At 44.9% G+C, this 144,179-nt stretch overlaps 2 protein-coding genes across 3 annotated transcripts; one reads left to right on the plus strand and one right to left on the minus strand.

Annotated features, from left to right (window-relative positions):
- Positions 1 to 392: 392 nt before the first annotated feature.
- LOC136588499 (uncharacterized) lies at positions 393 to 29,487 on the plus strand. 2 transcript variants are annotated; one of them, XM_066587761.1, is made up of 7 exons: positions 393 to 522; positions 14,946 to 14,994; positions 16,826 to 17,028; positions 19,836 to 19,939; positions 21,939 to 24,653; positions 26,264 to 26,472; positions 27,726 to 29,487. In XM_066587761.1, the coding sequence occupies exons 3-7, from the start codon at positions 16,851 to 16,853 to the stop codon at positions 27,793 to 27,795; spliced, it is 3,276 nt and encodes a 1,091-aa protein (XP_066443858.1). In that variant the 5' UTR covers positions 393 to 522; positions 14,946 to 14,994; positions 16,826 to 16,850; the 3' UTR covers positions 27,796 to 29,487. The 2 variants fall into 2 exon arrangements, with proteins under 2 accessions (XP_066443858.1, XP_066443857.1); XM_066587760.1 differs by having other exon boundaries at positions 16,829 to 17,028.
- Positions 29,488 to 30,362: 875 nt separating this feature from the next.
- VAT1 (vesicle amine transport 1) lies at positions 30,363 to 81,955 on the minus strand. Its single transcript, XM_066587167.1, has 6 exons — positions 81,424 to 81,955; positions 51,991 to 52,198; positions 47,026 to 47,196; positions 46,727 to 46,816; positions 40,096 to 40,337; positions 30,363 to 36,018 (listed from the first exon to the last, which is right to left on the minus strand). Exons 1-6 carry the CDS (start codon positions 81,859 to 81,861, stop codon positions 35,917 to 35,919), a joined length of 1,251 nt encoding a protein of 416 aa, XP_066443264.1. The 5' UTR covers positions 81,862 to 81,955; the 3' UTR covers positions 30,363 to 35,916.
- Positions 81,956 to 144,179: the final 62,224 nt, after the last annotated feature.

Raw genomic sequence — 144,179 nt, forward strand, 5'->3', positions numbered from 1 at the left:
GATCTGCTATGATCTCGCGCTATCCTTATGACGTAAGGGTACGTCATTTTGCGGGAAGTACCCCGCTCCCATGACGTACCCTTACGTCATGCGTCGGGAAGGGGTTAAAACACCTGTGTGCAATTAATTGATTCAAATGGGTTCATTTACATATGCGCAATTTTCTGTCGCATGCAGAGATACGCGGTGCGTCCTATTTTGGTGCGTATTATTACGCACATGAAAAAAAACAACACATCATGTCCTATTTTTTAACAGTAGCCAAGAGTGAGGGCGGTAATATCACCATACGGCCAGCAGAGGGCAGCAGTGACAGGATTACAGCGGTACTAGTGCTGAGCGCGGCGGGACTTTGTCGCCACCGTGTGGCAGTCATGGTGCACTGCACGGCTTTCACTTTCATTTCTTCAGAAGGTACTTCATGTCGTACCCGTGAGCTCCGCAGCTCTTCCTGGTCCGAACTGCGGCTTATAACCGACTGGGAGGACGAGGCCAGGCCTGTCGGTACCCCGCGGCCGGACGGTAAGTGAACGGGTGCACGGACCGTACTTCACTTCCTGCCAAACTCCTTCCCCACCAGCAGGCGGAAATGGTACAGAGAGAGGTGGGACTACAACTCCCAGCAGCGCGTCAGCTGCACACTCGTATGGGGGGTTGTGCTGGGACTTGTAGTGCTACAGGCACTCTCAGGGATGATTCTATAGGACCCCCAGTGTCAGTCAGGCTCCATATGTGCCGGGGCTGACTGGGACTTGTTGCTGCCTGTAAAGGGGGTCTCCCCCATGGAGAGGTGAATGAGGGTCTCGCTGCCCGGACCACCCCAGTCCTTATCCTCTCTGAGTTGGTGTCCGTGTAACGCGCGAGGGCTCTTCTAAACGAACGCTATTGCTTCCGTTTTTCTGCTTCCCTGTGGCAATAGGAAAATGGATTCCACGGGCTGATGGAACTGAATGGCGCCAAACTGATCCCGTAGACTATGATGGCGTCCGTTTCGTTTCCGCCCGGCACAATATAGTGCTGCATTTTGCGCAATTTTGCCATGTTCTTTAACACAATTTGTCATCAGAGGTTCTGAAGGAGCGCGGGAGACGCGGAGACTCGTCACGCCACATTAAGGGGGGATTCCAGGTGAATACTACCAATGACCAATCCTCGGGATAGGTCTCAGTAGTTGATTGGCTCTGGACCCCGACCGATCCGCTGTTTGGGCGCTCACTGGCGCAGCTGGCATTGATTTTAATGGGATGTGTGCCTGCAATTACTAGCATTGGCCACTACACTGGGTCGGCAGTATCTGCTTCCACTCTGTACCCTGTGGTGCTGACAGCGGGCGCCTGGACAGCTAATTGGGCGAGATCCCAGATGTCACACCCAGCCAATCAGTGATGATCGACAATAGAAATGGCCTGGAAACGCCCCTAAGGGTCCTTCACACTGTTTAGCCTAATAAGGTCCAGCTGTGTTCTTTTTTCACAGAATTGCGCATTTGTGCTCCTCCCATATCGTCCATGGTAACCTACAGTAAAAACGTATCGCGCTCGCATGAAGATTGCTTCCGGATCACATGGCGCGCCCCTCCGATGCGTCTTTAAATGGGTTTTTTGAGGACTAAAAAAAAAAATTCAATTTTAAATGATTTAAAATGAATAAACATTGAACACGACCGCCCGCCCAGCGCTGCCCCCCGATGCCCGTCACACGGAACCCGGGAGAAGCTGCAGGCGGGCGGTCACATGCCGTTGCTTGCTGTGGCCATAGAAGAGTCACTGCAGAAGCCTGCTGGTGGCTGAGCGTTAGATGCACACAGAGCGGCATGTGACCGCCCGCCGCTTCTTCCGGGTTCCGTGTGACGGGCATCGGGGGAGCAGCGCTGGGCAGGGAGTCGCCCGGGTAGGCGAGTGTTCAATCTTTATTCATTATAAACCTTTTTGAATTTTTTTTTTTCTTTTTAGTCCCGTAATCCCCTCTAACGCCCCCAGCGAACATTATGGGCGATTGTTCACAAAGAATCGCACAAAAATAGGACTCAAACGAGAGAAAAACACCTGGTGGGATTTAACCCCTGAAGGACCAGACACTTTTAGGGATTTTACCCATGGGGCGGTTTTACTGCCCTATTTTATTCCTTCAGCTACCAAAATTATTTTTGCTGCGTTTTTTTTTTTTTTTTCCCCCCACTGACTTTATTTTTCCATTTTTTCGTTTTATTGGGGGTAAAAAGCTAAAAAAAAATATATAATATGTATGGTTTTGGATTACAGGGCGCATACAGCGATGGTTTTGGGTTATTTTCTTTCTTATATATATATATGGTTTTATTCTGTAATATTGTTTTACTGATGTATGTAATCATGTTTTTTACCATCTATGACCCCCATGACGTCATATAAGACCTCTGGGGAACGTTCACATGTTTTACATTTTTTTTTGACACTTTCCCTCTGTAGCTGCCGCATCCATAGGAGCCCCATTTACAGGAAAAACAACCCCTGTAGTGATATTAGTCACTGGCAGAGCTGATCGGGGTCTTCTGGGACCCTGCAGCTCTGCTGTAGCAGGGAATCCCGGCGGTGGTCACTTGACTGCTGGCTCCCGGAGTGGAAGTTACACTTTCACTTTTGGAGTACACAGTGCTCATTGAGCGCTGTATACTCCGGGAATGAGAAGGCAGAAAGGGTTAAAACCCCCTGTTACTAACAGCTGACAACCCGTCCTGCTTCTGATTGATTACAGAGCAGGAGGCTTTAATCCCCGCTGTAATCTTACATACGGCTGGGCCCAGGCGCCGTATACTTACAGTGCTTGGACAAAACAGAAACCCGTAGATCTATTCCCAGTGATTCGCGGTTGCGCACAACTTACATTGAGCGCGGCACGCACCGCCACAGATCTGACAGGTTTGGCGCGGTCACATTAGGTTGCAGCACAGCACTGTTGGTCATCGTTAGATTCGAGGTTGCGGTGTGGCATGGCGATCTTCTTGTTCACATATAACCAAACTTAGCATGTAGCCGAACCTTATCATACGTGTGCGGATGGGGGTGATGGGAGCAGGGCAAGTTCCAGGATTGTGGGGCCCCTTGGACGATCAAGTCACGGTGCCCTTATCGTGGCCCACCAAAAAGTATTTGCCCTCTCTCTGTGGCACTCTCTACAACATAGTTGTCCCCCCTCCACACCCACCTCCCAATACAAATGATGGCCCTTCCACAAAATAACTGAGCTACTGAGTTACTGTCCCCCAAAACTCTGCCCAGGGCCATGCAAGATCCATGTGAAACATGCTGCATGTGCAGGAGGCCTAAAGGGGCTTTGTATAGGTCATCATTAGAAAAGTCCCCCGAAAACAAGCTGATCACACGGGGTCCTACTTCTGAGACCCCCAGTATCAGCTGTGCGGTAAGAGAACCCAATAGCAATCGAGGGCAACAGCAACAAGAAAAATGAGCATTGAGACCCCATTTCCCCCCAAATAAGCCCTAGCCTAATTTTCGAGGAGGCTTGAAATATAAGCCTTACCCTGAAAATAAGCCCTAGTTACACTATATTTAAAATAAGTAAATAACAGACATTACCTATCAGGCTCGGTCTGGGGCCCTCCCGCTGCTCTGTAGAGGTTCAGCGCGATTCCTGCAGTCCTCAGCCGCTCGTTCATCATCACTTCTGGGTTACGGGTTTCGTAAATCCCACCTCCAGGAAGTAATGGCTGTGATTGGTTCTTTGACCACTGCTCAGCCAATCAATGCAGCGCTGGATGAACCAATGCGATGGCTGGGATTTGGCCGCAGCTCAACCCATTCATAAATCCCACCTCTACAATGCGACAGCTGTTGATTGGCTGAGCAGCGCTGGAAGAACCAATCAACAGCCATCGCATTGTAGAGGTGGGATTTATGAATTGGTTTAGCTGCAGTCAGTCATAGCCATCGCATTGGTTCATCCATCGCTGCATTGATTGGCTGAGCAGAGGGACCTGGACCGAGCCTGCTAGGTAAGTATAATAAGACCTCCTCTGAAAATAGGACCTAGCGCCTCTTTTAGGAAAAAATTAATATAACGCAGGGTCTTATTTTTAGGGAAACACGGTACCAGCGGGCTGTCTATGTAATGTGCCCTCTATGATGCCACTGCCTTCTGCTGGGTAATAGAGGAGGGTCCTGAATGTAGGACCCCCCGCTAGGTAGGGTTTTTGTGAGTTTTCTAAACCAAACAATGGCTTAATATTTTCCATGCACCATTGTGCGGTTGGATGGAAGTGACGGAGGATCGGGGGAGGCAAGTAGGACTTTTTATATTTTTCCATGAGTGTAAAAAAAAAAATTGTTCTGAAGTTGCTTTTGGAGTGTGGGAAGAAACCCATACAGACTCCATGCAGATGCTGCTTTTAATTAGATTTGACCCGAAGACCCCAGGGCTGCAGGACAATGGTTTTAACCAGTTGAGCCCCCCATCACCTTCTTTTAGTTTGGCCCGGGATGAAGCGCCCCAGAGGTTTAGTTTTGCCCCAAATGCCAGTCTTACATCGAACACAATGTGGCTCCCATACTCTGCTGCAGGCAACGCTATATTTTAAGGGGGTTGTCTGTGACTTAAAGGGGTTGTCCGGGACTTAAAGGGGTTGTCCGGGACTTAGAATTTATAGGTTTAAAATAGTATAAAATAACAAAAATACATATTCTCACCTGTTCCAGCGGCTCCCTGTCCAGTGCTGGATCCCCGCTGCCCTTCACTCGAAACCTGGAAGAGGACCGCAGGCAGTCACACACTGTTCATTATACACCTGACTGCTCAGCCAATCACAAGCCTCAGAGGTGATTCTTCCTTGCCTGCTGAAGCCTGTGATTGGCTGAGTGGTTACATGCACAATGAAGAGCACATGACCACCCGTCATCATCTTCCTGGTTTCGAGCGGCAGGGGCTGGGGAGCCGCTGGAGCAGGCGAGTGATTATTTTTTATTTGTTCTGTACCATTTAAGCCTAGGAATTTTTATTTTAAGTCCCAGAAAACCCCTTTAAAGGGGTTGTCCCGCGGCAGCTAGTGGGTCTATACACTTCTGTATGGCCATATTAATGCACTTTGTAATGTACATTGTGCATTAATTATGAGCCATACAGAAGTTATCAAAAGTTTTATACTTACCTGCTCCGTTGCTGGCGTCCTCGTCTCCATGGTGCTGACTAATTTTCGCCCTCCGATGGCCAAATTAGCCGCGCTTGCGCAGTCCGGGTCTTCTGCTGTCTTCAATGGGGCCGCTCGTGCAGAATGCCGGCTCCGTGTAGCTCCGCCCCGTCACGTGCCGATTCCAGCCAATCAGGAGGCTGGAATCGGCAATGGACCGCACAGAAGAGCTGCGGTCCACGGAGGGAGCAGACCCCGGCGGCCATCTTCAGCAGGTGAGTATGAAGACGCCGGACCGTCGGGATTCAGGTAAGCACTCTCCAGTTTGTTTTTTTAACCCCTGCATCGTGGTTGTCTCGCGCCGCACGGGGGGGGGTTTTAAAAAAAAACAAAAACCCGTTTCGGCGCGGGACAACCCCTTTAAGTGTTGATGACCTTTCTGTAAAGCCCTCTTACATGGGCTGGTGGCCAAGTGAACACCGGGGTGAGAATCAGTCAATGTAAAAAGGGACGCTTAGGGTAGGTAATTAGTATCAGTTTGTTGGGGGTCCGACCCGGCATCCCCCTGATCAGCTGTGTGAAGAGGTCGCAGCGCTCGAGAACCCGCCACATCCTCCTCTTTGGTCAGTGATGCCGCGTTCCTCCGTTACGTGGCCTTCCTGCAGCTCAGTCCCATTCAGGTGAACAGGCACCACCGATACACAATGTACAACCCCAAGTCCAAAAAGTTGAGGTGCTGTAGAAAATGTAAAATAATGTAGAGGAAAAAAAGAATGATTTGGAGATCTCGTAGTCTACTCTGGGGTCCTTATTAGTTCGGGGGGCTCTGTAGAGTTTGCATTTATTTAGGTCTGATCTGGGATCTAGATTTGGTCACCGTCTCTGGTCAGTATTAGTTTAGGGGGTCGGTATTTTTTATATAAAGGGGACTGTGCCTTTAAGAAGGGCGGTGAGTATATAAGGGAGTGCTGGTCAGGCAGGTGTGGAGAATAGATTGGATGATGCATCCCTGTTCCCATGACTCCCCCTGGTCTAGTATTTGCCATCAAACCGAAAGCTACCGTTTCGCCGGGCCCTTTGTCCTCGCACATGCCTGCACTTGCCTCAACTGTTTGCTTTGCAGTGAATGAATTGGGACATTTCCTACACCCCAAAGACAGCAACTCTGCTACCAGGCAACGTAAAGGAGTCTTTGCCATGTTGTAAGGATATGCAGAAGTGATCATGAGGCTGATGATCAGAGTATTGGGATGGAAATAAGTGGAAGAACCATCAGTAATCTAAGATGCGCAGACCCAGGAAGCGAAGCATTTCAAGACGCTGATCCTGAAGAAGAAGCTAGAAGAAGAAAGTGAGAAGATGGGCTTTCACCTGAACATCAAGAAGACAAAGATCGTGACCACCGCCAGCAAGGACGTCCACATAGAGGTCAACAACAAGGAAATCGAAGTGGTCAATAGTTTCATATTCCTTGGGTCCCTCATTGATCATAGTGGCAGATCGACAGGGGAGAGAAAGCATTGATTAGCACTGGGGTGTACGGCCGGGGTGAGCATGGATCCAATATGGAAGTGCATCAAACGAAGGTTAATCACAGCCATCGTCTTCCCGATGGCAACATACAGCTGTGAGACGTGGACATTGAGGATAGCAGACAGAAGAAGAATTGACTCTTTCGAGGGGTGGTGTTGGACTGTATCAACCCAGAGGTGTTCCTGGAAGGCAAGATCACCAAATAGAGACCGGCTTAGTTTGGACACGAGATGGAAAAAGAGAATGCTACTTGGATGGTCGGTAATAAAAGGAAACCGGGAAGACAAGAAACACGTTGGCTGGACACCATCAAGGAGGATGCGGGAATGGGCATCAGTCAACTGAAAGTAGAGAATAGAGATGCCTGGAGAGGACCGGCCTACCGAGTATCCAAGAGGCGGACATGACTGAAGAGATAGAATTGGAATTGTAAGGATGTGCTGTCACTTCCTGATCCCGATCCTCAGAATGAAGGGGTCAGTACTGCTTAAAGGTTTTGTACACCCTAAAGGGGGTTTTCCACTCAAATGTTTTTCAGTTGCCCCCAGTAGCGTCCCACACAGCATTAACGAATCCCCCAAAGCACTTTCTTCTTACCTTTGTTTTGCCGTAATGCCCCTCTGCTTCTAATTCCAGCTTTCCAGCCACTTTGCTTTGGTCCTGGATAGAGATGAGCGAGTAGTGCCTTATGCGAGTACCTGCCCGCTCGTCTCTAAAGATTTGGCTGCCGGCGCGCGGGACAGGTGAGTTGCGGCGGTGAGCAGGGGTGAGCGGGGGCATCTCTAGTCCTGGATGAGCCGCCGCATCACTTCCAGTTCCACTTTCCGGGGGTCATGACTAGAGATGACCGAACGTGTTCGTTTAGGACAATTACTCGATCGAGCATCGCTTTTTTTTAGTAACTGCCTACTCGGACAAAAAGATTCGGGGTTGGAGGCGGGGGTAGCAGGGGGGAACAGGGGGAGCTCTCTCTTCCCCCCGCTTACCCCCGGTGCCGCCCGAATCTTTTCGTCCGATTAGGCAGTTACTCGAAAAAAGCGATGCTCGATCGAGTAATTGTCCTAAACGAGAACGTTCGCTCATCCTTAGTCATGACTGATCAGCAGTAGTGTTGGCATTCATGCCCGCACTACGTCTGCCCTTCCCTTGTACACTTACAGGCTGTTTGTGCCACCCTTGGCAGGCCCATGCTGAGACTGTTCTGTTACTGATGTAATTAATATTCACAAACTGGGGGAAGTGGTACAAACGTGGCACCTGATTGGCATTGTGAATTCGTCATTCCGGACCGCGGGTAATGCGGATGCAGCTTAAGCGCTTGCACATCCCAATAGGCAGTGACATGGTGTCCATTGCCTTGGAAGGAAGTACTAGACACTGCATGAATGTAACAATGGTGGAACCTGCAAAAATGGCCTGGGAGAAGGTCATGTGACTGGGTGTTGAGTCGTAGTCAGTAGGGGGAGACGTTAATGGCAGTGTTATAACTAGAATTGGGATTATGTTGTATGAAGTGGGACAACCTCTTTAAAAGAAAAATATGTACAATAATGCTAATTGAAAAATCTACCGTTTTGTGTATGCAGCTCCTATGCAGATCTATGTGTCAGTGTAGTAATAAAGATACCATGTAGTCTAATCCTGCAGCCATAATCCCTTCTCTGATTCCCTTGTAGACAAGCAGATTGCTGGGCATCCTACTACTAAGAGGCATTAGTATGGGGCAATGATCCTCCGCCAGGGTGTTGCGGTCATAGTCACAGTGTGGCCGTAGTTTTTCTCTCCCCTACTTTTGAGCTGATTGTGGCTCCTTACTGCCACTCAAAGTTGAATGTGGCTCACATAACCTGCAGCTGGGAACCCCACAGATCAAAGAACTGGAGCCCTGGATGCCTCCGATGGAGTGATGATCACGGTGCGCACCGCCGCTCCATTCATTCCATGGGACTGCTGGAGAAAACCGAGTTCAACCTACCAACTATCGTTGGCACTTCCATTGAAATGAATGGCGTGGAAGTGTGCCTTCATGAGACCGCTCCAGCCATCTGGAGACCTTCTGATCGATGGGGCTCCTGGCCATCAGACTCCACCGATCAAATAGTCCTCTCCTATGGATGGGGAATAACTTCATCTCATGGGACAACCCCCTTAATCTGGAAACGGTATTGATGACTATTATAGGGAGGTCATTGAGGATGATTACGGCTCAGTAATAATAATCACCATTATCATATAGCACATACATACTCGTATTCAGCAGCACCTGCCATTACTTGATATTATGGGTTCTGTCCCAATGGGGGCTCACAATTTTATAAATCCCCTATTAGTATGTTTATGCAGTATGAGAGGAAATCCACATAAACACTTCATGCAGATGGCCTTGATCAGATTTGAACCCTGGGCTGCTCATAATAAGACACTGAAGGATTTAAAGGGAATCTGTCCGCCACTAAGCTTAGAAAGGGAGGCTACGTAGCGTGCCGCACTCAGTGCATACCGCGGCGGCTTTTGGCGCTGACCCTGGGGAAATGGCGGGGAAGGTAAGGCCTGGTTTAGACACAATGATCATCGCTCAAAAGATGTCTTTTAAGTGACTTTTGAGCGATAATCGTCGTGTGCCTTTAAGCGCAGGGTGAGCGCTCAATCATTGAGTGATCACTTTGCGCTCCAAGCGGGGCATGCAGAAGACAAGCGGGGCCGCTTGTCTTCTGCATCAAGCTGTTCTCTGCTATTATACAGCCGAACGGTCTGAGCGGGGTATGCAGAACACAGCTGAACTGCTGTGTTCTTCATACTCTGGCTGTGTTCAGGGAGCGGGATACAGCTGAAACAATAGTATCAGCTGTATCCCGCTGTGAACTCCTGATAAGGCTCATCCTTGTCTTTCAGCATGCTGAGAGAGAACGATCAGTGACGGCATAACGTAAACTGCAAAGTGTCAGGGCAGTTAGATACAACAATTATCGCTCAAAAGACGGCTTTTGAGCGATAATCGTTGTGTCTAAATGGGCCTTGAGTATAAAACTTTCATCCCTGGACTCCACTACTTTGGGCCCATAGGCTAGACAGAAGCATGATGCTAATAGCATTACTGCTGGGTGTCTGCCTGGTGGAGAAGATAGCCATACACTGTAAATACCAGCTGTGGTGCACCAGGTGGCGCTGTTGGCTCTGTCATATCTTTGATGTTTGGATCGTTGAGTGCAAAGAGGTCGGAGGAGTCACATGGAGAGTCTTGCAGGCCGAGTGCAAAACTCCTTCTACTCCGTAGTAAGAGGCTCGGCCGCACGCCGCAGAATACACTGTATTCTTATATCGCCCATTCATAAACCTGAGGGCAGAGGCCCCTAATGCCAATCTGAGAGCTGCAGAGTGAAGGGGCATGGGGCTGACACTTTAATGGGGACCCCGAGGCTTGCACTCATACGGGGGCACTACGGTATTATTGGAGGCTGTGGCTGTTTTTGGGGATTGCCTTTGGGGCCGTTAGAGCGATGGCAGCACTTTGCTTACGTAGTGTTTGTAGTATACATCCCGCCACACATGCCACATGCACCCGTAGGGCACCACTTACCTGTCATATGCCGTCCTAGCCCGTTAGGGACTATCGCCAGAAAACGGACTTAAATGCGGTTCGTCACGTTTATGCTGTGTTTTAGACACTTTTGAACACTTTTCCCCACCACCTCTGCTTGCAAAGGGGTGTGGCTTAGCAGGAAAGGGGGCGTGGTCTGACTGACATTGTGTGCCAAAAATTGCGTCAAAATTTTGGCGCAAAATTTGACCTGAAGTACGCCAACTGATAGGCAGTATAAAGTTAAACTAGACTGTTTAAAGAAGCGACAAATTTATTATCCAGCGCTGATAAATTTGGTGTATTTTAAGACGCCAGATTAAACAGGATTAGTAAATCTGCGCCAATGTGGTTTTTTTTTGACTGCACTAAAAAGCATTGCGCTATGTTGGGACTTCACGTTCGTGGTATCCAGCGGGCGGTTTCCATGGTATATGCTCCTGTTCAAAGTCCAAACGCAATGGGATGCAGATCTGTCGCTTTGCGCGTACGAATTTTCAGCTACAGCACCAGACAACGACCGAAAAATCCAAAATAGCAGATCCAGTTTTAAACGGACATCAGCTTTCAGTCGCCATCTATCGCATTCGCTCGTGTACCAAAAAGTCCAAAAGTTCGTAGAAAATAATCTGAATCCATTTTTTGCAACTGTTCAAAATAGTTAAAGGGATATTTCCATCAGAGCCGGTTCTCCGCTGTCCTCGGGAATAGCGGGTGACTTTCTGATCGGCGGGGCGCTGAGTTGAGGCGTGGCCATCTCCAGCGGTGCTACTGAAGTGGAGGCGCACAAGCTTGTCCTCCGCTGCCCAAAGCTTCAGGATCAGTGGGGGTCCCAGCGGTCGCACCCCCACTACCAGCAGCTTACTCCTTATTCGCAGGATAGGGGATAACTTGCTGCGGTCGGAATCCGCCATTCATTTAGTCGCCGCGCTGTCAGTGTAGTGCGGCAACTGGACAACGGGGGTCGGCCGTCCAGATGTTGGGGCGCAGAGGTCTGGTGTACACAATGACATGTTGGGGTGCGGCTGCATATTGTACATCTGCCTGTAACCATACGGTTATGCAGAGCTCTTCCTGCTCCTATAGAATTGCAACCCAGTACTAAATAAAGTCATCTTCCCTCCGTTACTGCAGCCGGACGCCTACAGCTCTGGCCAAATTAATGGCGCAGTCGTCCGTTTTGTATTGATGCACATTGGGCTCATTTATCCAGAATTTCTAATGGAAAAACTTTTTTTGCCCATATTAGCCAATCACAGCGCAGCTTTCACTTTACCACAGCGGTATTGACAGCTGAGCTGCGGTTGGTTGCTAGGGGCAACAAGGACCATTTTACTATTAGGCAGATTTGATAAATGAGGCCCTGTATGTTTCTGTTGTACTTTTGTGGTAAATCAGTGTGATTGGTTGGACTTTTCTGGGCGCCTCGGCCGGCGCTGTTACTATATAGTCTGTCCGCAGAATCTTGGGGGTAGACCGCTGCAGCGCGGGGTTTGCCTCTCCGTGTTGTCTAGTGATCTGCTATACAGAATTGGCAAATTGCTGAAGCTTTCGTAAAAACGGGAAGAAAGTGCCATCTTTTACCTCATAAATGTGGTAAAACTGAAGTATTACTGCACAATAAAGGGCGTTCGTTGGAACCTCCCGTGCTTCAGTCAGTCAATGTGACACAATTCTGGCGGACGATGGATGTAATCGGCACTAGATGACAAGAAGGCTCAAAGCATTTTGGGCCTCATTTATTGAACCTGTCCATGTTGCCCCTAGCAACCAGGGCAGCTTTCATTTTACCTCAGCGGTACAAGGATAGCTGCGCTGTGATTGGTTGCTAGGGGCAACACAGACAGTTTTGCTATTAGATAGGTTCAATAAATGAGGCCCAAAATGCTTTGAGCCTTCCTCAAAGGAGGGTTCAACGGCCGCCCTGTACTTCAATCACCCAGTCTGAAATGCGTAGGAAATCAGCCGGCGGTGTCTGGGATAAAAAAGTGACCAGATTTGGGTCAGGACTTGTTGGTGAGCAGAAATGGGCGCTGTGCAAGGACGGGAATCACCAATTACTATTAAGGCTGGGTTCACACAGGGCTTCACAGAGATTTGCGAAAAATCTGGTCCACACGGGACGGCCAATCCATCGCGGCGAAGCTGGCACTGCGGCGCAGATTCCCCGACCGCAGGATGTCTATTTTTTTTCCCGTTGCGGCCACGCTGCTGTGTATGGGAGCGCTCCAAAATCCACGGCTAAGTGTTGCGGGATATGAATCAGTGCTTTCCCGGTGAAAATTTTGCGGGTTTTCGCTGCGGCAAAACCGTGAGATTCCGCCCTGTGAGAACCCAGCCTAAAACTGTGGTGGAAAATTGGATGTCAAGACCCAAATTGTTGAAGCTGCAAATGGAATAAAGGGGTGTCAATTTAAAGGGGTGTTCCGGGCTTTTTTACTGATGACCTATCCATTGGACAGGTCATCGGTAGTTGATGGAGGGGGTTCACCGCTGGGTATCCCCGTCCATCAGCTGCTCGCCCTGCCAGCTGTCAGTGATGCGGACAGGATGTGAATTATCAGTGGTCAGAAGAAGCAAGGGGATCACCAGCTTCACTGCTATTGCAATCAGTAGGATCACCGCACTGCTTCCTGCTCCTCTCACGGTCCGGACGTCATGTCTGAGCAGGACGTATCAGGGTAGCGCGGCGCTCCCATTGATTTCAGGCATCGCGCTTCCCTGTTACTTACTGCTCAGGACTGTACGTGACATCCTGACCATTTCAATGGAAGTGAAGCTAGTGGTGCCCCTGCTTCCTCTGATTACCGATGACAAGATCCTGCCTGATAGAGAGCAGGACGATCAGCTAATCGATTAGGGTCCCAAGCAGCGGACCCGTGTCCAAGGAGGAGAAGGCTGTGCAATGCCGGTTCCCAATTTTCTTGCTCTAGGAAGAAGCTGCTACCGGCGGCTCCATTTAAAACAATGCTCTGCCGGCACCCCTGCATTCTTTTTCAGGGAAGGGCTTTACATATAAGCTCTTCCCTGAAAAAGAAACATTTCAGTTAAAAAAAAACAAAACATAAACTTACCTGTCCACCGCTGCCATGACCCCTGCGGGGATGAAGAACACATCTGCCGCATGCAGCAGATGTTTCCTTCATCCCCGCTAGTTAAAAGAATTCCCTGCTGCTAGATGTGCTACATCTGTGACAGATGCAGCAGAGGAATTCTTCAATTCTCTGTCACACGTCAGCTGCGGTAGAGGATTCTGCTTTCGGCAATTGATTTCAGGGAAGGTCTTTAAATATAAGCCCTTCCCTGAAAATCAAGTAAAAGTGGTTTAAAAAACAAAAAAATAGATACTCACCTTGCTTCAGCTGCCAGGGCTCAGCTGCGTCTTCTCCTGCTGTCCCTTGCACTGTGGTGCTGATCTAAAATCCCCGCCTGCTGAAAGAGCTGAATGTGATTGGCTGAGGTGCTCAGCCAATCACCGGCAGCTCTCGCCCGTCATTCATTCTTAAAGTACAGTGTTGTTAAAGGGAGTCTGTCACTTCCCCTTTTTGGAAGAGGTGACGGGGAGCGGGGATGTATTTTTTTATACTTGTCCGTGTCTCCCTGGGAAGTCCACTTGCAGCATGAAAACCAGATGTTTTTCAAAACTGCCATGTGTTCGCTTTCCAGTAGAAGTCTATGGGAGAGCGTGCGTACAGAAGACTGAAGGGAGTCACAGTAGGAACAGGAGAGCGGGTGAGTATAACGCTTGTTGCATTGTTAGGCTAATTGCACACGGGCGAGTGTGATATCGGGCCAAGAAACTCGTCAACGTGCGCTTTATGCACGGATGCAAGGCAATTTTTAGGCAAAAACATCTGCTGTGAAATTCGGATCCTGACGCGCACGTTTCACGCGCAGTAGAGGATTGGAAGTGTTTTCCATCGATTTCAATGGGAAACCTCGCATCACACGGCATGCGAGACCCACGCAACGTGTTTAGAAGGTCCCATTAAAATCAATCATTAAGCGATGCGTTCCGAGGAACACGAACAAGTAGAACTTGCCATGATTTTTTTTCTCGCGGCATCGCATCGCTCATGTGTAGGAGTCCATTCAAAAGAATAGAGTTCATATTCGCGCGAGATTAGCGCTCGTGTGAAACGGGCCCTATATTGTATTTAGATCCTATAGAGCCCGATATCCTCCCATCCGGTAGATCGCGGTATCCGTGTTGGTTGGCCGGTGGAGCTTCCTTACAACTCTGCATTGTGCCTCCTGGAAACGTATGAAGAACACTTGCTCGGCTCACTAGTCCGTCCGCATGATACAGTAAATAAGTTGGCGAGCGCCGCGCCCCCTGACCGTGCGAGACGGGAGGGTTCGTGCATGAACAGATGTAATAGAGCGCAGCCAGTGTCCGGTTCCCAACCTCAATATATCCCATTAAATCGTTCCCTGCCATTAGGTTTTATCTGCTCTCCTAACCCCACGCAGGGCTGTCATGGCGACGCTGTGTTGTGTTTAGCCGTCTCGCACATTTCTGGCAGTCCGTAAAGCGTGCAGAGGAATCCAATATTATTACTGGTTTCCTTTCTATCTCCCCAAATATTCCGCACGTGTCCTCGCCACGGCCTCTCCTACGTGGGACTGCGCACCCCCAAATTCTGTGTGTTGTGCATGATGAAACCGTACCACACTGAAAGACTTGCTCAGTAATTTAACCCTTTGTCTTTACAGGGACGGGGCGGTTTTCATGCTGAGCTGAACAGTAACTCATCCGTTGCAGGTAAGTGTACAGCTGCCTGATGCATGTCAGAAGAATAAAGGGCGACTGTGATTGGATTTACTGAGGGGGTCATTTAAAGGGGGTCCGACACCTGTCTCTGCTAAGTTGCTGCGAGCACACAGAAATGCTCATGGGCGGATTTAGTTTGCGAAATCCGCGCAGAGGATCTGCAATTCAAAGTGCCCATAGGGAAGCATTGGCCTCTGCAACTAAATTTAAGCATGCGGATTTGATTTGCGGACCGTTTGGTGCGGAAAACACGCTCCATTTCAGTGCGGATTCCGTGCTGACAGGTTCAATAGAAGTCAATGGGTGCGGACGACCCGCAGGGCATCTGCAAATACAATTGCGGATACACTGCGGATTTGATGGTTAAAATCCCTTGGAGAGGTGGTGAAAAGGCTGGGAAGTGGGGGTGCAGATTTTCTCCATGCGGATGATCACAGTGCATCCGCACAGAAAAACCATTACATCTGCGATCTCCCGTAAATGGTTTCCGCAGGTCTCCCGCCGCGGAAATCCGCAAGTTGAATCCGATCCGCCTGTGGATATGAGGCCTCACTATTTTCAGCCAGCTCTGGGGAGAGAGAGCGCACACACAGACGGCTGAAAAGTCACGCTATGTGCACACATCCGCTTCGCGGAGACACGGCGCAGGAATGGGGTATTCAGTGAGTGTGTTACACCAACGGTAGACTCCCCTTTGAGCCCCATAATATAGTTTATGGGGCTCAAAGGTGATGGTAGGTTCCCTTTAATGTCTTGCTGAGCCTTAGGGTGAATGCCCACGGATGGATTTGTACCGCATTTCCCGCTGCGGAAAAACGTGCGTGAATTCCGCAGCTATTCGGTTCTATTGAACCTAATCGCTTTCTGCCTGCCAATGCTCACCTGCGGAATTCTACTGCAGATTTCTGCAGCGGGAAAAAAAATCGCAGCATGTCCTATTTTCCGCGGCGGGGGGTCTCAGTTAATCCGCGATCATTCGCAGGCACTTTTTTGTTTTTAATAGCGGTACTCTCGCGGTGTACATCTACAGGCGAATCCCGCATTGCTCGTGGGCATAACCCCTCATTTAGCAGCCAATCTGAACACACAGATCTGCAGTGTAAAGCATGGGGGAGAAAGCAGCAAACTGAGCATCTGATGAGATGGATGATGGATTTCAGACTACCCAAGACTTCCAACAGACAATGCTGATAGGATTTACGGCCCATTTGTACACAGTGATTATGAGTGAGCGATAATCGTTCATTGTGAAGCGAAAAAAATCGCTCAGTTGTCGTACGCGGTTGTTTAAGCTGACTTGTCAAACCCGGCTTTTAGACAGAAGAACAACCCTGCAAGTAGCACTTTTTCCAGCCGCATCTGTGACGGAACCTCCCCGATCATCAGTGTGGCCGGACGTTCTCTTCGGGGTCGGAGGTGGAAGCGTCATAGAGGGCCCTTTTTTCTATTGAGATCCATGGGACCTGAGTCCTCCTATTACACTTCCAGCTCTGATACCGGGCTCTCATTGATTTTCAGTGGGACTGAAGCCCTCTAACTCTTCCGCCACCAAGGCTAATGACAATGTCCGGCCCCGCTGCACTGACATTGGGCCAGCCGATCAGCTGATCGCTGAGGATCCTGAGCGGCGGGTCCCCAGCGATCAGCTAATGGTGCCCTACGTTATCGATAGTGTTTGACCAGCAAACCCTTTAAACAACTGGCTGGGCATTCTGGGTGTGATTTACCATCCTGTCATTCTACTCTCTGCAGTCTCTTCTTTTTGTATGGAGTGATTGTCTGTGGCGCCGCCGCAGTTTCTCCACAACTCTACTTTTGTCAACAGCTTCCTGGCAGACCTGGGAGTAATGGAGAGGAAAAGGCTGCGAGTAGATGGAATTCCGACTGACATCCCCGCTGGACGTGCAAAGGATAAACTCACCATCCACTTCCTGCGGAGCCGAAATGGGGGCGGAGAGGTGGAAAGCATTGACGTTATCCAGGGACCTCCGGCTTATGCTATTGTTACGTTTGAAGATGATAAAGGTAAAAGTCCAACCCGGACCCTAAGCCATGGCTACTATATCTAGAGCTAAAGAGGGAACTATCTACGGGGCAGGACTGGAAAGTTAGAAGTTGCACAATGTAGCTCTGAATAGCAGCTATGCTGGGTCAGGCCAAGGTTGCTATCAACTGCTATTGTGGTGCGAAGCGCGCCAGTCTCACCCTGATGTGAGCAGAGGCCAGGGCCGGACGGCTCTCATTCATTGGTACGCGACTTGAAGAAGGAAAAGCTGCACAACTGGAATTGTAGGATAGTATCACCCGATGCGGGCTGCATTGTCCAATTGTGGCTGCATGGCCTTTTACACGTTCAGTTCATGGTCATTGGGCCATGTGAAAGTTTGGCTAGTTTTTTGCTAGTTTTGCTAGTTGGCTGCGTGTCTCCTTGTCTGAACGGGTAGATGTGCAGTCAAGCCTTGGGGCGGACTCACATGAGCGTGATTTAATTGCGTATTATGTGCACGGTGTACGTGCGCAAAATACACAGTGAGCGGTGTCAATAAAAAGAACTTTCATTGATCCATTCACGCTTGCGTATTTAATCATTGCGTATAATACGCTCGTCAAAGAGAACGCAGCATGTTCTATTTTATCGCTTATTACGTGCGGTAAAGAGCCCTACTGTTCCCTATGGGTGCATACGCAAATGTTGGACATATGCAATTACATTGTATACGTATGGTGTTTTTTACGCAGGGTGCTAGGAAACATGAAGGAAACAGGAAGCCAGCACATGATGGTGGTGTGTGTGAGATCCCCTGTCATGCGCAGGCATACACAATGACACATGCGGTGATATGCAGCGACACATGGCGGTAAAATGTTGCGTTTTACCATATGGTCGTGTGAACGCGGCCTTATTGGCACGGGCAATTTATATGTGTAAAGAGCCTGGGGTAGCACAATTGAAGTTACCCTCTCGCTCTGGCTAGGATAAAGGGCATTAGCTGCACACGGGGATGCTGGGTCGGCCCATTGCATTGTTTTGCACCCATATTTGGATAGATTTAGGGTTTACATCTGCGTTGGAGCCCCCGGCTGGATATTCTGTCGCAGATAAAAATACTGGAAGAAAAAGCCAGCCAGATGGGCGGAAACGGGACAGACCCCATTATAGTCAGTGGGTCCGCCCGCCGCTGTTCGGCTCTGTGTAAAGACGAAACTGTTCAGCTGCGTGGATTCCCCTTTTCTGATCCCCGAATGGAGCAGGAAAGCAGAATGTGAAACCCCCCCCCCCTTATTGTAGTGTGGTTAGGAAGACCTGAACCATCACCTTCTACCACTGAGGCTCCAGATCACTGATGTCACCGACTTTTCCGTAGTTTCCTGGCGCAGTATGTTAAAGGAAGATGGAAGTTCAAGTGCGCTTAGACATTCCGGAATGAAATAAACAGATATAGATATGAAGACATTGCCAATTATCGGTATTGTTTACTTCACATACAGAAATGATCTGATAGGATGATGGAGAAGCCACATCAGCAGATGCACACTGCACCCTTGTCCAGGAGTACATGTCACCAGGGGTAGTCCCACGGTCCATATGGTATAGGGTCTGCATATGGCTTGGTTCCCCTCTGCTCTCTCCTCTCCTGCACATTCTTAGCAGGTGATTTATGTCCACAACAAAGTTCATAAAGTTCAATTCTTCATAAATTAGCTAATAGGAATTACAGGAGAGGAGCGACAGGGGCTAAAAACCAAACTGCCAGTCCAGCCTCACTGAGGGATTTCCTTTTGAGAGTTCTAGATGGGACAATTGTCGGGGCGCTTAAGCACCCGACAGTCGTCCCAGCCAATATTACTCTTTTTCTTTCACTCAGGAGCAATAATTGTTGAGTGATTGGAGGAGGAGCAGGCCGGATATCGCTTCCGGACCCCATTGACAGTAAACAGTCAGTCATGCATTAATGAATGACTGCCTGTTTACATAAACCAGCAGAAACTGTAGGCGGGGAACTAGCAGAGAGAAGCGACTATCTGCTGCTTTGTTATTTTACAGCATTGGGGACCCAGTAGGACGCGTTTTACATAACTCGGACAGCCCCTCTTATGACAGTTGTCCCAGTGACTAATGCTCCCATGCTTTCACACAGGACTGATAGTCGTTCAGTGAACGGAGCAGAGCACACCAGAGATCTCTTCCAGCCGCTCGCCTCCATTCACAGTGAGCAGGCAGTCCTTCAGAGATAAACAACTGCCTGTTTACACTGAGGGAGAAGTCGCTGACTAGTCGCCTCCTGTCACTGAGCGGAAACAAAGCGACTAATGAGCTCACTACCCCGCTGGGCCCTGCTTTTACACGGGCCAACTATTTGTTAAAATCTCTAGTGTCAATGTTTTTTAGCCCATATTTGGCCCATGTAGTAATACCCTTAGCATGCAGTTTCTATATCCAGTGATATGTAGAAGCTGCAGAAGACAAACGGTGCAAAGTTTTTAATTAAACCCTATTGTGAAAATGATTGTCATCCCAAAATATATGTATTTCAGTAAAAATAGTGTCCTATAGCCATTAATGCCTATGATGAATGCTTATGTTGGCGCAGAGTGCTAAGGCAGCAGAAATGCAGCCCTAAGCTCTCGCTCATGACCTGAAGGTTGCGAGTTCAATCACCGCTTGGTTCAGGTAGCCGGCTCAAGGTTGACTCATCCTTCCGAGGTCGGTACAATGAGCACCTAGCTTGGTGGTGGGTAATAAATAAATGACCTGAAAGTGCCACGGAATAAGGTGGTGCCATACAACCAACACGATTTATCTATTTACCTACCCTCTTCTGTCTCCACAGTGGTTGAGAGCGTCCTGAGAATTAAAGATCACACACTGCAAATCAATGACAAGATCTACAACTTGGTGGTCAGTGAGGATTCTGGCAAGATGGAACTAGAGGAGGTGCTGAAAATAATACAGATGTTTGTACTAGTTATGATTTCTAATGATCTATGTGGATGGGAGCGACACTCTTGCTCCTCACTTAGACTATGAAGATCACCCCTTCCTTCACACACGTACATCCTGTCCTTGGAATAACCGCACCTTCATGTCGCTTTATATAGTTCCTTTAGAATTATTGCTTAAGGGTGCGTTCACACATAGCAGATTTGGCGCAGATTCTTCACTGTTGATTTTTGACGCAGATCCGCAGCAGACTTCACTCCTTCAATTGAAAGGGTGAAATCTGCTTCAGATCCGTCCCAAATTTCACTGCGGATTTTGGTGTACTTGAATGGGGTTGTGTTGCAAGATGCATGCACAGCAGGTCCTAGAGCTCAGAGCCCCACTGATCATGGTGTATCCTAATGATAAGCTAGAACATTACATATTCAGAATACATCACTTACCCTGCAGGATCTGTATAGGGAGGGCTCCAGAGGGGCTTCTTACTGAACAGTCATTATCTAATCCCCTAAATAAATAGGATCTGTTAGAAGAACAGTCAGAGATATGTTTGCTGTATGATGGCTGTACCCACACAGGAAACAGGAAGGCCGCCTCATGTCTTATTTGCTGTTAAAGGACTGCAATTTGTACTACCGTGTTTCCCTGAAAATAAGACACTGTCTTATATAAAATTTTGCCACAAAAGAGGCACTATGTCTTATTTCTGGGAAGAGTGGGGGGGCGTATACTCACTTCACAGCCGGCGTCTGTTTCCCCCTCGACGATCCCCCAGGCCCTGCTGCAGGCTGCTGTGTAATTTTTCCCGCTGTCAGAAGATTCTCTCTCTAGTAAACGGGGATTTGAATTCCCCAGGCTTCAGCAAGTGAGCGCTGTGATTGGATTAAGCACCAGCCAATCACAGCTGGCGCTCGATGAACCAATCACAGCCGTTCAGTGATGTCATTCACTGGATGGGCTGTGAATGATCGAGCGCTGGCTCTGATTGGCTGTCGCTCGATCCAATCACAGTGCTCATTTGCTGAAGCCTGGGTAATTCAAAACCCCGTTTACCAGAGAGAGAATCCTCTGACAGCAGGGACGGGATTACACAGCAGCCTGCCACAGCGCCTGGGAGATAGATCATCATGGGGGACACAGATGCCGGCTGCGAGGTGAGTATTGCGTTTTTTTTTTTTCACCAAGTGTAGCTAGGGCTTATTTTCGGTGGAGGGCTTATATTTCAAGCCCCCCTGAAAATCAGGATAGGGCTTATTATCGGGGTAGGTCTTATTTTTGGAGAAATGCGGTACTTATCGGGTTTATACAGCTGTTCTCTCACTACTGAAACATTGATGGTTCAAGAAAATTATGAATTGGTGGGACGCAATCAAGCTTTCATATCCCTCTCCACATAGTCAACACAATATTTCACTTGATAGAGCAGCAGTTTGTGCTCCAGAGCTGCTTTTTCTACTGTAAAGAAAATTAGTAACAGAAAATTGAAGCCATTGTGAATCTGCATGCAAGCGCAGGATGATACTTCTCTAGTTCTGTGAAAGTCTGTCACTTATGAGCATGTTAGTCCCATAGCTATGCCTGCTTGGATTAGCTGGAACAATGCCTCTACAGCGCCACCTGCTAGAAGGCATCATTCCTGCAAGTCAAAGTCAGACATTTTAACTGGCTTTGGAACAATAACTGGGAATCTAAACAGTCTGCCTGTACATGGTTATCTTTCTCTTCTGGAGAAGACTTTGGCTAATGCCCCATTTACACGTATAAATTACCCAGAGGAGCATGCATGGCCTCATAAGTCTCCTCACACCTATTAGGTGCTCTCCCTAAAGAGAAACTTTACCTCTTCTGACCTACTTTGATTTGGGAATTGGCACCTAGATAGCTCCACTTGCATGAATGACCAGATGCACCCCGATCACAGAATGACAAAAAGCAGCTGTGTAATATTATCAAGATTACTTGCATACAACTTAATCCATTTTTTATTTTGAAGGTATTTCAAAAGCTGTCGTTGACTATAAACTGCAAAAAAATCCCAGAAAGCTGTAGAAGTCTTCTTGAGAACTTCACGCATAAAGATGTGAAGTATGACTTTGATGAAAAATCCCTGATGTGCACAATAAGTGGGCCATATACAGAGATTCAAGCCGTGGCACAGGAAATCTTAAAGAAATTAGAAATTAAGTGTACAAATTTGAAGCAAATCCCATCAGATGCTCGAAAGAAAACCAAGAGCGACCGCTTTACATATCAGTCAGACTCTCAAGGTGTCCCACAAGTCCTGGATCAGAGATCGACCCCTCTTTATGCAAGTCCAGCTGAGGCAAGATATAGTCTGAAGACTGAATCCTTAGAGCAAGTAGAGGAACCTTTTGTGTGGGATTCTGATATCTTCAAATACATTCAAAAATTTCACACTTTGGAGTATCAGGAGATACTAGACAAATATCACGTTCACGCGGTGGATGAAAGCTCAGACGGAATCACCACAGTCTATCTTCAAACTGTAACTGGCGGGAAGAACCATCTGGCAGACTTGAGTTATGCACGATCCAGGCTCCTGGGTCTTTATCAAGGTTTAGAACTACTTCTTCGGAAGGAGCAGATCAACAAGAGAGATTTGTATGGAGATCAGGACTTTCATAAAATGATGCTGAGAGACCTCCAAAAACTATATCCAATGCTACTTTGCCATGACGATGATAGATACCTGTACCTTATTGGAAACGGGGTTGATGTGGCTCAAGGCAAACAATACATCAGTGAGTTACAAATGAAGTTTGATCGGTCATCGAGTTATCCGGACACCCGATTTAAGGCAAGCGGGGCAGGTACCATCTCAGAAGGAGCACCACATTCCTTGTCCCCAACTTACAAGCATGAAAGCAAAGTTGGAAGTAGGATAGCCGCCTCATTTACCGCTCCCGCAACACACACCTCGTATTCAACAAAGAACCAAATAGATGAGAGATACTTGGCATCCTCAGATAGTCCTAACAGACAGCTTCTAGATCGTTCGAGAGATCCACCCAATGACAAGACCTCTCCTGGATCTGCAATTTCAAGTGACCTTCAAAAGAATGAAGATTTTGGTCTTTCGCAAACAGATGAAAAATCCGAAAGCAAGACCATGCCATCGCTCAAAAGACGGGATGTTTTCCCAGCCCTAAAAACTGGCAGAGAAGAAATTAGGCACAACAGAACCACCTCCAAAGCTACAGGCCCACTCAAACCTGTCCGGTTTACCAAAGCCTCAAGTGAGCTACCCTATTCTAGCCTGGTAGACATGAACTCCCCATCAATGGAGTTTAAAGTACCAGAAGGTAAACTTAGAAGATCCAATAGTCTGTCCCGGGTTTATTCTAAAGAGAATGCCTCCTCTGAGCAACAGAGTGATACACTGATATTCAAAGATGAAGTCGTTGTGACTGATTGGCTGTGGCAATATACTAAACAAGCCCATAAATCTGACATTGATAGTTGGTGCTCTGAAGGTGTGTTGATGGAGGAGGAGAAGCAAAAAGGCAAAGTTACCTTAAAGCTGAAGGCAACTAACAAATCTGTTTTGACTCTAACAAAGGAAAGGATTCAGCTATTGTGTTGGAAGGAGGATGTAAGTATCACCAGTTCTTGCTTTTACTATTCCACACTTGGAGTTCAAGGTCCCGATGACATTGCGTTAGCTGAGTGGTACGATGTGTTCCACAAATGCTCCAAAAAACTGTATATTAAGCTGGAGGAAGATAAACTAGTCCTTATATATCCCAAAGAAATCCAGTCCCGTATTATAGAGGAGTACAGTCAGAACATAGAACGAAAAATGAAGTCCTCTAAGGAAGATCTGATGCAAGATGACCATCAATCTTCTTCACACCTAAAGGACAAATTCGAGTTCTCTGGTCATGACATGGCCGAAAGTTATTTAACAGAGTCGAAGCATAAGCACAACGTAGAAGACCAATTTATCAGCAAGCGATACCTTGGTTCTTTTCATTTAGGAGGGGAAGATCTGAATGAAGCACCCAACTTTCGAGGTGGAAAAGATCTGGCAGATCAGAGTTATTCCCTAAAGGACCCATTCCAAGGACTCGCCCATGAACACAAAGCATTTTTTGACAATCCAGTGCCAGCATTGCTAGATGAAAACTCTATACATCCCAAAGAGCTTCAAGATTTCCTTGAAGACGCAAAAAATAACTCAACATCAGAGAAGACTCAGACGGATTTCTACACATCAAGGAAACATTTAGACAACCTCATGACAGAAGTGAAACCTTACAATCAGAGTCCTTACACCAGTGAGTTGTTAACACAAGGAATTACCTTCTCTCCACTAAATGTCCTACATCAGACCGATTCAGAAGCACATTATGGTGACCAGGGCATCTCCACCGATGGTCACAAATCATCGTATCAGAGCAGCTCATCTCAACTGCGAGTTCCTGCCATTGGCCAAGAATCTGAGGTGATCGATTCCATTTGCGACCAATGTAAGAACAACGGCAAAACCGTTCAGGCATCGTCTGGTCAGAATATGTGCGTTAAGTGCTACACAACATTTCTTACGTCTGCAATTAACGACACGACGAAAGACAAAGGTACCATAAAAGTCTCCATGACTCATACAAGCATGAGCCTTAGTTTACCTGGGTACGAACGAGCTACTACTTTGAAGATAATCTATGAAGTTCCGGATGGAGTGCAAGGCGTAAGTGACAGCCACATCCAGACCCCAAATACACATCCTTGCTAGTGCAGCCATTTTTTAAATGAGTCATCTATTATAATAGTCAAACGTAACGCAGTGACCCTCTTCACTATATTGCTCTTGGATCAATATGGATCTTAGCACCGTTCTTAAACCTTTTATCATAGGCATTTTCCAGCTCTTTAGTATTTAGGAGCTATCCTAAGGACAGGCCATTAGTGTTTGATCAATGTGGATACAACCTTTTGGACCCACACCAAATTGAAGCAGCTGCAGGGTTCCAGCATGTGCAGAAGCCTCTTCATTATTCATACAGCCGCAGAGGCTTTTACTGAGCTGCAGTACCAGGCACAGCCATATTTGTATGTATGGCACTGTGCTTGTGTAAACAAATTGGTCACAAGGATGGGACCCTCACCGATCAAACATTGATGGTCTATCCTCAGTCCGCCCATACACATTTGGCTGGCCATCATCTGAAAACTTTAAGCGATTATTTACGGTGGCCCATTAAAATGTTATTCAGCTGGTTGGAAAACTTTTAGCCTTGATCAGTCGAATTTGACCATTTGCCAGTTTGAATAAGCCCAGTCCTTTTTGTGACCAATCATTATCTTCTGTGCCCAGTCTACTTTAGAATAGGCCATAAATGTTTACAGGGTCACTTCAGTGATTTTTTTAAAAAAAATTCATTATATAACTATCCCCCAAGTATATATAAGTTGGCTAGTGTTACCATGGTTAGTTTTTCCTATTTATCGGAGGTTCTTGGCCTATCTCTCCTTAGGTGGTCATGTGATCTCAGTTCTGACTATTTCAGATTTACTCGGGTTTGTGTGTTCTCAAATTAGTCAGTTTCTCAGTCAGCAGAACTCCTGTGTGATATTACATGGAGTGTACCACATAAGCTCTTTAGAGGGAGGCACAGACACTTCTGTCAGTTACTGATGATGGGCACATGGTTAGAGGAGATCACAGCTCATCCTGCTCACTGTATAATTATGGTCTGTAGCCTACTTAGGTGAATGCAGAAGGTAATGGCAGCAGTTTCCCTGCCGCAGATAGTATAGTCTCTATCTGCTCATATAATGCTGTGCTGAAGCATCATGGGATTGATAACACAGAGTAGTGAAATAGAAGGCAGGGGAAAATCTCAACATCAAGATGCTGCCTGATAAGCATCAGACAGGCAGCTGCACTACATGGAAGTGACTGCAATATATAGGAGATGTCCAAAGAGTGACAGGCAATTACAAGGGCGGGGGAGGGCTGAAAAATGTGTTTTGCTGGAATAATCCTTGTAAGACACTTAGTTTGGAAAAAAAATAAACACAAATCATTTTATATAATTTTATGCATAGACAGAGGGTTATTAGGAAGGAAGGCCCAAGATGCACCTCTTCATACATTAGGCGTATTTTGCACCTGCAAAAATCCTAATATTTAAACGCCAGTCGTACTAAATGTCCCCCTATAGATGTATTCTTAGTCCATAGACATGGAGCCATAACCAAGATGGAGAGTAATTGGGGTTTATCGGTTTAAGTCTTGAAGAGTGTGAGCTAAGTGTAAAAATGCGACTAACCCATCTTTTTCATTTTATTACTAAGGCTGGAGATCCGCAGCCAGGATGCCCGTACAAAGGTGGCAGGTTTGAAGCATATCTGCCAGATACTCCAGAGGGAAGGAGGTTTCTTGTGCTGCTGCAGAAAGCCCTGGATGAAGGCCTCATTTTTCACATCCAGACATTTGAAACGGGAGAAAAGGTCACATGGTACAAAATTCCTCATAAAACCTCCCCAGATGGAGGGAAGCAAAAGTAAGTACGGTCTGTGATATTTGTGGACTGCCGTAGGTGGAGGACTGTAGTTTGTTGGTGGGTCCTCAGAAGGCCAGCCAGGGATCTATGCTCCCCTGTAGTGGCTTAGAGTTTGCTCACTGTCCGTAAAATGAAAAAAAGGTTTGGTACCGTGTTAGCCAGTGGAGCAAAGTGTGGAACTTATTCCTGTAATGTAAGGAGCTGCAAGACCTGTTCACATACACTGACCAAGGACAGGATGCAGATCCCCAACATACAGCAGGACTATAGGACCCCTGGGACATTCACATGTTCCACTTCCGATGTTGTGTACCTGATCTGGTGCAGTAAATGTCCTGTTAGGGGCCTTTATATCGGGGAAACAGGCCAAAAACTGAGAGCCAGGATGCGATCCCATCGCCACTCAATTAGAGAGGAAAAGACGGAATTACGCATGGCAAAACATTTTTGTGGTCACAGACATAGCACAGAGCATATGAGTTATCATACTGAAGGGCAACTTCAAGTCACAGCGTCACAGAAGAATTTGGGAGTACAAATTTATGGCCATGTTTGATACCCACAAGAATGGAATGAACCTCAGCCTGGGATTCTTGCGTAAGTGGAGAATATAAAAGGTCTGAAGGAGGGCAAGAAGGGTGTCCTCTTCCCAAGCATTGGTTTTAGTTTTTTTTTAAACTTCATAAAAATTCAGAAATTGATGTGTAAGACTGTTTCCATCCAATAGGTGGTGCTGCAGGGCTAGTGTTTCCATTTCCATGTTTGGGTTTTAAAGCAGAAATAACAGACATCATAAAACTGTCACATTCCTTAGCTCAGTGGACTGATTAAGTATCTATCTCTTTTCTCAGTTGGTTTAGTGTTATTCTACTTTAGACTGGACGAATGTTGGGCAAACGATGCCCGACGCTCGTCCCCGCAAATACTCGCTCTCGTGCTGCTGCATAAATGATGGACGATGAGCTGATCACTGATCGCTCAGTGTAAATAGCAGCCGTTCAGTACTGAACGGCCGCTATGTTAACTCAATAAAGAGGGTCGGGGGAGTGCAAGGAGACAAATGTCCTGCAGCCACCCCGCTGACCACTGTGTGAGCGAGCCAGCGATACTTGCTGCCCTGCAGAAGCACGGGAGCGAGGGTATGTGGGGACGAGTGTTGGGCATCGTTTTCCCGACATTGATTCAAGAAACTCCAGCAGCCGTTAATGCAGTTCTATTCAAGCTTTCTTTTTTCATTTGCCCTCTCTTTACAGGAATGGATACCCAGATTTGAAGTACATGAAATCCACTATTGCTGTCCTTAAGGAAAATGGCATTGAGTAAGGGCCATGGAGAGTGCAGAAGGCTGCGGAGTATTGCTACTGTCTGTACATTCCTTTCCTTCATATCTACACCAACCTACACTCCAGTAATTAATGGGAAGTTACTGTTAATTTCATACTTTGGATATAATGACATAACTGTGGAGTTAATTACTGGAAGCCAGAAGATGTGTTTGCTGTTTTACTATTGAACAATTTGCAGGAGCAGTATCACTAAGGGTTAATTGCTTGTATACATGTTGCGTTGAATTATAATGTTCTGTAAGTCATAATTAAAGGGGTTTTCACCATAATTGACAAAAAAAATGGTGTGGGATCCAGTAGAAGGAGAATCGGAGGAACACCACTCATCTCCACTGAATTCAATCATGAAACCTATGCGTTTAAAGCAGTTGTCCAGTTCTAAACTATTGATGACCTATGATCAGGATTGGTCATCCATAGTAGATCAGTGGGAGTCGACCATGTGAGGTCTCAGATGATCAGCTGTTTCTAGGCTGGCGTACTGAGCCGATTTCTGCAGGAAGCAGACAGCTCTGTTCTCACTGCAGTGGCCAGGCTTGGTATTGCAGAAAAGCTCCCTCTCATTTCAATGCTGCCATACCAAACCTGGCCACAACAGTGGGAATGGAGCCACCTACTTCCTGCAGAGATCCGCTGAGTGCAGTGGCACTGCAAATAGCCGATCAGCGAGGGCTCTAGTGATGGACCCCTAACAAGCTACTATTGGTAACCACGAAGCTAAGCCATCAATAACTTACAACTGGACAACCCCTTTGGAGGTAATCATAGCTGCAGGTTTCAGTGGGCTATGACTGCTCATGTTCCTTTTCTGCAAGTTGTACAACTGACATCCATTCTTGAAGATTGGTGACTGCCATTTAATGGATTTGCGACTTGTCTGATTGGCATGAAATAAGGGACAGTTACAGAAACTATTTGTATGCTTTAGCAAGGGAATGTAGCAACAATCTGTATCATCATTATATGGACTGTCCAGCTTTTAAACTTCTTGGGATAAGCCATCAATAATTAACTTGTAGGGGTATGCTGCCCCTGACCATCGCTGTTCATCAGGTCAGTGCGCTAGTACACATAGCTGATGCGTGCAGGAAGCAGACAGCTCCATTCCCACTGCAGTGGTCAGGCTTGGTATTGCATGCAAACTTCTCATTCACTACAATGAGAACTTTGCCTGTGATAGTTTTCTGCAGTGGGGAGGTTTGGTATCTGCTTCTTGTAGAAATCATCTTAATGATAAGAGCCCGGGCCCAGCAACCAGCTGATCGGTGGGGGTCCTGTTCTGAGGAATGGCCATTATTAGTTTATAAAAGGGTGTGCAGATGCAAACAAAATCTTTAGTCTTTTGTGAAGTGCAGAGGGACATAATAGCATAGTTGACTAGGCTATTCCATCCAGCCAAAATGCCGTAATAAAACCTGCTAAAATGGAGACTAAAGCTTGCAGTTTGGGTCTAGTAGCGTTCTATGGAACTGTCCAGGATTCCGTCCGGGTCCCACTTTTTTCAACTTTGTTTTATTTTACAAGTTGCAGACCAAGGAAAGCTTATAAAATTATTGTAAAAGACAAGTAAGCATCATTTCACTTTTTGATGAATAAGTTTTGACAAATATTGAAGTTTCTGTAAATATTGAGAAAGCTAATAAACTTTTAAATAAACTTATTTGGCTTACATGGGATTCTATGTCTATGGAAAGGAGGGTAATAACAGGAAGAAAAAAAGGGGGGGGGACAGTCAGTATGAAGTGTGGAATGTGAGTCGAGCAAAGAACCCCAAAATTTTTTTGTTTTTCTTATAAGGATCATTTGTAATTAGAAGTGTAAATGTAAGCTATCCATATATAAGACTATTCAGTTCTAACTTCTCTGGATTGTATGCAGAACAGCTCAGATGTCAGAGGCTGAGGGAGTCTTATCAAACCAGGATACCCTTTGTCTGTGGGTCGTATCTGAGATTGCCGCTTGCCCCCGATTTAACTGAATGGGACGGAGCTGCGCTATCAGACACGGCCATAGACAAGTGTGGTGGTTTCTAAAAAGAATGGAAGGGGGGTGGGGAGCTCAAACCTTTTGCAGATTTTGAGATGAGATAATCCCTAAGGCTGGGTTCACACAGGGCAAATTTGCCGTGGAATTTTGCTGCGACAAATACTCCTGCGGCCGCTAATCCTGGGATTAGCCAGCCATGTGGACGAGATTTGTCAAGTCTCATCCACACAGGGTGGCCAATCCAGCAAGGATTCCCAGGACGCAGTATGTCCATCCTTTTTTTTTTTTTTCCTCTGCTGCGGCCGAGTTCTCTATGGGAAAATCAGCCGCAACAGAAACGCATGCAGTGAAACAGCTCCGAAAATCATGCAGTAAAGCCGCTTCAAAACCTGTGGCTAAGTGCTGCAGGTTTTGAATCTACGCTTTCCTGGTGGAATCTCGTGGTTTTTCGCTGCAAATATAACCTGTGGGAACCCAGCCTTAGGCTTCAGGTTGGTGAATGAGCCAATTTGCAGCTTCCAGATGCACAATATAAATGACCAGATCCAGGAAAACCTGTAAGATTTTTGTTATGCTTTTAATTAACATTTGAGACATGTAAGGCATACGGCAAAATTAGGCAGAAAAGCATTACACTTCATGTAAACAGCATTGGCACAAAACTCTCATTTTTGTTCAACTTTTACACTTATGAAGCAGAGGATCTGTAAAAAGACACCATAAAACGTAACAGCTCATCAAGGGAGGGGATTAACCGGGCGGTTCGCGGATTTTTATTTATCCAACAAAAAAGAAGTGTTAAGACGGTATTATTTTGGTGGAGATATGCTTTTGGCACTCTAACCAGTAAACAGGAAGTGCAGCCTAGTCGTGACATCACTTCCTGCATGCGAGAAGCAAGTGCTCACCCCAGGCTATCAAAGAAATTCGGTGCAAGTAGGAATATCAACGAGTAGTTGTTTAGATCTTTGTGCTAGAGCTCTCTGGTCAGGGGGCTGCAGAGTAGACCTACCCCAATATTTTTGTTGAAGACTTGGCCTTAAAGGGGTTTTCTCATTAACGTAAAACACTTTGTCCTTCCAGGTTGCCGTTTGACACGGCTGCAGCAGTCACATATCCTGGTCTTCTGTCAGCAATGATTGCTGCTGAGCATGACATGTGACTACTGCAGCCAATGAGGAAGGACAGAGTGGATGTGAAGCAGTTTAAGTCAATGGAAAGACCCTTTAAGCTGGAGCTACAATGTGAGAGGTTATGTATGAAAATTGAAAACCAAATCGCCAGAAGTTTAGCTTGAATGGTTTGGCCATCTTTTTGCCTATAGTTGAAAGCATGGCTGTAATGGGACTTTCAGGTAATGTGCAAGACTTATGCAGATTCCGCCATGTGAATGTATCCTGTCAGGTTCTGCACCCATCTGCCTTAAAATGTGGTTGTTTTGAAACTTACATCAAGACTGCAATGTGGCATCTCATTCAAATGAATGGGAGAACTATTGGTGGATTTTGGTGTGGAATTTGCATTAAAATCTTACATGTGGACAGGCACCTAAGCGGAGTGCAGCCCCTGCTTATATCTGGTGGAGCAGATTCATCAGAGCTGCCCTAAAAGCTCACCACTTGTATTGTGGTATAGTACAAAGTGCATGGAGGCAGGGATACAGATAACTCTAGCTATCCAAGTACAGTTCAGTGTCTGGCTGGGGATACAGTAATAATCCAGTTGGGCGGTTTGCAAGCTTCCAAACACTTGAACCAACTGAGACACCCTTTTAAGAGGGCATGGCTACTTATGCCCGGAACTGTACCCCACCTGTACAAAGGGTGCATCTGGTATTACAGCACAGCTCCATTGGATTAGTGCAGCTCAGCGCGATTTACTTCAATGGTGTGAAAAACTTAGATGGATACCCAAGTGCCTCCATTGCATTTTTTCTTCAGGTTAAGGATGGATATGTCTGATGCTGCACTTGTCCAAAGCCTGAAACAACTGCGGTGGCCAATGCCCATGATTTTCATGCAGACTCATTCTGCCATTGGCTACATGGCTTCTCCCTTGTTAATAACGATGACAAACAAGTCAAATTAGTGAGGTCCCTGATAAATCTGCTCCAACGATTCTAGGATTTAGACAGTTGCCATGCACTAAAAAAAAAAAATTTGCCATGTTGGAGGTGCAGGTCCTGTGTATTCAAAATTCATAAGTTTAATGTATCATTGGGCCCAAAGTCAAAAACATACAGACTGTTGTGAACTCTACCAAGGCTTAAGCTGTATGCTGATGGCAGAAGCAGTCCATTATACGGGCTAGGACAATAACCAGCAGCCAGACTGTATTCACAGTAAGACCGCCCTGTTTGTGCCCTTAAGAATGGGTGACAACGTCTGCTGCATTATGGACAAAAGTTGCTTGGGACAGATTAGAATTACAATCTCAAGCACCACAAGTGAGGCGGCTCTTGTGAAGTTGGTCAGTTTGTTACAAATGACTAAAAAGATACCTGCAAAGAAAATCTACTAAATGGGATGGATTGTGCAGTTTCACGACAGTAGATATGAGACACTGGTTCCCTTCTGTGTTCCAGCCAAAAGGTCAATCGATCTCAGACCTGATCGAAAGCTTGTTTTTGTCCAAAATCTGGAAGGGCGCATGGACCTGGTATTGCCATGTAAGCGAGCCTTTGGAAGAAGTCTGAGACTTGTGTATCTACAGCAATGTGACTGTAAGGTCTAGTAGATCAGCTATTGGCAGATGAAGCATACAAGTGGCAGACATTGGTTTGTTTTTGCCCAGAGCAATAAATGTTCACCAAGATCTTTTTAGAGGGGGATCTCCATACAAATATAAGCTGACTTTATAGACGACTTGATCAAACACTAACTTTTGCTACTCTAGAGCCACCAAGAGTGATAGCGCTAGTCATTTTAGTTACACTGCCTCATTTGACTTCATGCTTTCAATAGCTGTCACATGGAAAACCGCTACCTTAAACCACATCTATCCAGAGTGTTGATGTAATGGGGATGTAGGACTTTCTTCCTTAGTTCAATGTGAATAACCTCTTACCCAAAACCAATTTTTAGAAGGAATTTAGAAACCTCTATATGATGATTCGAGGAAATGGGTAGAAGTGTAGTAACAAGCCATTTCCTTTCCCAGAAGGCTGGATGCTGTTGGTAGAGGTTTTACTCCTTGTAGCATTAGAGTTTGTCCCCATGCATCATGCCTGTGCCACCATAATGGCCCTGTACACAGCAATGGCCTGTGCAAGGACTGAGTAAGAAGCCGCTCAGCTCATGGACTGGTCAGCCACAAGTCTTAATGTTGAGCATCTCAAGGAACATTTCTTGAGCCAGAGGCCTATTGTAAGCCCAGCTAAGGGTTGCTAACACTTATCTAATGCAGTAAGGGACAGTAAGAAAATATTCACGTCGGGCAACGTGTAACCAGCATTTTGTTGCAATTCCTGTTGCCAGTGTGGCACCCGCATGAGAATGGAGCATGCTGCGACTTTTCTTCTACACTTGGGAATCTAACCGATTTCCACAAGCACAGGAAGAATCAATTTTACATATAACAGACAGCATTTGCTGCGGATCCGCGGTGGACGACCACAGATTTCACAATGCAGATCAGCTTGTGTGCAGCCAGCCTAAAATATAAAAGCCATTCCCTATGTATCCCAGGCTGCTACACACCCAAACGTTTGACATTTCCCACCTTCTTACCAGCGATTGCAGCAAAAGCTACCTACCAGTCCCGGCTAGAAGTAGATTTGGGTCATTTTTTGGAAATAAAGGCTTGATTGAAGCCTATCATTTACACCAGGTCTACAGCAAAACCCATTGTGCTTTAGACTATTTCCTGCAGCTATGTAAAGCTTTTCAGCTTTAATTTTTTTGCAGCTTGGGAAAGAAAGGGGTAGGAAGGTTGTGGCAGTACAGCATGATCCATCTAGAATAGCATGCAGTCTACAGTTTGAAGAATGGGATTCTACACCTAAAGCCCTAACCTTCTGCTATAAACTGCAGCCCTTTTGGGAGTCCCCATAGTAACCGGTCACTGAAATACACACCTTAAGGATTGCTGTGCATTTAAAAAGGAGACAACCATGCAACACAAGTGCTTTAATCATGCTGAAAGTCAAGGATACAGAGGAATGTGCACACTTTTTGGTTCTTAAACCACATCTATCCGAAGTTTACAAACAGAACGTGAATCCACAAATTCACAAGTTAGCACTCAAGTTACTTTTATTGGCACCATATAGTGGTAGGTTGGCACATTGGTATGTTGGTAAACAACCGGCAGTGGTCCAGCTAATGATCTAATAGTAAAACCTTGGTGTTAATGAATGCGCTCAGAAATAAGGCAACCAGTGAGTTATCTGGGAAGATTGTTTAACACAAGCAGAGGAGAGAAGAGATTGCTTGCAAAGGCATTCTGGGTTTGGCACGGAAGTGATAAACTTGAGGTCTAAGCCAACACGGCATAAGTTAGGTGCCAAAAAAAACAAAACCCACTTACAATTTCTATCTCATGCATTAAAAAAAAAAAAAAAAAAAAGCGCATCTACAGCTGACCTACTCAGAAGCCTCTCAGATTTTGGAGACTTGTTTTTGGATATGTATAATGGATGCTCTTTACTAAGCTCCCCCCCCCCCCCTTTTCTTGTAGCTGTACTTTGACAACTAGTTGAGTCTTATTGGGCTGTCGCAGAGGTCCCAGAACAAGTAATAGTACACAATGGACAGAACATGCTGAAGGAAGTTGAGGAGCTCCTGACACCTGAGGTAGCAGTTTCCTGCAAACTTTTTGATAAAGCTGCTTGTTCTTGAGGTCAGGCTTCAAAATAAATTAGTCTTGGCTCCTCAATCAAAACTTCCACTGACCCACTGCTTGCCAATGACTCACCTACTCCTAGTTTTGGGGGCCCTCTCGAGCAATTGCCTGCACAGAGCTGATATGACTTAAAAGCTGAACTAGACCTACTCTATGCAATAGTTGCCTGTCAGAGTCTTCCATGGTAGGATGGCACTATAGAAAAAAAAAAAAAAGCGCCAGACCAACAAATCTCAAGAACCCCCAAACTAAAAATTTTAAATCTTGCATTAAGTACAAAGAGGTCAAGTTGTGCAAGTATGAAAGATACGTATGGGATGTCAGCTTACAGCCAGGTTTGTTTAGACCTCAGCACATGAGTTAAAGCTTACCAACAAACATTAGTCGATAGTGTTGGCCAATAAGCTACCAAAGCCTAGTACAAATGCTACAGTTTGTGCTAGAATCCAGCCATGAGACTACGACTGGAGCCGAGTTGTGCTCAACAGGATGTATGCCAGCTAGTCAACTTCAGAGAGTTTTCTGGTTACCAAGGAATTGCATTGGAAAAAAAAAAAAAAGTCACATGGTTGCCTACAAACTTTCATGGGTGTCATGAGATTTCAGGGTTTACTATCTGTTGATGACCTACCAGAAAATTGGCTCATGATAAAAAAATACTTTGACTTTTGTTGCAAAGAATTGGGGGAGGGGGGGATATATATAGTGGTAATGGCAAAACAAGATTACATTTATCTCATCAACTGAAACATGAGTGACCACAGTTTGAACGAAGAGTTAAGCAAGTTACAATATGGAGGGACCTAGAAAATGGACGGTGGAAACAAATAGAGGAGGGGGGTTTGGGACAAAAAAAAAAATTTAACCACCCCTCAGCAAGATTGCAACCCAATACCTGGAATGTTATGGTGTGAACACCTGAAGGGAACACAATGAAAAATTCTCCTTCAGAAATTCATAAAACTGCAGCAGATTAAATCAAAGCAGGAAGTCCCCGCAGCGCCGCTCAGGATTCCCTTTGCTAAATCTTGTGCAGTTTAGATTTTTATCAGTGAGATTTCTCAGAATGCATACCCCAGCATATTCTATGGGCATTAAGGTGTTACCTGCCCGCTGCCAAGTGCTGCAACAGCATCTCGTGGCGAGCAAGTGGTTATATTTCATCTTACAAATAGGGCTCAGTCAGACACTTAACCCCCAAACATACACACATTAGTAGGACACAGTTTTCACAATCTGCAGGGTTTGGTGCTTTCTGCAGCTCATCCCTTTAATTCTCTTCCTTCTTTGCCTCTTCCTTTGGCACTTCAGGGACCAAGATGACTTTACCAACATTTTTCTTTTCTTGCATCTGTCTCATAGCATCACCCACCTGTGCAAAAGGGAAAAAAGACAAACCTTAAATTGGCACCATTTCAACAAACCTTGCATTAATAGCATAAGTGACGGTTACATCTTAGACAAAAATGACTACTTATGAGAAACATCTTGCACTTATTCACTGAAAATGGTTTCAATGCTGCCCACAGAAGTCTATAGAGGGGCAGACAAATACCAGTGCAGCAGTATTCTCACTCCAGTGCCGAATTCACAACTACACTGCTCAGTACTGCTATATGTCCTCCATGCTGCTGTTGCTTCTGATGGTGCACTTCAGAGACAGGAGAGCTTTCTCCGGTGTTGTAAATAGGGAGACAGTTTTTCCCCAAGCTGGTGGGTGTAGACTATATGCAACATATCCAGTAATAAGCAGCTAAAAAGTGTAAAATGGTGAGAAGTGTCACCAGAACGACCAAAAATACTGCTGTTCATGAAACCACCATAGTATTCTGAAGAGTCCCTTGAAAAACAGCAGGTACAATTTAATCTACAACTGAGAAACCATGCATTTAGTTGGTACTTCGAGTCAGTAAACTGGAGATGCTCGCTCCGGTCTGAGTTTGTTAGACAGTTTTATTGCTTCATCCTGCTTGGTAGAAGTCACATTCTTTCATAACCACCATCAAGCTATAAATCAGGCTTCTGCTCCGCTGCCAAACTGTAGCATGTACTAGGAGCCAAGATACAAATCCGATCCACTTGTAGAAATGACAAGAGAATGGAAACTATAGCTGAGATATTTAAGCCGAATTTAACCACCAACTTACGTGAATTCAGAGTAACTCATGTAGTTTAAGTGTTTGGCTTCATAGAACTTGAGACCTGTGCTGTTTCAGTCAACCTTTGAGCTACACTGAACTCTATAGAGACTTAAGGGGTTGTCCCACATCTACTGGAAGCAGAATAACTCTGTACACTGCAGGCTGAATCCTATTAAAGTGAATGAGACTCAGCCTGCAGTACCAACCTGGGCCACTGTACAACGTATGGAGCTGTCTGCTTACTGCAGCAGAAGAGACAACCCCTTTAAACTCGTCACCATGGCAGGCCCAGGTAGTTTGGAGTTAACAGATTGTTACAAACCTTTCCATGCAACCTCTTGGAGAAAGTACTAGAGGCTTACAGGTTGCTTCTAGTCTGAACCCTTAAATAACTTTTCACCTTGGAAGCTAGTAGTTTGAGGCTGGATGCCCATGTTTTGGCAGACAACAGCAACATAAGGAAGCCTGAAGTCAGCCAAGGAGAATACTGGAAGGGCAAGGCTCAGAAGGATATACTAGCCTCTGTGGGATCTTTCTGCTGGATCATTTCATACAAGCTTCAAAAAAAAAAAAAAGGGAACTAGAATATTCTGCAATAACTAGCCCACGAACATGAGACGCATTGATTAAACAAGTCCTCCCAACCAGGACTTACATTCTAGGATCTCAAGACCACATAGGTGTGCAAAGCATAGTGGCGGGTCCTTCCAGACCTGTATATTCATGAAGCTAGTCTAATGGTAATATTGATACTAGAGGACCCGTTTTGTCAGCTTACGACTAAAATCTGAGTCATATTTGTAGAAGAAACCGGAATTGAACAAGTGACCTTTTCTGTTGCTAGGAAACAAGACTAGATCTCCATGTGTAAACTAAAGCACCAATCTACAGAGGAGAGCACTGCCAAACATTTGGCCATCCTGTACTGTTGGCAGAGAAACTGAACTTCTGCAAATAAAGGTTGGGGTAATATCGGACTACAAATGCCCATTTATCACGAGAAACTGATATTCTCAAATGAGGCAAATCGCAGAAAAACAAATCTCTCCAATTTGCATACAGCAGTGTTCACTGAAGTTCATAAATGGATCCATTCTTATATGAGCTGTTTGCAGTCCTGTCAGACATGCCCAGTGATCTACACTACATGGTGGACATCTATAGTCCGAGTCTGGTCTACTGCCCATTAAGGCTATAGAAAAATGGATATTCCTTCTACACAGACGTAGAAGTACACCCAGCCTTCAGACAATTGTAAAGTGTCCACAAGTTAAAAATCTGACCAGGGCAAGATCTATATACCAAGATGTTCTCACCATGCTTGAACCTAAATCGGAACTGTAAGTTGTGTAGAGGCACTTGATGTAGCATCAACACGGCCATAGGCCAACTGCATTTATTGGATCATATGTTTCTCCATACAAGGGAGGAAGTGACAGAAATTCTATGCAATATAAAGACCATTAGGACAAATGTCCACATGTTAAACACAGGCAAGGCTCCAGTACATGAAGGTCTTTTAGTGCAAGACCAGAGCCAGGAGTCAACCCTTACAAGATAACCACCATCCAGATGTGGTCCTTACCAGGAAACCCAACCCATGTTCCAATGCTGCACACCAGCAGTGCTAACCACCGATCTTCACATAAGGAGCCTTCTACACTTGTTCATGTCTCAAGCTTGTGGGTTGGGAGTGCTACAGTCTCTCCTTCTAGAGACCACCCAGCAGGTGTGAGGAGAGGCCATGCAATCTCAAGAATGTAGTGTAAAATACCCAATATGTAAACCCCCTTTACTCTCCACCGTAGGATCCCAACAGTGATGAAGTTACCTTGTAGTGGAGAATTAATCAGTCACTTGATATGAATTCAGAAAGTTTACTCTGAAAACAAAGTGGTTAAAAAGTTCAGAAACTAAAGTCATGTTAGCTGGTCCCACCCAGAGCCTCTCACAAGCAGAGTTCTCATAGCATGAGGGAAGTGTCCCCATAGTAAAGACATCAGGATATTGGCTTTAGTTTTGTGGCGCAGCTGCCAGATGTCAGTGCGGAGGGAAGCAATAGAGATAACTGTCGGAGAAAGGGAAGTGCAGAAGAGCACACGCAATACTTTCCCTTTGAAGTTTTCCAAAGGAATTGCAACACAATGAAAACACATTAACTTGGGTAACATACTAGTCTTGGCCAGGCGGTGACATGTCAGAGTATCAAGTGTCTGACCAAAAGAGATTTCCTGCAAATCTGTCATGCAATACCCAGAAACCATGAAGGGCCACTGCATTTTTACCCTAGTCACTTTCTATGACATGCATATTCTCTTGCTATCCCACGATGAAGCATGCCAAAAAACACCGTTCGGTGCCCTTTGCCAATGGCTTCAGGAAGTAGATTGCCAACAGACACCATGGCAAGGTTTTAGAAGCCATTATGTACTTGATTGGAAAACGCCATCATTTGTAGCAAGCCAGTGTGGCGATTCATGCCCCTATGGCCGAGTACCCCTGATCTGCACACCCCATATGTGTTCTATATACCATTATAAAGGCTCTTGTCTAGGATAGCCATTACCTCCATAACAGTGGCCAATTAACCATATAGTAATATTTCTCAGAAACCTACAGTAAAAAAAAAGTCAGTTCAGTATGCCTCCATAGAAAGAATGCAGTATGGCCCCATAGACAAGTACTAATGGCAGCCAATGGAAGGGAATGCAGCTCTAGACTATAGCTGATGAGCTCAGTAGTGAATTTTATAGAGACTTGAAAATTTTAGAGCATTTATATAAAAAAAAGGATTAAACGTTAACGCATGTTTTAGGAAACATGAAGCAAGAATAGGGGCAAAAAAAAAAAAAAAAAAGTTGGGATTCCTGCCACTTCAATTCTTCATTAGGCAAAACAGAAGCAGTTGAATTCCACTCAAATTTAGGAAAAATGTAAGCCTCCTGGGGTCACTGCACACCACTTGTAGTCTTGTGATTAATCTTATGACTAAAGACCCGAAAACGCAAGATTGAACCAATTCTAATCATTGTTTTAGAGGCTTCCATTGTAGTTCGTATGGAAACGGACACTTTAAGAAGCAGAGTTGTTTCAATAGCAGGAAGCATGGTAGGGTGCTAAGGTAAACTTACTCTGCTCCCAGTTGCCAAAAGTGAAATATGGCAGCACATACCACACTAAACGGAAGCAGACTTGTGAGAGTTTCATCTGAGAGTTCCTAAGGAAGATCTTTTCACTGGATATTAAGAAGTTTGCCATGGCCAGACTCCAAATACAGTCCTGTATAAGTAGGTTTGTGTCCTACGTACCTGCTCAAAAGGATATACACTGTCGATTTTAGGCTTTATCTGCCCCTGCTTATAGAGATCAAGCAGTGTAGTTACAACATCTGCAAGCAGCTCAGTTTCGTCATCCAGACGGCCCAGAAGATAACCGCACACGGCCTTGTTTGATGCAATAAGTTGCATGGCGTTTATGCTGAACTGGTTCCACCAAGACTTGGCCAAGGCCATTATGTTCTTCTTTTGTCCAGTCAACAAGTTGGCAGCACCTGCAAGAGAAACCGGTTAATATATAGTGATGGCATCTCATAGCTAGCCATCATATGGTGAACACTGGAGCTTATAGGGCCACTGCACTCTCTGGGAAACCCAATGAGAACTATGACAGCAGAGCACGTTGGATTCTTTAGAATGGCAAATCCGCCTAATCTTAAACGCCGAATCTGTCATGTTTAGGCGGACCCACCATTTAGGATTTGATTAATGCCAGACGACATCTCAATGGGACCCAAAATGCACTTTGTAGTTTCTCAGACTATTTGCCATTCACCTTTGCAGAACAGGAAGTTTGACTACTTGGCAGTTTCAGCTGCAGGACAAAAAGGTGTATGTCTAGGGGGGCCAACCATGCCATGGCCCTTGGAAGAGTGCCTAGCTCTAGTTGGTCCCATCCTGTATGAAAGTAATCTTACATGGGTTCTGTAACTCAAAGCAGAGGAACTGCACTGTTAGCAAAGAAGGGTAGGGACAAAGGTGGAACACCAGGCCTTTTTGCTATGCGACAACTCAGCACCAAGATAATGGGCCCTCTTCTATGTACACCAGTCCTGCAGGTAAAATGCTATTTAACTAGTCAAAAGGCACTTTTAGCATGGTTAGAGCCTAACGCTCAGTATGTATTAGGACCATTTAGCCATAAATGTGTCTTTTCTGAAGGACACGGATTACTTACCGGTAGTCCCTTTTCCAGGAGTCATCACGACGGCCCCATTACATATGGAGGTTGCCCTCTGACCCAGGTAGGGACAGGAAGAGTTTAAAAGCACCTCCCTTTCCACCCGTGCTTCAGTGACTTATAAATCATTACGGTGGACAATGTTTACTAAACCAAATTTTACCTTTATTCGGTCATATTTACATTTGAAGAACATAAATTATTCTTAAAGGGGAGGGAACTATGGGCCGTCGTGATGACTCCTGGAAAAGGGACTACCGGTAAGTAATCCGTGTCCTTCCAGAGCGTCATCCCGACGGCCCCATTACATATGGAGTATACCAAATTATACGTGGCCCTAGGGTGGGACTACTGCCTGAAGGACTTTACGTCCGTAACTCAGGTCTTTGTCCGACTGGACGTTAACCCTGTAATGTCGGGTAAATGTATGTATACTCGACCAGGTCGCCGCCTTGCAGATCTGCTCGGCAGACGCCTGGCCTTTTTCTGCCCAAGAGGAGGAAAGAGAGCGAGTGGAGTGAGCTCTAATTTTTCCCGGAGGGTCGAGACCCCTGGCTTTATATGCCTCTTGGATGGCGGTCTTGATCCACCTCGCGATGGTGCTCTTAGTTGCCGTCTTTCCTTTTGCCGGCCCCTGAAATTGAATGAAGAGGTTATTATTTTTACGGAAAGAGCGGGTGGCCTCTAGGTACGCTAGAACAGCTCTCCTAACGTCTAGGTTATGAAATTCTCTCTCTTTCTCGTTACGGGGATTTTGACAGAAGGAGGGCAGAGTGATCGTCTGCTCCCTATGAAATTTTGACACTACCTTCGGAAGGAAGGCTGGGTCTAGTTTGAAGGTAATCCTGTCGTCTTGTATTACCATGTATGGTTCAATACAATGTAATGCTTGCAATTCCCCTATTCTCCGAGCCGATGTTATGGCAACTAAAAGGGTAACTTTTAGTGTGAGCAGCCTCAAGGAGAGTTGTGAGAGGGGTTCGAAGGGGGATTGGCAAAAGCTAGTTAAGACTATATTTAGGTCCCAGGTAGGAAAGGTTTCTCTAACAAAGGGTCGAAGCCGTTCTGCCCCTTTGAGAAACCTACGCACCCAGCGGTGTTCTGCCAAGGGAAAATCTAGATAGGACCCTAGTGCTGCTGTATGGACTTTAAGGGTTCTAGGACTAAGGCCTTTTTCTAGGCCTGCCTGCAAAAATTCCAGGATTACGGGAATGTCAATTCCTGGGATTTTCCCTGGCTCTATTTTACAGAACTCTGTGAATTTTTTCCATATCCTATCGTAGATAGCTATCGTGATAGGTTTACGGCTTTTTGTTAGGGTAGTAATTACATTATGGGAGAGTCCCTTCCCACGCAGTATCATGCTTTCAGCATCCATGCTGCTAGCTTCAATTTCTCGACCCCTGGGTATGTTAGTGGGCCCTGGAGGAGAAGATCTTCTACGGCTGGTAGTAGGAATGGACCCTGGATCGCCAAGGCTTTTAGCAGGGGATACCAGGGCCTTTTGTCCCACATAGGGGCAACTAGTATGACTGACGCCCGGCTGGTTTGGATTTTCCTGAGGGTGCGGGGGATCAGTGGGAAGGGAGGAAAGGCGTAGGCTAGGTCCATGTCCCAGCTTTGGGACAGGGCGTCTACCCCGCGTGGATTGTCTCTGGGGTTCAGCGAGTAAAAGTCCTGGCACTTTGAATTTCTCTTCGTGGCGAACAGGTCTATCTGCGGTTCTCCCCACTGGCAGATTAGTTGGTCGAAGACTCGCTGATTCAGTCCCCATTCTCCTGGATGGATGCTCTGTCTGCTCAGGAAGTCGGCAGCGACGTTTGTGGACCCTTTTAAGTGGATCGCTGAGAGGGACAGCACGTTGGATTCCGCCCAGCGGAGTATCTCTGTTGCCAGTCGTTGCAGGTGCGGGTGTCGCGTTCCCCCCTGGTGACGAACAAATGACAGAGCTGTCATATTATCGGTTAGGATTTTGACATGCCTTCCTTTTATAAGGGGTTCTGCCGCCTGAAGGGCTTCCCAGATTGCCCTTAGTTCTCTGAAATTGGATGAGCGTTTAGCTACTTGGGGGTCCCAAATCCCCTGTAGATTTTGGTCGGCTACTTGGGCTCCCCATCCCGTTTTGCTGGCATCTGTTGTGATGGGTACGGTAGATTCTTGTGACCAAGAGGTACCTTTGCTTAGGTTCCTCTGTGAGGTCCACCAGCGTAGGGACTCTTTGACTCGGACGGACAGGCTCACCTTCTTATCCAGGGATGTCTGCCGTTTGTCCCAGTTGGCAAGGATAAATCCTTGTAATTGCCGGGTATGGGCCTGTGCCCATGGGACTATCTGAATGCAAGCCGTCAGGATGCCCAGCACCTTCATTGTTTCTCTAATGGAAACCGCCGTAGCCTGACAGAAGGATTTTACTCTTTGGGTGAGGTCTTCCTTCCTAGATGATGGAAGCCGGGATTCCTGGATGTGGGAGTCTAGTAATACTCCCAGGTACACCTTTTGTGTACCAGGGTTCAAGTCGGACTTCTGCTTGTTAACTATCCACCCTAAACTGTTTAGGGTGGATAAGACCATGGATAGGTCTATACGCATGGTCTTCTCCGTCCTTGACACCAACAAAAAGTCATCCAGATACGGAAATATGCGGATCTGATTCCGCCTGAAGTAGGCTACCATCTCTATAACGATTTTCGTGAATACCCGAGGGGCGGTGGAGATTCCGAATGGAAGGGCCGTGAATTGGTAATGTTGGATCTTGTCTCCCTCCCGCAGAGCAAACCTCAGGTACTTGTGATGGGCTGCCGTTATTGGGACATGGTAATATGCATCTTTAAGATCTATGGTGCACATTACACTATCTCGATCTATTAGTGGGACGATGGATCTTACTGTTTCCATCTTGAATTTTTTGTACGAGATAAATTGATTTAGGGCTTTAAGATTAAATATAGTCCTAATGGAACCATTCGGTTTTTTTATTAGAAATAGGGGGGAATAGAATCCCTCACCCCTTTCGTAATCGGGGACTTGTGTAATGACCCCTAGGTCCTTAAGTTCCTGAACGCCTTTTATGAGGTTCCCTTGTTCCTGTAGGGACCCCGGGGAGGTTATAAGGAATCTCCTAGGGGGTAGCGAGTGGAATTCAATTTGGTACCCTGCTTCGATTATTCGGAGTACCCAGGGGTTAGACGTTACCCCTTGCCACTGGCTTAGATAGCCCGCTAATCTACCCCCTGTTTGTTCAGGGGAGGGTTGGACTTCCTTACCCCGACCTCCCTTGGGGTACGACCATCTTCCAGTCTTCCCTTTCCCTTTAACTTCGGGAGGAGGCTGGCGCGTCCTCTTCGGGAAGGATGGTTTCCTGAAAGGTTGTCTGTCAGGCAGGGTTTTACTCTTGTCGCCGACTTTTTCCAGGATTTTGTCCAGGACGGGCCCAAACATATATTCCCCTTGGAAGGGGATGGCGCAGAGCTTATTTTTGGATGTAATGTCTGCGGCCCAAGTCTTCAGCCATAGTGCCCTTCTCGCTGAGTTGCTGAGGACTCCGGTTTTTGCCCCGTATCTTACCGTCTCCGCTGATGCGTCAGCCAGGAAGGCGGTAGCCATTTTTAAGAGGGGGAGACAGCTGGCCAACTCCTCTCTGGGGGCCCGATCCTTTATGGAGGCTTCTAGCCTGTTTAGCCAGAGCGCCATGGATCTAGCCACTGAGGTTGAGGCTATGTTAGCCTCGATGGTGAGGGATGTTGCCTCCCAGGCTTTCTTCATTAATCCGTCGATTTTTTTATCCATCGGATCGGATAGCTGGGAGGTGTCCTCGAAGGGCAAGAGGGTCTTCTTGGCCACTTTTGCGATCTGGATGTCCACCTTGGGGGTTTCCCTGTACAGGCGGACGTCCTCGGTAGCGAATGCGAGCCGGTTTCGGATCTCTTTTGGAACAGTGATCCTTTTTTCCGGTTCCTGCCATTCATCTATGATCACTTGCTGCAGCGTCTGGTTGACTGGGAACATGATCTTTCTTCTAGATCGGAGGCCGCCAAACATCTCATCCTGGATTGTTCTCGGCGGGTTATCTTCCTCAATTTGCATTGTTTCCCTCACCGCCTTGATGAGGTGCGCAATGTCGTTTGATGAGAAGTAATATTTCTTCTCGTCTTCTATGGGAACCGGTGGGTCCTCTAATTCCCCTTCGGATAGGAGCTCCAGCGATTCACCGGAGATCGAACTCGCCGACTCGGTCTGTCTAGGTCTTTTAGGGACCCGTGACGGACCTGGCTGGGCCTGGGGAAGGGACGCCATGGAAGCCTGCAGCTCTTCCCTTATCATGCAGCGGATATCGGATTTGAATGCTGCTTTCTCCTCTGCGAGAATTTTCCCCGTGCATCTGTGAAGGCAGAGCAATTCACTGTTATAGCAGTGCAAGCGTTGGATTCAGGAGCATTACTTGCGGTAATACACTCACTCCTCGCATAGGGGTTTTTTATAGCTCTCCTCGAGCCTTTTGTTGCAGAGGACGCATTTTTTCGATTTTTTTCTCGGGTCCATTTTCTTTGGACCCTCCTTATCCATCTACCCATGAAAGTGGGGGAGAGGGGAGACAAGAAAGGGAACATATATGCATCCGCTGTACAAGTGACCATTTGCGCATGTTTTGGCGTATAGCCTACTTACAGTTGGTAGGGTGTCAATCTCTCCCTCACGTGCTGAGCTGTCGCGGGTAGACATACTCACATACACTTGTCTGGCAGTCAGCAGGAACCTCCATGGAGTTTAGCCTGCTTTTATGGGGAGGATTTTCAAATTTGGCGCCATTTCCGGGTTTTCGCCGGTAGCCACGCCCCCTACGTTGTGCGCGTGACGTCAACACGCCGGATGACGTCACCGCTATGCGCCCGAGGTCCAGGGAGGCCGCCGCTGCCGTTCCCCTGCCAGGAGGAACTATCCCATCACAGCAGCGGCGGCCCGAACATGCGATCCGCGCGAGGGAGACCAGCGCTACTGGGCGACTGACGGCTCCGTCGGCAGCGCAGGTCGGGGATGCAGGGACTCTTGAGTGTGCGGCCCCGACCTCTACCCCTCCAGGGGGGCCGCACAGCGTGCGGTAAGTATTTCTTTGCGGTAAGTCTTCTTGCCTCCGCAGCTTCCTATCTCCTGCAGCTCTGGAGCTGCTCCTCTGTCCCACCGTAGGGACAGGAAGACACTGAAGCACGGGTGGAAAGGGAGGTGCTTTTAAACTCTTCCTGTCCCTACCTGGGTCAGAGGGCAACCTCCATATGTAATGGGGCCGTCGGGATGACGCTCTGGAAAGAGGAGTTAACATGCCACCAAGGTCTCCTGCAACACAACTCATGCGGAAATAGAATAGTGTGAAACTCGTATCCCAGCCCCGAGAGCACCCAACCAGCAGCGTGAACAAAAACTCCTATTCTTCAAGGAGAAATGCCTGTGAAGAATTCCACAATGGATATTGTGTAGCATGTTCAGCTATGTGGTGTAGGGGAGGGAGAGATATGCTGTGACTATAGCTTTGACTCAAGTTTTAAACTTGTGACCCCCTCCCCTACCATTGCAAAGTTCAGCCTTGATGCGGCACTGTCCAATGAGTCACGTACCAGTCGCATTTTAAAAAAAGGGTCTCCCAGCTTAGACATTATGCACTCTGACAGTCAATTGCGTTACATTGAAGCTATTAAATGGCTTCAAACTTACCATAAATGACCAGTCTTCCCATGGGCTTCAATAAGTTGTACCCTTTACAAGTGTCAGATCCTCCCAGGGGGTCCAAGACAATGTCTACACCTAGAATATAGAAGACAGACCATCTTTAAGGTGATGGGGACACCAAGGTGCACATAATGAGTTACTACATGGTGGGTGTAAGCTCAACCATCATTTCCAGAAGTTGGCCTGCAGTAGATACTAGAGAATGAATGTGTTGCACCAGCTTCTGACAACTCTGCACAGCACAGAACTAGCCCTTGATAAGAGACACTGCCAGAAGAGTTTACCTTTAGGGGATATCTTCCGAACTTCATCAACGTAATCACTTGTCCTGTAGTCTATTGGGTGAGTAACTCCGCTCTCTTTAAGCGCCTCGTGCTTGGAAGCCGATGCAGTTCCAAATATTGTGACGTCTTTCACGGTTTTACAGAGCTGAATGGCTGCAGTGCCAACTCCGCCTGTTAAGGCAAAAGAAAGAAGTGATCATATTCTTCATATTGTTTAGCGGGTACAGCAACTACATAGCTTTTTGAAGACCTTTTGGCCTGTCGCCAGGTTTTGATCAGTGGGGTCTGGTTGTTGAATCTCCCACCGATCACTGTTCAGAGTGCTCTACCGGCTCCATAGAAAGTATGATCTCATTGCTGTGACCATTAAGCTGCTGAGTGCTTCAGTCCATTTGGTTTGGCAATCAGTGGGGGTCTTAACATGATATGTCATAGTTTGGGTCCAGGTGCTATGTCCAAAGTTATTAAGGTGGTTATACTTTAACCCTTTGCAACCCAATTTTAGATGCAGGGTTTCCTAGGAGGGGGGGGCTCTTTCTGCCATTATACAATGGCACCATCTGCTGGCTAGAGCCAGTACTGCCAGAGAGGCCCCTCGACAACATAGCAGCCAGCAATATATAGTAAGAATACCCTGCTGGACATCTTCCGACAGAGCTGCACAGGCTTCAATCAGAATGTAGGAAGATGACAGTGGATTGGAAAGGGTTCAAGGTGTTGTCTGTGATTACAGAACACCCTTCTCTGTAAATGAGGTTGGGCTGCAATACCAGACAGACTCCATGGACAAGAGGGGCAGAATGTCAATTTTCTAATCCCGTTGTATAAAAATTCCTTATTTACACTTTACAAATCTATAAAAGTTGCATGAAACTAACTTCCCTCAGCGACAGTCAGCACACTTGTCCTCTAAATAAGCTCAATTATAAAAACTGAAGGGTTATTGTCCACATTAAGCCATTTTCTGTAGCTCTGAATGCAAGCAGATATCTGTCCTCTAATGAAATTAGTTCTGCTTTATGCACACGAAAATCAGTTTTATGTCATCTGCTCTATAAATTCCTGGAATTCACATTTTCTTGTAAGAGTGGGTGGAATATACATACATTATGTACGAAAGACAGCAGAGAACCACATTATGTCCCCAGCTGATACTTGGGGGACTGGATGTGATGTACTATAGAATAAGGGGGTAATTAAAGCTTGAGAGGAAGTGGTCAGGAAGTAGAAAAGCTTAGTTAGGCCCCCTGTCCACGGCCGTGACAGAATATCGCCAGCAATATTCCGCTGAGGGTGGGTGGGGGTGTGAGCGCTGATGGGTCACACTGCTGAGACCTTATCTGTTGGATAGGCTCACCGCAGAGAATTGCAGCATGCCACGATTTAGAACTTGTGAGCGGAGAAACACTATGATTCTCTGTTCATGGACGCCGGCACTGCGCTTTCTCCCCCCGTGGACATGTAGCCTTACAGTGTTGCTCATCCTGGGTAATTGGAGCATAAGTCAGGTAATAAAAAAAAAAAAAAAAAAAAAAAGGGATAGGGGATTTGGGGGCGGCACATACCCCACAGAGAGTACTCCTCACAATGGGCTGTAACAGACAATGCAACTCACCTAAGTTGGGACACAGTACTGCCAATGGTCAGGAATCACAGTTTATTAGGGTGGAGCCCTTTTACTAGTGTTCCTATAGGCTTTTGGAATCCATCCTTCACCTTCTACCTAGAATATAGACTGGGGATGGGGGCTAACTGTTGGCACCCAGTTTAACTTAGCAAAAAACAAGTTTGATAACCCAAGAGTGATATTGAAATACAATATCATAATGGGCAAGGACATTTGTGGAGCTTTAAACTAAACAGATATATATATATATATATATATATATATATATATATATATATATAGCAAAAAGCTGCTGCCTAGAGTGGTTAAATGAAAAAGCACAGACAAAAAAATGTTTTTTGCATGGATTTTTTTTTAACTTCTGATGCATTCAGAAAGCCTCATACTAGACTGTAGGAGACCCTGCAATGTAAGCTTCTGTCTTCAAGGGTTCCCAGAACTCATCAGCTGGTCTCAGGAATGCACAAAAGCTCAGCTCCCCCTCCCCTGCTTGAGGTTGTGTAGTTCCGGGTGGATGTGGTTATGCTACACAGCTATCAATCCTTGTGTCATCCTCCGATTACTACTCTGGGATGGTGGAGTATCTGGAGCATTTGGCAGTAAACAGACCAGTAGCTGCTAAGATTTCAGTTTTTTCAGTCTGCAAAACCCAAATTCAAGAAGATCTTCCATTTCCAAAAACCCACTAGATACACCTGTGTACTCGACACACCAGGTTCCCACAATTTCAGCCAATGTTTTTCTGTACATTCAGATTTAATTTTATTCTTTGTTTAGGCAAAATGCTAAATGCAGAACTCTGCTGATTGCTGTTAGAGCAAGTGCATTGTGGGAATTGTTACAGTTGGAGCTTAGATGTTAGATCACATGAGTGTCTGGAGAGCACAAACCACATACACAGCTTCCAAGAAGAAAGCAGCAGACGGTTTAAAGGAGTTTTCATGGAGTTCTTTATATCAATGCCAGGCTGCTCTGGCCACCTTACATCACCCCAATAGCCCAATTTCAAACCTGTAACGTGTACACTTCCTCCCATTCACCCACTGTGCCCTGCGATCTGGGCATTTGCAGCCTAGTACAGACTGAGCACATAGATGTAGTAAGGTTTACCTTAAGACTTAAGATATTACCATCTTGGCACAAAGCTGTTGGAAGGCAAATTATCTTAAGGCATAAACACACACGGTTAAGCTGTGCTAGATCTGCTCTAGAGGAGCAACCAGTCAGTTTGTAGATGCACAGCGGGGGACAAGAGGAAGTTACAACTTTAAACTCTGCACCCCTTTAACAATTACTTTAGGCTGTGGAGATGGTCCAAGGTGGCCGTCTTCAGTTTTGGACAAGCTCCAGTCGTTCTCCAGGACAAAAGGACATTATAGTGTTCTACTTCAAAAGGCTGTGGCTCCGGCTCTAGCAACACGTTTTTTGTGTCATTTCAGACAAGGTTCTTGGCTTTAAGAGACCAGCAGCGGCTTACCTCACAGAAGCAGAGCCACAGCCATTTGAGCTAGGAATCCCGAATTTACAGCCGCCACTTTTCAGTGGGTGTGTAGAGCAGAGAGGAAGGACAAGCAGCAGAGCAGGTTTAATTCTCTGGTATATCTCCCTGTACCAGAAGCATATTTGCTCTTCTCATGTTTATTCTCCCAGAAAAAGAGTTTAAACAGGAAAAAAAAAAAACTCCAACTTGTTTAATCACTCCCTTATACTGTTTAACTTGTCATGGGTCAGCAAAAACTGTACCATCTGCAATCTTTCCTCTTACAGAAGGCTTTAACATTGAAAAACAAAGACCTACACATAATTAGCATCACACCCATAACCTGTACTAGAAAATATTTTTACTACACTGAAAAATAAGACACCAAAAAGTGGTGAAAAGTTTTTCCATGCTCCAAAGCAACAGTAAATAAAATAGTAAAGTTATTCAGTACATTATAATGCACCCAAAATGCTATAATTAAAAAAAAAAAAAAAAAAAAAAAAAAAAAAAAAGAACTCGTCACAAAGTACGTGAGATTCAGCTACACTGACTTACCTATTCCTCCCCTGTCAGTCTGCTTGCCACATCTTCTAGCTACTCCAGTCATGCATGCGTGCTGTCTCGCCACAAGTTTTCACATTGTCGCGAGACAGCACGCATGTGCAATCTCAGCAATAGCTTGGCATTCCCTACTAGAGAACGCTACGTCACTAGTGACAAACTACATTCTTCGTCACAGGAAGACTCGACCGACTGGAGGCGACATGACCCGGGAGACTGCAGGAGATTGGTGAGAAGATGCTGTAAGGAGACTGCCTGGGGAGGAATAGGCAAGTACAGCCTTAAAGGATTAAACACTAGATATGTCATTGGAGGGGGTTAGAAATGCACTAAGAGGGGGTTGTCCAATTGTAAACTATGGATTCCCTATCCTTATAGATCAGCTGATTAAAATGGGTGTTCTTATCAGTTGTTTGCCAAAGCCAGAAAGCAGGCAGCTCTGTTCTTACCGTAGTGGCCAAGCATTGCAGGCCGTCCGCTTCCTGCAGATATCTGCCCAGTGCACTGGCCCATCAAATAGCCGATTAGTGTGTATAGGCAGGGGGTAAGGGGGGAGGGTATGGTGGTCTGAGCAATAGACCACTGCCGATCTATTGATGACCCAAACCCTTCTGGAGATTTACACTTAAATATGACTGTTAGGGAATTAAGGGTCAAGATACACATTTATAGCCAACAGCTTGCCCTAACATTTCCACATATGCAGATCCACGAATTTACCATAATGCTTTGCAAGTGATTTTTCAAGAAATAAATTCCAAATGTACTGAAGACAATTGGCACAATTTAAATGACATGTTCCCCTTTGGAGAGCCATTTTTAATGGTTTAGAGCCGTCAAGAGGATTAACTTTGCACCATTGCCTTGATTAAACAAGTCTTCCCTTCACTTAAGTTTGGATGTCTTTGTATTCAGATTTGCTTTTCCTGTACAATACTTGAACTTAAACAGGAAGTAGCAGAACTGGACAGGAAGACCGATCATTTACATGCAGGAAAGGGAAAGGAAGCACGTTAACCACTCACCATTAAATAAAGAGCAGGAAGTGGTGTCAGTAGGAATGCTCCATTATAAGCTACCATTAAAGGATGTCAGCTTTTATTTTGTTGCACACTTTCAGAGTGGTTGAAACAAAGAAACCAACGAGAATCACACATCCCTGGTTGGTGATCAATTATTACCATTTCCTGCTGATTTTCAAGGCTGCCCAAGATTACATCCACCCATTGCAGATGTGCGAGGTACACTTTGCACCAGAGCCTAGATGAGGCTCATAATCCCTTCTGATGCTTACCTGCTGCCATGTGAATGAGGATACTCTGTTTTGGTCTAAGGTTCCCGAAGTGGAATATAATCATATAGGCAGTCATGTAGTTTATCAGCAGAGCAGCACCTTCTTCAAAGCTCATCCCTTCAGGCATGATGAAGGTGCGGTTGGCTGGCACAGTGACCAGTTCTTGCCATAAACCATATCGGCTCACGACCATCACCTTATCTCCAACCTGGAGGGAAAAAAAAAAAAAAAAGGGATTAAAAGGAGGGACAGAATACAATCAAAGCTTTGTATGTTTCTAGCACCAATTTTATCCTGCATTACTACATTAAAGATGGCCAGAAGTGGGTAGCAGATGACTTTTGAACCACCACCAGCTTGTCCTCCATCTTCAGGTTGACTGCCTCAGTCTAGATAAAGACCTATAGTATCAATTTTGTAAGACTATCCCAACATGTCGGTTGGCTATAAACTGGGCTGTTGGTGCACAAGTATTCCAAGAGGCGTTGTGGTACCTCAGACTAAATAGATCAAAGCACCAAAGCCAAATATTGCATGGATTGGCTTTGGAATTCCTGTTTCAGTTAACCTCATGAGCAGCACCACAAGCTGGAGATTGAAGAGGATGAATGACAACGTTGTCAGTTGTAAAGACAACAGCAGTTTCCTAAACTAAAAGCTACTTTTATAAATGGGCCAACTATTGTCCGAATTGCTCGAAAACCAAATTCAAATGCTAGTCGCTCAGCGTAAACAAGGCCACCAACAGTGACACGAATGACAAGTTGCTAGTTTCAGCTTCACGCAAATTTGTATTGAGATGCCTTCTATGAATAATATCTTGGCAAATTAATAAACATTCATCGCTCTGTAAAAAGAAACTCAATACATCAACGACTTTGTTGTTGCATGAATGTACCTTAAAGTGGTTATGGAAGCCTTTGTGCATGACAAAAAAGAAAAAGACTTGTTGATCTTTTTTGCATTATTTTTTCCTTATGCATTTAGAAAGCCTCATACTTTGCTTGCAGGTTCTCTTCTACATTCAACTGGCTGGATGAAAGGAAGGGGGTTGTTTCCAGCATTTAGCTGGTCTTTCATGAGCATGCACAAGCTCAGATCCCAGTTTCCTCTCCTCTGAGGCTGTGTAACAGCCACACCCACTCAATACTACACAGCTATCTTATTCCGAGTAGCTGCTGTTCTCCCTCACTGCTAAGGAGAGAAAAGTCACCCAAGTTACAGCCCTCTGTAATAGGGGGCTCTATCTGTCCTGTCCTCCTGGTGTCATCCATCATCCACCAGCACTGTCATACAGCTGTGTGATTGCTGTTTAACAGGGAAGCAACTAATTAAGTGGAATGGCAGTGAATGCATAAGGCTGGGTTCACATGCGGAGTAAATCCTGCATCAATCTCGCGGAATGACCGCAATATTTCTGCGGCAGAAATGCAGCACCAAAACTTAAGCCGCTTTAAAACAATGCCGAACAGCGCAAAATTGACATGCCGCGGCTTTGAATTCTGCACTGCATTTCAGTTTTAGCGCGGCTTGGCCATAACAGCTTCACTGCAGAAATTCCGTCCCGTGTGAGCCCAGCCCAAGACTTTAGTCCTTTAGGCTGCATGCACACAGGCGGGTTGGATTCTGCATATGGAATCTGATCCTGGCAGCAGTGGCATCCGTGTGTACCCAGTTTTTTTCTTTCTGTACTGGTGATGGTCTGCACAGCTCGCAGTTGGACATGCGCAGTACAGATTTTTCTTCCTTTTAAAACTCCTGCTTTTCCCAGAGTCCACAGCCTGTCCACAATATCAATTGCAGATGGGCCATGGGTTGGACGACTTCCATGGAAGCAGTCCGTGCGGAATCTGCAGGAAAATTGGGCATGCTGCGATTTTTCATCTGCAAGCTGAAACTGCAATTGGCTTCTGCTCGTGAGCATGTAGAATCACTTTAGCATTGCATGCTATGGGTGGTATTTGCTGCGTTATCCGGAGGCGGTCGCCAGTTCCGGGTTCCACAATTCAAAACCGCCTGTGTGCATTGACCCTTAAGGCCCATTTACAAAGGATGAATGTCAGGCAAATGATGCCCGACACCCATACTGCTGCACAGGAGCGAGTATCGCTGGCTCTGACAGTGGCCACCCGGGACGCTGGAGGAGCTTCCACTCCTTGATCTCCCCCACCCTCTCAATTCACTTTACACAGAGGCCGTTCAGTGTTAACAGCAGCCGTTCAGTACTGAACGGCTGCTGTTAAGTGAATGGAGAGGGCTGGGGGAGTGGAAGGAGTGGAAGCTCCTCCAGCTGCGAGCCAACGATACTCGCTCCTGTGCAGCAGCACAAGAGCCAGTACATGTGAGGATGTCAGGCATAGTTTGCCCGACATTCATTATGTGTAAATAGGGCTTTATGTGCTTGAATTGCCTTCCAAGGCACTGCAAACTAAACTAAAGCAAAATTTTAGTGAAAACCGAATTACAAAAAGTCTTCATTTCCAAAAACACTTTAAATATACAACCTTAAAGCTATGTTTGATTTCAAAGTGTCATGTATACCCTTGCCGAGGTTACAAGCTTGGGCCCCCCCACTCCTGAATAAAAAGCATTCCCTGCTCACTGAAATGGGTTATATTCTCAGTATACACCACGTCAAGTGTGGTAAACACAAAGTCAACATGCAACAGGTGAAGTGTGGTCCAACGTCACGCTTTCACTCCATCTACTTACAGCTTCTAGTGGTTAGACATCTGTTGGTAATTCTGTATTATATAACTACCTACTGAGTCGGCTTATTCCACGTGTCCTTTCCCTCCCTCCCCCAGTTCTCATATAAACATCTGATGTTGGCCGTTATGCAGCTGACCCCCACTGATACATGCGGACATGTTAGTTTGTCTGCCATTGGCGGCTACATTTTTTTCCTCAAGGTCAGCATCATGGATGAATGTACAGTCTTGATGTACCATGATACATTGGATCAGGGCTTTGCTTCCAACTAGTTGACTGAATTCAGACGGCCGGGTAGGATTCCAACTGCGAGAATTCTTGCAACGGGATGCAACCCATGCAGTGACTTGTGACTTATCTGTCCCGCGTCTATGCCCTGCGGTTGTGCCGGCTGGCGTGACAGCAATGACGCGGCAGTGCAAGACTGAAATAGGACATGCCATGATGGTTACTGCGTGAGTTTTCATACAGTCAAATCGTGGCTGTCTGCGTAAAATTGCATAAACTAATGCAATCCTATTGTAGTGTGCAACGGCGAGAGTTCTGTGTGAAATCTGGCCATGGAACTTCCACCAGTTTGCATTCAGCCTACAGTGATTTGGGCAACAAGACCACATACCCCTTGAGCAGCTCCTCCTGGACACCTCCATTCGATTCCCAATTTTAACCTCCCCTTTAACAAGTCACATAAGCAGAAGTATGGCAATTCTCTAAAGTAACATTTTTGAAAGTTTAAACCTTTTTGAAAGTTTAAACCTTTCAAATTGCAGAAGTCCTGCTGGCTCAGCATTTCATCAGCCACCTATTAAACCCTACACTGCAAAATCCACATGCCAAAAATAGTAGAAAAACCACAAAATGATGTAACTGGGCTGTAAGAGTGCAGTCACTGGTGGGGAGGAAAGGAGGGAGCATCTGACAGCTACACTCACCAATAGCCATCTGTACACTTGGATGTCACAAGGGTTAATAGGGCACGCTGTGCCAAAGGAACTCAAATACAATGTCAGGAGTTTTGGGCCGGAAACGAAGAGATCATGTGCTGGCAGACTAAAATGTAACTGAACTGCCACATCTGAGGACTGCAGTGAGAAGTCACAAGTACTGTATAAGTGAAAACCAGTGATGTCAACTGAAGAGTGGAGGATGCCCCAAAGACACAAGTCATAAGCCCGAGTCAGTAAAGGCAGCTGGGGGCCAGTAGTCCACTACTACACAGCCGGTCACTGACTAGTCTAAAGATCATGAACATTTGGTTCGTTTTGGTCTTCTCTTCATTACATATGAAAGTGTAAAGTCTACATACAGATGTAACATTTTATTAATTTCAGTCTTCTGCAAGTGCTTACCCAACAGAAGATCTAATGGCAAGAGTATTAAAGATAACTTTGTGCTACATCTGCGTTGCACCTTATAGGTTTGTGTTTTAGAGTCAACTGCACTAAGATTTGGGTCATTACCAAGTTGTCGAGATCCACCTTGGCCAAGACCTGAGCAGCACTTTTGCATTCAACATCCATACAGCATTGATTTTGGCCTGCAGTGAATGAGATGTTCTGCATGTCATCATGGCCCATTTCATTCTGTTGTCAACTCCATGCTGGATATGGCTAGTGAAAAAACACTCCATGCTAGATATGGACAATGAAGGCATAAGCTAAGAAGCATGCTAGAATGCCTGGCCACAGTGAAAGGCCATTTTGGATTTTAAAAGTTGACCCAGGGCTCTAGAGCACCAAAAATGGTCACCAAGCTTTAAGCAAATTGTGGCAAGACTTCATTCCCCCACCCCCACCTTACAGCCATCCTCTGGCTTTATAGGTTAAAAACCCTACATCTAGCAGATGTGCTGCATGCTAGACAGGTCTGTTAGATTAGCTCCACATGAATCCTGTGCTGGATATATCTACCAGGACACGATCCTCACTTTAGGGGTGTAGATACCCCGTTTCCCCAAAAACAAGCCCAAGCAGCACTACATTTAAAAATGTTTTTTTTTTTTTTTATTATTATTACTGAGCAGGCTCGATCCAGGACCCTCCCACTGCTCTCTGAAGCACTTCTTGTAGTCTTTGGCTGCCCACAGAAGATCACTTTCTAGTTACGGGATTCATAAATCCCACCTCCAGGAAGCGATTGTCCTGATTGGGTCATCGAGCCCTACATCGCTTGGCTGAGCAGTGTTCAAGAACTAATGCGATTGGCTGAGCAGTCAAAGAACCAGTCACAGCCTTCATGTTGGAGGCGGGATTTGAGTTGACTAGTCAATGCTGCAACTCAGCCAATTCTTAAATCCTGCCTAGACAATGCGATGGTTGTGATTGGTTCTTTAAATGCTGCTTAGCCAATCAATGCAGCACTCGATGAACCAATGGCTGTGATTGGTTCAAGAAAGCACTGCATCAATTGGCTCTCGTGTGCTTCTAAGCCAACCAGAGCCATTGATTCTTGGAGACTGGATTTATGACTCCTGTAACCAGAAAGTAAACTTCTGTGGGTGGCAGAGGACTGCAAGAAGAGAGCAGCAGGAGCGGCCTGGACCAAGCCTGCTAGGCAAGTATAAGGCACTCCGAAAATAAGACTTAGATTAGCTTTTTTGCCCCTAAATAGGCTCCAAGACTGTCTTTTTTTTGGAAGGGGGGGGGGGGGCGCAGTAATTGGGAGGAGAGCTTTGAATAATGTGTAGTTTATACTGAGTGCTCTGATGTGCTGTTTATTCTACAGAAAAAAAATTACATAATTAAATCTGAAAACTAAATCCAACTCCCATATTTTCCAGTTTGGAGTCAGTGGCTGCTAGGTATTTAGTAGGGAGCCGTTACTATTAACCCTTCAGACCAACAGTTTCTTCTGAATCTTGGAGTTGTTTAGACAGTATACTCCATGAAGTTCTACTAAATTGTTTACTACAGGACCACTTCTGAGGCCCTTAGACTTGGAGCTAGATAGAGGAGAGGACGTTGCATAGCCAAATTAACTCAACAGCAATTAATTCAGAGGGTGAGAGTTTCCATTTGCAGAATGCTCTGAAGCCAAGTCCTGATGTAACATTCCCCCTCCCATGTAAACAGAGCAAGGAAACTGGGATTTACGATGCAGAGGTTAGAGTAAAGCGCTTGGGTTACTTGCGTTCAAGCTGCAGAAAAATAACCCAACTCGGGGCTTAATACAAAGAGTGCCACCTATTAGCGCTTCGTGTTAAGAAAACCCCATCAGCGCTCCGAGAGCCTCCAGAAAGTAATGCTGGAACATCAAGTCGTGGTTTATAAAAATTTCCAACACAAGACAACCTTAATTACCATATTCCATGTCAAAAGGGGCAGATTACACAGTCCAAATCCAGTTCAACACAAACCACCTCTTTATTAAATCCCAAGTTATAAAACCTGATAAAGATAGAACAGCAGACATGTAAGAAAAGCAGGATCACAAGACAAAGCCAATCTTAATCTATCCATCCATCTCCAAGCAGATGGTCAGCATTTGTATCTCCACATCACCTACCTGCATTTCACATGCAGCTTCCTCTAGGGGATTTAATAAAGATGTATTGTGTATTTAAGATCAGCGGTGAGAACAACATGTACAAAGACATAACTCACAGAAATAGAAGCCAAGTGTGCATCACCTGATACTGCAGCGCAGGCTCTTGGGTTGAGTTGAGTGGCTGCCCATTAGTCTGCAGTGACCATTTAGCTCCCTCATATCCCAGTCTGGCTTTCTGCATGCTACTAGAGTATATGGTGATTGAGCTGCCCTGCAGTATCAGGTGATGCAAGGTTGGGAAGCAACCTTTATTGGAAGGCAAATTCCCCATAACAATTTATCGTTGGCAAAGGTCAGAGTTTTCTTGGGCTGCCCGCTGTATTAGTTAAGGAGAACCACTGACTGATCGGTATTTAAACCAAACGATCAGCCAAAAAGTCAACAATTATTCTCAGAAATGAATAAGCGAATTGTTATTTTTGCTTGTTTAAACAATATTCTATGTAAAGAGGTCCTTAATTGATGCTGTAGAGGCATTCTACCACCTATTTGCATGCCAAAGTTCCCAGAGGAGCACTTAATAGCCTGCAAGTCTCATCAAGGAGAAATGGTACAGCTCCCAACTCAAAAAGGTTAATAACTCGTGGTGTTAGGAGATACAGAAATGGCCTTGTGTTGGCATCCCAGGAACATTAGTGTTGACAAAGCACCAATGACAGGTAGGCAGCTCTTCGTTATTGGTTCACAAACATTCTATGTACAAGCCATATAACTGATGGATTTCATTAAAGAGGAGGCTGCAACACATCACCACATCTGTCTTGAGTTTGTGGGCAAGCCCAATAAGAACATCTTCACAAGAGTAGTCCCATTATCCTCCATCTGATGTTTTCTGTAATGAAAGAGAAGTGCTTTCCCATGGAGACGCCCTTCTACTCAAAAGTAGCTGAAGATGAGACTGGCTGTAATACTGGTCTAGGCCAGTCCAAAATAAAATACTAAAAGGTTATACCAGGTTTGTTCACTGCATTCTTCTACTGAGAACCATTTCTCTAAAACTGTTGGTCTTGGTTATGGTCAGTCTTTTGGCAGCCATGTTCCCACCAAGTTGGTTAGCATGTGCTTGAATACTGCACTTTGCTTCTACAGAGGGATGAAATCGCTAGAGCAAAGAGTCAACTATTGGCAGTTCTAGAACTTGAAGGTGATGAGCCATTCTCTGGACCACTAGGGACAGACCTGTCACCTTGAACATTTCCCAGGTGATGAAGGCTTCTACCATTACAAGGAAACACAAGTGTACAGCCAGTTTATTAGACAAGACTTTCTAGTACAAACTCGGCTCAGAAAGCCAAGAACTGGCTTTTAATTAATATTTGGCAACAAGGCAATGAAATCTCAGTCCGATCTGTAAATGAACAAGACTTCAAACAGCTCAGGGCTTGGAGTCATTCCAGAGTAACAGTAAAGGGTTTACAAGACAGAGCTCCGACCTTGAGACAAGTGAAATCTGTAAATCTGTCGCCAGCAGGAGCGGACAATGCGGGACTACTTCCAGGGCACATCTCCATGGAAGGAGTCACACGTGTGAAGCTATATCTCAGTAAGACTTCTAGCCATGCGCCAATTAGCTGCACTTAATGTTACTACACCCAGTTTTACAAAGGTTTGTGAACCATCTATAATTGTGATCACCACAAGGCATTACATCAGATACTTCCTAGAATGTCGTTCAGGTCTGAGAAAATAACTGGTACAAATGCTAATGCTGTAGTGTTGTCAGAATGCACAGATGGCCTTTCAATTTGTACATGCAAATGACATTGTGAAGTCCCCCCCCTTCTCACCTATGGGACGTCAGCTACCCTGTAAGTCAATGTTAACAAGTTTTGCCACACAGCTCAGGATGTACATAAAACCAGAGTTATGGGGTTGCTGGCCAACCAGAACCCTACTTGCCACTGATAGGCAAGTAAGGCCATTGAGGTGATGGTGTTCTGGTTTCTTTTGCAAAAAAAAAAAAAAAAAAAAAAAAAAAAAAAAAGAGTCATGCTGCATGGTTGACATTGACTAGCTACATCCAATATAGATTTCTCCAGAGGCATTTTCCCCAGGACGCACTGCATAGCCTATAAGGCTGGGTTCTCACGGGGCGGATTCTTGGCGGAAATCTCGCGGTTTGGCCGCAGCCAAAAAAAATAAAAAAATTCTGCCGGGAGAACCACTGCTTCAAAACCCGCGGTGGTTTTGAAGCGGCCCGGCCGCTCGCTTTTCCGCTGCAGCCGGAGCTCCCACAGAGGAGTGTGCTCGCAGCGAGAAAAAACAAAAAAAATGACATGCTGCGGTCGGCAAATCCGCGCCGCAACGGCGGCTTCTGCCGGCTTAGCCACAGCGGATTTGCCGTCCCGTGTGGACGAGATTTCTGAGAAGTCTCGTCCACGTGGCTGGCTAATCCCAGGATTAGCGGCCGCATGTGGATTTGCTGCGGTGAAATTCTGCACGGAATTTCCGCGGCAAATCCCCTCCGTGTCAACCCAGTTTAAGGCTCCTTATGCCCTTGCAATGTGCTCCACAAGGACAGACCATACCCCAACCTACAGCTTTGGTACAGAAGACATGCATGGTCACATTGCTTCTGGAGGTTTGGTTACAGGTCATGCACTGGGAGTTGGTGCAGTAGTCTAACTACACCTGTACATAATATACCTTCTTTCACTGACTTGTATGCACAAGTTGTCCCATCTAAAAAAAAAAAAAAAAAAAAATTAAGTACCTTTAAAAGTGTCTGACAGCTTTCCTATTATCACTTCTGCGCCTTCACACAGCACCAAGTCATTTACACGAGAATGGAGGGAGCATGACATCTCTTGGCCACCCGCCACCATTAACATTGGACAGGCAGTTCAGAGCTGAATCACTGCCCATTTGCACAGGCTAATATAGTCACTTGGCTTTCAGGTGAGCTTAAAGACAAGAAGTTCCTCCTAGAGAGCAAATGTAAGGCTGTTGCTCATACAAACGTTAAGGCTCAAGGCCCTTTTACACGGGCCGACCGACTTTTAAACGACATCACCACTATGGTAGTCACTCACCATCGGCATTCTACTGCAGCCATCACTCCCCATAGAGAGGAGACAGGCAGCTGCAGAAACGAGAAAAGAATAGACATGCCGTGGAATTAGATTCCGCGCCGCATGTCAGTTTGTGCGACTTGGCCGCAACGGATTAGCCGCAGCGCGTGGATGAAGTTTTTTCAAATCTCGTCCACTTTGCTGGATTATCTTGTTAAAGAGCCGCTGGTGGAGTTGCCATGCAGAAAGTCTGCATGGCAATTCCACCTAGTGTGAACCCAGCCTTAAACTGAAAGTCTTACCGCCGGCTTCTTGCTCAGTGCTTCACCTCCTATGGGGAGCATTTACATGGGATGAGAAGCCAGGGAGTTTTTTTTTTTTTGTTTATTTATTTTTTTTAAAAGCTGCGAATGACAAGTGAGCAATTTTTTTTTCAGGTCACACTGAATGATAATTGCTCAAATTTGTTCATTTGAGCAACTGTTTTGTGTAAATGGGCCTTTAATTCAGGGCTTCCATCTTTTTTTTTCCCCTCCCCCAAAAAGCAAACACACACCACTTTTAATTTTAGTTTTTCCTCTAAGAGCAGGGATACTAAATCTCAGACCAAACAGGTTTAGTCCTAATAGGTGTGAGAGCAGCCCGAGGTAAAGTGATGAAAGCTCATAGGACAAGGCTACATTATAAAAACTAATTAAGATTGTGAACTTTCTTAATTCCTAGGCGTGCTGCTATATGGATACAGAGTCCAGAAAGGGTCACGTTTTGTGCTGCAGAGCAGATCATCGTATCTCTGCAGTTTCAGAGACAAAGCTCAGCCAACTTACACACTTCCTGTATGAATTTGGCAGTTCAATAGATCATTTTTCTAGGCTGAAGTCAGAAAGTCATTGGTTGCTTTCCAGACATTTTATTCCACTGGCAAAAGCCCATTGTGAAGAGTTCAGTGTGTAGCGGAAAGTTAAATTAACATGGGATGTCAACTAGTCAGGATCTGGGTTTTAGAGACGACATGGAGGTTCACTTACAATTCGAGAACACCACGTCCACCCAAGAGGGACTTCTAGAGGATTACTTTGCCACCGTTAGTGAGGGCATCTCCACATGCCGCGGGAAATATACTGCAAGGGTGACGGCAAACTGCTGTAAATCCATTGCAGAAGAGAGCCGTATGTAGCAGAGTTCGCCTCTACATGGAATAGGGTGAACTCCCCAACAGGAAAGAGGAATCCGAGGCCGAACAATTCTGTCTCTAGATGGAAGTGAACAGGCCGGACAGACCCCAGTGACTAATGGGGTACACTCACTTTCTGCCCAACTTTTGGATGCAGCTCCACTTCTGGTAGTTTCAGCTGGATCTACGACTGAACCTTCAGTCGGACTTTCCAATGTAGATATGAAACTGGGCTTTGAGCCTGTTAACTTGAAAATGCAATCCACTCTGGATGCAGTATGAGCTTTGTAGCAAGTGATTCCGTATCATGTCATTTATATCTGCTCATTCTGGGCTTAGGAGTTGAAAACCATTATTTATTACATGTCATACAGAGTTGCCACCCATTGGACCTCTAAGCCCAGAATGAGCAATAATTTGATCTACATCAACCAGCTCAGCTCAATAATATGCTACTTGCATCTGGGAACCCGTCAGCTTGAACCCTGTCCTTTTAAGAGATCATGCGTGAAGGAGTTTAAAACTGGCTTTCCCATATTGCAGTGGTGGTGAACCTATGGCATGCGTGCCAGGGGCGGGGTAGTGAATGCCAGCTGGGGTCCCACAGCTCCCCTGCTGGTATTCACTCAGTGGTGTCGATCCTGGCACACACTGCCGTCAGTGTGCAGCCGGGATTTTCCTTCACCCTCCCCTGGCATCACCTTCATGGTTCGCCAAGAGCAGGGGAGGAGGCACCCGGCAACAGACTGACCGTAGTGTGCAGCTGGGATCAGCGCCAGCACTGAGCAAAGGAGCAGCGGCGCTTTGATGAGGAGGGGGTAAGTATATGGTTATCAGGGGGGGGGGCACTACTACTACTGGGAGGATATAGGGGATAGTATTAGTAATAGTGTCCCTATATCAGCCCCAGTAGTAATGGCATTATATTTATATATTTTAGTGATCAGTCCCGTCTGACACGTTGGCACTTAGCTATAAGTGGGTTTTGGGTTGCAGTTTGGGCACTGTCTCTAAAAGGTTCAACACTGCCATGTTGTATGTGCGGATATAAAAGTATAGAGTCTTACACACCAAGAAATGTCTCTAGATGTTCTGCACTACATTTTTATAAAATCACACTTTAGCAGTGTGTTGCCAATAAACCCCGATACCAGTTTCTGGTCATACTCCGGTTATCTGCATCCAAGATCAACCACTTCCCACATGAAAGAGCTGCCATATTGATCTGCAACTTAGATACAGGTGAATATCTAATTATTGAGCAGCATCCATTCGGCACAGACCTGTTGATGCGCACAGAACAGCTCAACAGATGGAATCTGCCTTAATGAAGCAAATAGGAGGTGGGTGAATCTGGCTTCTGGAAATGTGATTACAGAACAGAGACTACAGTAGGAAGCAATCAGAAACAGACGCTGCTAATTAATGCAGCACGATACAGCATCAGCAGACGGCCAGGAGCGCTGCAGGACAGTCTACTGACCCAATACAACCTGGCCGCTACCATACTAATAAGTGCCCTGTTGGCATTACTCCCTTAAGGCCATTTCAGATCCAGCTCAAGAATAGTTTACAGATAAGGAGATCACATGTATAACAGAAGGCCATACCGAGCAGTGCAGTTGCTAGCCAGTTGTCTTTTTTGAAGTCAAATGCCACACCTAGTATAGAAAGTCATTGAGGACAAGACAAACCTATTCCAGGTCTGACCGAGCCACGCTACCATTGATTGACCTGCAGCGTTCAACTAAGCATGCCAAAGATCACATTTCCTCAGAACAGTATGATAAATGCATACAGCTGGAATAGCCAAATTGTGTCTTAAAGGGGGTTGTAAGCTATTGACGGCTGCCAGAGACCTTTGCCGATCAGCCGTTTGCTGGCCCGTGTCCTTGTCTACTTAGGGCCAACAGCTTTCTGACCAGGCTTCGTATTGCCAGTCCAGCTCGCATTGAAGTGAAAGGGAGCTTACGCCTGCAACACCAAACCTGACCACTGCAGTGAGAACAGAGCTGTTTGCTGGGTCAATATGCTGATAAGAGTTGATTTCTGCAGGAAGCAAAACAGATGACTGGTATGAGTCTTGCTAATAGGCAGTTAGTTTAAAACTTGACAACGCCATTAATGCAGTTTAATTCCAATCAGTTTTACTGGCTGCACTGGCATTAAAATTACAGTCGAATGCTACCCATTAGATATTAGTCGTCCATAATGCTGTTGAAGAATTCTGCATGTGGGAGCCCGCAGTAGAATACGACCCTGTGCTCAGCCGACATCCAAGCATACCTGCAAGTTTCTCTTCTCTGTACTGCGGATGGTCGCAGCGAGACACTGGTCATGTGAAAATCTCTCCCCCACCTCACCGCCCCGCACAGTCGCTAGGCGATGAAGAATCTGCGACCTGTCCGCAATGTCAATTGCGGATGGGCTATGGGTCAGATGGCTTCCATTGACTTCAATGGAAGTGGACCGTGCAGACACTGTAGAAGAGAGCATGCTGCAATGTGCAGGAAGAAGTGTTCTCATGGCATGCTATAAACAGTGTTTGCTGTGGATCAGACTGCAGATTCCGCAATGCAATTCTGTTCAAGTGCCTTAGGCCAGCTGAACACAAAGTTTGTCCAAGCCAGGTACCACCTTCAATGCTGGGGAAGTGCAGTTACTCCAACCATGAGACCCTACAGGACAGAGAACCCTGTAAGGTTGTAGAACTAACATTCAGTGGGAAGACTGTTCTCTATGATGAGTTACAGAACAAAGGAGTATGAACCAGTCTCAAAAAGGTAACTTTGCACCCAAGGTAGTAGCCTACAACACCCACCTGAGTGAAGCTATGCCCATCAATCCCTAAACCTTGAAATGATACACGTAAACCAGAATCTTGCCCCAATCCTGCAGAGATCACAGGGGGACAAGATTCTGGTAGTCTCCGGCTCATCTGTTCCATATGGACCCAGGAAATAATGTGAGGGCTTAAGTTAAGGGGCAGTAGGTAGCCATCATTATCTCACACCAGGCAGGACAGAGGGGGAGGCTCCTGCTGCAGTTGTCTTACAGCCAAGCACATGAAGACCCTACTAATCTGTAGGAACAGATGATTAGGTTACAGGTAAAAGCGGAAGTATGAGACAATTCCTCGTAATCTTATGTCCTTTGTTCCTATTAACGGGAGATTAAACTGGAAGCCCAACGGATCCCATTATGGTTAAAGGGGTCTGTTGGCCTCCTATGAGAGCCCAACGGAAATATGCAAGAATTGTCCTTCTGTCTAAAGAGCCAATTGACAATACCAGTTTGCCAGATCTTGTATTGTTACGCAGGAGTCATGTCAGTTTGTTTTCTTAACTTCCCCCAAAGAAGAATGAAGTTTATCTCCCATTGTCAGCCAAGATTACTTGAAGTATAGACTTTGCCATTTTACTATCCATTATTCTAAGTGTACAGTTCTAGCTGTATATTAGGTTGGCTCCTTAGGGCTGAGCAGAGCCAAAAACTCTGGCTGTGCTTCATGAGCAGATACTGTTCTTCACTCATTAAGGCACAGTTCAGGTTCCTCCGGTCTACAGCCTACCGGAAGAAACTTTGCAAACTGCAGCCTAAAAGTTTGTTGAGTGCTTACTTAGAACTAACACCATGACATGAAGCCTCCTCACCACCCCCTCACCTCTTCCCCCTGCTGCTCAATTCTTCAAATTCTTTCAACCATCCAGAGAACAGGGACCAGACAGAGGCCCCTATTGTAGGGCAGGTCGCCACAGCCGCCTCTCACCACGCAAGAATAAGAGGTCTTCTCAGCCATTAGCAGCAAGAGAAACCGGTGGCAGGACTGCAGGAACTAGTCGGATTCATGCAAAATGCCATCTTTTATTGCTAGTGATGAGCAGCAATCTGCATAAGTCCTGCCTTTAAGAACAAGTTCTTCTACAAGCATCCAGTGGACACCACAGCAGCTGAACTGTAGGGCCCAATGTCCACAGGCAAAATGGATTTAAGAAATCCGCACGGGTGTCTCGCACGCATGATCCGCACCCATAGGGAATCATTGGACATCCGCAGGTAATAAATTTTTTCCTGGAGTGTGGATTGCATACGCGGGAAAGCACCCACAGCATGTTCAATTTTGTGCGGGTCTCCCACGGCTTCCATGGAAGCCGTCCGGTCTGGCGGCACACCCGCAGCTGTAGTTGCATACCTGTTTTTCCGCGGCAAAGCACACAGTGCATGCGCAAAGCACACTACCGGGCCAATGAAAGAAGATCCGGCTGCAACACAGGGGAGATCCATAGCATCTGAAGAGGTATGTATAATTGATTTTGAGGCCTTATGGATGCGAGGCAGGAGGGACTTGCGGACCGGAATTTCCCTGTAGACATAAGGCCGAATGTAACTGGATAGCTCATTGGATAAAGACTAGGGAAGGCAGAAGCTGCTTCCAAGTGACTTCCAATTGCTGCAAAACGTCAACTCCCAGTTTTGGAGTTCTGCAATATATCACAATACCCCATTCTGGTCAGTCAGACTAGAAGGGAGAACATTGCACATTTCATTGGTCACCAAATTCACTCTGAAACAAGTTAGAGTTAATGAAGCTTTTTCCTTACGTTATACAGCTACCCCCACCAGTACACAAAAGTTGGCTAGTGTTACCTTGTTTAGTTATTCCTATCCGAAACTTCCCGACCCCTCTCCGGTGGGCCGTGTGATCTCATTCTCACCACCTGAGAATTACTTTGCTTTATGTGCACTGTCAGTTTTTCAGTAGCCCAGTTGCAGCGATGAACCCCACCACACAAGCCCTTTAGAGAGAGGGACAGGCACTCCTAGCAGTTAGGCTGCCTTCACGCTGGCGAGAAAAATCATGCAAGATTGGTGCGTTGCGAGACACATGAAACCAAGTTTCTTTTGAATGGGTTCATTCACATTAGCCATGTTTTCCTGCATGGCAACACCTTACGATGCAGGAAACACATCACAGCATGTTCTCTTTTTTGCAAGATCGCCTATTGTTTTTTTTTTTAATGGGGCTGACCCAGCAGCTCTAACCCCATTGAAGGCACTGGGTAGACTCTGTGATCCCCTGCCATGGCAGGGATGCCCTTCACCCCTGTAGTGATACAAAATTGTTTCCACATGAAACCACCTTGCTTTCACATGGTGGCAAGAGTGATATCTGGCTGTGATTATTGCGCTCGCCAGTGTGAAGGATCCCTTACAGGTGATTGAGGCTCCATCAGTTATAATGAAGGAAATTACAGCTCAGTCTCCTGACTATACTTATGATCTGTAGTTTATTTAAACAAATCTAGAATACAAGTGGTAATGGCACTGTCCTCCCTGCAGGCAGAGATAGTACAGTCTGTACTGCTTATGCGGTGCATCATGGAGATTGTTAGTACAAGCGTAAAAAAAAAAGTTAATTTATCATCTTAGTCAAAAATGCTGGGCTTAGTAAGTTTCCAGGGTGCGCTTAATACAAGAGGCATACACCTCATGTATTGGGTGCATCATGGCACCATCTCAGAAATGTATACCAGTTTGGACCTAGTGCACATTTCCGGCATAGTTTATGCCCACCACGTCCCCTCCCAAGAAATTCCACCCACTTTTGGGGGAGGCAGCAAGGCTGATGCAAAAGCAAAAACCTACATTGTTGATTCACTAGTATTGTATTATCCCAGTATACAATAACTAGATCCACCATCACAGCTTGTATCTGCACAAAATGGCATTTGGAGATCCTAGTCCAAATATAAAGTTGGTACTATCCTACCTCCAACCTTCTTTTGTGTGTATGTAACGTCTCTTCTGCCACATGAGGTCCCAACATCCTTTGTACTCCTACAGTTATATCACCATACACGATCCGTAACCGCTATCTACAAGTTCATACTATGGAGCATGAATGTTTGACTTGTAGTAGTCTTTAATATTTAATTAGCCAACACTTACCCAGCTATGTATAGGGCCCAAAGGGCCGCGTGCCGATGCCTCATTCTGTATTCAGCTAGGGTAGACCGATTAGGAGAACCCACTGATGTGTGGAGGAACATATGATTTGTGCAGCCGCTCCTTTTTAAGCAGGTTTGCATTTATGAATTGTGTAGTCTCAGGTTCCCATATGAATGAATTATGAAGTGTTAACCGTGTCTGTTCCAGCACCGAAGCTCAAGTAAGTGGCAAATTTCAGGATATTGTTTTAGGGCTCTTTAAAAGGCCTTGGACAATTTGCAAAATCTGACGTAGATGCAAGTTTTTCGAGCGAGATTTCCAACTATTTCCAGTTGTGTGAAGGTCCTCATTGCTGGGTGGCCCAAAGCTTTTGTAATAGAACTACTTGACAGAAGATCCTCAAATAAGGAAGACCGTCCAGTGTTGAAGGTGATCAAAGCTTAAGGGATACAGACAAATTCTCCTATTATAAAAGGCAACTCCGGCAGAAAACCTGATGGACTTTATTTTGCATTGCTCCACCATCCAACAAATCTCCCTTAGCAAAGGGTCCACAATGCAGAGATTTCACAGGTCCTTTCTGGCGAGAACCACCCTGATCAAGTCATTAAAGGGGTTGTCCCGCGGCAGCTAGTGGGTCTATACACTTCTGTATGGCCATAAAAATGCACTTTGTAATGTACATTGTGCATTAATTATGAGCCATACAGAAGTTATAAAAAGTTTTATACTTACCTGCTCCGTTGCTGGCGTCCTCGTCTCCATGGTGCCGACTAATTTTCGCCCTCCGATGGCCAAATTAGCCGCGCTTGCGCAGTCCGGGTCTTTTTTTCTGAATGGGGCTCCGTGTAGCTCCGCCCCGTCACGTGCCGATTCCAGCCAATCAGGAGGCTGGAATCGGCAATGGACCGCACAGAAGCCCTGCGGTCCATGGAGACAGAGGATCCCGGCGGCCATCTTCAGCAGGTGAGTATGAAGACGCCGGACCGCCGGGATTCAGGTAAGCGCTGTGCGGGTTGTTTTTTTAACCCCTGCATCGGGGTTGTCTCGCGCCGAACGGGGGGGGGGGGGGGGGGGGTTTAAAAAAAAAAAAAAAAAATACCGTTTCGGCGCGGGACAACCCCTTTAAGATATTGCAAAATTTCCCAATATCTAGCAAAGTGGTCTCCAGTGCCAAAAGTTAATAACCACCGATTTAGCATTACTGGATGGTACAAGGCTTAGCAGGTTCTAGGTTTAATGCTAGACAGTGATTGGAGACCTGTGTAGGTGTTGTGAAACTGGAAGTGGTAGATGGCGGCAAGACTGAATGAACTCTAGGAACTTCACATTGACCATCTATAAAAAGGTCCAAACTAAAAAGCCAAGTCAGTTTGTGCTTCGGGAGTGGAGCTACTACTATAAAGGTGGGCAAGAGACTTGTACGACTCCACTGCCGACAATACATATTACTTATTTACATAGTGCTAGCCATGTTGGGTTTTGACAAAACCATATGAAACTCTGATTAGCACAATATAGACAGTTTTCATCATAGTGGTAACTAATGTAAAGTGTCAAGTTCTGTATACCCTATAATGAGGCCTGGATGAATATTCAATTTCTTTGTTTTTAAAGACTTAATATATTAATAACCTCTTTGAGTTGGTGTTAAAGGAACCGGTCACCTCTGAACTGCACAAAGGGATGTCCTTTTCCCTGGACAGCACAGGAGTGAGTAAATGTAGGCTGCAAGAAACTTTAAAGTCTGATTTTTCAGAATGGTACTATCTGCCTATTAAGTCCACTTCCATAGACTTCTGAACAAGTGCGAAAAAAAAATTGTGGTGCTGTATGCCAGTAACAGGTTCCCTTTAAAAAGAGGTAATAGGCTGAAGGGTCTTAGAGCACGGCAGAAGGCAGAGATCCTGCAGTCCAAGCTTTTCCACACATCCTAGGAGAACCCAGCTGCATTCCCTGCAGGAAGTCCTCTATATATTTAATCAGCCTGCAGGCCATTTCCTGGTTCAGAACAACAAGACTTCTGCAGAAACAGTTTGATTTATTGCTTTAAGGGTTCAGCAACATGGAGTCTCCCTTAAAGGAACATCTCAGGAAAAATAATATTGTATTCAGTCATGTGCCGCCTTTTAGGTCCTGCACTAGACAAGCCAAAAACACAAGCCACCACTGCTCATGTAGATGCGACACTACAGCCCTTCTCAGGGGGCCTATTTTGAGGACTAAACCATCACTTCAGACAGCGATAAGACATCTAATAGCTGTAAAACCACTAAAGTTTTTGTTTTTTTTTTTTTAATATAAAAAACACAAAGCTGTAGCACTATGGGCCCCTTTATTATACACTTCATTGAGGTTTTTTTTTTTATTGTACAACCAAAGAGCCAACAAGTCGCTGCTCTGATCCACTTCTCACTGAATAAGTCTCGTTTCATCATCCCATCTAAAATTACCTTTATGTTTGCTGCCAAGATGACATCTTGCCAAGGTAATTGGTTTTTGTCACCATGGAAACAAGGTTATTTTCCCAGAATGCAGTGCCTATACAAGCACTGCATTGGATAGAGGCAGAAGACAGTTCTAGATGGATCAGAAAGAGGGGAAGTGAGTAAGTGTGTAAAGTGATGTTTACCGGTCTCAAGTCTATCCATTTTCTTATAAAGACTTGTCTTCATGTAAACTACTCCTCATGCAGCCAACATCTTACATCCTTGCCCAGTGTTTACCTCAAATGGGAGGGATATTCTGGGTTTAAATGCCACTGCAGGTCCTCAGGGGTGGGCACAAGAGGGGTTCTGGGAATCCTTGTCATGCCACACCCCCTAGGATCCTGTACTCTGTAGAAGTGTGCACAGTAGTGTGAGCTTTGTGCATTGCAAGATGCACAGAATACAACCCATGTATGACTGCATTTACACAGGTGATTTCTCTGGCAGTTAACTGCTGCAAGACAGAAAAGAATAAACTTCAGCAGGTTCCATTTCCGTGGGAGTATCACACAAGCCTAGAATGCACAGATGTAAGATCTCCCACATACGGTGTCTGTGTGCAGTGCAAGCTGCACCTGAGGAAGTCAGCTGCAACCCTCACCCATGTTAATGCACCCCAACAGTGCCACCATTGCAAGGGGTCATCCGCAATTAGAATAAAGGACCCTCTTCGCCCCAGAACTACAACAATGTCCATGGTTGTGTAATACTGCAGCTCTGATTCATTCAAGCTAATGCAAACTGGGATTTCTCACCGCTCTGCTGTCATATGATATTAAGCCAGTTGCCAGATTCAGCACCAACATTTTATGCACAACCTAAAGCATCCACAGAAACTCAGTTCTTACAGGCTCTCCGCAGAAGTATTTTATCTTAAGATTTGTAGAGGGGAGGATGGGAAAATGCCCAATGGATTGCCAAGCTCCTACTGGCTGCAGCCCATGTGACATCCCATAAACCAGAAGGACTACATCTGTAAGCACAGACCAGGAGACAGTTCCTGCTTTGTCCTGCATCGGATCACCATTTCCTAGGTTACTACATGAGAGAAAGTGGTTGTACTGATATTACAACTCTGCCAACCCCTTTAAGACTGTATGCAACTCATGACCTACAGTAATTGGCTACAGCAGTCACATGACTGACAGGACATTATGGCTGGAGCTGGAGCAGTGCAGCAGAGGCCTGGCCCCATTGGAATGGCAGCTATGGAGTATCAGGTGAGGAAGATCTAATCAGCGCCAATCTTATTTCATATTAAAGCTGTATTCTGTGCAAAATGGTCACTCCCATTCATCTGGGCCAAGTGACAGCACCACAGGAGTCCACTGAATTGGCATAAATTTAAAGGTGTTATCAATTGCAAAGCCTTGATGACTTGCCCCAATGGTGATCACATTGAAGTGAATGGGAACTTTGTGCATAATGCCAGGTCAGGCCACTGCAGTGGGAATAGAGCCATGATCTTGCAGCTTGGAGAACAGCTGATCAGTGGGGTCCCAACTGGCAGGTCCCTGCCGATTTACTATTGATGGTCTTCAAGGCTAGGCATCAAAAGTTAACCACTTTAAAGGGCCACTGGCGAAAAACACTTTGCATGCCCGACCTCCCTCACCCAACTGAAACACAGGACACCTCTTGTGTGACAACCACAACCTCTAGCACAACCCCCTGTCTGATGCTTGTCAGGCACCATCTTGAAGCTGATAATTTTACATCTACACCATGATGCATCAGTACAGTTATTGGTTAAGGCAAAACCATTTTTTACCTACTAGGAGAGGGGGCAGATTTAGTCACATATAGAAGGTAAACTACAGACCACATGTCTACAGTCAGATGGATGACCTGTGATTTCTATTATAACTGTGATCATCAGTAACTGTTAGGAGTTTATGTCCCCCTGTAGGCAGTTTGTGGAAGGGATCATGTAATAGCGTCCCACACTGAGAATTGGACTGGAAAAAAGGAACACCGACCCAAGCATATCTGAGCTGCTTAGAATGGAGATCACATAAGCAGGAAGGTGGTGAGAACAAGAAAACGGAGTCGCCCTTTAATATTTGGTCAAGCCATGAAGTTAGCAAAGGTTTCCACCAGATCACCACGAAAGCCCATAGGCGAGTCAGCTTTGCTTCTTTAGATGTTCACGCCAGCGTCTGATTTTAGTCTGTTTAGGGAGAGTAACTGTACATAATATGCAAGTTTGCAAATATACTTTATTATTCACTGTGCTGGTCCAAAGTTAGGCTCTGCTCTGGTTTATCGTAGGGCAACCTAAGATAAGTAGTTGCCCAAGGCCAGCGACCTTCCTAAGCTTTCAGGAAGGGCCAATATTGCCAGTGACTACTGTGAATAAAGCGGTGTCAGCCTGCAGCAATACTGTATGCGATTTGCACATCACAATGTAGTCCTGGCATAAGACTCAGCAGGCGACGGCATGACACTAGCTGACCTGCAGGTGCAGAGCAAGCTCCCAGCCAGAGCAGATGACAGATGTTTGCTACCAAACCCCAGGGGTTCTTTATACCCATTGTGTGATGTGCCTGTGCATAACTGGCATGTGGTAATATCATGGAAATCACAAGATGGGCTGTTTAGCCCAAAGGATCCTTGGAGACTGAAGCACAGAAGACATGTCATTCAGCGGTGGTGTCACAGCCATGTCCCAGAGTCATTACATCTCCTAACCTGATACAGAACTAGTCGTTTAAGTGGCTTCTTCTATAGTCTTGTAGACTGATGTCTGGGAAGAAAACTGTTCCCCAAAGTCTTAATTAGTATACAATAACCTGTATCATGAGTGAGAACCATAAAAGACAAACTGGAGTGGCCCCTTAATATTTGGTCAAGCCACAGAGTTAGCACAGTAATAAGACCAGATTTCCGCAGCAATGTCAGTCCATAGACATGCTGTGAGACGATTCTCCCATGCCCACAAGGGTTCTAGTTTGTGCGGGTCCACTGACCACTAAAGCTAACAGAATGACACTTCAGTTCTGTTGGGAACCTCCACAGTCTCATTATCAGACAGGATTACTCTGAGAGATGACATGGGATCAAACATTCATAATTTGCTAGTCAAAGCTCACCTCCTCCCCCTCACTGTACAAGTCAGAGCATGCCCTTATAGAACTCATGTTCCCTCCTGTCAATTGTGTGACTGATCTATGAGGCAGAGTGTGCATAGAGCAGCAGTTCTGCCAGTACTGTACTGGCAAGGATTCCCCCCCCATGTTACCTTGCATATACCTACTGCAGTCAGCTACAAGGCAGTATCTGAATCCCCCAACCATCTATGTAATAACTAGCAGTGCCCCATGTCCCTGTTACTAGAGAAGACAAATACCTGACAGGTAGTGGAATGTAGAAGTGCTGGAAGGGCGACCCCTAGTGGCAGCCACCAAGATCTGAAGTCTGCCTGGACTGTTAAAACATGTTATGGATCATCTGAGGGTATCCATTCAAATCAGCCAGGGGCCAATAAGCCATTTGCCCTGGGAACTACTCCTGGCATCCCAGCATGTAGTTGATTGTCAGTGAAAGTGAAAGCCAACCTGGCACTTTCCCTGCAGTATTACAGCAACTATTCATACAAATAGCAGTTCATGTAATGCAAGGTTGGCATTATTCTGCCAGAGTTAGCAGCTCCAAAGGCGGCATCTTCACTGGCTTAGATGGGTCTTGAGCAGGGAATGCCCCTCTGGTGTACATATGCTCTAATAGGGTATATGACTATTGTCTTCATCTACAAGGTCTGTCTCAGGGTAAATATATGACCATTTCAGGTAAAAAATAAAAATATATATTACACACTATTAGGCTGTGTTCACACATGGAGTTAGTTTCAGCTGCAATTAAAAAAAAAACAAAAACCAAAGGCCACCATATTATTGGTACAGGTGTAGAGATTAGCCTGAGGATCTCTACAATCTACTTCCACCACCAAGGCCTGACTATTGGACCCAGTAAGTCAAGAAGAATTCAAGCAAAGCTGGATTTCTCTCCAGATGTAGTGTGGCCAAATAACCAGACACCCCGGTAAAGCTCCATTTGCATCAGTGCTAGGGATTCAGTTTCATGCTCCATCATGGGAGACGGAAAAAGTAATCACCTGGATGAACATATCTGTCTCATAATGGGGCCAAACTGTGCCGAGAAGACCCCATTGACCATATTGGGGTGTTTCGGTTCTTGCACCTGTCCTGCATTTTTTAATTGGGCAGCTCTGAATACAGATGTGAAGAGCTTCAGATGGATGACTTGACTCTTCTAGCACACCTTCCAGGCCTTTGCTCGAACAGGATAAACACCATCTGCAGAATGTCTGTTTCTAACATCTGAGGACCGTCAAGACAGCTGGAGAAGTTCTCGCTGCACCTCCAACATCACAACAAAGCCGTTCATTGACAATTTGTGTATAACATTCAAGTTGATTTATAGATAAGTCATGCATTCCAGACTGGCACTTAATTGGGCATGAAGTGAACAAGCGCTTGATCACATGGTGGCAAGAGACGCTAGGTGGGGAGTTATTGAGTCTTCCCACGCACCTCCACTGGAGCGCATGATACCGTATTGGAGAGGGAGGAAGGTTTGTATACTGACAGGACAAGGTGCTTCTTAGAGGATTGGGCTTTTGAGCTATTTGAGGAATGTATGAAGGCTTTAATTTGTTGCACTTGCAGCAGTAAAGCTGCAGCTTCATGCGGCCGGCGGATCCTAGTGAGCATTACCCAGGAATGTGTGTTAGCGCACCTGCTGGGAGATGACAGTCTGCAGAGAGCTCTCCATGTAGAACAAACATGACAGCAGCCGAGGGTTTACAGGGAAGGGCTTGGACATTAATGATGCGCTGACAGGATAGAACAGCCATACAAACCATTGCAGGAGCTCATACATCTGTGTAATACAGGCGACTCATGCTGATCTATGGGTTTGGCTGGGTATAGAGACAGCTGCACTAAGTCCAAACACCCACAGGATGCGCCATAATGACCAACATGGGGTCCCATCTCTGGAGCACAGGAATTCCACCCTTTAACAAAATGAGGAGGGCTGTTGACTAGCAGTCACCTTAAGGAACCATCCACACTGTAATATGATCATCCACGAAATAAGATTTTTATGGCAAAAAAAACAAAAAACACCAAATACGCATTTTAACAAACCAATAGGCTATAATGGATCAAGAAAAAGCCCCACCAGCAGTACATCTTCGTCCACATGATTTCCTATACAGAACGCAAGAAGGTCCAAATAAGGTTTTGAAAAACATGTTTAAAATGAAAGTTTACCACGTTGAAGCCTATATGCACAAGTGGTTTTATAAACCCTTTAAATTAGTTTATACAGATTGGTCTGCATTTTTGTGCAGAGCATATGCCATTTTGGCGTTTAGTCATGGGCCAAGATCGCCAAGTCTATGAGCGAGGGGGGTGGGGAGGAAGCAGCATCCACTTCAATATATATATTTTTTCCTTTAAAGCTGTGATCACGCTGCGTTTTTTTAACGGGATTGTCTAATGTTAAGTCGCAGGTTTGTACGATGTTCCCAGCAAGAGAAACCAGGTAATCTTGTAGATATGATACCTTTTAACGGCTAACAAAAATACATGCGAATGTGAGCTGTTGAATCCACACAGGGTTCTGCTTTAGGCTTAAATGAAGTGGATCCAAAGAGGCATACATGTTTATACACATGTACTTATGACAAGGCACAGACATGGGTGTGATTAATTCGCACTTAAAATACTACAATAGAAATACAAACATCTTTAAATAAGTCACTGATAAAGTGAAAGTTTTTGGTCCCTGAATTAGTGTAAGGAAGGGGGGGGGGGGGGGGGGGGGGTTACCAGGCCAGAGTGTTACCTGTGCTATAGAGGTCTCATACTTACCAGTCACACATGACCCCTTTTTTGAACAGTTTAACCCTCTGTAGAAAGTGTCAAAGGTTATAAATTCACATTCCCAAAATCTTCTATGGCTTTGCGTGTCGAAAAGGCCTTTCAGTATAACAACTTTCATATCTTCCATGTTGTGACCGCGACTAGAAAAGTGCTCAGCCGCAGGCAATTCTGTCTGTTTGGTGATGAGACCTCATCCTCACATTTTTTCGATATACCTATTGGAGTCAAGCAAGCAACCCTACACTTTGATGGAGATTTGTGCAAGTATGCATGCAGCTGGCGGCTGCTTTGCATTGGCAGAGTAGATCTGACAAGCATTTGGGATGGAAAGGCCTTTGTACACATAAGCTGTAGAGACTTAACTTGTAGGCAATCCATCTGCCACTGAGAATATGGCATTAGATGGAATATTCTACAGTTTTCATACTATCTAAATTCAGAGGTGCATAGGCAAATAGTCTGCCGCCACTATATTACATGGGTATCAGCCCTTTTGACTATGTGAAAAGGGGCATATTATAAAAAGCTGATTAACCATCACTTGTCTTTGCTAGACCCATCCAAACATCTGTATATTGATGTTATGGTCTTCTAGCTTTGATGGTTTAGTCTGTTTTTATAGAGGAGCTAGATGTCTGCATCCGAATGCCACACTTGTGGGATTCTATAACCCAGTGAGATTCAGCAAGCAACTGCAGCGGTGAACAAAGCGCAGAGAATGATGATATTAACATCTCCCAGCAGAGGGGCTTCATATCATTCCCTCATTACTGGACTAGAAAGCTGCTCTAGTCATTCATTTAGGCTTTGGGGTTAATTGTGGGAGATGGGCATGACCCATTCATACACCTCCTGTAGATGAGCAGTTTAGTGCCCGCAGGTTACACCACAGAGGCTTTACTATACGGCCAGCCTGGGTGCGGCTGCGAGGACCAAGCATCCGACCGTGCAGCCTCCAGGCACCTTACGCCGCACTCTGGTGCCACGGATTACAGATTCATGCTGATTAAGGAGACAATCTGTGACCACAGCTCTTGACAGCCATAGAATTAGAAGCCCTCTAAAAAGAGGTCTTACATGGGGCTGGCAGCACCACACTTCACACCAGAGTGCCATACACCATTACTAGATGCCAAGTCCCTTCCACAGCAGCCTGTCACTCTCCAGCCGCTATGAGACAACCCCCACCATTTACCAACACTTGAGCCTTGCAAGAGAAAGGCACTTGTTGCCTCTGATGTAAAGATCAGCCCAACTGTATACATTTAGGAAGCACCTAAAAACCATTAGATGTGTCTATAGTACATATATTGTAGCGCCGTTCCATCAGCACATGTAGGAAAGATGAGCAGAAGATCTCAAGTAGGTGTAATCCCTACTCTGCACGCTAACACAACCCTACGATATACTCAACCTAGTGCTCCACAGAGGGGCCTTCTGTCTGAGGGTAGGGAACACCTATGAGCGTAAGGCCCATGTACAAACCTAGAGCTGATGACCATCACAACTACTCAATACCAAAGCTAGAATGATGGAGGTGGTCAAAGAAGCCCTCTCCTAAAAATTGCACTATGCCAGAACACACTCGTCCCAGCCTTGCATGGGATGCATTCCCTTTAGGTACCGATTCATACTATAAAACAAGGACATGGCCAACTTGTTCTGACTACATGTCTGGTTTAGAAGTCCCATTATCAGATACCCAAACAGTGATATCAAGGGTATCCCTATATCAGCTAGTCTATCAGAAAGCGCCCCTCTGCTCTGTGTAATGTGGTGGCATTGTGAGGTTCCACCACAGATTAAGTTTTATTGTTTAAGGTCCAAGCAAGACATCCTGTGATTAAAGTCATAGTCATGGGACCCTTTATCCAGAAGGGGTGGCACAAAGCAGACATCCTCCCTTTCATATTACATGGCTACTTAGGATAGGTCATCAATAGTCTCAGAAAACCCTAGGCATTCCTCAGGTCAGGTCATCAATGGTTGCTGGGTGTCTGGCACTTGGGATTCCCAATCAGCTGATTGATGTGACAGCAGTACCCAAGTGAGTGCCATAGCCACTTCAGTCTGCAGAGCTGTACATTGTATAAGAGCTGTACCCGATATAGCAGCTCAATTGCACACGACCAATGATCATCACAGGCCACATCACTCACCTGAGCATCTTCAGTTGTGAGCCTCAACACCAGGCCACCACTGATCAACTGAGGACCTATCCAGATAGGTCAATAAGTAGTCCCAGAAAACTTGTAAAGCTTACAGGGCGCAGAGTGCTGACGTTCTCCAAGGTCCACCACTAGTTAAAAAGTTTTGATGATTCGGTAGCCTAGCACCGAGAGCTCACAGAACAGTTCTCCCCACCCAAATCTTCACTTTTTACTCAACTAATTACTAGAAACAAGTTGAGCGGCTCATCATGTCAAGTAATATTAACCAAGTGGATACTGTGCCTAGGCCAACATGTTCCTGCCTCAGACAAATTAAGACCAGCCAATATATATATTTCAAGACGACGACCCCAAATTGCTTAATGGTACATATGAGTACCATGCCAATAAAAGCACTCCTCCACATCTCATTCACATGGTGCAACTGCCTACTGAACCAACTTGTCCACCCTTGTGCTAATGTTGACATACCCAGCCCTCAAAGTTAGAGACCATGAAAAAAATAAAATATAGGTTACATGACCCATAAGTTACAATTGTAACCATAAGGGGGGGGGGGGGGGGATGAAGAAAAAAAAGTGTCAGAAAGAATCACAAGTCTACAAAGTGTCAAGAAGTTGTCCTAGACCTGAGAACATTGGATCTACAGCGTGTAGCCAAGACAGATCCAGTGCGCTCGCTCAATCCTGGTGTCCCAGGTTGAAATAATGCTACAGTGTTATGGTGCACAGGCCCCAAACAGATTTCAAATTGTGTGTTGTGGCCCCTGGAAAGGAAAAACCCAATTGTAAAAGTTGGAGTAGCATTCGCCAAGCAGACCCCCGCCACGTCTGATATAAGGAAAGCTACTAGAGTGGTCTCCTTCTGCTACAAGGCATGCATGGAGTGTGATTGGACCAATGTTCACTCCAGGTACCTGATCTCCTGCCAACGATGGAAGACTTCCTGGATGGTCTGCCCCCCTTTGCAGCAGGAGACCACTTTGAGCAGGCTTTCCTTAAATCAGTTCCATGGGACTTAAGTGTCAAAAACGGATTTCTGCTCCTCTTCAACTTCAGGTTTTACTCTTACAGGGAGTCAACACAAAATTGAAAACCATGTTCCGGGGCCCCGAGGAGCCAATGTGTCATACTATTGTGTAGCGCATCCATGCCTTCCTAGTCAAGTATAGTATACTATTGTCATAGGACACCATTACGTTATAGGGCTCAGTTTTGTTTTGACTACACCCTGTATATTAAAGTGCCGCAAGTGTAGCAAGCTTGACACTTCTTGCATCAGACGGTTGCAGCAAAGTTAAGCTTAACTTTCAGCTTTGTTGTGTTAAGTGTCAATTTAAAGTTTACTAAAACTAACCAATACATTAATGTCAACTTAAGTTTTGCTACATCTGTACAATGCTGATGTAATCAGGACCAAGCTCATCCCAAAGGCGATAAGGCACTCATCCTACCAAGATCATGTAAGACACTGGGTGTGGTCCTCAGACAAAGCACAGAGTCTTCCTTCAAGGAAGCGCTGGGAATAGGAGTAAACACACTAATCGCCTCACCAGCCCCATGTACTATACTCTATAAACTACTCCCCATCATTACGCAGGATGGATGATTGAACCACATTAACCAATTGGACAATACATTTATACCCAATTAGCAGTAGAGAACCTGGAAGACTTCCCCCTGCTGGGAAGCAAAGGGTAATACAGACAGTAATAAGAGCCTATAGATCTGAACTATATACGTACACACCTCCTCTATATAGGCTGCTATAAGGTATCCATCACGTGAGCAATAACCATTATACATCTTACCAAGGCAGCGGCATAACGCCACCCCACTACTGTCACCCCCTATAACAGCTGTTAAGAGTCACGCCCATAAAGTACAGATCCTGGTACCAAGGGGTTAATTTTAAATCCTATATAAAACAGGCACCTAACTGGTTTACTACAGCGTACCCAGTGATTTGCCACCCTCTACAACCACTCATTAACCCTTCTATGGGTGTGACCCTATAATGCAGAAAAACAAGAATTGGCAATATTAACTTTATTTTTAAACGCCACTTGCATAGATTTTTTTTTTTTTTGCATCTATAGAAGTAAAGAAAATATAGATCACAGCAATATTGCCAACCTGGCACACGGGTGACATGGGCACACCCATCCCCAAAACGAAGGGTTAATAAGGTTTAAAGGGCGTGCTCATCGGACAATAATGAGACACAATGAGGATTGTAGTCGCTGGCAGCCTTATCCCATTGTCCATCAGAGACTACAATCACACCCAGCGCTGGCACAAGGGGCACACCCAGCTGCCAGGCAAGGGTTAACCTTAAAGCCACATGTTTGCCAACAGCTGTGACAGTTTTTAGAACACCTCCAATTACATGAATCACGGCTGATTAGCATGTGCAGATGAGATGCTAATCCCACAGTAGCCAGCATGCACCTCCTTACATAACACTCACCTGTCTGTCAGTCACCCCCTCGCCTAGCTCCTCCACGATGCCAGCGCACTCCATGCCCAGGGTGACTGGCATGGATGGCAGGCGGTCGCACACCCCTTGTCTGGCCAGCAGGTCGGAAAAGTTCAAGCCGCAGGCTCGGACCCGGACCAGCAGCTCCCCGGCTTTGGGCTTGGGTTGCCCCTTCTTGGTTTGCAGCTTGACTTTGTCATAGCCGCCGTGTGCGGACAGCACCAGGGACTTGTAGGTGACTTCAGGCTGCTGGGGCTCCGCGGGCGCCTCCTCCGCCGCCGCCGGCTTCTGCTCCTCTGTAGCCTCCGCCGCTGCAGCTGGAGCCGCTTCTGTCTTCTCCTCCACCACCTGGTTCTCCTCCGGCTTCTGCTGCTGCTGCTCCTCGGGCTTCTGGGGTTGGGCAGGGGCTGCTTCTTCTCCCGCAGACATGGTCGCTGGATGGGGGCTCAGTGTTCTCCCGGAGACAGGCACACGGCACAATGCTAGAGCTGCGGGGAGTGTCCGGCTCTCAGCTGATGAGAGGAGGGGCGCTGCGAGCCGCGCTTTATACCGCCCGGTGCAGGAGGAGACACGTAGGATGGCTGAGCACCTCCTCACGCAGCAGCTTCGCCTAGCAACCAATCACATTCCGGCTCTTATCTCTGTGAGGGAGGTTCACACATGAAAGACGTGATGTGATTGGTTGCTATGGGCAACTGGTTCACTTTTTTTTACTGCTCTGCATTAACCAACCAATCAGACTTCAGCTCTTATCTGTCCAAGGCAAGCTCAGCTTCATTTTTTTGGCCACCAACCAATCATATTAAAGCTCTTGCGCTCAGAAATGAAAGGTGTGATGTGGCTGGTTGCTAAGGGCAACTGCTTAACCTGTTTGGTTGCTCTGGGTCAATCCACCAATCAGATTCCAGCACTTATCTGTGTAAGGCAGATACTGGAATGAAAGATGTGATGTGATTGGTTGCTAGGGGCCACTGCTTTCCTGAGGAGACATACATGACATGCTGATGTCCTCCATCATATGTGTCTTCTCAAACAAAACGGAAGTAGTTTCCCATAGCAACCAGATTTCAGCTTTTATCTATGTGAAGGGCCATTTCCACGTAATGATTATCGCTCAAAATACGTCCAACCAAACGAATTTGAGCGATAATCGTGAGGGTAAATGTGAAAAAAAATCGCTCAGTATTCGCTCACTTGTCTTTATATCTGACTTTCGGTCAGCTTAAAAACTATCGCTGGATCGCGGGCTTCGCCTTACGTGTAAACGCTCCCCGCTCAGCACATAGAAGATGAAGCGCTGAGCGAGAAGCTCGCGATCCAGTTGTGAAGTCTTTGGCCTCATGTCCATGGGCGGGTCAGGTTCCATGGGCAGGAGCCCCGCCGCGGGATCCCACCCTGCCCACGTTATGAGGACATTACTCACCAGTCCAGATGCGTGCGGGTCATCTGTCTTCTCCTCTATGCATGTGGGCATGCCAGCCAGCGGGCATGCCCCCCACATGCGCAGTGGAGATTTTTTTTTTGCCCGACTGTCGCACCGTGAAAAAGGGACATTAGGAAGGCTCAGTAATGAAAGATGTGATGTCATTGGTTGCCAATGGCAACTGCTTCATTTTTATGGCTACTCTGGATTAACTTGTCCCATTCAGACCGTATCACTTATCTCGTCTAAGGCCGCTTTCACGCGACCGAAAAAATTGCGTGAGATCTGTGCGATGTGAGACACACACATCTAGTACGAAAAAGATCCCCATTCTTTTGAATGGAGTCATATACATGAGCGATGTTTTCCTGCATCGCGGTGCAGGAAAAAAAATCACGGCTCGCCTTGGAACACCTCGTCCGTTGTTTTCAATGGGACCGGAAAAAACATGGCACAACGTACGAGGCGCACGCGAGTGCGATGCAAGGTTTGCCATTAAAAATAATGGGGTACACTTGCCGATTCTCTGGTGCAACTAAAGTGATGGGAGGCGGCCTGAAGTGATGGGAGACGGTTTTCACACAAAAATGCCTCACATCTGCGGGGACATCGTACGAGCGCGATATCGGGCCGAATTTTATGACCTACTATCACGCTTGCCCATGTGAAATTAGCCTAAGGCCTCCTAATTTCCCGTGGATCCACGGCACATCTGCAGTGTCAGCTGTGGGCAGGCCACGGATCTGACGGCTTCCATTAACTTCAATAGAAGCTGTCAGTGCGGGATCTGCACTGAAATGCAGCATGTTGCGTCTTGTTTTCTGGACCAGAGGGTCCGCAAATCAAATCTGCATGCTATAATTAATTTGCGGTCTCCCATGCATCCCTATGGGCGGCTTGATTTGAAGATCTCCTGCGCTGATTCCACAAATCAAATCCGGCCGTGGACATGAGGCCTAAGACAGGTTAGGAAATGAAAGATATCATATGATTGGTTGCTATGGGCAACTACGTCCGTTTCGAGACACATATGATGTTCTAATGGTCCCCCACGCATGGAGGACATCTTTGTAGGGTACCTGAGTGCCCCTTTAATTCGAACCTCTCATTCCCACCTCCAAGACTTCTCAAGAGCAGCACCTGCCCTCTGGAATGCGCTACCAAAAAATATAAAGGCAATCACTGGCACACTAAACTTCAGGTGTGCTCTAAAAACGCACCTCTTCAGGGAGCTATACCATATCCCCTAAACCAAACCCCTCTGTATGCGCCTGATAACATGCTCCCTGTTCCACAGACTGCAATCCCTGCTAGCCGTAATCAACCGGCACCTGCACTTATCCCTATTCCGCCACTATATGGCCTGACCATTGTTTGTGTGTATAGCATCCCTCACCCTCCACCTCGCCATACCGTGCACATCTCCAGCCCCTTTACCTTCTGTATCACCCCATTACTTGTAGTATGTAAGCTCGTTGGAGCAGGACCCTCACCCCTACTGTTTCCACGAATTGATTACTTCATGTAACCGTGGTCTTGTGTTATTTCCCCTGTAATGTAAGCGCTGCGGAATATGTTGGCGCCATATAAATAAAGATTATTATTATATTTTAGGCTGATGACTGCTGAGCAATGCTAGATAAAAAAAATTGGCCCATGTTTTTTCTTCATGTACGAGAAAAAGAATGGATAACACGCGGATGTAAAAAACACGCACATGGAATGCATAAGAATGTCACACGGATATACACACGCATTGCAATCAGTCCGTTTTTCACATACCGACATCTGACATGCTCATGTGAATAAGGCTGTCATGGCCTCCACATGGGGGATATTACACCAATTACAATGTATATACAGTCAGGGCAAAAAGATTTAGGCCACATACAAATTTTGGTTTTCATAAAGTTTGCTGCTTCAGAGTTTTCAGCTTCTGGGCCAAATCCTGACTGATGACAGCCCTTTCTTGTCCAATCCGTGCTTGGAGTTTATCACAATTTCAATGTTCTTGTTTGAGGATTGACCACAGGTTCTCAGTGGGGTGGAGATCTGGGGGGTTTCCTGGCCTTGGACCCAACATTTCAATGTTTTGTTCACCAACTTGCTTAGTTATCACTTTTGCCTTGTGACATGGTGCCCCATCATGCTGGAGAAAGCATTGTTTATCACCAAAAAGCTCCTGGATGGCCGAGAGACGTTGCTCCTTGGAGGATGTTAAGATACTATTCTTTATTCATGGCAATGGTCTTTGGTAAAACTGGGAGTGAGCCCCGTGCCTTGGATGACAAGTAACACCCTAAGGCCTCCTTCCCACGAACGGATTTACGCCGCGTAAATTCGCGGCAGAAATCCGCTGCGTGGCCCCCTGCTATTAGGTTCTATTGAACCTAATAGCACAATGCTCACGATGCGTAATTCCACCGCGGAATTACGCACCGCGATTTCTCCCGTCCTCACCCGCAGCATGCTCTATTTGCTGCGGGTGAGGACGGGCTGTACGCGCTGACGGCTTCCATTGCAGTCAATGGAAGCCGTCCGTTCACGCTATCTCCCGCTGTAACCAGCGGAAGATAGCGTGAAAAAACGCTTCCCCGCCTACCGCCGCAGCGTCATTTGACACGGCCGGCGCGTCACGTGACACTGCCGGCCGCGTCACGTGATGCGGTGGGCGTGTCACACGACGCGACGGCGGTGGGCGGGGAAGCGTCTTCACGCTATCGTCCGCTGGTAAGTATAGGGGCTCTGGGGGGCGCCGTGACGGGCTTCACTGCGTAATATTACGCGGCGGAGCCCGTCACGCTCGTGGGAAGGAGGCCTAAGAGAGGCAGCAGGCTGTTGTCAAGCTTGATTCAAGTTTTGAGTGTTTGTCAGTCATGTTTTATGTCTGTCCATGAGTCCCGTTTGCAGTTCAGTAGTTCGAGTAAAGAGGGGGATGTGACACCAGTGAGGAGAAGGCTTTTGAAGGCTACCTGTTGTCAGGAAGGGCAGTAAAGAAGACCCTTTTCTCCAATAAGAACACCAAGGACAGATGGACATGCTGCATGAAGTACAGGGATTGGACTGCAGAGGACTGGGGTGAAGTTATTTTCTCTGATGAAGCCCCTTTTCAGACTGTTTGGGACATCTGGAAGAATGATTGTCAAGAAAAGGTGAGCGCTACCATGAGTCCTGTGGCATGCCAACAGTGAAACACCCTGAGACCATTCATGTGTGGGGTTGCTTTTCATCCATAGGAGTGGGCTCACTCATAGTCTAAGAACATTGCCATGAATGAAGAATGGGATCTAAAAATCCTCCAAGAGCAACTTCTCCCAGCCATCCAGGAGCAACTTCTCCCAACCATCCAGGAGTAATAAGGATCAACACTCTATATATTTGGACTTACTTATTAATGCTGTCCAAAAGTTAGACAGTGCAAACTCAGGCTAGACCGTCTTAAAATGGCCCAGATTTATCACTGTCTGGTCTAAAGCCCCATTAACAAGCAACAATTATCACTCAAAATGTGTTCAAATGATGGCATATGAGCGATAATCGCTGTGTGTAAATGCTACCACCATTCACTCTTTGGCTAAACGATGATTTTATGCTGAGAGCAGATAACTTAGACCACAAGCTGTTTTCTACATGGGAGCAGCTGATTACATTGTATTCAGCTGACAGCACATGAACAAAGGAGCTGATTTCAGAGCTCAGACCACTTGCTGAGTTCTGCAAGGAGCTCCTGGAGGCTCATTTACATGCAAATAAAACTAATAAAGTGCTAATGGGTTTTATTACCCATTAGTACTTTATGCAAAATGATCGCTAAAACTGTCAATCTTGCAATTGTTTGAACGATTGTCTTTGCGTGTAAATGAGCCTCAAGTTTAGATAAATAAAAGCTTTTTTTACGCCAGAAATTGCGTCGAAATGTTGGCGCAATACATGGCTATTTAGAGCCACCCCCCCTTTTTGGGGCAGGTCAGTAAAACTTTCCTAAAATGTCTAAAACCACATGATAAATGTTGCACAAAGTATGTAAGACAGTTTTATGGCATAATTTGCACCTGAAAACGGTTGCATTTTTAATAATATATAAGTCCCATTGAGTCTTTGCTTTGACCTGATGTATTTGTTCATTAAAGGGTAAAAATTTATGAAAGGCTTATAATTGTACTTCATTGGACAAAAAAAAACCCGAAAAACACAGAAGCAGCAAAACTTTTGGCTATGACTATATAACATCCACCACAGGATCTAATGCAGCCTCTGGTACACCCTGTATACCCAACTGTATACACAACTGAGTCAAAGTATAACAATTTTACTGTACATCCTGTATTGTAGCCAAGTTGGATTATGATACATGCAAATCCAGAATGCTACTAGTTGTAGGAGCACATTGAGTCTATTGCACCCACACTGCAACTTTGAACTTGGTCACCAGCCATACAAGGCAACTCGCTGGATGCATGCCTACCATTTACAATGTTGTCAATGACAGGGTCAAAGTCTTCCACTTACTTCTAGATTCTAACTGTGAATCAGATAAAATGAATGATTTGCTTCACCAAATACAGAGTACATAAGCTCAAAATTCATGTATTGCTAGGTTCACATCACCGTTATTGCCTTCCATTGTCATGGCCAGGAGCAGGAATAATGGAAACAAGTGGCACCAGACTGACCCCATTGACTATAATGGGCTCCATTCAGCTTTCGTTATGCCCACCGGCAGAGGCGTAAATTGAAGCTTCTGGGCCCTGATGCAAAACCTGTAACAGGGCCCCCAACTATAATGCTTTATTCATAGAACTGGGCTCCCAATATGGAGAAGAGAGGCCTTAGGGGCCCCCCAAGGCTCCTGGGCCCGGGTGCAACCACATCCCCTGCACCCCCTATAGTTACACCCTTGCCCTCCGGCACAGAAAGGGGGTCTGCTGTGGATTTTCCGCATTGGAAAATCTTCAGCAAATGTGCTGAAAATTCATAGCAGTGAAAACTGCACCAAGTGGTGAGCGGATTTTGTTGAGGATTTGCAGCAGATTTCACCCTTTCCGTTGTAAAGAAAAAAAACTGTGGTGAAAATCCACAAAATTACCCGATATTCTGCATATTTAAAATGCACACCGCATATCAGCTTCTGTGTGAATTTCATTTTAGGCTAGGGCTACACGAAAAACTGGCCATTACATGGGTTGTACTACCAATAATTACTGTGCCCTGCTATCTCCTAATCTCATTGAAGTCAATATGGATCACACTGTAACTCACAAGTAGCTGACACCATGACCTGCAGATCACAAAAATCCAACTTCACTAGACTTCTTGCGATCTGCAGGTCACAGCTAATTGTGAGTTGCAATGTGATCCGTATTGACTTCAATGAGTTGAGGAAATCTCAGGGCTACACAGCCATCTTTAGTTGCATGACCTGTGTTGTGACCAAAGTGGCTGTGTAGCCATAACCTAAATTTCATCCACTTCAATGCTACTGTAATGGCTTAACTATATAGGTGTGATTTCGTTCCATTATGCAGCCGTAATAATAACGGCTGCATAACTGAATGAAACGTAGCTATTGATTTGAATGATTTTGTTTTCACTAGTGGAATTCTCGCACGTAGTATTAACAGGCAGGACCTATCTTACCAATTTTTTTCAAACTCGCGTGGAATAAAGGTCCATTTAAATGCAAAAATAATCTTTCAAATAACTGAAAGATTGAAATATTTAGCAATCTATTTGCATAAAGTGTTAATAGCCATTAATGGTCATTAACACTTTATCATCTTCAGGTGCATGTAAAAGGGCCTCCAGAAGCTGTTTGCAGAGCCCAGCATGTGATTAATTACACGCCCAACTGTGCACACAGCTTCATTGTTCTGCTCATGGCTGCCAGCAGATTACAATGTTATCTGCTGACTCCAGTGGAGATAACAGCATAAGGTCTGTTGAGAGATACTTTATTTCTCACTAGCTGAATGATGGATTTTAGGTTCACCTTAAAATCATCATTCAAATGAAAAGTGCACGACGTCCACGTTTATATGTAACAATCATTGCTCATTTTTGGTCGTTTGAACAAATTTTGGGCGATAATCATTATGTGAAAATTGGCCCTAACACAGTGTTTGAAAGGTAAAACAAAAGATTTTAGCTCGTTCATATGCAGCTACGTTCTGCATCGGCGAGCGTAGTTGTGCATACACTCATGTCAAGAAGCCCTAAATACTATGGATTTTCCAATGTGGTAATTCTGCACTCTAAATGCGCTATGTAGCCACCTGGTGTGGTCATATCCTTAGGGCTCCTTCACATAGATGATTTTACGTGTGCAAAACCATTTGCAAAAGTCACATCCAAAAAAAACCAATTGGTTACAATGGGTTGCCTCACATGGAGCGTTTTTGCGCCCACATTTCAGCCAGGCAATAAAATACGCGACATGCTCAAATTTTGAGCGCATTTGCGCACCCAAGGCTCAGTAGGAGTCTATAGGGGTGCACAAATGTGCAACCTGTCCGCACAAAATCGTGCACTGAACGGTGCAATATTTGGGGGAAGATTGATTACACCTGGGACTAATTAGGCTGCCCCAACTGTTTAAACATGACACAGGTGGGTCTCGTGCCAAAGTGAATGCAGAAAAAGTACAGTAAGAAACGTGGATCCACTCACGAGAGGACATGATAGTGCTCCATTCAGAGTGCAATTAAGTCACGCTCTCGCAACGTTAAAATGTCACCCTCGCCTGCAGGAGCCCTTACAGAATTTCTTGTGCTTTATTATGCAGACTTTAGTTGCAGAATTACATCTCCTGTATGTTAGAAATCTCCAACAACAATTCCGTAAGACGTCCTATGTTTCAGTGGTTTTCCACTGCAGAATTTAATCTTGCGGTTTTGAAAAAAAGATGTACACAATTTAGATGCAAAACCACATGGGCGCAATATATTTGCCGCTACAAAGTGCATGAGACGATTTTTTTGGACTATTCAAAATCCACGCTAGTGCACGAGTGTTTGAAAGAAAAAAACGGAAAGATGGGTCCTGCACTATTATTCTCATTCATAGTATTAACATTTGAGAATCCCTTTAGTGGAAATGAAAGCATTGAAATCAATCATTTTGTTTCATCCCGTGAGAAAAGCACGCCCATCTGTTTAAGCCCTAATGGATAGCGAATTCAAGCTCGTAGGGATAACATTGTGACTCAAAAATGTCCACGTGCCCTAATTCCATCCTGTATAAAAGGCCCCTAAAGCCCCATTCAGACACACCGATTGTCGCTCAAAAGCAGTCTTTTGAGTGCGAATCGTTGTGTCTAACGTGTGGCCATTGTGAAAGACAACGATGAGCCTTATCAGTGCCGCGCACTGAGTTTTCAGCGGGATACCGCTGATACTATTGTTTCCACTGGTATCTCGTTCATAGAACACAACAGGAATATGCAGAAGACAAGCGCTCCAGCTGTCTTCTGCATACCCTACTCGAGCGCTTAGCTGTATACCAGCTGAGCGCTCCGAGAAGACAACAGCTGTATACAGAAGACAAACGGCCCCACTTGTCTTCTGCATACTCCACTTGGAGCGCTCAGCTGTATACCAGCTGAGTGCTCCGTGAACACAGCAGGAGTATGCAGAAGACAGCGCTCCAACTGTGTTCTGCATACCCTGTTTGGAGCGCTCAGTTGTATACCAGCTGAGTACTCAGAGAAGACAACAGCTGTATACAGAAGACAAGCGGCCCCATTTGTCTTATGCATACCCCGATCGAGCGCTCAGCTGTATAGCTGCTTAGCGCTCTGGGAAGACAACAGCTGTATACAGAAGACAAGCGTCCCCACTTGTCTTCTACATACCCTGCTCGGAGAGCTCAGCTGTATACCAGCTGAGTACTCCCTGAACACAGCAGAGTATGCAGAGGACAGCACTCCAGCTATGTTCTGCATACTCTGCTTGGGTATTCATTAGGATATTATCTCTAATGAATAAGTAAGCAAGCAAAGATATTTAAAAGGGCTTAAACAGACATGATTCCCACGTGTTCCACGGTCACATGACGGGACGAAAAAAAACCCAAAGACTTGTTCATGTGCAAATCCGCTCCATAGTGGTGAGCATATTTGCACATGCGCTCGTCTATTTAAGTCCAAACAGACATGAAAGTTGCAGACACTTCCATTCTAGAAGATTGATTAGTAGAAGTCAGGAATCTGTGATTTTCATGACCGGACTAGGAATTCTCCTCCGTCTAGACTCAGTTCAGTAATGATGCGGTCTGTAGATAAGATCCGCAACGTGCATTATGTAGAATCATTTGTATCTATGAGAGGTTACCACCGCGATCACAACATTGTTCCGTGTTTGGTTTTCCTATCACACATAAGCTGCAACTTTTCCATATGTTTTCCATTTGGAGGATTCTGTTTTTTACCTTGGACTTGACCCTGGATTTTGCACGTTGACACCTACCCTGACCTTGGCTTGGATATTTGACTACTGTTGTTCTTCCTGAGTCTGTACTATGTTTAATCAGATGGAATGTGGATGCAGAGTGAAAGCGTGACCTCAACATTAACAGCATTTCACAGTTTAAATCTACATTAAAAAAAACTTTTTTTGTAGCAGTTTTCAATTTTTTCAGGTCTTCCTCTCCAAAATCTGCTTATTTTCATTGTCAATAGACAGCAGTTAAGCTCCATTCCGGCATCAGACGTGACCTGACAGTTCAGCTTTAATACCGGCCATAAATATAAGATAACCTTTGGCTGATAGCTCTCTTCCCCACCTCCACCGTACATCTGCACATTCAGATCGGCCAAGCACGTTTATTGCAATAAGATGGAAATATCTCCTGAGGGACCAAAAGATCAGGCATGCTGAAATCAAAAATGCCAGACCTTCATTTCTCTCAAGGGAGTTCAGGAACTGTGGGTAGGTCCCATACACAATTGATTGTTGCCACATTCTGTCAAAACCAGCAGTATTTGTTGACATTTATCTAATAAGAATGGGTAAGGGGGGACCTGTCCAATCCCAAAGTATCACCTTCATTATGAAGACCAGACCACTTCCTGGGACTTGGATGTACAAGAAGGCTGTTCACTGCATAGGAGGACGCCTATGGATCAGTGGAGGTGCACTTCCTTTGTAGTGATGAGCAAGTTGTAAAAAGTTCAGTTTGGCCAGTTCGCCAAATTTTTGCAAAAATTTGGTTTGGTTCGAATCAAACCAGAAGTTCACCAAAACCTCTGAACCTGGTGAATAAGACTGTCTTAGGCCCAATATCCACGGGCAGATTTTAATTATAAAAAAACGTGCGTGTCTCCCGCACAGGAGATCCGCACCTGTTGCCGCCCATAGGGATGCATTAGCATCCGCACAGCAATTTAAAGCATGCGGTTCGCATGCGCGGGAAGAAATCGCAGCATGCTCCATTTTCCTGTGGATGCCGCAGGGATGGCTTCCATTGACTTCAATGGACCTTTTAGGTAAGATATGGAGGCTGACGTCAGCACCTGTGTAGTGGCCCAGAGTTAATGGGGCCCCTCCATAATGTTATATGTCTGTCTCGTATCATTGTCTTGTCAGTGTCTTGTTTGCGGAATGCATTAGATTTATGTATATTGAATGGTTGCAGGACCGAAAGGGTTAATGTCTGGTATGTTCTGTCCTGTCTGGAAAATGTGTCGAATTTAGTGTATTGTTTGTGGTCACGTGATTAGAGTATATATGTGTGTGTGTGTTTGCAAGAATGCAGTGCAGAGGGGGAGAAAGATAGAGAAGAAAGAAAGAGGAGAAAAAGGAATGAGTAAGTCAGTCTGGAGAGTCGGTGAGTAAGCCACACAGACACTAGAGAAAACGGGCTGTGTGTGGAGCGTGGAGGAGGCCAAGCGATGGCCTGATGCTCCGCCTGGGTCCATCCGACCCAGGGAATCTCAGCGATTCTGCTGAGCACCGAGAGACGGACAGATCGCTTCATAGCAAGAAGAATAATCAAAGAGAGTGAGTGTTTGCCGGTGGAGAGAGAGAGAGTTTGCTGAGAGAGGAATGTTACAGATAACTTGGACTGTGGACTATCCAAATGCCCCGAGAATCCTCCCGGTTACACCACTGTGCCTTGTTTTTCTGTACAAAAACTGTTTATGTGGATCTAAGTTCAAGGGTTTTCAGTAAACAAACAGAATCAACTGTTCCCGGTTCTTAGTCAGAAACCTACCCTGTGTGTGGACTACTTTATTATATCACAGAGGACGGAGTGATGGCGTCATGAGTGACAACTGGACTTAAGGTAACTCCCGGTTACAACCCCTGTGGTCTCTGTCAGCAGTAACAGGGTCGGGTTCCAAGCTACCCCTAGGGTAGGAGATGGTAGAGCCCCATAACAAGGCCTTCCTCTACCCGGCTGAGATGGATTACAGGCACGGCGGTCGCCTCCCCCCCCCCCCCCCCCCCGATAGTAATTTGAAATGTGTTTAATTAAAAAAATAAAAACTGTCCATACTCACCTCCAGTATTGCTCAATGGCAGCGGTAAAGGGTGCTGTTCACATGTAAGATCTGCCAACCCCCACTGACTTCAACTTCCATATTGTATGATCATATGACAATCACATGATCGCTGCAGTCAGTTTCTATCCTTAGCGTCGTTAGTTGAGGGAGGGGAATGTCACATGGTTGCACAATGCAGAAGTCAACGGGGGATAACGGGGTCAAAAGAAGTCAACAGGGCGACAACAGTGCCCTTTACAGATACTGGGGAGTGACAAAGAGATTTTGGGAGTATTTTTTTCTGAAAAGGGGGCATTATTTCTCAAAAGGGGCAAACACCCTGAGTGTTAAGAAATTTTTGGCAAGAAAGGGAATGACTCCCTTGCCTTACCCTCCATCTTTACCTGATCTCGCTGCATGCAACATATTTTTTTTTTGTACGAGTGCTTTGAGCAGTGGGAAAGGAAACAAAATTTCCCAGCTGCGCATTGTTTGTACAAATTGGCCATCACAAAATAGGTGAAAAACTGAACAACTTGTTAAAAAAAATCACTGTAGCCGAACGCAACCTTCCCCAATAACATTGGCTGGCATACCACCTTAGAAGGGTTCCGCAGACATTCACCTAGCACCAGAAGCCCATACTAGTAATGTCCTGCCCACCTGAAGAAGATGTCTGTTTCTTTTGGGTACCCTCTTGTATGTTAGATGGGGTGATGCATTGGAAATGTACTACGGGTATTGAGTCCACGATGCCTGTATTATGACGCAGAATGCCAAAATTACAGTAGGCTTACATGGGAGTAACGATCTATATGCTGTGCAGACATTTCCCTTACAGTGTGTTAAGCCATGGTTTCTGAATTATGCAGCGGACCTTCGAGGGTATAGTATGGAAGGAGTACTTCTCCCACCTTCTTTTCTCATTCTTCTCAGTCTTTCACTTGATCCCTTCCTCCTCAACTTTCTTTTTACTCAGCTTGATATAATTCTGATCCACCCAAAGCTCATGTAATGGTCCCCTGACACCAGTCCCTCCTTTATTCTTGGCACTAGTTCTCTAGAAGATGTTTTCCTCCCAAGCAATTATTTTCTAAAGATATGAAGGGAGTTGAAGGGGTGCTAATTGGAGATATAGATGCATTTGACTACACTCACAAATCTACTACCCAAGTGTTTGCAACAAGGCAGTTATAAGGCACTTAGCATGTACTTGCAATGGTAACGTTACATTCTGTGTCTTAATTGGTATCACACAGAAATGTTGCACCAACAATGGGCTCCCAAGCTGACAAACATTGCAATCTGCTGGTCACCCGAAGTAACACTGCAAACATTAGTTTGGTGCCTGCTACATCTGTATGGTGAAACAGCACATATTGGAGAAATAATACCCAAGTTATTTATCGACTGTGCTATTCCATACAGAGATATCCAGTAAATGACAGTATACTATGAGGTGTACATTTTTTTTAATGGGAGCCTATGGGGATTTTATGCCATTGTATGTGTATGTCCATACTGAACGGGCACTTTATTACAGACCCTGGCCCTTTCACGATCGGAGCTTCCCTCTATTGAAATTAGACCAGTAACGCCGGAGTGCAGCGTAAAATCATGTGACAAGTTTTCTATGGATCAGTTTCACTGTGACTCCATATCAGAATGGGAAAATCCAGCGATCTAAGCAACTTCCAACAAGGTCCGGTCATCAGTGCTAGACTAGTCAACACCAGGATTCCATACATTGCCAACCTTGCAGGGTTTTCTCATACAACAGTATGGAGACTATACTGAGAATGGTGTGATCAAGAAAAAAAACATCCAGCGAAAGGGGATCCTGTGGACGTAAACAATTCGTCAACTAAAGGGGTCAGAGGAGGGTGTCAAGAGCCATTCTAATGAACAAACAATGCACAGTCAAGCAAATTGCAGCAGCATACAATGCTGGTGGCCCAACTAACATGTCAAATGTACAACTCGTCATTCCTTAGCACAGATGGGCTATAATCGCAGATGACCAGTTCCATCGCCATGGTTGTCTAAGAGAAACAAAAAGGCGAGACTCTAGTGAGCAAAAGTGCTCAAAAATTGTATCACCGAGTAGTGAAAAACATTTATGTTGTACCATGTGGATGGGAGGTCAGAATTTGGTGCAAGCAGCATGAATTGATGATGCCACAAAGAATTGCTGCAGTTCTGAAGGCTAAAGGAGGTCCAACACACCACTAGGGGGTCTCTAGTAAAGGGGCCATTCATTGAATATAATGGAACATGTCAGAGGAATATGTTAGGGGTACTGCTGTGGCATTGTTAGATGGATGCAAGTAATGGGACATAGTCATCAATTTTAGGGCTTCTTCTTGTTTGTGTTTTTGCAATGCGTACAGGATAGAGTCCATTGATGTCAATGGGTTTGGTTCATGAGCATCTTTTGCACACGCATATTTGCACAGCAAGGGCCCCATAGAAGTCTTGTTCCAGCACTCAATATGCTCGCAAATGCGCAATACGCTGCACAATTCCACAGGAAAGAAAGCACATCTGGACCTCATTAGGATAAATAACGTTTAAATCACGAAAGGGGTGTGTTGCGCACATGTGAACTGCCCTGCGTGCGCAAAAAGTATAGTACTACCGCGTTTCCCCGAAAATAAGACAGTGGCTTATATTAATTTTTGTTCAAAAAGGTTTAACTTTTTTACATGTATAGCTGCCTGGACACTATTTAAATTGACTTTTTAAATTAACTGTTAGCAGGGCTTAATTTTGGAGTAGGGCTTATATTCCAAGCATCCTCAAAAAGCCTGAAAAATCATTTTGCATCCTCAAAAATTCTGGAAAATCATGCTATGTCTTATTTTCAGGGTATGCCTTATTTTCACGGAAACAGGGTATGTGCTGATACGTGTGCAAATCTACTTTATTTAACCTCTTTCACTGCGCTAATATGTTGCACAATTGTGCATATGCTTACCGGAAACCGCCCTTTCATTTTTGCTTTGAGAGCACGTCCTAAAATTCGAACCACCCCACCCCAATGTTTTTTTAATCCGTGCATAAGTAGTAGCTGCTTGCAACAAACTTCCAGCAGACGCAGTTGGATAATCAACAGTAAGTAAATGTAAGCATAAACGTATATCTATCCTAAGAGAAAACTGATAATGTGGGGGCAGATGAGATGGACCAGGGGCTCTTTTTCCATCCATCTATCTATTTTATCCACCAACCTGCCTACAAATATATTATACTGCATTGAAGGGGTTAAGTGGGCCAGCTGCTTGCTACGCCCGGGATGAGCCTTTTTGTTACGTGCACCCGTTTTTTGTGTATTTTCGTACATTGTCCTTGTGTCAGCAGCATGAGGGAGATGACAGCTTCCCCGCTGTTTAGCCCCTGACAAATGTCTCCTGCCGGCTTCAAGCAGAGAGACGGTGCCCCTTTGGATGCCTCCTCTATCAAGACCGCAGGCGTTGTCCCTGCTTGCGATGCTACGTTTCCATGGAGACAGCTGGCGCATCCCAATGTTACTGTCATGGCAAATAATGAGTGGCCGGCTAATTTAACCCCTTTATTGCCCTACACTCTACAACACTGTGTCCGCTATACATAATGTTTTCATAAAAAGCCATACATCATGTCACTCCCCGGCTAAGGATCAGTCATTTAATTGGATTTGCATGTTAACACACAGCTGTGCGGTCGACGCCACGGATTCGCCGTCTAGCAGCAGCGGACTAAGTGAGTGCATGGGTGAGGTGTGAGGTGAAAAAGAAATAATGCGGTGGATACTATGATTTTCGGGAGGTGTTGATTGAATCACAGGGTAATGCTGTGTATGAATTACTCCTATAAGGGCTTCTTCAGACGGGCGCATGCGCAAATATGCTTGCCCAACGGAGGGTATTAGCCCATGAACTGTTTTTTTTACTTTGACTATTCAAACTCCACGCAATTGCGCACGAGTTTGAAAAAGAAAGTGGGACGATAGATCCTGTCCTATCTTTCTCACACATAGTTTTTTCATGTGCGAGAAAGATAGGGCAAGTCCCACTAGTGAAAATGAAGCCATTGAAGTCATTGGATTCGTTTTGTCCCGCTTTGTGGATGTGATTTTCATGGCCGCAAAACGAGACAAAATGACATCATCTGAAGAAGCCCTTATATCGTCCAAGTCGGTTTAGCTGAGGAAAACCCTGGCAAGCTGTATATTGGGCGTTCTTTGTATCTACCACACCTTTCTGGGCATTTTAATTTTGCCTATTTAGACCCTCTCATGCCTTTTGGTGCATCAGGCAACAAGAGAATGCCATAGTTGGCGATCAATGGCATTATACCATAATAGGTCGACAGAGTACAAGACCTTTATAAATGTATGTCACCAGGTGAGCTTTTGCCTTTTCCACCAACGCTACCTATTTTTTGGATTCCGTGAGTTAGTAATTCTTGCCAGTTTTGTCTCAGGGAAGCATAGAATGTGTCCAGCAAAACCGAGTTCGATGATTCAAGAGTGGATGGCCAGGCACAAGAGTGGAGGTAAATTTCTTCATTCATAACCCGATCATGTTAAGTGACCTTGAACAGGTGATGAGGGCATCATTGTTGTAAAACATCAAGTCGCCGGTCAACATGTGATCACTTTCCATGTTTCAGATGCATATAGTGAAGTCAGGATCTTGATACTGTTCAAAAGAAGTATATTTATTTGTAATGGGAGTGATGCCGTAGCCCATATAAGGCGTATATGTTGGAAAGCCACTCCTCATGCCTTCCCGATACAACAGTGGACATCATATTTGGCATCTCTGTCATTGGTAATTGTACTGCTTAAGTACAATCAGTCAACCTCTTGCAACTGCTGTTGTTGATTGACCATGATTGAGGCATTTGTGGATGTGGCATATCCGACTCCCATAATCTGTGTCTTCTCACAGATAACTAACCATCGTTGCTTCTTGTTCCAGAGCTGATGTTGTTTGTTGGAGTTTGCGGAGTGATGGTGCAAGGAGAGCTGCGTCATTCTCAAAGTCCAAGTCAGTAAAAAGTTGTAGTGGGTTTTATCATACAATGCCAACTATATTTGGACCGACTGCTCATTTCTTGATGTGGTCGAGGATTCTTAAAGGCTTCTGGTTAAAGTGCATCTTCCTATGAGATGTGGTCTTCAAGATTTTCCTTCTCATTTTGGAGGTCAGTCACTGTGTGAAGGAGACCTTAAAGGGGTTCTCCCGCTGAAATTATTTCCCACCTATCTACAGAATAAGGCCCCCTGTCCACGGCAGTGTATTTGCCGGCAGTAAACCGCCGGCGAATCACGCCGGGCGACGCTTTCCATAGCATTGCTATGGAAAGCACCGGCACCTGTCCACGAGCGGAGAATCATTGCCTGTCTATTAGATAGGGCTGACCGACGGAGATGCAGCGTCGGCTCCTGCTCCCCGGCGGAGCTTCGCCGCGGGATACCGTATCGCCCGTGGACAGCCGGCCTAAATGATTGATTGCTAGATCTCTGAGCTCTTGGACCCCAGTTACTAAGCCTCTGGTATGGAAAGCTCTCTGTGTTGGTGTAAAAGAAATAATATCAATTTTATGTTTTATTTATAGCTTATATTTCTTCTTCTGTGAACTATTTTCTTTTGTGGCAGGACGCCATTGTCTGAGGTAGGAATCAGGTGCTACAGGCTCTCGAAAGTGGTAGGATATATAAAAGGCACTTTTACACTGGACGACTATTGAGCACAGAAGCGCTCAAGTCCGTCTGTAAGAGTTCATCCTGACTGATCCTAACTCTGGACTATGAGCCATTGCAAAATCATGCAATTGCTGCTGTTGAGTGACTTTAATTAATGGTTCAATTTAAGCAACACAACCACGTTGTCTCGGTCTATTACCGCTACATTAACCCATGATAACAACTCCTATAATAAAGAGTTCTTCAGGAAAGAGGCCCACTAAACCCCTAGGTAAGCTCTTGGGACTTTGCCCACAGGGATCCTGCACTACTCCCCATGCTCGGCTTAGATTCAGATCCTGTTACACCCCAGGGATCACAAGAACGGTTCACCCCTCCCGTTCCCCTGGTGAATGGAATGGCAGTGCTCCATTCACTGTCTATGGACAGTACCGAAGCAATGCGTTCGGCAATCTCCCAAAATCCCATCTAAGCAAATAGACTGGTGGTCATGTATGCACCCCTCTACTCCTTTTACCTGGCAGACTCGGGTGTGCCATTCTCATGATCCCTTGCAGTCCCAGTGGTTTGGTACACAACAATCAATCATTTATCACCTATCCTGTGGATAGGTGATAAGTTACAGTATTTAGCCGGATAACCCTTAGTGTGTAGAGGGCACTGGCGCAACTATAGGGGATGTAGTTGCACCCGGGCTTAGGGGGCCCATAAGGCCTCTCCTCTCCATATAGGGAGCCTAGTAGTATGAATAAACCATTATAGTTGGGGGCCCTGTTACAGATTTTGCATTTGGGCCCAGAAGCTTCAAGTTACGCCTCTACTAGAGGGCTTATTTGTAGGGTAGACGAGACTATAGAGAGTGGTGATGGGAAGGTTTGGCGGTGGATGTGTAGAGTGGAATTCTCTTATGATTATCACAGTGTTATTATGTTACATTTATTTGTTGTGTGTCGTCAAAGCGTTGATTAGTTTCAAGGATGCCAAACTTTTTTGCATGTACTATCTGGACCCCTATTAACATATTACTTGTCATTTTTACCAAGAAGCTTCAGTACAACTGGAGGACCAAGCATTGTGGCTGTAATATGGACTGTAAAATGCAGTTGCTGTATGAATATGTGAGACTGGCTTAACTGGAACATAAGTGTCAAACTACGTACTAATTGTGAATCTGGCCTTAAAAGGAGCAGAAATAATGATCATTGAAGTCCATGTATTCCTGGTTGCACAACTTCCAGGGATCATGTTTACCTGAACGGAATGAAGTTTGCTCTGGTCATAAAAACTACCACATACCTCCAATTAAGGTGATCTATAAGTGTATTGTAATGAGTCATGTAAGGTTGCATTAAGCATTTCAGATGGACAAAGGGCCTATCCTCCAATGACTGGGACACACCAGAAGCTTACCATCTGATGTCTATACAAGGCGGTGCTGAGGGATTGGATACAAGGGTTTCTTGGCTCTGATGAAAGCTCTCCATTGAACAAATCTGTCACATCAGAGTCCTCTGTGTTTTATATCAAGTGCCATTGCTCTGTGTATGCCTGAATGATTTCATTATAGATGTTTTGTGCACTCTAATTGCAGAAATGCAGAGTTGGCAATGATTACATTAATGGAATGAGCACGCAATAAGGGACACTGCATACTCTTCTGATTCACTAGTTAGTACAGGATGAATAGACTAATCCATACAACTGTTGGACGGTATATGAATTAGATGAGAGAAGTCTCAAAAAATTAATTATGACCATGTTGAGTACTGCAAAAGGGTTTTCTGATTTGGTAAACCTCAATTCAAGCTGTGGGCAACCATGTGCCAAAATGATTACATGGGATCCACAGGTGAATACCTGTCAGTGCCTTTTTGCTACCGAGGAAAGACGCAACATAGGGTTTCCATTGAATGCAAGTCATAGTGTTTAATGAGTGACTTCAGAACTATGAGCCTAGATGGACACAGTTCTGAGTGTTAGTTTATAAAGGAAGGTCCTGAGTGAAGTGTTCCCTTCTATGAGCTCAACATGTGCCAACAGGACACAAAATAAGAGGTAGCCTGAAGATGGTCTCTGAACTTTGAAGTGTCTCCAGCAACAATTTACCCTCAGGTCTGTCGTATCAGGGAACATCTGTCCTATATGTAGGTTTCTTGTGTCAGTGGTTGTATCGAGTCAGTGGATTACGGGTTAACATCGCCATAACTAAAATTCCTTCAGCCTTGTTCTGTCCGTAATAAAATACACTCAAGTCTGATCTAAGTCTACCAATACTGCTGCGTTGCCTTCAGAGACTAGACAGGCCTGATCTTGTAAATAGGGAACCCCTTATTTTGTAGAATCAACTGTGGGAAATTTACCCTTTAGGGGTGTTGTTTGTTACAACAAACAGCAATTCTCTTGTTTGGTTCTCATCTTCTGCTTTCTAACCTGTTTTGGGGGCAGTTGCTATACAACTGCTCTCACAGTTTATTCATTGGAATGGATGACCTGACCTTACTGCTCAACCAATATCATTCAGATTGAAATGTCTCGTTTGTTAGCCTCCCCTTAGGTTTCCTGGATTCTGCAATGTGGTTGCTGGTGATAGCAGCAACAATGTGCAATTAAAGCCAGAATCCCATGTCTAAGTTCTAACACTTTGTTCTAGTCTAGCTGTTCTTGTCCAAGAGGTCTTGTTCCTATGGTTGACTAGTCCAGTCTTGTTTCCTTGCTTCTGGCTTTGGTCTGTTCATTCCTTATTTCTATCTGCCTAACCATGGTTATTTATTGAGTATTGCTTGTGGGCCTTCTTGTGTGGGTTTGAGTGCTCTTGTTTCCAGGGGTAGTGCTGCAGACAGGATTGTCAGTAGGGACAACTGAGGGCTACATAGGACAGTGGTGTCTGGTGTTAGGGTCACTGTCAGGGAAAGATTAGGAAACACTGTATTAAGAGCTAGCATTAGGGAAATGTTTTGTTGGCTCTTATATATCAGTTACATACTATCTGGTCAAGTCTCCATGGTCAGTTTCATCATCATCTTGATGATCATCATCCGGTTACCATTACCTTATGCCCTATCATCTCTATTTTGTATTTGTATTTTCTATTGTGTTGAAATGTGCTTCAGATATATCATTACTGCAATGGTCTGGTTGTTAGATAATTCGGCTCTACTGTAAATCCTGTAAGTATTTGGGTGCTTGGAGACATGGATAGTACCAAGGAAAGGCAACTACTATACGTGAAGTCAGGTTTTGTGTCAAGTCGGGGTTGTTATATTGATGAAGACTGATCTATCATAATGGTTTGATATCTGGGTATCAGTGTAAAATTTACGATTCAGGACGTAGTCATTTATGTGCTTCTGCCAGTGGAAAACACTCCACTACCATGATCTTGTGCTACAGAAACACTACGTTTTCAGAGGTATTGTGTAACATATTGTGCCAGGTAAGTAAAGTGAAGCTGTGGCAATGAATCTGATTTATTTGTTATCTGATATTTTTCTCCCCAAATAACCAATTATACAAATTCTATTTCTCTTGAACCCAACATGCCACTGGTGTAACTATATAGGGATGCAGGGGATGCAGTTGCACCCGTGCCCTGGAGCCTTAGGGGGCTCATATTTCAGCGAGACAATGCTAAGCCGCATACTGCATCCAGGGGCGTGACTATAAAGGATGCAGGGGATGCAGTTGCACCCGGGCCCAGGAGCCTTAGGGGGCCCATAAGGCCTCTCTTCCCCATATAAGGAACCTAGTACTATGAGTAAAGCATTATAGTTGGGGGCCCTGTTACAAGTTTTGCATCGGGGCCCGGGAGCTTCAAGTTACGCCTCTGACTGCATCCATCACAGCAGCATGGCTTCCCAGAAGAAGAGTCCGAGTGCTGAACTGACTGCCTGTAGTCCAGACCTTCCACCAATTGGAAACATTTGGCACATTATGAAACCAAGAATCCAGCAAAGAAGATCCAGGACTGTTGAGCAGATAGAATCCTACATCACACAAGAATGGGACAAAAGACCTCTCTCAAAACTCCAGCAATTGGTCTCCTCACTTCCCAGATCTTTACAGACTGTTGTAAAAAAGAGGGGATGCTACACAATGGTAGACATGGCCTTGGCCCAACTTTTTAGAGATGTGTTGCTGCCATCAATTTCTAAATGAGTAAATATTTTTTTTTATTAAATGGAGAAATATCTCACTTTGATCTTCTGATATGTGTTCTATTGTGAATGAAATATGGTTATATGAGATTTTACATTCTATTTTTCTTTACATTTTACATAGCATCCCAAGTTTTTGGGAATTGAGGTTGTAATTATAGCTGGTGCACCAGACATTGTCAAACGTTTTCCCTCTATGGGATAACCTCACATCATAGCTGTTGGGAATACCTGTGGACCGGGGGTGAGAAATATTGTCTTAGATAACATCTATGTGTCCATAATGCCAACTTCTTCTGTTTCAATTAGAAGTTTTTTTTACAAAATAAGACACAATGCAGACGTTAAGAAACCAACGCGTATGATGAAAAAGAACTACAATGAAAAGCACTCAGTAGCCATGTAATACGTGTCTCAAGATAAGTAGGTTATGGAATAAAGAAGAAAGAAAAAACAACTATTGGTTTAAGCAATACAATAACAGAAGCAGATAGATAAGTATCTAAAGCCAATGAAAACAATTGAAAATTACTAATATAGCTCCTGGGATTTAAAGGGGTTGTCCCGCGCCGAAACGGGTTTTTTTTTTTTTCAACCCCCCCCCCGTTCGGCGCGAGACAACCCCGATGCAGGGAAGTAAAGGAAGCTTACCGGAGCGCTTACCTTAATCCCCGCGCTCCGGTGACTTCAATACTTACCGCTGAAGATGGCCGCCGGGATCCTCTGTCTTCGTGGACCGCAGCTCTTCTGTGCGGTCCACTGCCGATTCCAGCCTCCTGATTGGCTGGAATCGGCACGTGACGGGGCGGAGCTACACGGAGCCGCTCTCTGGCACGAGCGGCTCCATAGAAGACTACAGAAGACCCGGACTGCGCAAGCGCGGCTAATTTGGCCATCGGAGGGCGAAAATTAGTCGGCACCATGGGAACGAGGACGCTAGCAACGGAGCAGGTAAGTAAAAAACTTTTTATAACTTCTGTATGGCTCATAATTAATGCACAATGTATATTACAAAGTGCATTATTATGGCCATACAGAAGTGTATAGACCCACTTGCTGCCTCGGGACAACCCCTTTAAGGAATGACTGATGAAAGCAAAGAAGTTTACAGAGGTAAATGAGCATACGGCGATCACCCAGATATGCACTGGTTACAGGACATCCAGGTCTTCTACACATATTGGAATTTCAAAAATAAAGATGGGTTGTGTGCAAGCCTCTTTTCGTCTGGTTGATTAGGATAATAGTTGTTCCTATGTGGGGGATGTCAATACTTTTCCAGTGTCTGAGTATGATTAAGTTTGATATTGCCAGCACTTTACAGGCCTGAGTTCGGAACTGTGACAGGATCACACGAGAACCAATATTCATCAATGCTAGTGAAGATTTCTGGACTGCATAACCAACCACAGAGGATAATAATTGAAACATATAAGTCCCAATATTGACTGAGAAGAGGGCAGTTCCATAATGTATGCAACAAGGATCTTCTGCCTCCACAACCTCTCCAACAATTAGTTGAAACGTTGAAATATATTTGGCAGGGGCGTAACTATAGAGGATGCAGGGGATGCGGCTGCACCCGGGCCCAGGAGCCTTAGGGGGCCCATAAGGCCTCTCTTCTCCATATAGGGAACCCAATACTATAAGTAAAGCATAATAATTCAGGGCCCTGTTCCAAGTTTTGCATCAGGGCCCGGGAGCTTTAAGTTACGCCTCTGATATTTGGGCTAGGCGAACCGGTGTATAGTACCATGTTAGTATGATATTCATTAGGGTTTCTATATGTGTGGTACAGTTGAGTGCTTTATGGGTTAGTGAGAATGCTCATTTCCATTGTTTTTCACTAAATTTCTGACCCAGCTCTTTCTTCCATTCTCTCAGAGAATAGGTTTTTTGGAAGCAAGCTTATCCGTGTAGCAATGTGTATATTCACTTTAATCCTTTAGAGAAGATTTGAAATATATGTGAATTGCCCCAAATTAATAGCGGTCCTTGTACTTGTAGGAAGTTCTGTATTTGTATTGGTCCCATGAGGACAAATGATATTGAGATTTTAGTTGCTCAAATGAGATGAAAGATTCCTTTTGTGATAAGTGTGCAAGAATACCCAATGATCTCTGCTTTGAAATATTCAAATATCAGTTGGCATATTGAAACAAGTCCGAAGCAATATATTCTTTTGGGAGTGGGCGTTGGGGTTTTGTCATGTCATGAAATTCTTTCCATATTTTTAATAGTGTTTGAGTCAGCAGAGAGAGGTGGGATGGCAAAGGTAAATGCCATAGAGGAATTATGAGTAAAGACAAGACAGGATAAAGGCCCATTTAGACACAACGATTATCGCTCAAAAGATGCGTTTTGAGTGATGTTTGAGCGATAATCGTTGTGTGCATTTACAGGGCAAGGGGATTGCTCAAACGTTGAGCAATCACCTTGCGCTCTGAGCAGGGGATGCAGAAGACAAGCGGGGCTGCTTGTCTTCTGCATCCAGCTGTTCTCTGCTTGGAGCACCCGGCTGTTATACAGCTAAGCGCTCCGAGCGGGGTATGCAGGAGACAAGCGGGGCTGCTTGTCTTCTGCATCCAGCTGTTCTCTGCTTGGAGCACCCGGCTGTTATACAGCTAAGCGCTCCGAGCGGGGTATGAAAAACACAGCTGGACCGCTGTCTTCTTCATACCCCACCTGTGTTCAGGGAGCGGGATACAGCTGAAACAATAGTATCAGCTGTATCCTGGTGTAAATTCCTGCTAAGTCTGATAAGCATGCTGAAAGACAACGATCAATGTCTGCCTAATGAAAACTGCACAATGTCAGTGCAGTTAGACAGAACGATTATCGCTCAAAAGCGAATTTTGAGCGATAATTGTTTTGTCTAAATGGGCCTTTAGTGGTATGAAATATGGACCCAGTGCTTCTGGTTTTCAGATCTTCACCAAGGAGCCAATTGGAAGGCTAGTGTAGCTATATAACAGTCTTGAATGTCCAGAAGGCCTAGAACCCCTGCTCACCTGTCTTTTGCAGGTATGGTTCTGGTCAGTCGTTGTTTTCATCGAGTCCAGACAAATTGAGAAAGGATGTTTTTCTTGCTTAGAAAAAAACATTGTGTTAGTTCAATAGGAAGAGTGCGGAATAGATATGGTTTTGGCAATAAAAGCATTTTAGAAGGTGACAATTCTGCCCAGACAGTCTTTGTGAGGCTTCTTGTAGTAATTTCAGTATAGGGTGTTGGTAGAGAGTTTTTATGTAAAGCTGTTATTGTTACGCCCTGATACTTTATACCGTCATTTGCCAGTCAAATTGATGCGTATTGTTATGATAATGTAGCATGTTATTAGGAATGTTCATAGGTAAGATTTGGGGTTTTTGGGCACTTATTTTGTAGTAAGAAATCTGTCCAAAATCGTTTATGATCTCCAGTGTGTCCTCAAGGGGGGGTATGGGATCTGATAACGTCAGGATAATATCATCGGCATATAACGATATGAGGTAAGAATGGTCGAAGATCTCTATCCCTGTGATAGAAGAATTTTCTCTGATTGCTTGAACTAAAGGTTCCAGGGAAAGCACTATTGGTGAATACTCAAGCCAAAGGATTTGAATATTATGCAGATATGGTGTTGAGAAAAAGGCAGCTAAACCCATGTTATCTAGGGCGATGATGACATATGACCAATTAATATGATCAATCGCCTTCTCGGCATCCAGGGCAAGAAAAGCCACAGGAAGTTTTGTGCATTCGATGTAAATAATAACTATATATATTAGCGGACAATACAGAGATCTCTCCCATCATCTATTTATACCCAGGACTGTGACTGTAACAAGGGGGCGTCCTCTACATCTAGAGGAAAGAGGGTTTCTACACCGACATAGAAGGGGGTTCTTTACTGTAAGAGCAGTGAGACTATGGAACTCTCTGCTTGAGGATGTGGTGATGACAAATTCGATAAAAGACTACAAGAGGGGCCTGGATGCCTTTCTTGAGTGTTACAATATTATATGTTACAATCATTATTAACTTCAAAAGGGTTGTTGATCCAGGGATTATACTGATTGCCAGATTGGAGTCAGGAAGGAATTTTTTCCCATAAATAAGGAAAATTGGCTTCTACCTCCTGTGGAGTTTTTTTTTTGCCTTCCTTTGGATCGACATTGGGGGGAGTAATAGGCTCAACTGGATGGACATGTGTCTTTTTTATTAGCCTTACATACTATATTACTATGTTTAATATTGGGTCCTAATCCTATTTAATTTCCTTTCATAGTTTTGTAGTAAGTGACCTTGAAGTTTATTAATTAAAGGGGTTGTCTCACGAAATCAAGTGGGGTTATACACTTCTGTATGGTCATATTAATGCACTTTGTAATATACATCGTGCATTAAATATGAGCCATACAGAAGTTATTCACTTACCTGCTCCGTTGCTGGCGTCGCCGTCGCCATGGATCTGTCTAATTCCGCTTTCTTCTGGCGTTTTTAGACGTGCTTGCGCTGTGCGGTCTTCTTCCTGGTGAATGGGGCCGCTCGTGCCGGAGAGCTGGTCATCGTAGCTCCGCCCGGTCACATGTGCCGATTCCAGCCAATCAGGAGGCTGGAATCGGCAATGGACCGCACAGAGCCCACGGTGCACCATGGGAAAGGACCCGCGGTGCATCGTGGGTGAAGATCCCGGCGGCCATCTTGGTGAAGGAAGAAGTAGGAAGAAGGAAGACGTCGCAGAGCGGGGATTCGGGTAAGTAATATGTTTTGTTTTTTTTTAACACATCCATTGGGGTTGTCCTGCGCCGAACGGGGGGCCTATGGAAAAAAAAAACCCGTTTCGGCGCGAGACAACCCCTTTAAGTGAAAGAGTTCTTCCACCTGTTGGGGTTTTTGCTTCTGTTTATTTTGTGATTTGAGGTCCTTTATTTGGTTCAGTAAATAATTTAAGGTTTTTTTCACATGATATCCTATTGTGATGAAAGAACCTCTTATGCATGCTTCATGAGTGTTCCACAAGATATGAGGATTCACATTGGAGGATGTATTAAGAATAAAGTAGTCCTTTTAAATCTCTTTTCAGATTGTTTCTACGTTCTGCCTGAATTAATAGGGAATCATTACTATGCTAAATATATGTTGGTGGTTGGTTGTAGTGTTCTGCAAGGGTCAAGGAGAATGTGGCATGATCAAATCAAGTGATCGTTTCAATTGTAGATTCTTGGGAAAGTAATATAAAAATGTCGATCCTCCAGTAGCTGTTGTGGACAGTCGAGTGAAGAAGTAATCCCTCTGAGAGCTATGCAGTGCTTGCAAAAAATCGAATAGTTCTTCTTTTCACCATATGTCACCCATAAATTGGGCCTGACTACGTAAGCTGGAGGTGGTGTCAACGCTATCTGAAACGTCATTGAAATCACCACAGATAAGTAATTTGCCTTGTTTACATTTTTAAATGAATATGTAAGACTTTATGCGTAAAGCCTCTTTGTTTCTTGTCAGGAGAATAGATCGAAGCTAAAGTATATATGGTATTATTTATGGAACAGATCAATATAACACATCTACCTTGTGGCTCTATTGTCTCTTGAATTAACTCAAATGCTACTGAGCCTTCTATTGCAACAAGAATACCTCTCAATTTAGTAGTAAAGTGAGATCGGAGGATTGTGGGATATTTAGGGTGTTCTATACGGAAGGCAGCTTTTAGTATGATATGTGTCTCTTGTGCGCAAAAGATATCTGAGGACAGCTTTTTAACATTAGCCCACATAGATGGATACATTTAGCATATTTATGTAGAGTTCTTTGCTGTAAAAGTTGCGCACAGTCGTCATCTTGGGAGTAATCTTCTTACGTCATATCAGCCAATGGTCATACCTGGAATTCGATAAAGAAAGAAGAAAAAGGCAGAAGAACACAACAATGGCAATAAACAATCCTTCACAAACTTGTGGATGAGAAGGGAAATGTAGCAGCTCTGCTGAAGCTGGTTACCATAGGTAGGGTTAACAGTTCTTTTTGGTGTTTCTTAATTTTGGGTGTATCATAGTATCATTCCAGCAGGGCAGATATGACAGTCAACGATTAAATTGTTTGTGAGGTTTCATAGTGTGCCATTCCTCCAATATGCGATGGTTGGGTTGTTTAGGATCTCTGGGGGGCAAGGAGATTTCTAAAGACATGCAAAGGCAATCATTCAAATGATTGCAAGATTAACAGTTTTAACGATCATTTTGCATAAAGTGTTAATGGACACTGATGTCTGTTAACACTTTATTAGCTTCATTTGCATGTAAAAGGGCCTCCTGATCTGTTTGCAGAGTACCACATGTGGTTTGAGCTCTGCACTCAGCTCCTTTGTTCTTGCACAGACTGTCCGCAGAATACAATGTAATCTTTGACTTCCCCTGTATAAAACAGCGTGCAGTCCCGCTTATCTTCTCTCAGGCTGAACAATGGATTTTAGGCCTTTCACACGGGCTACAAAACCTCGCTACAAAATCATTGTTACAAAACACATGTATGTGAAGCTCATGGTTTCCAATGGGTTCTTTTACATGAGATGTTTTGTAGCCTGAAAGAACCCGTTGGAAACCATGGCCTTCACATACATGCATTTTGTAGTAATGATTTTGTAGCGAGATTTTGCAGTCCGTGTGAAAGAGGCCTTAAGCTCAGCTTAAAATCATCATTCAGCTAAAAAGTAAACGATGGCAGCATTTACACGCAACGATGATCACTCATACACCATTGTTTGAACGGATTTTAAGCAAATTGTTGCGTATAAACGGGCCTTTAGTTCCATTGTCATAAGAGACCGATTCATTCATCCAGTGATTTAACAACAATGGTAGTGTCACTGTGGGTGATTAGAGGGCGCACTGGAAATTCCCATTTGTATGCTGTTTTATTGTCTCTAAGTTGTGTGATGATAGGCAGCAGCTGTCTTTGCGCCAAAGTTGAGGCAGATAAATGTGTAAATAAAAGCAATGTTTTATAGGATGCAGGTATTGAGCCCATTTTCTTGGCCGCCTCTAACAGCTTTTCTTTGATATGGAAGAAATTAATGCAGGCCAGGACATCCCGTAATACATGATCCGTCAGATGTTTAGGACCGGGGAGTCTGTGTGCCCTGTCAGTTATATAATCCTGCAAGGAACAGTCCGGTAATAATGATTTCATGAGATTCTGCAAGAAATGCATCAACTCAGAGGTGGAGACTATTTCTGGAATTCCTTGGAATTTGATTTTGTTATGGCTGGACCTGTCCTCCAAGTCCGCCACCTTGTTTCGGAGTTTTTCCAGTTGTGACTCCAAGTTGTAGTAAGAGTCAATAAGGTTATAGTGCGGCAAAGCGAATTCCATCATCTAAGTCTCTTGTCAAGTTCAGTGGAAGTGTTTAAACAAAGCCTGGACAAATATCTGTATGGGATGATTTAGTGAATCCTGCACTGAGCAGGGGGTTGGACCTCATCAACCTGGAGGTCTCTTCCAACTCTACCAATCTAGGATTCTATGTATCTCACCATCAGTGATAGCCAGGCTGAGAGGATGGATTAGCTGAGCAAAGTTGGATTGAAAGGAAATTTGCAGTGCCTTCAACATTTCTTTCATGGAGATATCAGTAACTGATGCATCATTAACCCAATCCAATTTGTATCCTGTTCTTTTTCCTAAGGAGCTTACTCTTTTTCTGCTGTTATACAACGGCGCTAAAGCCAGTACCGCATGAGGTGACACGTTGGATAGGCTCCGACAGCAAAGAGGCTGGCAATATATAATAAGAGAACCCCGACGGATGTCTTCCAACATTGAAGCTGTACAGCCTTATATCATAATGCCTTCAGAGGTCAGACAGTAGATTGGAAAGGGTTAACAGAAATATAATCAAATATCTAATCTCTAATAGCAGGAAGTTTCAGGAAGGGCATGGATCTCTGAAGCGTCCATTCTCTACTTCTGTTTAGTCAGACTAGCCGAAGGAGAGCAGGCTGCGCTCACCATACAGCCAGAGAGATGATGGTCATGGTAGAACCATTGCCGGAAGTCTCGCTTGGATTTCGAAGGACTTTCCCTCAGGTTTATGAGCGAACTTGTGACGTTTGATTGAAAGTGCTCGTTAATCAATGGCTCTGAGCTAGATCTTTGCTTCAACCCTTTGGAATTTGCGTGCTCAGGTGGAACCATCTTGGTCTTGGAGACAGAGGAAAGTAGGAAGTATTCAACTTCTCTGGTTTGGTGGATGGTCACTTTCCTCTCTGCAGCATCTTGGAAGATGATGCTCTGGTTTCAGCTCTTTGGAGTCACTTCAGAGCCCTGGTGGATCAGAAGCCCTGCAGTCAGGCAGCTCGGCAGCCGAGTATATTAGGGGCAATGCCAACGTCTTTAACAGATATGAGACATGAGTTTCTTATAAGAAATTACTTTCGCTGAAGTTCTTGTTTTTGCTTTCAGGAAGCTGCAGTCATTAAAGCTACCGGGTAAAGAGCGGTCACAGCATGCGATGGAACATTTACGGGAGGAGAATAGAAGTTCCTCTTCATTTAGTGATTTTTTGTGTGCAATGTGTTACTTATCTCTTCAGTAACATTCACTTGTACATAGTCAGTATCATGATCTTCTGTACACAAGATACTGACATCGCTAAAGAAATCAGATTGTTTGTGCAGAATACCTCCGAGGAATACTGTAATTTGACTTAATTATACGGGCAGATAGTTGAGCGCTATAAATAATGGAAATAAGGTAGTTGCTTCAGGCAATGCAAATACATAATAATGACATAAAATGTTGCAATCTGGATTATGGCTGAAATGTATCCATATTTATCTTGCTAGGCAACTCATACAATACACAAAGGAAAAAAATTAAGCGATCCATGCTTTCTAAAGACATGTTTATATGGCATTATTTGCCACAGACTTGACAAGGAATCTGCTTCAATTCCATATGGATTCTGCATCAAACCCCCACAAGTCTGTGTCAACTAAGAGTGCAGAGTCCAAGGAGATAGTGGGGTAGATTGAGGCCTTGTCACAGGACTCTACCATCTCCTCCCCTGGGGGTAGCACGGGACCCGACCAAGTTACTCCTGGGGGAGTTTCACAGGGAAAACCCAATCCGCAGTTTACCTCAAAGTCCTTTGTCACTCGTGACGCCACCGTTCCGTCCTCTGCAGTGAATCCAGATGTTGAAACAAAATAGTCTACACACAGGGATAACTTTCTGAGCAAAACCAGGAATGGTCGTTAGTGCTCGTTTACTTGAATACATAGGTCAACAATTCACAAACTTTACATCAGCCAGGAAGACACTTGTGCGAACACAATAGTGGTGTGACAGGGAGGATTCACAGGATGGCAGACAAATCCACAGTCCCAGTTATCTCTGGATTTCTGCTCCTGGCAACTCTCCTTAGGCCTCCTGTAGACAGCTGGGTCGGATTCCACTGTGGGAATTCGGGTGATTTGCTTCCATGGCAGACATTGGGCCATCGCTCAGCCTCTTCCATCTTGGGGATCCTCGTAGAACGAGGCACAGTCTCTTCCACTCACTAAAAGTCTCTCTCTTCCCAAGACTCCAACTCAGACTCTGGCAAGACCAACTCTCTCCCTTCCAAGCAAAAGATAACTCCCCTCACTACACCTTGCAAAACACATATATATCACACGATAATGTGATACACAACAAGATACATTTTTCAGACATAACCCAGATGTTAACCCATTAAATAAACACACGTTGAAGACACTGACAATACAATGACACGAGACAAACGCATGCATACTCATGGAGGGGCCCCGTTAACTCTGGGCCACTACAAGTGTCCTATTCATTTGAATGGGAATAGAATAGATGCTATAGGCCATATGGTGCTGATTGATTCTATGTCTGGACCTGAAATCTGTGTCATGGAAAAAAAAAGAAATCTGTCACTTTTTGATAGAAAATCTGCATGGAATCCACATCTGGATGTCCGCAAGCAGTTTAGCCCCATTAAAAGAGGCTAATCCATATGTGGATCAATGCAAGCAGTAATGCAAATCCACTAAAAAGTCTGAGTTTCCCATAGGAACGTAGCCTTATAGTCCAGCACAGAATTACAGTATAGTCTGTTATCTCGGAGAAGACCTGAATAAAACTGTGCGGGAGGAGCCAATTATAAGACATTTATTAATGATTTTGGTGGGATAACCCCTTTGGACTGACCTTTTGTATGAGGGTCTTAATATGATCCTCATTCGAGTAAGATGCCCCCTTTGTATTAAGAGAAGCACACTTTTTTTTTATACATTTAGCGCATCTTGGGTGTCCATGCTCTACAAAAATACATTTATGTAAGCTATTACCTGGAGTAGATTTTTGGTATAATTTACTTCAGTTTCTGGTGTAAATTGTGTTGTATAAGGGGGGCCATCGTCCCACGTTTCGTTAAAAAAAAACTGCTGGGAGCGGCGTAAAAAAAATGTAAAAAACTTTTTACACAAAATAGGATTATGCTAAAATGTGGGCCTTTTTTTACGCCATTTTACGCCATTTTTTGGGTCGATAAATTCCCCCCATTGTTTTGATTTTTATAAGATATAAAATTAACTCTTTTGATAAATTATAGCAAATATTTCTGATGTTTACAGTCAGTTTTTAACCCTTTCCAATCCACTGTCTGACATCTAAAGACATTCTGATTGAAGGCTGTACAGCTCCGATGTCGGAAGACGTCCAGCAGGGTATTCTTACTGTAGATTACTCGCTGCTCTGTTGTCGGGGGCCTCTCTGGCATGTCACATACTGAAGTACTGGCTCTAGCCAGCAGATGGCGCCATTGTATAATGGCAGAAAGAGAAAGCCCCCTAGGAACCCCTGAATCCAAAATTGGATTGCAAAGGGTTAAAGTGTAAAGTTTGCATCTCCACTTCATGACCTACAGTTGCATGAAAAGGTAAGTGAACCCTCTGGAATTACTTGGATTTCATTTAGCTTTTGTTGCAACCGAAATGTATTTCTATATTTGACTATTTCACATACAGGGAAATTAAAAGGCATCTCCCAAAATAAGCTATTAACCCAATACGACGTCTGGCAGTACTTCATCTATTGCAGGAAGAAGAGATCAAACATGTTGCAGTCTAACATGCAGATCCCTCTTTCTGTTGGCATCTGCCATCAGGGCACAGTCGGAAGCCTCCAAACACATAAAAATGTCTGCCAATCCCAATGAAGTGAGTTTTGGCAACTTGTATCTCATACGCACAACAGATGTAGGGCGGCTTCAGGCGGACGTATTCGCGTGTGCAATATGCAGGGAATAGAACCCATTGATGCCAATGGGTTTGTTCACATTAACAATTTTGTTGCGCACATTTTGGCCTTGCGCAAGCATATTGTACCTTCTCTATCTTTCTGCGTATTTGCACACCAAAGGGCCCCATAGAAGTCTATGGGAGGTGCAAAAATGTACGCACAAAACGCAAGGGGATGCATGAAACACTGTGCAAAACCACAGATAAAAGAACATCTGGACTTCAGTAGGCTAAATAGGCTTTTAACCCTTTCCAATTCAATTTGTATCCTGGTTTTCCAAGGGGCTTACTCTTTTTCTGCCATTATACAATGGCGCTATATGCTGGCTAAAGCCAGTACTGCATGAGGTGATGCGTTGCATAGGCTCCGACAGCAGAGAGGCTGGCAATATTCAGTAAGAGAACCCTGACGGACGTCTTCCAACATCGGAGCTGTACAGCCTTAAATCATAATGTCTTCAGAGGTCAGACAGTGGATTGGAAAGGGTTAAATTAGGGCATGGGGGTGTTGCGCGCATATGAACCGACCCTGTGTGCGCAAAAAAAGGGCATTACAGTGTGCCAATACGCAGGCAAATCAACTTTGTTCACTTCGCAAATACGTGTATGCTCCTGTGAAGGGAGCCTTAGTGATATGCTCTATTTTTGCATGCTTTTGTGCACCCAAGGCACTATAGGAGTGTATGGGGATGCGCAAATTTGCAACCGCTCCCTGTGAAATTGCGCAATGAACTGTGTAATTTCGCAGGGAGATCAATAACACTGGGGACTAATTAGGCTGCACAGCCTTTTCAATCATGGAACCGAGTACAATAAAATTCACTAAAACGTGTGCAATAGTGCGACTGTCACAGCGCAAAAAGTCACACAATTGCAAGCGATTTTGTGTTTATGGTCGCCTGAAGCTACCATTAGCCTCTAATTGGCGAAGGCACATATATGGACTATGCAGGGCGCACAATCATGGGCTATAGTGCCCGTATCTACGATTTTTACTGTACTTTTTTGCCATGTTTGAGTAGCCTACTTAGTAAGCGGGTCAGCTGACTCGGTAGGCCCAGGTGTTGTCGTTTAAGCCCACAAAATCACGCCGTTCACTCGAAATGTGCGCAGGAAAAAAACATGTGAAGGAAGCTATTAAAATCAATGGATTCAATTTGATGCGCTTTCGGAGTGCAAATTTTGTGGCCACAAATGCGCACATGTGAGGCCACCCTTAGACATGCAGATTTTGGGGTGGATTTCCACAGCAGCAGATTCGGACGATATTGCGCTCGCCAACACGTGATTTCCCAGGATGAGTCCAGGTGCCGGACGCAATCAGCTGCAGAGAACATCTGCCATGTAATAACATCCCATGGGTACTTTTACACGGGATGACTGTCGGGCGTTTAGGCACCTGACAGCCATTCCAACCATGATTTCATATAGGAGCAATGATGGCTTATTGAACAGAGATCTCTTCTGGCCGCCCGCCTCCATTCACTGTGAACAGGCAGTGGCTCATAGATGCACGACTGCCTGTTTACACGGCCGACAATCGCTTGGTTTTTAGGCGAGGTAAAAATTAAGCGGCTCCAACAAGTGAGCGATTCTCGCTCACTTGCCCTCTTGGGTACCGGAACGGCAGTTGCCTGTAATGGCTCTTTTGAGCGCTCACTCAGGCAACTAAGTACCCTCAGTTCCAAAAACTGTTTAAGGGAGTGATTTTGATAATCACATCATCATTATATGTTATATGCTCGCTGGTTCAAAAGTCTTTTGTGCTTCAGTGCTGAAAACTGCTCATTATCCAACATGTAGTAGAAGTATGTGAATACGTTACTCCTTAAAATAACATGAACACAGATGGATACCATATGGCGGAGCTATTTTTTGCAATATATATATATATATATACTTCGTGGGTTTTTTCTTGGCTGTTAAGTCGTTTCCCAGTGTGTATAGGCTGTGGGTATGCTGAGAGTCAGCAGCACCCACGTCTGTTCACCCTCTGCAGAGTGTTTATACTGGTGCCATCCTAATCTATTCTGTAGTCTACCCTGTGCCCACATACTGTGCCCACGCACTCTAAAACCGAGCTAGATATCGATATGTAGATCATTATTGCAATAGTTATTGTGATAACATTTCACCCATATTTCACTCAAATATTGCCGAGAAAGATTTACAAAGCCCATGATAAGGCCCAGAGGCGTCACTTGAAGCTCCTGGGCCCCAATGCAAAACCTGTAACAGGGTCCCCAACTATAATGCTTTACTCATAGTACTGGGCTCCCTATATGGAGAAGAGAGGCCTTATGGGCCCCCCAAGGCCTCTGGGCCCGGGTGCAACCGCATCCTCTGCATCCCCTATAGTTACACCAGTGATAAGGGGGTATCATATGCTTTTTTTTTTTTAATCTGCATTTTTTGGCAGCTTTTTATGCATTTTTTGCAAAACAAAGCCAGAATGCATTGGCATTGGGTCATTTTCTTACTAGTAATTTGCATTGCATTTGCACAGAATTGGCGCTTCCCAGTTCACTAAAATAGTCCCACAATGATAGTATCTGCCCTGGACTGCATTGTTGAATGGTTCCATGCATTTATCATAGCAGATGGAGGCCCCTTTGAGTATGCTTTCCTTACTTCAGTAATAGCAGTGGTCTTACGGGACTCAGAGAAATGCATAAAGCAGATTTTTGCTTCTCACACATTACTTTTCAACTTTGCAATGGGATATTAGGCCTTATGTCCATGGGCGGTTCGGATTCCATGCAGGGAATCCAGCCTTGCCCGTGGTCGGTAAGCCCTATTTACCTGCATTTCCCCGGCAGTGGGATCCACAGCGTTCGCGCAGATCCCTTCACTTCCGGGTTCGCTATACTGCGCATGGTCCTCAAGGCTTGCTGTCGCACATGCGCAGTACAGTTTCTTTTCAAACCTCCTGCTTTCTTGCGGGATCTGCGGAACTTCTGCAGTGTCAGCTGCGGGTGTGCCGCGGATCGGATGGCTTCCATTGACTTTAATGGAAGCCATCCCTGCAGAATCCGCAGAAACATGAAGCATGCTGCGATTTGTTTTCCAGGCCAAAAGATCCACAAATCAAGTGCCCATGCATCCTTACGGGCACTTGATTTGCGGATCTCACGCGAGGGTGCCCAATGCGGGTTCCGCAAATCAAACCCGCCTGTGGAAATGAGGCCTTATTCTCTCTCTTTTACAGGAGCCACAATACAAAATTGAAATCCATGGGCCTGTGCGTCATACCATTGTGTAGTGCATCCATGCCTTCCTATTCAATGACTCTATTGTCATTTCAATATAGGACACCCGTGCTGAGCTATAGTGCTGGATCAGGCATTTCGATTACACCCTATATAAAGAAAGGACTTCTACTTCTTCTTCCTGCTGGATCCACTTCTGTATTTGGCCCACAAACCTGCATCAAAAACTGTAATATCATTTTCTCCAACATTGCTGTGTGTGAAACCGCCCTAAAAGCGATTATTTAGAACGGAGTAGACTAGGAACAGTGCAGATTCTTCCAAGCAGTAACTGGTTTGCCAAGATTACCTCACTGACAACTCACTGGAGCGATGACAACGTAGCTAGTAGGTCACAAAATATACTAGAAGACTATCCAAAGAACTTTCTTGCAGCCTCCCTAGCTTCAGTTAGTGTGAAAGAGACAGGACAGAAATGTGATTTATGAAAGTGAGTAGCAGCATTACGATGTTGGCAAGATTTGCCTCCAAACTTTGCCAACTTAACTTTATCAAAGGGAATGTGATTTCTCCACTGTACTTGCCATCTGTTTAGAACTGGGTTAGACAGGGCTCACACCCATTTGTGGTTTTTAACGCTGCGATACTGATATTTTTGAGGATGTTGTCCCAATTAATGTTACCGATAGCGGTTCTGATCTTGAGTCACAGACTGTACTATACTCCAGAGCTGCACTCACTATTCTGCTGGTCATCTTTAGGAACAGTCGATAAGCTTGTTGTTAGACAAATCCTTAAAGTGACCCTCCATTTTCAGGACAAAATTCCGTCCCCTTCAAGAGGGGCAGAGGAATATATTTCCAGCAGCAGTTCTTCTCTGCCGCCCCTCTGATGTGTTTTCAGGCCCTAATTTAAGTTGGTCAAGATAGCTGCAGCAATTTTACATTCAGCTAATGCACGCTGCTCTGATAAGCCAGTGCTGATCACATTAGCAGCTCTAGCCAATCAGAGAGCAGGTGTTGTGCATTAGTAATCCTAGCACTACCAATGTGCTGTGGGGATTAGGTAGTCTGAAGATTGTACAGGCAACAAACTAAGGATGAAGGCCTTCACTCCCTAGGAGGGCACAAGTGCTTTTAATGTTACATGATTAACCACTTGTAACATATCTCCATCTCAGTATTCTGTAGCATGCGGGTTAAATGCCTGCAGGGGGGCAGGGGTACATTTCTTCTCATCTCTCGGGGTGACAAGCCACTTCAAGACCATCATTACTATCCACCATTCTTGTATTGCTTCATAAGCATCTGTGGCAAGGGGGGTATCTCGTCTATTGGATCGACGACCTCTCGGTCTGGAAATGGGCAGCAAACGTGCAGAAAACGCTCAGGAGACTTGCAGCTCTTTTAAATCTGGTGCCTGCCAGCATTTACTTTAGATCACAGCAAACATGTACAGCCTATCACATAGTCCATATTCCACACCCCACCTGGGTGTGAATTTAGGGTCGTCTTCCCTGTCGAACTTGAGTCTTTGTTGGTCCACCTTGGACCTTCAGCCTGCAGCACCTCAACTCTGCTGCGCTGTCACTTCCCCTGAGTGTTTCAGGAACCAAGACTTTTATGTAGCTTGCTGCCACACCCATAGGTGTGTACTGCACCTTTTTACTGCAGAAGTCCTGTCTGCAGTCCTGTACAGGCCCTTCTGTGTTCTGCACTCCTACACCATCATTGTACTCGGTATCACCGAAGGTCCACAGCATGTCACCCTTTTGGCCTAATGCACTGTAGATGCCAGAATACATCACTACATTTTAGGAGCTCTGTGTCATTGCAGAATAACAAGCACTGCGTTATTCTCCTGTTGCCGACCCGGATTGCCTGACCTTGACTTTGCTTTCGCCTGACTCCTTGTACCTCGTCTCTCTTGTTTCCGACCCGGATTGCCTGACCTGTCTTTGCGCTTGTGTGTCTCCTGGTTTTATCTTTGTGTCTGACTCCTGCCCCGCATACCAAGTTAGCGTAGGGACTGTCGCCCAGTTGTCGTCCTAGGGCTTAGTCTAGGGGGACAAGTAGGTAGGGACAAGGGTTACGGGAAGTTTTCAGGGACTCCCAGTTACCTGGACGCCAGTTCCCTGACAGCTTGCTAACTTCAGATAGCATCACTCACTAACCAGTAACCCTAAATATGGCATCACCACCCTTTGCGGAGATACTTCCCCAGTCTCAACCGTCAGTCATAGTCACGGTCCTTAGTGGGCAAACTACTGTAATTCGATTGATCTTTCGCATACAGCAGCTTTCATCTTTATCCGGATCCTGGATCATAGCACTGTCATCTACTTTGGGGACCGAGTGCCCTGCAGGAAGGGAGACTTGCTCTCCTTCCATGTGGCGCTGTTGTTTTTGCCCACAGTCATCAGGGCCTTCCTTGGTCTGTTGGCTGTAATGATGCAAATAATCTGTTTGGGCCAGAGGCGTAACTTGAAGCTGCTGGGCCCCAGTGCAAAACCTGTAACAGGGCCCCCAACTATAATGCTTTATCCATAGTACTGGGCTCCCTATATGGAGAAGAGAGGCCTTATGGGCCCCCTAAGGCTCCTGGGCCCGGGTGCAACCGCATCCCCTGCATCCCCTATAGTTACGCCCCTGGTTTGGGCTCCTCTTGTGAGCTCTAAGGTAATGCAGTCTCGCTTACTCATGCAATGTTCCTTTAACCCTCCAACAGCCATGATAAAATTAGAAAAACCCTCCCAAAAATATCACTGATTTATATTGTAGGTTTTGAATTTATGTCTCATGTAAATGTTTTTGATGCAGAACTCAGTTGCCTCAAGTGCATTTTTAACCCCTTAGTGACACAACTAATTTTAGCCTTTAGAACCAGTAAATCATTTCCCCTTTTGTGTTCCAGTGGTCATAACATTTTTATTTTTTCGTCAATGCAGCTGTATGACACTTTTATTTTGCAAGACGAGTTCTAGTTTTTATAGGAACCAATTTCGGGTACATATAATATACTGAATAACTTTTATAAATTTTTATTTGCTGGGGGCAATGGAAAAAAAAGCAATATCACGATTGTTTTTTGGTCTTCATTCTTATGACGATCACAGTGTTATAGAATTATTCTGTTACCTTTATTCTACGTGTCATTATGATTATAACAACACCAAATATATTGAGATTTTAATTATGTTTTACCACTTTTGCATAATATAAACATTTTTTTTTACAAAAAGACTTTTTTGTGTGGCGCCACATTCCAGGACCAGAGCATTTTCATTTTTCAGTCAATAGAGCTGTATCAGGCCTATTTTTTGTGGGACAATTTGAAGTTTTTATTGGTACTATTTTGAGGTATATATGATTTTTTAACTATTTTTTTATTTCTACTTTAGGGGCAGGATGATCAGAAAAATGCATTTTGTAAAAGTTTTTCTTCACGGTATTTACCATGCTGAAAATGTTATAGTATGGGGTGCTATGTATGTGGTAATACCAAATACCATCAGTTTCAGAACCAAGTGCTGCCAAGTAAATATAATTATTTTTCCAATTGCAACTTATGCTTGTGAAAGCTGGACACTAGAGATGAGCGAGCGTACTCGCTAAGGCAAACTACTCGAGCGAGTTGTGCCTTATGTGAGTACCTGCCCGCTCGTCTCTAAAGATTCGGGTGCTGGGGGGGAGAGCGGTGAGTTGTGGGAGTGAGTAGGGAGGAGCGGGGGGGGAGAGAGTGAGAGAGAGATCTCCCCCCCGTTCCTCCCCGCTCTCCCCTGCCGGCACCCTAATCTTTAGAGACGAGCGGGCAGGTACTTGCATAAGGCACTACTCGCTCGAGTAGTTTGCCTTAGCGAGTACACTCGCTCAACTCTACTGGACACTTAAAAAGGATGATATGGAGAAGTTAGACACTTCTGAATTATGGTGCTGGAGAAGAATGCTTCAGATCCCATGGACAGTGAGAATCACTAACAAGGAAGTACTAGATCACATCAAGCCAAAAACAATCCTAGAGGTGAAGATTTCAAAACCAAAGCTATCTTGTTTTGGACACATCATGCGAGCAAATGGACTGGGATTATTCTGCTGGGACTTATCTGTGGTTCATGAAGAAGAGGTCGTCAAAGAACTCGCTGGTTAGACACAATCGTGGCAGACACTCACATCAGTATTTGCCAGTTAAAAGAAGCTGTACTTGATAAACAAAAATGGCGAGAGTTGATCCATAGGGTGACTCAGAGTTGGCAACAACTGAATGGTTAATCCTCATCAATACCAATTATGTGTAGTTCGTTTTTGTTCATTTTTTTCCTCAATATTTAAAGCCTTGTGTAAGGGGAAAAGTTTAAATTTTAAAAACCGTTTGGATGCCATGGTCAGCAATGATTGCAGTATCTCTGGGGTGAAATGATGTAAAGGAGTGATTAGAGGAGCATGTCCTCATCATTTCACTCCTTTTATGGGAAAACCCCATATGTGACAATCAGAGAGCAAATATGTTCTCTGAGTGATGTGGGGATAATAACATGATTAAAAATTCATGCCCCCTTCCCCTAGCATAGGAGATATGCAGATCTTCTCTGCTGCCCCTGGTTTCCCCTCTCCCACCCTCTCTCCTCCACACACTGACCACTGTAAATTCAGTATTCCCGACTAAACTTCAAACGGATGTAGCTCTAGTTCTGTAAGATTTGCATTCTTTTGGTGTCGTTTTAAAGCCAAGAATCATATACTTAAAATGATACTGAAAGAATGTCGAAAGAACAAGAGCTACAGCCATTTAAAATAGAATGAGCTCTGTTTATGCAAAACTGTAATGTACCTCTCCCTGAAACGGGAACAGAACTTGTCCTAAACTGCTGGACGATTAAATAATACATTTTGTAAGCCAGGTTTGATCACCTGAAACTTGCATAGAGTCCAGTGTCTGTAATGCTAACCATACCTCTTATAGCAGCCCTGCTATTTAAGGGACTGAGCCTCTTTCTGGTATGCACATCTATCTGTTGGAGGCTAGCCCCACTTACGGTTGTGTTGTATGGGAATCTCTATTGACCCTGGCTACCTCAGGTCAGGAGTTTGACTCTACCATGTCATTCCTGTTGCTCCTAGTCGCAGTCCATATGCCTCCACCAGGTCGGGGCTGTAGTGCAGGCTCTCTCCTCTTTGGCATCCATGCTGCCTCTTGCTGTTGCTATCCTTCGCGCTGCTCATATCAGTTCCTCTCACATTCAGGGGTCCAGGCTCTGATTGCCCTTGTTAGTCTCTATTCAGTAGCAGCTCCTCAGCTCACAACACAGTCCCTAACTCTCCTTTAAAACCAATAGGTCCAAACGCAGCTGCTCACGTTTTTTTGGTATGGGAGAATACATTTCTATACATTTTTTGCACCTATATATGCTGCCGTGTTGCCTTTTTCTTAACTCTCCTTTTGGGATGCAGCAAAAATTGTCCTTTTATATCTAGTGCTTGCAGCGCTGGGAAAATTTGGGCTCCTTCTCAAGAGGCAGAGCTTCACTCTTCTAAGCGCTGCAACTTTCTGGCACTCCTAGTGCCTAAATTCACTGCTGTGCGCCTGATTCTGGCGCATGGTCAATCTTCTCCCTCACTCTCCTCCTGGCCCCGTCTCACAGGGGGGAGTCACAGCTCAGCATGGCCAAAGCGGCAGCTGCTAAAAGTGGCTAGGAGCCACTGTAGTAAGAGAGGGGAGTAGTTCATTGCCCCACCTCTAACACAGATATTGAGCCAGCAAGGAATTCTGGGAGATTTCAGCTGTGAAGACTGCATAATAGCAAATTCACCTCTGGACTATAATACATTCTGCAATTCAGGATGAGTACAAGACCCAAAAAAATGTATATAAACTGCATTCCAGACGACTCCTGTGGTTACCGATATATTGTGTCAGCAGAAGAAGCAGCAGAGAATAGAAAAACATACAAGGCTTGGTATCGTTTTTTTTACATTTGTTTCTTGTTTATAGATGTGGTTATATATCTTCGAGGATGAAGGTCTTCAGAATTCTGCTCTCTGAAGACTCCCTGGAGCGGTTTATGATTTCAGGAGATCTCCTGATTCCTGAGCCAGCTCATACTGCCAAAAATGATTTCAACCATATGAACTCCAGGCATCCGTTTGTATAAAGACGGGGTGAAAAAGTTATTTGAGGAACTCCCATCTCTGGAATGATCGTGGACTCGTCTGAAAACATTGACTGTGATCATTAATTTGGGATACATCGAGGAAATGGAGCAGCTCCGAAAAGTTTTCTAAAACAACCCAAGAATGACAAGAAGCTAGAAGAGCAAGATGTGTTTTGGAAAGACACTTCCTGGTGTGCGCCGGGGAATGCTTCAGAATGAAATATCACTTGTAAATATAAGGCCCCGAGTTATCCTCTTCCACAAGTGCTGACATGGCTGTGTATGCAGTCCAGCAACATTTTCCAGTATCCCTTTTCAGAGCACGCTACCATCACCCCGGAAGTGTCGCAACCACTGAAAACAATGGTGTCTTTGTAAGAGACAGTCACAGTGTCCCCATAAGTGTGACAGGCACAGCAAATGGTCATAACAAGCACATTGGTCCTATAACATGGTCACCCACAATGGTCCTAGAAGAGTGCAGGCACAGTCATTCCACGGTAGCCATAGTGTCAGTGTACTAGTAACAAGCACAGGGTTTCCCCGTAGAAGTGACAGACACAGCACCTCTTCATACTACGCTCATCCTCAGTTCCTTCTTAGAAACGATGCTAAGTCCGACCTGGTGTATATTTCTGGTATAATTTATGCCGGTCTGAGGTAGCCACACCCCCTTTCAACAAGCCCAGCTCACTTTTCGGAAAAGTTGTGGGGCCAGTGCCTAATAAAGAAAAGTTACAAACTTTTGTGCAAACACCCACTTGTGCAATTATTTGAGACTTTTCTACGCCAGAAACTTTTATAAATGTTCCCCAATGGCCCCATAATAGGGACTGTTTGAGTGCCCTATTATAGAAAGTGATAGTGTGCTCATAACAGTGCCCCGCTAAGATAGGCATAGTGTTCCTCCATATCACTGACAACCACAGTACCCCCATAACAGTGACAGGCATAGTGTTTGCCAACAACAGTAACATACACAGTACTCCCACAACAGAGATAGTCATAGCATTACCCCAAAACAGTATCTGCTACAGTACCCCCATAACAGTAACAAGCACAGTGTTTCCCGATAACAGTGCTAGCCATAGTGCCACCATAACAGTGATAAGCATAGTGTTTCTCCATAACAGTAACAGCCACAATGGCCCCATAGAAGTAATAAGCATTGTTCTATTCGATAACAGTGATCGTCACAGTGCTGTATAACAGCGATAGGCGTAATGTTTCCCCATAACAATGTCAACCGTAGTGCATCCATAACAGTGCTGACCATAGCATTTCCCAATCTGACAGACACAGTGCCCACTATAAAGGTTATAGGAATATTGTTTCTCCACAACAGTAACAGCCACATGACGCTATAACAGTACCAGCCATAGTGCCCCCATAATAGTCATAAGCACATAAGGTGAAATGTACTAAGTCTTGTATTTTCCCAAGCACAGGGTATGCTTAATATGTGTACATTTCTGGTATAATTTAAAGCAGTTTCTGGCATACATTATAATTCTGTTGTCAGGAGTGGTCACGCCCCTCCTAGCAAACCCCACTTACTAAAAGTGGTGGAGCCGGAGCAGAAAGCTAAAAAGTCAAAAAATTTTGCACAAATAGCCATTTGTGCAAACATTTGCCACTACTTTACACCAGAAAGTAAAGTAAAAGCTTTCATAAATGTGCCCATAGTGTTTTCTCATAACAGTGCCAGCCACAGTGATTTCATAACAGCAATTAGCGTAGTTTCTTCACTTAATCGTGACAGCCACATAATCCTTTACCAATGCCAACTACAGTGTTCCTAATAAGCAAGAGCCACTGTGCCCCCGTAAAAGTTTTAGCTGTCCCCGCATGTCAGCTGTATTGGCTAATAAGAGTCAGTGCCCCTGTATTAGCCAGTGTTAACATAAATGCCAGCAACAGTGCCCCATTCATGCCAGCAGGGGCATAACTATAGGGGATGCAGGGGAGGTGATTGCACCCAGGCCCACGAGCCTTAGGGGGCCCATAAGGCCTCAGTTCTCCATATAGGGAGCCCAGTACTATGAATAAAGCATTATGAATTACATCCTAGGATACTAAAAGAAGCAGCGGAGTTAATTGCTGAACCACTCGCCATAATCTTTGAAAATTTCTGGAGAACAGGAGAAGTCCCATAAGAATAGAAAAGGGCAAATGTTGTCCCTATCTTCAAAAAAGGGAAGAAGGTGGATCCAGGAAACTACAGGCCTGTGAGTCTGACTTCTATACTGGGAAATATCTTTGAACAAATTATTAAACAGTATGTATGCAAGTACTTGGATGAAAATGGAGTAATTAACCAGAGCCAGCATGGGTTTGTAACAAACAAGTCATGCCAGTCAAATCTAATTTCCTTCTATGACAGAATCACCGACTGGGTTGATCAGGAAAATGTGGGGGATATAGTATATCTTGACCTTAGTAAAGCATTTGACAAAGTATCTTATACTATACTTAATGGAAAAAAATGACCAAATATGGGATTGACAAGAAAACTCAAAGAGTGGTCATAAGAGGCTGTACATCCAAGTGGAAGAATGTATCAAGTGGGGTACCACAAGGCTCTGTCCTAGGCCCAGTGTTGTGCAACATTTTTAGAAATGATCTAGAGGAGGAAATTGATTGGAAACTGATCAAATTTGCCAAAGACACAAAGCTAAGAGGGATAGCTAACACTAGGGAAGAGAGAGAGTATTCAAAAAGATCTAGAAAAGCTTGCACAGTGGGCAGCGACTAACAGAATGGTATTTAACAAGGAAAAATGCAAAGTCCTACATCTGGGCAAGAAAAATGAAGAAAGCACAAACAGAATGGAAGGAATTGGGTTAAGCAGCAGCACGTGTGAAAAAGACTTGGGTATACTAATAGATCAGAGACTGAACATGAGTCAACAATGTGATGCAGCAGCCAAAAAGATAAACACAATTCTGAGATGTATTAAGAGAAGCATAGAGTCTAGATCACATGAGGTAATTATTCCCCTCTACTCTTCCTTAGTCAGACCTCATCTGGAATACTGTGTCCAGTTCTGGGCACCCCATTTTTAAAAAAGACATAGACAAACTGGAGCAAGTTCAGAGAAGAGTTACCAGGTTGGTGAGCAGTCTGAGAGGAGACTTAAAGGGGTTGTCCCGCGGCAGCAAGTGGGTCTATACACTTCTGTATGGCCATATTAATGCACTTTGTAATGTACATTGTGCATTAATTATGAGCCATACAGAAGTTATAAAAAGTTTTATACTTACCTGCTCCGTTGCTGGCGTCCTCGTCTCCATGGTGCCGACTAATTTTCGCCCTCCGATGGCCAAATTAGCCGCGCTTGCGCAGTCCGGGTCTTCTGCTTTCTTCTATGGAGCCTTTCGTGCAGGATGCCGGCTCCGTGTAGCTCCGCCACGTCACGTGCCGATTCCAGCCAATCAGGAGGCTGGAATCGGCAATGGACCGCACAGAAGAGCTGCGGTCCACGGAGGAAGAGGATTCCGGCGGCCATCTTCACAGGTAAGTATTGGAGTCACCGGAGCGCGGGGATTAAGGTAAGCGCTCCGGTGAGCTTTCTGTACGTCCCTGCATCGGGGTTGTCTCGCGCCGAACGGGGGGGGGGGGGGGGGTTGAAAAAAAAAAAAAAACCCGTTTCGGCGCGGGACAACCCCTTTAATAACTATCTACAAATATCTGAAGGGCTGTCACAGTGCAGAGGGATCAGCCCTATTCTCATTTGCACAAGGAAAGACTAGAAGCAATGGGATGAAACTGTAAGGGAGGAGACACAAATTAGATATTACAAAAATTTTTCTGACAATGAGGGTGATGAATGAGTGGAACAGGTTACCACGGGAGGTGGTGAGTTCTCCTTCAATGAAAGTCTTCAAACAAAGGCTAGACAAATATCTGTCTGGGATGATTCAGTGAATCCTGCACTGAGCAGGGGGCTAGACCTGATGACCCTGGAGGTCTCTTCCAACTCTACCAGTCTATGAGTCTAGTTGGGGGCCCTGTTACAGGTTTTGCATTGGGGCCCAGGAGCTTCAAGTGACGCCGCTGATGCCAGCCACAATGTCCCAATGATAGAACCAGCCCATTATTACATCAATCTGTTATTTCTTCCATGCTCCTAGATGTACATTGTAATGCACCCACTGCTTTCTATGTGCTACATGTATGCTAATGATTAAATATTTTGATACTAAAGCTGTATTTATATGGGTGAGTGCGATATCCCTCACCCATGTAAATACGGTTTTAATATTGCACTTTTAAACCTGTGATTTTGCCTGCAAGTACGATGAGTTTTGTGAGAAAATCGTGGTAAATGCGATTTTCATGCTCGTTTTTCATGTATGTGAAAATAGCTTGTTGTTTCAATAGGAAAAATTTAAAAATCGTATTGCACTTGCATAAAATGCGCACGTACATGCGAGTGCATGGGAATCAATGCGATTTTTAAAATAATGGGCGAGTTTTTAGCAGTTTTGCAGAAAAATAGGACATGTTTCAGTATTGGAGCGATAGAAAAAACACCAGTGTAAATTAACCCATTGGAAATCCTGCTGTATCTACAGACCCTGATCAAGGCAAAGTGGTCTGCGGTCCCCACACCTGGCACCATGTACCCCCAGCCATGTACCCCCAGGCCATTAATGCCTCTTCTATCCCAATATTGCTGAAATGTATATGCTACAGATCAGATTCACATGAGTGTAATTGTATTTGTGCGTGCATGAGCGCTGCAAATTTGCGGAATGAACAATGCTGTCTTGTGTGCACTAGCGTATGTGTTATTGTTTTATTTGTGCGCAATTGTTTCATGTCTCTCCTAGCGTATTTCGTGCACGTTTACGCATCCCCATTGACTTCTATGGGACATTTTATGTACAAATGCACAGAAAAGTACAACATGCTTGTTTATTTTTAACGACCGTAATGCATAGGAAAAATACGCACATGCGAATGAACCCATTGAAATGAATCCTTTGCAATCCAATTTTGGATTTAGGGTTTCCTAGGCGGTTTTCTCTTTCTGCCATTATACAATTGCGCTATTTGCTGGCTAGAGCCAGTACTGTGGTATGGGACAAACTGGAGAGGTCCCGCGGCCAGTAATATACAGTAAGAATACCCTGCTGGACGTCTTCCTACATTTGAGCTGTACAGCCTTCAATCAGAATATCTTTAGACGTCAGACAGTGGATTGGAAAGAGTTAGTGAGTTCCATTCAATGCATATTGCATGCGCAAATTAGCCTGTGTGAGCCAGCCTAAGTTTATGTTTTTTCTTTCTTTAGGGTACATTTACATGTGTGTTTCCCCCCATGATTTCTGTGTTTCGTGAGATGAACAGAAATCGGATGGGAAAAGAATCCATTGTTGGTAAAGGGTGCAGTTTTTTTCCTTGCAGCTCTGTGTAAAGAAGCAATGCAAGAGAAAAATTGCAACATGTCCTATTTTTAGGTGGTTTTGTTGAAGAATCACCCATTCTTCCATATGGGAGCAGAAAAAAATAGCTTCGCGTTCACATGTACATGTGAGTATCATGCAAGTGTGATGTGATGCATTCTGACTCCCATAGGGAATAATGCGCGTGAAAATTGCAAGTGCAGCGATGAAAGCGTGATGTGATTTTCTTGCAAAACATATCTCATTCACTAAAAAAAAAATGCAGCTTTGCCAATGCGATATCAGACCGATATTGTATTCGCCCGTGCAAATGCACCCTTCACTGTATGACCATAAGCCTGGTGTGAAAGGGGTCTTATTTATGGGGATGATTCTACATTCTTCCATATTCCTGCATGCTAGAACATTTCCCATTAGCTTCTATGCAGTCTTTGAACAATACTTATCTTTGCTCCCTTTCATCTTCTCATCTACATAATACGCAGCAGAAAATACAGGCAGCGAAAGAGCAAAAGACGCGTTCTCAGCTCCCTCCACCCCCTCCCCCACCCGACCTGTCACTTGACTATTCAGGTATGTCTCAGATGTGCGTCACACTTGCAGCCTCTATTCTCTCTCTCTTAAGCATGAAGCCTATAAACCTCCACATTATGCAGAATATAGAATATCATCCAGATGTAATGTTAATCCTATCCCTGTCCTATAACCTCTGTTCCCAGCCCGGAGGGTTAACCATAGAGAGGATCTTTGTTGCTGCGTTACTAAGGATGCTGTGACGCGCATAGTGGTACCCAGTCTGGTTGCTGAGGGTGACTGGAGAGCCAATGAGTCTTCAGCGGTCATTCAGGAAATTACCTCCAGGAACATGACACTACTGTTTGTATCAGATCTGGAAGGAGCCGACTGAATAACAAGAGGGTTCATATTTTAATAAGTCGGAGCAATGTGATGACAGATGCGCTTGTTAGCTGTGAGATGCTGGAAAGAGACATGTATTTATAGGCTGAGTTCTTAATTAGATCATGAGCCATATGGTATCATCTAGAGGCACTTGTGGCACCGAATCAATACTGCAGGAGAACACACAACTATGTATCTACCGTGGTTTAGCTATTAGGCTTTTATAAATCCATTTAGAAGACATTTGCAGAGTTTGCAGCAATGTTTGGGGCTGAGTAGTTCATCTCAGTGGTTTTAGGATGAATTGAAAACCTATATCATTCCACCATTGTCGAGTCAGAAGTGAAGGCTATTCATCAGTTCAGCTACCTGGGGTGCCAAGACGATAAAATGATTGACAATGACTAGCCCATTCAGTAGACTATACAAAAAAAAATGGTGCAACCTTTACCTGAAGAAGAGCACAAAGATCAGTGTGTATAGAACCGTTGTATTGACAGTTCTTTTATATGGCTCTGAGGCATGGGTCAACTATATATACACATACATATGAAAAGGCACAGACATGGTGTGATTAATTTGCAATTAAAACAATACCAGAACAGGCAGAGTAGAGGAGTAAATACTTAATTAGTCCACTGATAAGAATGTAAAAGTTTTATGGTCTCTAAATTGGTGTTAGGGGGTCACCAGGCCTGTGTGTTATCTCTGCTCCAGATTTCTCATATTCTCCACTGATGCAAGAAGCCCCTTCCGAGGTTTATTCCATACTTGACAGTATCAAGGATGGTTATAAACTTGTACTCCCAAGCCTGAGGGAAAACCCTGCGTAGGTTCGAAAGCTTGCTATAGCATTATGTCTTTTTGTTAGCCATTAAAAGGTATCATATCTACAAGATTACTTGGCTTCTCCTGCTGAGAACAGTCACATTTTGCTCTACTGACTAACACGGTACCAAACTTTTTTCGTTTTTTAACTCTGTTACATCAAGCCTCATTCCCCTTCCTCCTTAAGATCTTCTGTGTTTGTGCCTCCATAGCTGCCTCTGTGTAATCTTTAGTGTACTGTAGACCATCTTGCCTTATGTAGATAATTGGCCGGCGTGCCAGTGTCACAGGGCACTAAGAGTTCACAAGAGAAGTTTGGTATTAACGTGGACCCATGCAGAGCTCAACACTGATGAGCACCCATGCAGAGCTCTACAATGTGCTAGCAAGTGTTGTTGCGCTCAGTTGTGCATTGCAACAATGAGGAAAGGGGACAGGAGAGGTTATATAAAGGAAAGTTTAGCACCAGAGGTGGGAGTGCGGTCATGATTGTGTGTAGTGCTAGGGGTCTTGCTGTGATGTTACAGAGCAGGAAACCTAAGTGACGTCTCTGTCCGACAACCTGGTGGGCTGGAGGCAAGAGGACTGGGGGACTTTGAGAGCAATAGCCTGTGTAGAGTGGGTTACGATATTGCACCTCTTCCAATAGGACTTGGACTTGAACTATGTGCACTGCGGTCATACTCCTGTGCATGGCAAAGTATTATGCGAAGTGCATGTTGCACATCTGCATCTTAGGGTACTAAAGCTAGTGGTCTAGTGGCCAAAAACAGAGGTGTCCAACATTACCTATACTAACGGACTGATGCAACCCCACAAGTGGCGTATAGGCAGGGAAGACTGTGGCAGAGAGCAGCCTATTGAAGTCTCAAAGTGGCACAGTAGTGGGGATAAAAGCTGACAGACACAACCCGGCTTGGTGAGACCTTCATGTAAAGTCCCCAAACCCAGTTAAAACCACTTAAAGTTTATTGTTCAACTGCAACATCTACTATGTTTGGGAAGCCCCTTTTACAACCCCATATAAGCTACTATGCTGGCACCATGGTAGTTATGCCCATGCTAAAGGTGCCCATACCCCTTCAATAACTGTTGGACGAACAACGGCTATTTCCCACTTACTCCATTATACACATGAATGCTCGGTTTGGCTGAATATTCATGTATTTTACATGGGGAGAGTGGAGAAAGCTGCAGCCAGACAGCTCTGGTGGCGGCTAATCTCCAGGGGAACAAAAGGATCAGGTGTTGAAATTTAATATGCCAGATCGTTCCTTCCCCTGACATCATCTGCTGGGAGATAGTCAAGAGGTCCCCTATTAAACCTACCTTAGCAGCAGGCCGTGCCTGTTTGGCCCAAGCAGGAATTTTTCTAGCCTCTTTTTCCTGCCTCAGACTAAAAGTGAAATGGAGCCATCACCTCCATAACTGGAAATGGGGAAAAGCAGTTTACTTTATTCACACCATCAGGGGCGTAACTATAGGGGATGCAGGGGATGCGGTTGCACCCGGGCCCAGGACCCTTAGGGGGCCCACAAGGCCTATCTTCCTTATATAGGGAGCATAGTAGTATGAATAAAGCATTATAGTTGGGGGGTCCTGCTAGAAATTTTGCATTGGGGCCCCGAATCTTCAAGATACGCCTCTGCACACCATAATGACCCCATCCCCAGCACTCAAGTAAATGAGCTGCCTTAGTTCTCACCTCGCTTTATATATGATGTACCCCTGCCACTTACCTTAGATGTGAATGGTATGTCCCAGTAAAAGTACCCATTGTGATTTTGCTATGGGACGCTACCACCTTTGTTTTTTTCAGTAGGTTAAAGGGGTATTTTGAAGAAAGGGCATATTTTAAAGTTTTCACCAATGCATTGGATGGGTGAGAACTGATCGATTGGTGGGGATCCGACTGCAAGGACAGCTAGGTGTCCCATCCCTACTCACTGCAGCGAGGAGGATATTGAATGGAGTGGAGGTCACATATGTGCAGTGCCGCTTCATTCATTTTCACTGTATAAGGCCCCTTGTCCACGGGCATTGCGGTATCCTGCGGCGGTTTTCGGGAGCCGCCACTTGGGAGCATGACCGGCAGACGGATCTCCATTGTCAGCCTATCTGATAGATTTGCCGCCGGCAGAATCACGCCTATGGACAGTGAGCCTAACTGCTGGGGATAGTACATACAAAGCATTTCTGTCAGTTCCTTTGAAATGAATGGAGTGGTAACTGCACATGTGCGGCCAGCTTTCCATTAAGTGACGTCACTGCAGATGGGAGAATCTGCCGATAAATTAGGAGGAATGGGGAAAAGAGACCACCCGTTCTCGGGATCGTAGAGGTCCCAGCAATTGGATGGGTAAAAACGTGAAAGACCATCGCGTCTCCGGAATACCCCTTTAAGATGGTTGCACATATGACTAAAAAATAATATTAAGTTAGCTGCAAATAGTCCCTGCTGTTCTGCTACAAAGCAGATGATCAGGATATTATCTTATCAATGTCATGTGCTCTCATGCTTCGTCTTCATCCTGTCTTACAACCCTCATCCTGTTATCACAATGCAAGAAAAGACAAAGACAAATTCCAGACTAACAATCTGCTTATCTTGACTATTCACAGCCACCAGTGACATCCACAACAAGAATGCAGTGAATGCAGGAGAAGACACAAGCCCAGGATGACGATGAGGAAGATAATAGTAGGTCTACAGTGAAATACGGGGATTGCCTGCGGTCTATCAGTGCAATGCTAAAATACACTAAAACAAATCAAACAGAAGTAAGCAAATAAAAAATGCAATTTACAAAATAAACAGAAAGTAGAAAATAAATAAAAATAAAGTCAAAGCAAAATGTAAATTCAACTGAAAGGAGAAGTTGTATTTTTAGCTGCTGCGGTAATTTACTGTAACTGGCATATGTTACATTGTAGCGAGCAGGATTGTAACAAACCCACTCACAATGTGGCAGAAGTTACATGGTTTTCACATTTTATCTAGTACACAGAATGCCCTCGTTCCTTATGGTTTTGGTGATTTGCTCTAGGGTTTTCCCCGTAGACTCCCCATGTCAATTTCTGTGTGAATTTTTATTACAGCATGTAAATGAGAGTTGTTAAAATCTGATCTACTTTGCGGTTACTGGGTATTATTGTATCTTGACGCCACCGGAAGCTAGGGGTTTGACAGGAGGAACGCCCCTCTCACATGCCTAGCTCTCGATTGGCTCAATAATACCGCTGCTGCCAGTGTACTGTGTCCCTCGCTCGTCCCCACCTGCTTACTCCAAAGCTCCTGGCTGCTTTGTGTCCCTGGCGCTGTGCTGCCCTTGTTCTGCAGCAAAGCAGAAGACGGCGGCGGTGTTACCCTTACGCCGCTATGTCACTGCTCGCCGAGCTCCGGCCACTGACTCCTCCGCTGGGGCTTTTGGCGGGGCCACAGCAGACGCTCCCCGGCGATTTCTCCCTCTGCTGTGTGACTGCCCGACGGAGCTCAGGTCAGTCACTCCTCTGCTGGGGCTTCTGGCGGTGCCGCTCCTCATGATCCCCGGCGGTGCTGTGTGACTCCTGTGCTGGCTGTTCTGCTGCTGCCGCTGGTGACACTCACCAGCGCTGTGTCCCGCTACTCCTGCTGCGCCACTTCCATGGGCTCAGCTGTCAGTGGGGCTGCGGCTGTGCCTTGACGCCTCCATGCTCCGGCAGTGTCTCCTCTGCGGCCTCCAATTATATAAACAGCGGAACAGCGCAGGAGGGTGCAAAGGGAAGGACGGCCAGTGGCGCAGGGGGATTTCAGTGGAGACTACAGGCAACATTATGCCCATGGCAGATGATGCCCACCCATTCTCCTGGGCAGCCAATCCTGGTTGGGGCGTTGCTTGGCGCTGTGTATCTTGACTCCACCCATTCTGCTGGTGGCGTCAAGATACAATAATACCCTGTTACTGTATAATACACTGACAGCCTGTGTGTAATCTGCCCTTGTGTGAACATACCCTAAAGGAAAAGATGCAATATGGGTTCGTTCATATAAACGTATTTTGTGCTCACATTTGGTTTGCGCAAAAAGATACGCAGTGTGCTCTATTTTCCTGCCCAGTTCGATCAATGGGAGCATGGTTGAGTGGTTTTTTTGCATGCTAAAAAAGTACAGTAAAACACGCACATGCACATGTAAATACACAATGCACATGTAAATGCATTTACGCCTGTGTGCCACCGGCCTAAGGCTTAAGCACATGGCCCTACCACATGCACAGACCCTTTGCTGGCAGACAGTACATCAGTGATACGCCATGTGATGACATATGTCATGAGTTTTACAAATAAACCCATGTGCCTCTATATAACATCGAGGGGTACATGGAGGTGCAGTATGGACCCCAACAGTCTATAGACAGATCCGTAACAACACTTACATGTTACAGCTGTGTGTATAACCCTTAAGGGCCTTTTTACATTTGCGTCTAACAATAGGAAGCTTTGTGAGCCTGTTTATACAGTAATTTAAAGTAGCTGGCATGGTTGCTGCAGAATGTGAGGGAACATTGCCAGGTGGTGGAGCAAGTTATGCAGCACTAGTATGTGAGATACACGGAATGGCCACTTTATTAGAGACCCCATCTAGTAGCGCATTAGACCTCGTTTGGCCTTCGAAAATCCAACAATTAGTCATGGCATAGATTCCATTAAATATGAATTGATACTGCTCAGTGATACAATTTTTTCACAGTTTTGTCCACTGGAGTCTCGCTTTTCTGTTTCTCTTAGATAACAATGGTGCTGGTGTAAGGGGGAGCCCAACACCGATCCCCCTTTATAAGTGGCTTGAGCTGCTCACAGGCATGGCTATGCAGCCCCGATCTGGGACGTGGCCAGGTAGGGAGAGAGAAGACTGTTATGTGCGCCTGACGCAGATTAACGTTGTAGAGTACTGGCAGAGAGGGGGTTAACAGAGGTGCTTTGAGCTGGATCTGTGATGGAACCACCAACCAATGTAGGTTCCAATGCAGATGTGTAACTGGCCTAAGCAACGAAAGTGATGCTTATGGTAATCTCATTTGGTAGGGTTAGAAGTCTAAGAAGCTTACTTTGGTTGATCTGATATTACTTGTGTTCAAGCGATCAGGTCATTGTGATCAGCTGATCACCGGTGCTGCTCTCGCTATGGAAAGTGCAGCAAGCACATTGTGCTAACCATAGCACAGCAGCCTATGTGGGTATTGCAGACGCAGTTATTATTAAATGCAGTGGGAGATGTACCTGCAATACTAAACCTGGCTGCTGCGCTATGGTCAGTGCGATGTCGCCATAAATGAGAAGCGGAGAACAATAAGTAAGTCATGACATTGTATTCCTTCACTTGCACATTAGCTAGGAACTATACCATTTCTGCCAGCTGGGGGGCTGGGAGGAAGTTTGATTATCATTAACTTCTATATTCACCTAAATAAGCATACAGTGAGGATGAGCTGTGATCTCCTCTATTATAACTGTGTGCTTCCTGCGCTTTCCACAGGGACAGCAGCATTAGTAATCAGTTTATCAGCGTAGATCCAAGCAACGCTCTCTCAACGATCATCTGTCCTGAAGACAGGTCATCCATAGAAAAGAATCAAAAAAGGTCCTGGACAACCCCTTTAAGATTTAGATGTTGCAGATGTTGGCGATATCAACCTGCTGGAAGTTTCTGCCGCTCCTGTGGAGTCTGCCTGGTTAGCACATACTTAACCTTGTCATAAACGAGAAGTGGGGAACAATGAGTAAGTCAGGACATTGTATTCTCCAGGAAGATGAGTAAAACAGGCAGTTTGGATATTTGTATTAGGAGAAGTTCTTTGATTTTCTTATTGATTTGCTCCGGGCCTGGAAATTCAATGCAGGGTCCGTGGACTGATCCTGTATTGTAAATAGTTCTGAGCCCACTGGGAGACTGGAATCATGATGTTATCCAGAGTTCTGGGAGGGGTCCCCACTGCTTCTTCAGGCACCTGCACTCTTCATAAGGAAACCACAGTCCAGTCTATCCCTCCAGTCATTCCAAGCTGAAGATGTAGCCAAGTAAGGTCAACTATAGTTTGCAGAGATTTGAGTAGCGGGATGTAAAAGACAATTTGTTCTTTCATTTATAACACATTAATCTTCTTCTGTAATGGCCGCAAGCCCTTCACGATACTCATTACTAATGTTGCCACTAAAGAGAACTCATCACTAGTAGAGACCCATTTGATTTCGGGAAGTGCACCTACCATATACTCATATACAAACAATGCGCTGCCCCTGATTGCACTCATACTGACATTGCCTCTGCTCATGAACTAAGACAAGTCCATCACCTGGCTGTCGCAATAGTGTCCGTTAGATGCTCAGCTAATCCAAAGTCTACAGTCCTGAGAAAAGCTAAGCATACCCACTTTAAATTCTATGGTTTTATGTATCAGGACTTAATAAAAATGTGGTCCTTAGAAGATATTAAAATTAGGTAACTGCAACCTTAAATAAGCAACAACACATGACAAATTTCACTGTCATTATTTATGTAACAAAAAGTAGACCAAAATGCAGAAGCAGTGTGTGAAAAATTAAGTGGAGAATATGAGAAATCTGGAGGAGAGATAACACACTGGCCTGGTGACCCCCTAACACAAATTCAGAGACCATAAAACTTTCATATCCATTATCAGTGGACTGATTAAGTATTTACTGTTCTACTCAACCTGTTCTGCAAATTAATCCCACCATGTCTGTGCCTTGACATATGTATGTGTGTATATAGACATGCCTCTTCTGATTTATTCCATTTAAGCCTGGGGAAGAACCCTGAGTAGGTTTGAAAGCTCACTATAACATCATGTTAGCCATAAAAAGGTATCATATCTACAAGATTACTTGATTTCTTTTACTAAGAACTATCACGTTTTGAAAAATTAAGTATACCCTTCCTGATTTCATAAGCATTAAAAGGGCCAGTAGCAGCAAGATGCTGCTAATCAAATGCCCTTGATTATTTTATTATATCAGCAAGTATGAGCACCTCTAGAAGTTTGGGCAGTTTGCTGGTTTGGAGCATTCAGGTATGTGTTAACAGTGCCAAGGGGGAAAGGTATCAGCAATGATCCTAGAGAAGCAATTGCTGCTGCCGATCATTCTGGGAAGGTTATAAGTCTATTTCCATACAATTTTGGAGGCCATTTTTGTACATTGAGAAAATGTTAAATGTTCAGGTTCATGACAGTACAATTAGAAGAAGACTGAACAAGTTTGGCTTGCTGGGAAAAGTTGCCAGGAGAAAGCCTTTCCTTTCTAAAAAGAACATGGTAGCATGGCAAAAGTTTGGAAACTTGCATCTGAACAAACTACAAGACTTCTAGAACAATCTCCTTCAGACAGACAAGACCAAACATAAAAGTAAGAGTTTGACTTTTTGGCAAATCACTCGGTTCTGCTTAAAACATAAGTTACCTGATGCTCAGCTGATTGTCACTGTGGGCCAGGCTATATGCCTATTTTCTGCTGACTGGTTCTCTTTAAATACACTGATATGTGACGGCATTGGTGAATAACTGGAGAGCAGAGAATAGTTGTACCTATGGTAGAGAATGCCAACGTACATTTTGTAACAATACAATTTATTTGCATGTGTGAGGATGTGATTCGCAGGTGCAAATGAGTAAAACAACATTGCAAGGTGCTGGTACATGTTATCCGGGTGGAGTACAGCCAGAGCCTTACTGTAGGAATGCCATAGTGGCTGGGACAATGTAAGGCCATTAGAGAAGATACACATGTTCCATGGGTTAGGTATACAAGTACTGTCCTTGTAAGACGGATTTGGTAGGGCGTAAAAGTAGAGTGGCAGCGGAAGACATTGTTGGATACCCCTGAAGGGTGTCGATCCCAGAGGGCAGAGCGCAGTGCCCAGTTCTAGCCATCGATAGTGCAGCCACACAGTGCCAAGGTACAAAGCTGAAGAAAACTCAGAGGAAAGGTCCAAGTGAACCCAGTTGCCAAAGTGCTTTCAGAAATGATAGAGAAACGGTTTGTTGAGTTTTGGTAAAATTGCCTTAACCCCTTCCTGACGTGTGCCTTACCGCCATGGAGCATGCTGGGTGTCTATGTATAGAGTGAGTGTGGCTTTGACAGCTGACACGCGCCTGCAACAGCCACGATTGGAGATAACACCGATCAAAGCTGTTAACGCTTTAAATGCCACTGTCAATTCTGATTCTGGCATTTAAATCTCCTGATCTGCGTTAGGGGAACCCGAAAGGCCCCTGCAATGGGATTATGTGGGGCTGACTGATGGCCATGGCAGCTGGGGTCCTTCTGAAGGTCCCTAGGGCTGCCATTATTCATCACTTATCAAGCTCTACCTGTGGCACATCCTGATATACTGCTGGTCAGAATGCAGTATAATGCAGTACTTAAGTATTGCATTAGGGCTTTTGTGATATCGCTGCGTTTTTTTTAATGCAAATGTCAATGGGACTTTCTAATGTTAAAATCGCATCGCACAAACTTGTGATTTTTGTGCGATGCGATTTTAACATTAGAAAGTGCCATTGAAAAAAGTCGCAGCGATATCGCAGCCTTTAAAAGAAAAAAAAGCTAGTGGGTAAAAGCCCTTATACTGCATGAGCGATCAAATGATCACAGGATTAAAGTTATTTTAAATTATTAAAAAAATAATAAAAGTTTAAGAAGCCCCATCTTCCTAAAAATTGAAAAAGTGGTATTGTTGCATCCGCAAAAGTTCAGATTATTAAAATATCACATTATTTATCCCCCCTGTGAACGTTGTAAGACAAAAATATACGCAGTGGCAGAAATGTAACTTTCCGCTCACTTTTTATTCATTTTTTTCTTAGAGGCAGGGAGGCCAAAAAAAACGTATAGGTACCCAAAAATAGTGTAAATAAAAACGAGCCCTCACACAGCTGCATCGATGAAAAAAATGAAAAAGTTTTGGGGGTTAAAAAGTTAAATCTTTTAAAAGGTTTAAAAAAAAAAAAAAAAGCAGTACTTAAAAAACTATATGCATTTGCTTTTGCTGTAATCTTCCAGAATACAGATAACATGTCATTTTTACTGCACAGTAAAGGCTGTAAAAATACAGCTCCTCCCCAAAAATGGCGCAATTGCGTTTTTTTTTTCATTTTCCCCCATTACATTTTTTTAAAGTTTTTCAGTACATTATGTGGTCGTTCAAATGACACCATTGGAAATTCCAAGTTGGCCCACAAAAGTCCAAATGTAGCCGTATCAGCGGGAAAATAACAATGTAATGATTTTTTTGAAAGTGAGGAGTTAAAAATGAAAGTGACAAGAAAAAAAAAGGCCTGCAGAGGGAAGGGGTTAAAATGAAGAATGTTCCAGCATAGAGTCGGAGCGCCATACTTTCTAATTGCGACTACCTATGCAGCCTGGAATCCGCCCGGTGGGATTCCACTTGGACACAGGACAATGATGCTACCCCATTATGCACTATAGCTCTGCGGCAGCACATGCAGGTTCATCCCATGAGGCTGGGACATCGGTAAGGGGTCGGTGGGGATGTATGTGCGCTGGATGCTGCGTGTGTAGGAGGCAAATGAGTTAGATTGGCAATAACAGAAATCTCTGATGAAGGCCGCTGAAGACTGGGAATCTGTGGAGGTCCAAGATCAAAGACTTCACCAATGTGATCTTCTTACATGTAGCTCCAACATCAGGAAATCATATATAATATAAGGGGCATTATACAGAGAGAAGAAGGGGCAGATATAGTTGTACCGTCCTGCGTAGAACTACTCTACATCGCCTGTCTCGTTCTCCGCTGCATCTCATCTAGGTAGATGAATGCACCTTATAATGCATTGTGTCAGTGAGAGTGTCTCTGAATGTCTTGTCAATCTCTAAGTGCAAATATGTATTTGCATATTTGCAATGGCAATGTCTCCAGCACAGAGTCCTATTGTCTGACCACTGCTACTCATCTACAGCAGTTTAGGGTGGAGCGATTCTGATTAACGATGGTAGATGTTGCCATCTAGTGGAATAAAAGGGTACTACGTAATGAAAACAATATGTAATGGTAAAAGTAATGCACTATTCTATGAAAAGTAGTTGGGAACCTTCACAAGAATCAAAAGTAGTATTTATTTACATATGAAGACAATGTTATTAGGGCCAAAGGAGGCTCCCATACTTTCTGTTGCACACTTTCTATTAACGTCTGATACAATTCAGCTGGTGTTTCCCTCTATTCATCCTGCAAATGTCTGGCAGGTTCTCTATGTGCAAGGAAATGCATCGGCACGTCGTCATTGGACAGTTCAGCAAGAGAAGAATGTTTTATGGAGTGAAGAATCACACTACTCCATCTTCAAATCAGATGAATATACCTGGGTGTGAAGAATACCTGAGGAACGCCTTTTGTCTGAGGATTCCATCTCTAGACGCTGTACAATAATCAAATTCATTTCAATGGGGCTGTTCACACAAACGTCAAAATGCAGCATCTTCAACGCTGCACTTAGACAGCGATGCAGGATTCATCCTTGACAGTTTTCAGCCGTGCATCGCCCATTGAGATGAATGGGTAGCAGTTTCAGCGCTGCTGAAAATGTAGCACAAGTTGGTTGCCAGTGCTAAATGCAAGCGCTAGCTGCACAGCCTAAAAAAAAAAATCAATGCTCAGCTGGCGCTGTCTGGGTCCCTGGTGGTGCTCTCCGGAGTTCCTGATACTTGGCATCACCGACAGAGGATCTTTTGCTAGTGACAGGGTTTTAAGACCCCGCGTCCTTCAAGAGATTGCTCTAATTGGTTCCTTGAACACTGGCTGAACCAATCAGAGCCAGTGCTCGATGAACCAATCACAGCCATTCAGTGAATGGCTGTGACTGATGCATCCAACGCTGGCTCTGATTGTCTGAGCCCACTGACACTCAGCAGGCTCAGCCAATCAGAGCAATCTCTTGCTGGAGGTGGGGTCTTCAAACCCCGTCACTAGCAAAAGATCCTCTGTCGATGATGCCAAGTGTCGGGAGCTCCAGAGAGCAGCAGCACGGACCCGGACAGTCCCTACTAGGTGAGTATTGTTTTTTTTTCAGCATCCTTGGCTGTGTTTTCAGCTGTGCTGAAAACGCAGCCAAAACGTTGTCAAAAATACATGACAATGCTGCAAAACCGCAGTAAATGCAGTGTTGAAATATGCTGCATTTCTGCAAACACCTGTGTGAGGGAGGCCTGAGTGTGTTGTTCTGTTATGGTCTGGAGGTGTTTTATGTGGCATGGTGCTGCCGAAAATGTGGTAATACTCTGGAAATGGTCAGCAATACTTCTAACAAGACAATGCACCTTGTCACAAATGTTCGACAATTGGACTGGCCTGCATACTGAGTCCCAGTCTGAACCCTACTGAAGATCTTTGGGATGAACTGGAATGATAGGTCAGGAAATATGAACAGCGTCCATCTTCTCTGAGAGAACTTACCAGATGTTTGCAGGATGAATGAAGGGAAAGACCAGCTGAAGTGTATCAGACGTTAGTAGAAAGTATGCCACGAAAAGTATCCGATATCATTAGGGCCAAAGGAGCCCCACTAAATATTACTTTTGATTCTTGCTCAGGTGTCCAATTATTTTTGGCAGGTAAATGTATGTATGCATCACAGTACCATACCAGGATTGGGGCAAAGTGATCTGGTGCCCTAGGTATAAAACCCAAAATGTCATTTTGTATTTTCACTGCTTCCCAGGACTGAAAATATTGACGCTTTCTGAGAAAAAAAAAAGTTATTTGGTCTGCGGGCAGAGGTAAGCTAAAAGCTCCCCGAATACTCCTCATGACTGTCAGCCATGGTCCACCTAGATCTTGTCGCTGCATCACTGGGTTTCTTAACCCCTTAGTGACGAAGCCTGTTTGCGCCTTAGTGACAGAGCCAAATTTTGGAAATCTGACATGCGTCGTTCAACGTAGCATAACTCCGTAAAGGCTTTACATATCCAAGTGATTCTGACATTGTTTTTTCGCCACAGGTTGTACTTCATTTTGGTTGTAAAAAGAGACCAATATAATTTGTGTATATTTATTAAAAGCACCAAAATTGAGAAAATTTTGAACAAGTTTTCATTTTTTCACATTTTCAACTGTAATATCTCAAATATGTCCAAACATACTGTACAAATTTTTGATAAGATACATATTTCCATCTGTTTACTTTATTCTGAATGCACATTTGAAAAACTTTTGTGTTTTTTTAACCATTTAGAGGACATACAAATTTAACATTACTTTTCAGCATTTTGAGGAACACTTTGTTTTCCTGCACCAAGCCAAGTTTGCAAAGGCTCATTAGTGTCAGAATAATAGATCCCCCCCCCAAATGACCCCATTTTAAAAACTACACCCCTTAATGTATCCACTGAGGGGTGTCATGAGTATTTTGACCCCACAGTTTTTTTCAGGAATTAATTAAATTTAGAGGAGAAAAAATAAAATTTCATATTTTTGCAAATATGTCATTTTAAAGACATATTTTTTTCCTATAGTGCCCATGAAAATGAGGATTTACACCCCAAAATGGATACCCCCGTTTCTCCCGTGTTCAGAGACGTACCCATTGTGGCCCTAATCTCATGTCTGGATGCACAACGGGACCCAAAATGAAAGGAGTAGTTGGTGTCTTTCAGAACATAAATTTTGCTTGAAGGCGTTTTAGGCCCATAGCACTTTTGTAGAGCTCTTGAGCGGCCAAAACCAAAGAGAACCCCCACAAATGACCCCATTTTGAAAACTAGACCCCTTAACGAATTTATCTAGGGGTGTACTGCCCATTTTGACCCCACAGTTTTTGAATGAATTCAAGCAAAGCAAAAGGAAAAAAATTGTGATTTTCGTTTTTTTGTCAATTCTGTCATTTTAAAAACAGCTTTTTTTGTACAGCACACACATGAATGAAGCCTTGCACCCCCAAATCGATACCCCTGTTTCTCCCGTGTTCAGAGACATACCCATTGTGGCCCTAATCTTATGTCTGGATGCACAACGGGGCCCAAAACGAAAGGAGTAGTCGGTGTCTTTCAGAACATAAATTTTGCTTGAAGGCGTTTTAGGCCCCATGGCACATTTGTAGAGCTCTTGAGCGACCAAAACCAAAGAGAACCCCCACAAGTGACCCCATTTTGAAAACTACACCCCTTAACGAATTTATCTAGGGGTGTACTGCCCATTTTGACC

This window comes from Eleutherodactylus coqui, chromosome 13 (genome assembly GCF_035609145.1).
Source record: "Eleutherodactylus coqui strain aEleCoq1 chromosome 13, aEleCoq1.hap1, whole genome shotgun sequence".
NCBI classification, from domain to species: domain Eukaryota; kingdom Metazoa; phylum Chordata; class Amphibia; order Anura; family Eleutherodactylidae; genus Eleutherodactylus; species Eleutherodactylus coqui.

Excerpts from the sequence above, each read along its gene's own strand:
- VAT1 (XM_066587167.1), bottom strand. The coding sequence starts at position 81,861 with ATGTCTGCGGGAGAAGAAGCAGCCCCTGCCCAACCCCAGAAGCCCGAG. Across the intron at positions 46,817-47,025 it reads TCGGAAGATATCCCCTAAAG|GTGTAGACATTGTCTTGGAC; the intron begins GTAAACTCTTCT and ends TCTATATTCTAG. Across the intron at positions 36,019-40,095 it reads GTGTATATCCTTTTGAGCAG|GTGGGTGATGCTATGAGACA; the intron begins GTACGTAGGACA and ends CCTTTTGCACAG.
- LOC136588499 (XM_066587761.1), top strand. The coding sequence starts at position 16,851 with ATGGAGAGGAAAAGGCTGCGAGTAGATGGAATTCCGACTGACATCCCC. Across the intron at positions 17,029-19,835 it reads TACGTTTGAAGATGATAAAG|TGGTTGAGAGCGTCCTGAGA; the intron begins GTAAAAGTCCAA and ends CTGTCTCCACAG. Across the intron at positions 24,654-26,263 it reads TTCCGGATGGAGTGCAAGGC|GCTGGAGATCCGCAGCCAGG; the intron begins GTAAGTGACAGC and ends TTTATTACTAAG.